We start from the raw sequence: 144,179 nt of genomic DNA on the forward strand, positions 1-144,179 counted from the left end.
TTAGAACATGGACCATCCTGTTCCTTGATCCCATTCTATGGCTGATCTGCATCTTAAGTCAATTCTCCCATCTTTGTTCCACATCCCTCAATATCCTTTTCAAAGGATATCCGGCGGGAGGGTCGGAGAATCCCGCCCCATAGTACATAGAGATCACTAAAAACTAGAGAACAAGTATGAAAAGTAATCAAGAAGGTTCATGAAATATACCTGCTTCTTCTTTGGTGACCACTCGCAAACAAGTATGATTGTTGCCTAAGAAACTCTGTTACTGGTCATGGGTTCTGAGAGCCCTTGCATGGCTGATGAGCCTGTTCGGAGAGCCACATCTTCGACCGCACACTTGGCAGGTGTTTCCGGAAGTTGGGATCAGTCCTAGAACTCTAGATTGCTGGTAATCCTTTCTCAGGTTCTGTCACCGGGCCTTCTCTTGCTGTTGGGTGTCCTGGAAGAATTGTGTCCCTTCAATCAGGAGATTCCTCCAAGTAGATCTACTCTGAGCAAAGGTCTCCCAGATAACCTTCACATTAAGGGTGTGGTGTTCAAAACTGAGGCATCGATGCTTTATTTGGAATGAGCCTCGGTCAGATTTAATCTGAAATGCTCAGTTTTGCCAAAAGAACCGTGATTGGAAAATCCTTCCCAGTCATTCACCCTCGTCACTCCAAGTCAATAACTATGTTGAGAAGTGTTAAATATAAGGGGCCCTACTTTACAATCATCATGGGGGAACCGTCAACCAAAATAAAATAACCACATTTACTGAATGAGCCCCAGAAAAGATTATTACCGACACTTCTTCTAGCTTTTACTTCAACATAAATCAGAATCAATGTAAAACATGCATGCATTAACAGGCAAATGGTACTTGAAGTAAAAAGGTAAATTTTACTTTAAATAGATGACACAACAAAGATGTGCCTTGTGCAGCCAAAAGATGTGTCTTGTGCACCATTCCCTGCACACAGTGTAGCTGCAGAATTCCACAATTTGCCATTCTTTATCCCCCAGGTTAGGCCAGGAATCCTTTCAGGAACAGCTTTCACTTTCAAGTTACACAAATATATTTATCATCAGCAAGGCACACTTCGAGAACCCTGTTTCTCTCACATCACAGCAGCCTTGATGGTGTAGTTTTCCAGAGTTCCTTCCAACCTATCAACCAAAAATATCCCAGTTCACGATTTGGCCACTTCTGGAAAAGCACCCAGGGCGGGATTTTCCATTTCTGAGACTAAGTGTTGACGCCAATGCAGAACTCGTGGACTTTCACAACAGAAACACTGCAGTCACACCGGGACCGATTCCGTTACTGATAAGGAGCTAGCATCGGTGCTACGTAGAACGCAATCGATTCCAATGAAAAAGGGTGTGGGATTCGCCGGGTCTGTGACCGACACTTGGTAAGCTGACAAGCTGAAGCCACACATACACGTTATAATCCCCACACTCACTCATCCCAGCCAACAAGATGGCACTGTTGTGCTGGAGCTGATGACCTGGGGGATGGCTTGGGGGGGACACCTAAAAATAGTATCCAATATGCCACAACTCAGTTGGCAACTGACTACATGAACTCTGCTCCAGAGAAGCAATCAAAGCAGAAAGAGAGCGAACAGAACACTAGCTCAAGGGTTACCCTTCTCACTAGCTCAAGGGTTACCCTTCTACCAACTAGGTGCACAAAGGTAGGTGCAATGATCTTAAACCCGAATGTAGTATGGTCAGAAAAAATTACAATTTCTTTAAAATGTCCGTGGAACTCGGCCCATCGGAGGCGGAGCATCGCGGAGGACACCTATACGACCCATGGCACGAAGTTCGCAGTGGGCTGTTAGCAGCGTATGAAACTGCATCACTGCCTTTCCAGCTGCGGCAATGGTGTTCTGTGCCCATCAACCTCCACCCCACAGCCCACCTACTGGCCGACCCCCACTACTTCCCCCGGCCCTGGCAGAAGCCCCCGGCCAGCAGTACAATTGTCAGCACACTATGGCGATGTTAGACACTTTCCATACATTGACCCCGCTGTCGAAGTGATGGAGAACTGCGATTTGGCGTCACCTGCCGCGATTTTGACGTCGGAACCTATTCTCCGCCCAATCGTCTTTCCCGATTTTGGTGCCGGCCAACAGAGAATCCTGCCACCAGTTCTTTAGTATCTCTGAGCTAGTCACACAGCTTTCTAGGTTATGGTCCTTTTTATTCTGTTTTCACAGTACCTCCAAGAGCTCCTGCATCCTTTTCTGTCAAACATAAAAACTGGGGCGGGATTCTCCGACCTGCCCTGCCGGGTCGGAGAATCGCTGGGGGGCGGCTGAATCTCGCCCCCGCCAGCTGCCGAGATTTGGCGGGGGCGGGAATCGTGCCGCGCCGGTCGGCGACCGCTCGCAGCACCCCCCCGGCGATTCTCCAGCACGCGATGGGCCAAAGTCCCGCCCGTTCTATGCAGGCGGCGGCGGCCTAGCCCCTGAAGGTGCGGAGGATTCTGCACCTTTGGGGTGGCCCGATGCCGGAGTGGTTCCCGCCACTCTACTGCGCCGTTTCTGCCCGCCCCGCCGATTCCCGGAGAATCCCTGATCTCTTCCTGAGAGTGACTTGTTTCTTCTCTTCTGAAAAATTCTGTATGCTCCTCTTATGTCTCTGTTTTTTCTTTATATTTGTACCTGCGTGCAGATCCACTTTACCCTCCAGCTCCTCTGCTTGCAGAATTGTGTCTAATGACACATTCCACGGACGTTTTAAAGAAATTGTAATTTTTTCTGACCTTACTGCATTCGGGTTTAAGATCATTGCACCTACCTTTGTGCATCGAGTTGGTAGAAGGGTAACCCTTGAGCTAGTGTTCTGTTCGCTCTCTTTCTGCTTTGATTGCTTCTCTGGAGCAGAGTTCATGTAGTCAGTTGCCAACGGAGTTCTGGCATATTGGATAATATGCCAGCTGAATGCAAGTTTATCTCATACACAAATGCTAATTTGTTCCTTTTTCAAGAAGACTTTCAGAGTGTCCTTAAAGCATTTCCTCTGTCTTTCTTGAGTTTTGATATGAGTCTGCTTATCTGTCTATTTTTTTCGATAAATTTGGAGTACCCAATTCTTTTTTCCCAATTAAGGGTCAATTTTAGTGTGGCCAATTCACCTACCATGCATATCTTTCTGGGTTGTGGGGGTGAGACCAATGCAGACAGAGGACAATGTGCAATCTCCACACAGACAGTGACCCGGGGCTGGGATCGAACCCGGGTCCTTGGCGTCGTGAGGCAGCAGTGCTAACCACTGCACCACTGTGTTGCCCTTGCTTGTCTGCCTAACAGACCAAAAGTGTTAAATTGGATGCAGGTGCAGGGATCGCAATGCAAGAATAAACCAGGCCAATACAGCCAGTCTACAAACGTCATGCTTCCTACTAATTTCCATAATAGCTGCATGAAGTCAGTGCCCCCATGGTGTTCATTGATTGTACACATTACTAGTAGGAGCCCTAAATTGTGAGTGCTTATTACTACTTAAGCTAACCTTTATTTTGTAAAGGGGAGGGATGTTGTGACTACTGGTAGTGCTGTGAATCATTCTGAATGTGGTGCTGACATGAGAGAGAGTGGACACCCAAGATTTTCAGGAAGAGCGTGGAGCCCATCATTTCCAACATGAAAGAGGTCCTCAACTTCATGAACACAACTGTGGAATTAATCAGTGCAGTGTAAGATGTCTCAGTAATGCCTCATCTTCAATATGGGTCAAATAGCACCGCCCAATATCTACATTGTGCAATCCCATCTTGCTGCCATGAAACTTCAGACTATTGCCATCATAGCTGCAGATGCCAGCTGTTGCTCGTTTTACTGGAGTGTGATTAACACGCCTCCGTTTAAAGGCCGTGTGCTTAACACTACTATGGCTCTGTATGTGTAATTATGCTCGGAGTCGCCAGGTGCCGTATTGAGACACCGTCACAAGTATATCAAGGTCAGGTTCAAAGTAATAAATCCGTACACCGATTAGTAAGTCCAAACGATTGGTGTTTATTATAACAAATATAATAAATACACATGCATACGCTAAAGAGACTAACTTACTTCTAATACTAAACAACTAAATACTTATCTAGACAGGAACAGGCAAGGTCAGGGGACAAGGCCTTCGTCCTGTTCTTGGTCTGCAACTTTCTGATTCGCAAAGTTGTCAAGATCTAGCAAGGTCTGGATCACGTAGCGATCGTTGTGTTGGCACTTACAGTTCGATGGCTGATGCTCAACGGCCGGTGATGAAAACTGGAGTCAGGATGCGATGTAACAGGTCTGGGCCGGAGCTAAAAACAGCCTACTCTTATAGGTCCTAGAAGTCCGTGCCCCTTGGGGCGGGTTCTTTCACCTGCTAGGTATCGATTGGGTCTTTCCCAATCGATATCATTCGAACTCCCCAATCTGAGGGTTGTTCCTCGATGGGTGGGGCGGTCCCTACGGCTCTTTGTGTTGGTTGCTTTGGCGCCATTCTGTCTGGGCGTCTATGGAGAAGTATCCATTGATACTTAAATGTTTCCATTGTCCGGGGTCTGGATCTGGATCACCTCATTACTATGCAGATCTGTTTCCCATTTGCACCTTTGGCTGAAACTCTGCACCTGGCCAGAAACTGGTTTCTGTACGTGCAGAATGCAAAACAGTCTTCTGCAAGCTGCTTGTTCTCACTATGACTGTTTCTCCCTGCAGTCTTAGCAGTTCTCCATTTTGTAGCCCAGTGTCCATCTTAGATGGCTACACAGCACAGAATTCCAGTTATCTATCCTCCAATAGGTTACTAGTGGAAGAGTGGCAGTGGCTCCATGGACTATGAACCTGCTACTTCTCCTCAGAATAGCAAGTGCTCCCACCCCTCCTACTCTGCTTGTGTCCTTGCTGTTGCCAGTCAGCCAGCCAGTCCAAACTGCTGCTGCCCCTGCCAAGATGGTTCAGTTAGTTCTTATAAGTCCAGAGCTTCTTGAGGTTCTACTCCAAGAACATCTGCAGTTGTCTACACGAATGTTCAGCAATGTTCCACCAACTATACAGCAGCCACTGAGAAAGAACCTTGTCGGAACTTAAGGACTGGCAAGGTGAGGTGAGAGTGACTGTTCTCAACATCAAGGTAGCATTTGACCGAGTATATCATCAAGGGGCCCAAGCTAAACTAAAGTCAATGGGAATCATGGAGAAAACTCTCCACTGGTTGGAATCATTCCTGGCACAAAGGAAGATGGTTGTGGTAGTTGGAGGTCAATCATCTCAAATCCAGGACATCACTGCAGGAGTTCCACAGGGTAGTGTCCTGGGCCCAACCATCTTGAGCTGCTTCATCAATTACCTCCCTTCCATCATAAAGTCAGAAGTAGGGATGTTTGCGGATGAGCACAATGTTCAACACCATTCGTGACTCCTCAGATAGTGAAGCAGTCCATGTCTTGAAGCATTCCATGTCTAAGTGCAGCAAGACCTGGACAATATCCAGGATTGGGCTGAAAATTGGCAAGTAACATTAGTGCCACATACGTGCAAGGCAATGACCATCTCCTACATGAGAGCATCTAACCATTGCCCCCTTTCTTATTATAATCTTTATTGTCACAAGTAGGATTACATTAACACTGAAATGAAGTTGCTGGGAAAAGCCCCTAGTCGCCACATTCCGGTGCCTGTTCGGGTACACAGAGGGAGAATTCAGCATGTCCAAATTACCTAACAGCATGTCTTTCAGGACTTGTGGGAGGGAACCGGAGCACCTGGAAGAAACCCACACAGACACAGGGAAAAATGTGCAGACTCCACACAGACAGTGACCCAAGCCGGGAATTGAACCTGGGTCCCTGGAGCTGTGAAGCAACAGTGCTACCCACTGTGCTACCATCACTGAATTTCCCACAATCAACATCCTGGGGGTTATCATTGATCAGAAACTGAACTGATTAGCCACATTAATTCTGTGGCTATCAGGGCAGGTCAAAGGCCAGGAATCCTACGGCGAGTAACTCACGAGTAACTCACCTCCTGACCCCCCAAAGCCTGTCCACCATCTACAAGGCATAAGTCAGGAGTATAATGGAATTCTCTCCACTTGCCTGGATGAATGCAACTCCAACAACATTTTAAGAAGCTCGACATCATCTAGGACAAAGCAGCCCGCTTAATTGCTCACCCTTCCACAAACATTCAAACCCTCCATCACTGATGAACAGTGGCAGCTGTGTGTACCATCTACAAGATGCACTGCAGTAACTCATGAACGTTCCTTAGACAGTACCTTCCAAACCCTTGACAACTAACATCGAGAAGGACAATAACAGAGGGCCCTGGCCAGGGGCACGCACATCGCAACCCACCCCCTTCCACCCGGCCACCCCCTGCCTGCAACCCCCTCTGTGATACATATCTGCCGCACTACGGGAGTGTGGGCCCTGGGTTGGCAGTAACAGGGGGTCTGGTCCATAGGATGGAGGATGATGAGCTCTGGTGCTCTATATCGCTCATCAATGTCTGACTCCTGCCCACAATAAAATTTCTACTATCCAACTGGTTGATCCCTGCATGAGAGCTAGCCATTCCATCACAAAGCCCCATCGGATCCCTGGGGTGGTGGTGGTGGGGATAGTCAGGAGGAGGGACAACGTCCACCCACAACGTCAGCCCATCCCCCCCCCCCTCCAACCCCTCTCTGGCCTGGACCAGCCCACTCCTCACACCCATCCGACAGAGCATGGAGGCAGCTTGTCACAGTGTGAACAGGTGTTTAATGTGCACAAATATACACAGATACATACCTGTCTTGTTATGTACTTGGCGTAGCATAAGCGGCTTCCTTGATGTGCATTCTGAAAAAGGAAGGTTCAGACGTGGAGATAACTTCAACATGTTTATTGAACTATTTACAATTCTCCTACTCAGGTTTGCCACTACCGTTAACCCTTCAATAGCTACTCAGACTGACAAACCAGTCTGCTACAATCCACGTGGTGGGTGTGATATTAAATCAACCCTGTGTCTGTACTCACTGAGTGTCTCCACTGGAAAGAGGAAGATCATGTGTGCTGTGTCCTTTATATATGGGTTGGTGTAATGCCCCCCTGTGGTAGTGTCACCTCTGTGTGTATCGTGAATGCCCATTGGTCGTGTCCTATCTTACTAACCTATTGGTTGAGTGTCTATTTGTCATGTCTCTGGTGCACCCTCTAGTGTCTAGCTAGTCTACGTGTACTTACATTAACCCTTGTGTATCTACAGTGATGCAAATCACCACAATACCCTCAGCCTTATATCTAAACTGTTCTCTCCACCCGTACCAACATAACTGGTGTCAAACTTTCTGGCCTTACAGGCCCATACGCTACATCTAGGTGGGTCCCAAGATGATACATCACTGGTGGAGGTGGCCTGCTGCGATTCCCACCCTGTGACCTGAGTCACTGTTGGCGGCCATCTTCTAAGGTGACCGGGCCTGGTTGGTGCTTAGGTGTCCCAGGTGGCATGGCACCGCACTATTCTGCCGTCTGTCCGCAAGCTGCGCCAGGGACCGGAAAGGCAGGGGGAGTCCCAGGTGCTGCGGTGTTTGGCCCCTCCCCTGCAGTAGTCACCGGACGGGCCCCATCACCTCCTCCTCCCACGGAGTGCCCCGGGCTACTCCATGGGATTGGGGTGCGAGGGGAGCTAACCCCAAGGCTCCCCCGCCACCTGGCACTCCCAGTCCTGGAGGGCCGCTTTGGTCTCGACCAGGGTCTTCATTCCCGCAGTCATGGAACACAGGGAATGGATCATCTCTGTCTGGGACTGCGCCACATCATGCTGCAACTTTGCCACCACCTTCTGGGTCTGTGACACATCAGCCAGTGATTCCACCATCTCCTTCTGGGACAGGGCTACCTCCTTCTATGTCTGTGCCACATCTGCCAGCTCCTGGACAATGCCGCCGATATTCTTAGCCATGGCCTGCTGTGACTTGGCCATGCTGAGAAGCGCTGCTGCATTGTTCAAGTGACTCTGGCACATTACAGCCTGTGGGGTGGCAACCCAGTCTTGGGCCTCGGCCAGCACCTGCACAGAATGTAAAGAGAAAATGCTGGAAAATCTCAGCAGGTCTAGCAGCACCTGTAAGGAGAGAAAAGAGCTAACGACCTGGACTCGAAACATTAGCTCTTTTCTCCTTCCAGATGCTGCCAGACCTGCTGAGATTTTCCAGCATTTTCTCTTTGGTTTCAGATTCCAGCATCTGCAGTAATTTGATTTTATCCTGCATAGAATGCCTCAGGTCTTGGACATGCTGATCCATGGCCAAAATAGTCTCCCCAATGCCTCCACCCCGTAGGCTATCTGTGCAGTGTTAGCCTGGGTGGCTCACATGGTCGACACAACTTCGTGCTCCTGCATGCGAATTGACCCCTCCAACTGTACCTGCAGGTGCTGGATGCTCGTCGACAGCCCCTCATGTAGCCCCTGGCTCTGCGACTACATCTCCATTATCGATGGGACTGTCCATTCCAGAAGCCCAAATCCCACCTGGACAGCAGCTAGTCCCTGAGGTCGGGCCGACCTCCCACCATCCACCCCTCAGGTGTTCCTTCCTCCACCTGCTGTACCAAAGCAGCCGAATAGTGCGCATCAGATAGTGACCCAGGAGCATCTTCACTAAAGTGCCCAACCTGTCATAATATTCACTCATGTATGTAATGAGATGCAGATAGGCAGTGATTGACACATAAGATGACCAATGAACACACAACACAGAACAACCAATCACCAGACAAGACACCACCGCTATAAAGCTCACAGGGCATTAAGACTCCCGCTCTTTTCAGGACCCAGACACTGAGACAGTCAGAGTGCACAAGTCAGTGGACATTATTGCCATGTGGTAGCTAGTAAGTCTGGTCGAACCAGTAAGAGGTCGTCAGTAGGATTAGTAGAGTGTCAACCCACAGCTGAACACGTACAGCCGTTCATAGTTTAAATAAAATCGTCTTGGATCATCTCCGGTGTTAGACGTTTGTTTCTAGCTTCCCTGCATCCAGTTGCAGTCAACGTCAAACCAACCTGCCTAGCACATCACAACCGAGTTGAGTGTTTCTGGGATGGTGGAGGGTGTTGGAGATAGCTGCGTTGGGAAATCAGTGTCATCCCCGGACTCGAGCTTTGGGGTGTCCTGAGTCTCTTGTCAATGGCTCCCGTCCATGTTGCTTTCCTCATTGAAGGTCAACACACGTCGGGGGGATGGTGGGCTCAGGCTGTGGCACTGGCTGGGGGCAAGGGACGCCAGATGTTTTCGACCGATCACCAGCAGCTCCTGTAAAATACAATAGAAGAGCCATGATTTGGCTGCATGCGAGTGGGAATGGGGGTGGTGTGGGAGTGAGAGTGAAGTAGAGGTGGGGATGCTGTGGGGTAGTGTTGGGGGATTTGACAAATGTGGCATGGGGTACTGCAACTCCGCGGTTCCTCGCCTTCAGCCGACCTCCACCCTGGCGACTAACCTTTCCCCTGGGCCGTGGATCAAGTCCAGGGCCCTCTGTTCAGTCACAGTGAAGGCCATACGGCCGACAGTCCCTCTGCAGTTTTCTCCCATTCCTGGTGGTTATGGGCAGCCTTCTCCTAGGGCGGAGGAACAGAAAACCACAATGTTAGACAGTCTGATGCATGCAGCCCAGGAGATGGGTTGCTGGTGGCTCAATGGCCAGGGCACCTAGCCAAGCGGCCGGTATGGGTGCTGGAATATGGTGCAGGATGGGGGTTCTGCCGCTCTCTGGGTGGGGGAGAGGGTACGGCTGTGGTAGACGGGGGTTGGTGCCGGGGGCACAATGCTGCCTATTTGCCCTAGCCGCCCTGAGTAGGTTGTGCATGCAGTTTCTTCCTGCACTGTCTCGACGATGTTGCTGTGGCATTGACTGCCTTTGACGCCTGAGTCCAGGTATGGTGAACGGTGGATGCTGGTAGCTTACTTCTCAGACTGGGGTACATGGTGTCCTGCCTCTCCTCCACCACGTCCAGGAGGGTCTCAAGCTCTGTGTCTGTGAACCTTGCTACCATTTTGTTGGCTGGGATTCTGTGTGTAGGGAGTGCAGTGTGTATATGCGACTGCAGCTTGTCAGCCTTCTGAGTGTCAATCGCGAAACCGGTGAATCCCGCACCATTTCTCATTGGAATCGATTGTGTTCCACATTGCACCGGTACTAGCTCCTTAACAGTAGCTGAATTGGTCCAGGTACGGTGGCAGTTTTGTTGTTGTATTAGTCCACGAATCCTGCCCTGGCACCAATGTTTATTCTCAGGAATGGAAAATCAAGCCAAAAGTGTGTTCGATTGTTGATGAATGGGAACTTGAGATTACTGTTATTGCTAATGTATTATTAGTCCAGAGACAGCCTGAGCAGAAAGTGACTATTTAGATTGCAGCCTCCAGCTCTTTTGTCTCCTCCTTTTCCATATCTTCCTCCTCCCTCTTCTAGAAGCTTTTCCTGCTCTGTGTGACCTCTTATGATTTGCTCAGTCATGTTCAATGTGAAAAGGAAACCCTAATAATCAACCCATGTATGGTTTGTGCACAAACCTTTAATTCTCCAAATAAATACTTCAGCACCAAGCAGACTGTTGTAAATAATTGAAATTTTAAACAATTATGAAAAAGCACCAACATGTGTGGAATTGCAGCAACTATCCAGTACTAATCCACAAATAATTATTAATCCATTTAACTCAAGCTGATATGGGGCTCCTTCAAGCTATTTAACGTTGTGTTACCTCTACAATATTAAGAAAAGATTTCAAATGGAACATGGGGCTCCAAAACAGTCATACTAGTGTCAAATCAGCACTGTATTCTGCTGGCGGTTATTAGGTGTGTGCGTACTCACTCTTTTTTGAACATATGGCTTTGGAAGTGTCATTGTGCACTGCAGAGATCATTTTTTTACATTTAAGAGGCCTTGCAGGACCCAAAGAAAAGGGCACTACAGAGCTCAATTTTGCCCCAAATCATATTATTTTATTTCTTTTTTCTTTCAGGAGGCTGGCAATGTCACAACAACAGTAGCCCATACACGTGGCCAACACTGTTGAAACTTGTACTGTGCTCAAATTGCTGCTGGCGCCAGACTTATTATACACATGCCATGTTTTCAAAATAATAATGCACTGAGAAATAAGCTTTTGGAAACTTGTGTATGTTTGTGACTAGAACCGTTGTAACAGATGCAACCGTTGCCAGATTTGGTGTATTACATTCATATGTTCACTTTTGTCCTCTATGTGAAAAGCCAGTATTGTATTGCATCAAACATTATGGCTGGATTTCTGTCTGCAGAGTAGCCCCAATTGAACAGGATAGCAGCAGAAACAGCAGGGGGTGAAGGGCTATGTCCAGCTTGCTGAACTCGACCTAGATTTTTCTCTCACAACTCGCCCTGGCTATTTCTTCCATGCCAACCATATGCAAAAGCTAGCAGGGAGATGAGGCCTACTTTTGCCAACTTTCCTTCTGTCCTCACTTCTTACCGCTACAGGAATACCAGCTATGTCTAGTGGTAGATCATAGGGCAATGAATGAATAGAATGCTTTTTATTGGACTTCACTCCTTCAAACTCAGGCCATCGTAGACCTTGGCTGGATTGTTATCTCTCGGTAGAGAAAAAAAGATTTTTCTGACTGAAAATTCCAATGGCTTACCAACCCCATACTATTTTTATCTGGCCTTTTCAAGAGTCAGGAAGGCCTTGAGTGTAAAGCTTGCATGAACCTCTTCTGAGGTCAGGTTTAGTGTTGTGAGAGCCATAGGCAATTTTGTATCCTTCTGCATGTTATGCTTGTGTGCTGCAGTAGGTTTTGGAAGCACAAAAGAAATCTGTCAAGTTTGAGAATTTGTGACCAGTGGGTCTGCTAAGGAGTCAGAATCGTTCTTACAAGTACATGTTAAATATGATGTCCCCTTCCAATGTCACTATTAATGCTATATTGTAATATAGATGTATTTTCAATGCAGTGTATCATCAGGTAGTTTTCTTCTGCAAGGGCAAGTTGACCATTTCATTAACATCATTGTGCAACTAAAATATACTGGGAAAGTCTCCTGTTATCTTTGGACTGCGATTTAAATGTCCATTGAGCTCTTTAGCTTTGAAAAAAATGGCCCTGCAGTTAGAACATAGAACATAGAACAGTACAGCACAGAACAGGCCCTTCGGCCCTCAATGTTGTGCCGAGCCATGATCACCTTACTCAACCCACGTATCCACCCCACACCCGTAACCCAACAACCCCCCCTTAACCTTACTTTTATTAGGACACTACGGGCAATTTAGCATGGCCAATCCACCTAACCCGCACATCTTTGGACTGTGGGAGGAAACCGGAGCACCCGGAGGAAACCCACGCACACAGGGGGAGGACGTGCAGACTCCACACAGACAGTGACCCAGCCGGGAATCGAACCTGGGACCCTGGAGCTGTGAAGCATTTATGCTAACCACCATGCTACCCTGTTGAAAGTAAAATAAATTTATGCTACATTTGTTAGTTGACAGACTATCGGCTTTGGAATAGAACTGAATACCACCTGCAGCTTGAAAAGTCATCTAGAGTCTGGCGACTTGGGCGCAAAATCACACGAGAGTCAAAAGAACGAGGATGTCACCAGTCGTTTTCTGATTTTTGCCACCTTCGCAAGTGACATAACAAGGTTCCTGCCCAGAAAGGACTAGAACCTTGTTTCAATAAATTATTTTCCCTGCCATATTGTCCCCACGCATTAGGAATTAGAAGTGCTGGGGGCACTGCCAAGGGTCAGTGCCAAGGGACAGTGCCAGGGTGTTAGACGGGCAGTACCAAGGTGCCAGAGGGCAGTGCCAGAGGCAGTACCAAGAGGGTAGCTCCACTGGGGGGAGGGGGGGAGGGGGTTCACAAGATCCATGGGGGTGTTCCCCTTATTTGTGGAGGGCGTTCCCCATTTCCGTGGTGGGGAAGGGGAGTTCCGATTGTGCAGAGGGTGGGGGTTTCCATGTACGTGGGGAGGTGGGGGTAGTTCTTTGTTTATTATTGGACATGCGGGTACCCTTTTGAACTTGGGTTTCCCAACGTTGCTGGCTTTTTCCAGTCTCGCCCCACCAGTGAGACGGCGTGCACCACACCTTCAGATTTGTTTTGCACCAAGTGATGTATTATTTGGTGAGGAAAGCTGGTTGTACAGCCAGCGAGCTGTACATTCGTCTTCTCGCTTCAGCCAGCACTTGATGCAAAAATGGGAAAAGTCCACCCAGTATTTCAGTTTCAAGTGACTGCTGTATTTTCTGTAGCGTTTTGATGATATCTGGGAGTACAATGAATGCTTCACATGAGTTTCAAAAGGTTCAGATCCACTTATTTCAACAGAAAGCTTCCAAGCAATGTGTTCCATATTGTTTAACAGTTTTAGGAGTTTATTAAAAGATTTTAATGTTGTAAGTGGATAAGTGATTTTCTTTACAACAAATTGACCAGACCCCCCAGAAAAGTGAGCCCTTTCAGGAAGATTCCCAGAAGAGAAATCTCTGACAGGAAGCCCCATAGAAAAGAGATTCCTATCAGGAAGCTAGAGAGCAGTCCAGACAGAGGCAATGAAAAGAATACTGCTTTAACACTCATCTAGGCAATACAGCTGCTGACTCAAACATAGGAAAAAACACCTCTTATTTCTGGAACGAGACAACAAGTCAGCTGTGTTTAAAGCCCCTCAGATCTTTGGGGACGGATTCTCCAATCCCGCAGCAGAGTGTCCACATCTTAGTAAACGCCGTTGCCTTTTACGACGGCGTGAACGGGCCACTCCCATGTTGGGTTATGGGGATAGGGTGGAGGTGTGGACTTGGGTGGGGTGCTCGTTCCAAGAGCCGGTGCAGACTCGATGGGCTGAATGGCCTCCTTTTGAACTGTACATTCTATGAAATTCTATAATTCCGGCTCCTACAGGGGCTAGCACGGCGCTGGAGTGGTTCACGCCGCTCCATCTGCAGATCCCGGCGCAAACTGTGCACCGCGGGATCCGTGTATGCGCAGTTGTGCCGGCTCCATCAAGGACATGCGCAGTGGCTCCGGCGCCAACACACGCATGCGCAGTGGCCTCCTTCAAAGCGCCGGCCCTGACGCAACATGGCGCAGGGCTACAGGGGCTGGCACGTAGAAATTGGAGGCCCCCAGCCACAGAGGCCGGCCCGCCGATCATGGGGATTCTCCGGCCAGGCGCAGGGCTGGGAAAATCTCGCCCTTAATCTGCAACCCATTCAGTTATTTTTCTTTGCTATTGATTTTACTAGGCTCGATTGTCAGCTTACACACACACAGCTGTCAGAAGTGTTCCATTCATCGTCCTGCATAGTTGAGTAACTCTGAAGTGCTCCAACTGCAGTTTAGAAACATCAAGCTTTGATTGACAGCTCCTGGATGACTTCAAAAAGGTTTAAGTGTTTTCCAATCGCCTCCTTTCATGGTGAGTGACTTTCAAGCTGTCGGCTAGAAATTTACTGCACTTAACTGATTTCTTTCACAACACTGGAATCTCCACCTCGTCGGGACTCTGTTACTGGTGGCGCAAGGAGGAAAATGTTACTGCTTGTTTCAATGTGAAATGTCTTTAACTATGAAGCCTTTATTAGATTGCTTGAATTTTTTAAAATGTCCTTTTCAAAGATATCCTGTAGTATGCCCTTAATTGATACTGAGTGAGTTTATTCTTTCATGGGATTTGGACATCACTGGCAAGGCCAATATTTGTTGCCCATTCCTAATTGTCTTGAACTGAGAAGCATGTTAGGCTATTGCAGAGGGTAATTAAGAGTCAACCACAGTCCTGTGTCCCCGTAGTGGCTATGGAGGATAAATGAAAAGCATGTAGGGAGCATGGAGGGGTATGGAGTGTAATGGGGAAAAGAGGAGGCATGAGTGGGAATGGAGGGAGCATGTATGGCATAGCAGATAGGAGAAGACATAGGATGCATGGGAGTATGCAGGGAAAAGGAGATATGAGTGGACCTGGAATGGCATAGGGATATGAGAATATATGGAAAGGAATGAGTGGCAAGGCAAATATGGGGGTGTGAGAGGGCATGGATGGGGCAGTAGGCAGGTGGGGAGTGAGGGGACTGAAGTGTGTCTGAGTTCGGTAGGCTCAGTTGGCTGGACTGCAGGTTTTGATGCGGAGAAACACCAGCAGCGCGGGTTCAATTCCCGTACCTGCTGTAATTATTCACAAAGACCCCACCTTCTCAAGCTTGCCCCTCGCCTGAGGTGTGGTGACCTTCAGTTAAATCACCACCGGTCAGATCTCTCTCACAAAGGGAGACCAATCTATGATCCTCGGGAACTATGGTGAGTTTCACATTCTGTTTAACAAGATAGTAGTCCTGTGTTGTAGCTTCACTAGATTGACACCACATGTTTAGGTATGTCTGGTTCTTCTCCTGCACTCTTCATTGAACCAGGGTTGAACCCCTGGCTTGGTGGTAATGGTAGAGTGAGGGATGTGCTGGGTCTTGAAGTTACAGAATGTAATTGAGTACAGCTCTGCTGCTACTTATGACCCACAGCGACTCATGGTTGCCTGGTCTTGAGTTGCTAGATCTGTTCAAAATCTATCCCATTTAGCATGATGGCATGGCGACACAGCATGATTGAGGGTTTCCTCAATGTAAAGATGGGACTTCATCTCCACAAGGACTGTGCAGTGATCGCTCCTATTGATACCGTCAAAAACAGATGTGTCTGCGGCAGGCTGGTTGGTGAGAATGATATCAAGTATATTTTTCCCTCACCATCTGCCACAGACCCTGTCTAGCAGCTACATCTTTTAGAATTGTGCCAGTTTAATCAGCAGTGCTGCAACCGAACTGATTTTGGTGATTTCCCCCACCCAAAGTACCTTCTCCATCCTTGCTATCCTCCGTGCTTGCTCCAACTGGTGTTGAACATGGAGGAATACTGACTAATTAGCTGGTGGGGGTGGGGTTCATGGCAATCAGCAGAAGCTCTCCTTTCCCATGTTTGCCCTGACGCCATGAGACTTCATGGGGGTCCAGAGTCAATGCTGAAAACTCCCAGGGAAACTCTCTCCTGACGGTAAACTGTTGTGCCACCAACTGTGCTATGTCTGTCCAATTAGTGTGTCAGGACATATGAAGTGATGGGCATGGTGGTGCTTGGGGCATTATTTCTAAGTTATGATTCTGTGATTATGATTATGTAAGGTTGTTGCCTGACCAGCCTGTGAGATAGCTATCCCAATATTGGCACAAGTCCCCAGATGTTAGTAATGAGAACTTTTTTCCATTGACGGGGCTAAATTTCCTTCCCCAAAGGACATTAGTGAACCAGATGGGTTTTTCTGACAATCAATGGATTCATGGTCATAATTAGACGTTTTTATTGATTATATTCAAATTCCACCATCTGCCGTGGTGGGATTCAAACCCGCTCCCCAGAACACTACCCTGGGTTTAAGTCCTGGAACTCCCTCCCTTACAGCATTGTACTTGCACCACATGGGCAGCAGTAGTTTAAGAAACTCATTCACCATCACCTTCTCAAAGGGGAATTAAGGATAGCCAATAAATGATAGCCTTGAAAGAAACAGAAGATTTTTGATTTTCTAAGGAAATTGGGCTGACAGATGGGAGATGCGTTTATCTTTTTTAAAATTATATAATAATCAGTTTACAAAGGAGAACTAACAGGAGAACCTGTTGAGCTTAATAGTCGTACAGCATGTTAAGCAAGAAGAACATTTCTGGTTATTGTGGGTAACTATGAAACTGTCACTTACATGCAATGAAAGAATGCAACAGCGTTATGAGTATAATAATTATCTTCAGCTACATAAAGCACAGATCAAATCCCATGATAAATATTTGCAATTCTGAAACCCAAATGCTAGAATACACATTGGGCTGCAACTGGTGGATTAAAGGGTTTTGCCTCACACTCCAGACACAAAGGGAAGAATGTTTTGCTTGTCCGAGGAGACAGGGTGGAGGATCTAAAGGCCACAATTTGTGATTCATGGGTCGGTTACCATCCTTCTGAAGCAATTCCACCACCCTGTGATTTTGGAAGAAGCATGCGGGACATGTATACCGGCAAACTGGCTGAACATGGCAGTCCACCAATTTATCATGCAAATGAAGCAGATAAAAGCCGTTAAAGCTACGGAAAGTGATTTTTGTTTGCAGCCATAGGGACCACAAAGAGGCGGCATCACAGCAGAGAACAAGGCATGGAGTTTGATCCATGTAATATTGGTGCATTAAATGGGAAATCTTAAAGAGTTTCTGAGGCAGTGGCACACAGTGGTCATTGAATGTGCTAAGGTTACATAAAGCTAGCTCTGTAGGCACTGTACCAATAAAGGAGGAGTTACCTTATAGGGTTATTAATGCTCAGCAGGGGGTCTATGCAGCCCTCATGGAGGCAAGGAAAATCATCAACGGACATGCGACTGAGCTACTCGGAGTTGGAGATGAGCAGTGATGAGGAGCCACCACTTCCACAGCAAATGCTGTGCAATGGCCCTGAGGCATGAAAAGGTTTTGGATGAGGGACAAGGAGGAGCCAAAAGTGATACCCTCTGCACAGGATATACCGACTTTGAATTAGTTTCCAGAATTTAACAGGGGACAAGAGTCCCTGAAGGATATGCCTAACAAGGCAGATGATTGCAGAGTTGTGACCCTTGCTGGAGGGACATTAACCGTGCCACACATGCAGGGAGGGCAGTGGGATTTGTCTCCATTGCTAGGTTCCATCAGCTGTTTTGGGTTATTGGCTATACGCATGTGACCATTGTTCTGTGTTCTATGTTCTATACATATGGATGATAAGGGAATAGTGTAGATGGGCTTTAGAGTGGTTTCACAGGTCTGCGCAACATCGAGGGCCGAAGGGCCTGTACTGCGCTGTAATGTTCTATGTTCTATGTTCTATTAAGGCACTGACTGATCGGCCGGGGCATTTATAATTAGGAAAGGATTCCAGTCTCTTAATGTTCAACTGGTGTGCGACTATCAGAAGCATTTCCTCCAGGTTTGCACATAGTGTCTGGAGAGTTGCGATGACTTCTTCATCCTCAGGCAGTCAGTGTTATCACAGCTGTTCATGTCACTGGATAGGCAAGAGTTATACATTGAAGAGATGGCTGCTGACACTTGGCACATATTTTCTACAACCACTGCTATCTCAGCACATAAGAGCCATCATGAGGCAGACCATTGGACTCCTGAAGATGATATTCCAGTGCCTTGATCAGTTGTGGGAACCAATTGATTCCATCCAGTGGTGGTTTACTGCACTCTTCACACAAGGCTTTCCAGAGAGATGTGGACATTCATGATGGAGAAGCAGAGCAGTAATACCTTTGAGGATCAGGAGAAGGAGGAGTGCAGCAGGGTGAACCAGCCTTGCAAGGCCCTCCTCAGTCTGGCTGAGACATCAAAGCCTTATGGAAGGGGTCAACAGGGCAGCAGGTGATGATGGTGCCTCATGTCACTTTATCGATTACTTGCCTCGGTCCTTTCTTGGGGTATTTCAGTGTCCGAGTGGACTACCAGTTGGACGGACCTGGCATTTACTTTCTTTACAGTCAATGCTACAGAAAGTGACTAATGCGCTGTTCCTGCATACACTCAGTCTGATGCTGCATCATATGCCTGAGATATTGTGATGCAGATCTCATGAGTGGATTTCCTCCATTCTCTGTCCATGTCTCTCACAGGCTGATGGAACTCTGATAAATACATATCTCCCATGTTGCTCTGTTTACCTGCTATAAATATGATGGTTAATAAGGTCGTCTTTCTTAATCCTAATTATGAGTATACTTTCAGAGTCACCAGGTATCTCTCGATACCACCACAAGGTTCAACCCGAATACTGATCAAAGAGCCAGTACACCAGTTAGTTAGTTCAAAGTCAATACTACTTTATTTACACACAGTATGATCTACTCATGCGCAATAACACTCCAGGCTAAACTATATCTATCACTAACACCTATACTTAACTTCGGGTGCCCACTTAGGTCAGAGGAACAATGGCCGTTGTTCGGATCGGAGGCTGTTGGGTTTGAAGAGGTAACAGGAGTACAGATAAGATCGTCCATCTGGTAGCAAGCGTTGAACTTGAACTTACTTGCTTCTGGTGGTGCTGGCGGAAGGGTCTCTCCGCTTGAGAGCCGAATCCAAGAGGCTGAACCTTTGCCGGGGTTCCTTCTTATACTTGGAGGGGTTTTGTGCGCTTTTAGGCGGGCCTTAAACTTGGTCCCAATTCATTGGGCAGCTTCTTAATCATTGTCATCGATCTAAACCAGTAAATGGGTGGGTGCCTTGATGGCTGGGCATGTCATAGGTGGCCGTTGGCCTTGCTTTGTTTGTGTCTTTTGGTTGGGGAAGTGGCGCTGGACTGTCTGGAACAGTATCGGCTACCTCAGCACTCATTCTTTGTTTCCCGGAGATGGGCCATCAATCTGTAAATCGACCCAGAGTTTCGATTCCGTCTGCTGACTTCCTTCCAAATATACATTCAGACTCTGTGCCTGTTTGTTGCTTAGTGTTGTCCATATTTCCCTCTAGGCTCTGCGAGTGTCCATTTTATATACTGAAAGAAGCCATCCCAGATGGCTACAATATGCCTGAGATATTGCGATACAGATCTCATGAGTGGACTCCCTCCATTCTCTGCCCATGTCTCTCACGATGTGGAGATGCCGGCGTTGGACTGGGGTGAGCACAGTAAGAAGTCTTACAACACCAGGTTAAAGTCCAACAGGTTTGTTTCAAACACGAGCTTTCGGAGCACGGCTCCTTCTTCAGGTGAATGGAAAGGCTTGTTCCAGAAATGTTTATATAGACACAATGTGGAGATGCCGGCGTTGGACTGGGGTGAGCACAGTAAGAAGTCTTACAACACCTTCAGAAGGCCTTCAGGAGACGCGACAACGCAAAATTGCTGAGCAAAAACTTATAGCTAAGTTCCGCACGCATGAATGCGGACTCAACCGGGATCTGGGATTCATGTCGCATTACATTCGGCCCCCACCAACAAGCCTGGACTTGCAGAGGCCTACCGACTGAACTGGCTTGGGACAATTCACACCTCTTTAACCTGGAGTTACCTCTCTCTCTGCATCTTTGATGATTTGATTGCCTGCAGGTGCTCGCATTCCGGGGCATCTCTGACTGTGTCTATATAAACATTTCTGGAACAAGCCTTTCCATTCACCTGAAGAAGGAGCCGTGCTCCGAAAGCTCGTGTTTGAAACAAACCTGTTGGACTTTAACCTGGTGTTGTAAGACTTCTTACATGTCTCTCACAGCTTGATGGAACTCTGATGAATACATATCTCCCGCGATTGGTCTCAGAATAAACACTTCGGGCTGGATTCTCCAAACCATCACCGATTCTGGGACCGGTGAGGGGCAGGCAGCGGCGCCAGTTAAAACATCCGGCTTCCACGCCAAAAGCGACCAGAGCATCTCCGGGTGTGTGGCCAAGTCGTACAACATGCCGCCGGCCGTGCATGGATCCGACCTGCCAGATAGTGCCCCCCTCGCCACCCCTAGACCATCCCCACCAGCTCTCACCGAAGCTCCCCCACCCCGGCCAGGGGCAGGGCTCCCCCCCCCCCCGAATATGGCAGTGGTGGACACAGTCGGCAGCCACCACGTGAGGGTAACGAAAGTGAACCGCGCCATTAGGAACTCGGCCCATCAGGGATAGAGCATCAGGGAGGGCCTTCAGGTGACGCTGAGGGCGTCCCAACGGCGCGCGGCATACTCCCCCATAATGCCATTTTAGAGGGAGCAGAGCATCCAAAAACAGGCTCTGCCCCCGATTCAGTTGTAAAAAGTGATTCTCCGCCCGATCACCGATTACGATATCGCTGTTGAGCAAACGGAGAATCCTTCCCCTTGTATGTGATATTTAAGAGCTCTGCATCTCTATCCAGCTGAGCATGACTGTGCTAGTTCTCCTTCTCCGATCGAGACCACCCACAACTGCCTCAGCCTCTTTCACCTCCAGGTTGCTTACTGTTCTAAAATCGCTTGAGGTCCCACCAAGATGAGACATAAGAATGTGATTATTATAAATCACTTCTGTAGCATTCTGAGACTGTTACCTGAGCAGATGCTCTTTGTGGTGATGTGCATCACTGTAGATACACAAGGGGTTAATGTAAGTACACGTAGACTAGCTAGACACTAAAAGGAGCACCAGAGCCATGACACACAGCCACTCAACCAAGAGGTCAGTAAGATAGGACATGACCAATGGGCATTCACGATACACACATAGGTGACACTACCACAGGGGGGCATTACACCAACCCATATATAAAGGACACAGCACACATGATCTTCCTCTTTCCAGTGGAGACACTCAGTGAGTACAGACACAGGATTGATTCAACATTACACCCACCATGTGGATTGTAGCAGCCTGGTCTGTCAGTCTGAGTAGCTATAGAAGGATTAACAGTCGTGGTGAACCCGAGTAGGAGAATTGTAAATAGTTTAATAAACGTGTTGAAGTTATCTCCATGTCTGAACCTTCCTTTGTCAGAGTTAACATCAAGGAAGCCGCTTATGCTATGCCAAGAGCATAACAAGACACTCTTCTTTTCGATTTGGTGGGTAAACATATTGGTAAGCAAGAATAGGGGGAAACGTTACTCTGGAGCCAGATATGCTATATTTAACTCAGGAACACCTGCTGATTACTTGAATGCGGGATGCTTGAAATGGGAAGATAATTCAACCTTCACATTGATATGCCTTGATGAGTATAAAGATGCATTTGAAAAGTAAACAATGCAGTATTTGTTGAAAGGAGTGTGTGCAATTTGCCTTTGTCTTTGTGGCCATATATTTCATACCTAACATTTCATTATACTGAGATCCCTGATCAGAAAGTTACTGCACAAGAAAACAAAATGTGTAGGTTCCAGATGTTTTCCAATTCATGCCTCGCAGGCCAACAAATAGGAGCATGGGTGGAGAAGATGGGGGTTACAAGTCTCAACAGCCATTTTAGAATTTTGCAATAATTATACCAGACATAGTGGCTGCCAAGATATGTTTCTCTAAGACGAAACTATTATCTATTGCCCAATAGTATTTAGAAATCTATTTTATGACACAATTTGGACGAATTGCTTTCATTTAAAATTGTGCTCAGCAGACAGATGAGTCATTTTTTCCAATCTGGAAACAAAAATTGAATTGAATTAAATTAAGTGCGGTGAAACTATGAAGCAATTAGACCTCCTCATAAAATAATCAACAGATGCATATGTATGAATACTTTAGATTTCACTTAACATACTCCTGTGAGTGATTCAATTGTGGCCGCATTACGAGTTGCCTGAGGGAGGTTACGGTTGACTAATATTTTAATATGAAAAGGAGCTTTTCAGGACAAGTGATTTTGGCAAATGTGACCTCATTAATATAACTGATTGAGGGAAAATTAATGTTAATCTGACAAGACACAGATTTTCTTTTTTTGTTGACGTAGTAAATCACCATTTTAGTCCAAACCTTTGATACTGGATATTTCCTAGTTTAAAAAGCACATTTTCCATTGTACTTACATTTTCCAAGATTTGACATTTCTGCTTGCTTACTAGAAACTTTCCATTTCTGGGCTGTTTTAACTTTTATGCACAATTTAATCACCAGTATTTCATGCAATTATGTATCTGTGCTCGCATACAAGTGTGTATGAATCCGCACTTGTGTGCCTCTGCATGACATGGAAGAGGGTGTTGAAGGCATGGGTGCATGTGGATACTGGAAGTTCAAATGATACATCAGTAAATTCAGTTAACAAACTACTTCAGAACCAATAAGGTTTTTTTTAGAAAATCTACAACAGCTCTCAGCTCTCAAACACCAAGATGTTTAATACTGTGCAATCAGGAAACACATAGACAAAGAAGGCAGTGTTCTGTGCATTAAAGATACATGAATCAAGTTCATTGTTTGGAAATGTATAAGTGTTAATCATTAAATCATTTGTAATAATTTTTATATTTTGAAATAAGAAATGCAGGTTGCCAACTGTTGCAGTAAATTTCTTAAATGGTTTGTGTATATAATAACAAAATTCCTGATATTATTTGAAACACATTTGAAAACATATTTGAAATGATGTAGCAGAATTGAAATATCTGATCTATATTTGTGCACCGTAGCACGGTGGTTAGCACTGTTGTTTCACAGCGCCAGGGTCCCAGGTTCGATTCCTGCTTGGGTCACTGTCTGTGCGGAGTCTGCACATTCTCTCTGTGTCTGGGTGCTCCATTTTTCTCCCACAAATCCCAAAAGATGTGCTTGTTAGGTGAATTGAATATTCTTAATTCTCCCTCAGTGTACCTGAACAGGCGCCGGAGTGTGGTGACTAGGGGCTTTTCACAGTAACTTCATTGCAGTACTAATGTAAGCCTACTTGTAACAATAAATATTATTATTATTGTATATATTAATCTATTTTTGCATTTATTTTAATCTATTCTTTTTAAAGTTTGCCTTCACTTGTGTCACACTCCTTTCACGGCTGAGGGCACAGCACCTCTCAAACCTACTCAAAGTGGCTGGGGTATACTTGGAATAACTTACTGTCCAATTTTACCTCCTTTTCTGAGAGGTAAAATCCCTTCTCCTGATCATCAAATCACATTTAAAGAGTAATTGAGGTCAGGAATTAATGATGTGGGATTGGTTAAGGGCACTAAGCCTGTATTGTTTCTTTGAAAGAATGGTTCTCACACCTGACCTTTTCTTCATAACCCTCCAAGTGCCTCATTCTTAAGTACCTGGTCCAACTTCCTATTAAATTTATTTATAGAATTCTTCGATGGAACATCACATTGCCTGAGAGCCATGGCCTCCAAAATGTGCTCTTCCTAACTGAATGCCAAAGAGATGCGTTTCTTTTCTCCATGTCCAACATGAAAATGTGAGGCCATGAAATGATCAGCATCATAAATAGTAAGTAATTTATATTGTAAGTAATTGGGATACTTCTGTCAACACAGATCAGTGTTAAGATCTGAACTAGCTTGGCTTCAGTGGGGCATTCCATTGAAGTGCAGATGAAAAACCGGTGGAGCTAGTTGTACCAAACAAAAGCACACCTACTCTAAGTTAGTTAACTAAGGAATCAGAGACACTTACATCACAGAAGGAGGATATCTAGTCCATCATGTCTGTGTCAATACCTTGAGATATCCAATTAACCCCTGTCCCATGTTCTTTGCCCATAGCCACTTAAATGGTTCCATTGCAAAACACAAAAGAAAAGCACCAATTAACCAATATGATTAAAATGGTTGTAGTAATAGGTGGGAAAACAGGCAAAACAATCGTTTCTAAAATAATGCAACCAGTCACCCATCCAATCACTCATTCAGTCACTACTAACCCCACTGAAAGATATGGGACCTTTATAAACTTACCTGAATATAGCAGCTGATATTGTTAAAAAGGGGCCATGTCCTTTGCACTACTCCTCTTTGCCAGTCTTCGCTGGGTTGTTGCAGTGAAGCTTCATTATTCCAGCTGGGATTGGAGGTTCTTGCTGGAATGGTGCAAAAAGTAAGTACGTAATGATCTCTGCAGCCAGCAATCATGTGCGAGGTATCGCTGCTGATTGGAAGTTCTGCCCTATTATTTACTTGTTGGGCAAGACTGGAAGAACCATGCATCGCAGTGGCATTGTGCCATTTCCATTCAAATTGGTGTTAAATCCGATTTGACTCTGATACTTTTAATTATCTGAAATTAACTTTATGGATTCGAACTAAAAGTTTTTTTTTCAAACTACCAATTTAACTAATAAGAACAATGAACTGATTTTATTTGATTTATTGTCACGTGTATTGAGGTACAGTGAAAAATGTTATTCTGCGAACAGTCCAGATAGATCGTTCCATTCATGATAAAACATAGGACAAACATATGTGAATACATAGACACAGACATTGAGTGAAGCATACGGAGTGTAGTACTACTCAGTAGAGAAGATGTGTGAAGAGATCAGTTCAGTCCATAAGAGGGCCATTCAGAAGTCTGGTAACAGCGGCGAAGAAACTGATTTTGAACCTGTTAGTGCGTGTTCTCAGCATTTTGTATCTCCTACCCATTGGAAGAAGTTGGAAGAGAGAATAACCCGGGTGGGAGGGGGTCTTTGATTATACCACCCGCTTTCCCAAGCAGTTGGAGGTGTAGACAAAGTCAAGGTTGGGAGCTGGTTTTGCGTGAAGGAGTGGGCAGTGTTCACGACTCTCTGTAGTTTCTTACGGTCTTGGGCCAAGCAGTTTCATATATGTAACAATCTGGCTGGACTGTACGCAGAACAATGAGCTCCTTGTTCATATACGATTTGATTTCCAAAGAATATACTTACAGTAATGTTTTTTATTAAGTTCTCCAATAAATGTGGTGATGTTTAAGTTGCATGGCATCGTTGTGATTTATTTGCTTCCAGAATATTGTCCAGTTTTAGATCAAGTTCGTTTCTACAGCTAATGAGTATCGTCAATTCTTGTGGGAAATTCCATTTAAGAAATCTTCTGTCACTGAGCTAGTGAATAAGGGCAAGCATAATTGGGTACTTGGGCATTTCCAGCTCAGTCTGCTTTAAATAGATGGTGCACTTATATATAGAGCAGCCAAAGGGGGACGTGGTATTAAGCTGAAGAATATATTCAGGTGATAAGTCCATTCACATTCTATATAAAATAGTTAAATAGGAATGTAGGATTATTACCTAAAAGAGTATCTGTGGGTATAATAATGATTGTGTTATTATTCAACCTGGCTTTCATTTCTGAACAATGCAGAAGTTGGCAGAAATCAGGACAGGAGTTCACTGAGGCTGCCTTGGAAATTAGCAGCACAAGTTGTACAATGCACAGTGGAAATGAAACTAAGTACCATCAGTAAACCAATGCCTGTTGTGGGAGTCAGGCTAATGTTTAGGGCGCAAAAGTCTAAACAGAGCCTCTTACAATGGAAGAGCAGAAAAAGCAGCAAAATAATCAATGGCTATACAGAGGCATTGTAGCTGAAGTGCTGTTTCATGAAATAAGATGATTCAATGTTTGTATCTGATTTACGATTCAATTCACATTGCACTGGGAGAACTTTTACTTAAGAGCTACAAAATAGGAATTATTAGGTTTCGTGTAAGGGAATTCCTCTGTGAAGGTCTATTGTGCTGTCTTCACAGCTGCTGAGCTTGGAGAAATATAACAAGCCTTTTCACTGCAGCAATTAAAGACTGACTGTCACCAGAATTACATCATCCTTCTCACAGGCCCCAGGAGGCAAGTTTGCAAGCAGTATGGAGCCAATGCTTTATATCGCTGACAGGTAAAATCTCAACATCTTAAAGTGATTGGGGGTGCATACTTGCCAGGACCTGTACACAGGTACATTATCATATTTTGTTGAAGAATCATTCTTGTGTTTAATTTGTATTTTCTCATACGGAAGTTCTGGCTGAAATTCAGTCTGTGAGCTGACTCCTGCTTTCAGCTCTGGCTGAACTTATGCACATCCAGCCTTTGTATACCTTGGGGATTTAAAGCTCAGTGACAAGAAGCACATGACTTTGGCTGTTTCTCAAACCATGAACAAAAGACTCTATAGATGACCTAGTCTTACACCTATTCACTAAGTGTAAAATAGAAGGTTTGTTGGTTGAGCACTGTAGCTGTAAAGGATTATTGTGTACATAATGCTTAATCCATCACTGATAACATTAAGACACTTTTATTCTCCATCTACCTTTGCCATTTTTCATTTCTATTTTGTTGAGTTTAGAAATTGTGAAAAAAAGACTGTTTTATACTTCACACTAGCACATTAGGGGATGGTTTAAATCACACAGTGAGAATAGTGCAGCCAGGCATTAATGGTAGGGGCCGGGATGGGGCATGGGGGTGGAGGATGATGGTGGTACAATGAGCATTCCTGACACAATCCTTTAATCCCCCCTCCTCCATCTTGATTTACCTGAAATATTATATGGAAAGGCTTCCTGCCCCATGAACAAGTTTAAGTCAGACATTGATAATTTCAAAGGGACATGCAGGTCATTTAAATTTTGCTCTGAGGAAGGGCGACAAAGTCTCAGACCCAGCTGCAATTTTAGCAGGAGGGCTTCCCTTCTGCCCCCAAGAAAACCGTTGTTAAAGTTCGAACAGCCATTTGGGAGGAGATCAAAATGTCACCTTTGCTCAGTTTTATTTTATTCACTAAGTGAAATGTACAATACAATTACAATAGCACCTTAACCTTATCACCACCCCAGTGTCAATACGTGTTTCAAATAAACAAGTCACCACCCAACTCATGGATAAAAACCATAATCCTGTAGTAACCATTACCCCCGCCCCCAACCCAACTCCCCTTCAGTACTTCCCTGATCCCACCTCCCACACCACACAGTGCTAAATCGCTGGCTTTGAAAGCAGACCAAGGCAGGCCAGCAGCATGGTTCAAATCCTGTACCAGCCTCCCCGAACAGGCGCCAGAATGTGGCGACTAGGGGCTTTTCACAGTCACTTCATTTGAAGCCAACTTGTGACAATAAGCGATTTTCATTTCATAAGGGAGCAACATCCAGCATTCATGAAAACATAGTATGTAGGCCCTTTGAGCCTGCTCTGCCATTCATTATGATCATGGCTGATCATCAAGTTCAATATCCTGATCCCGCCTTCCCCCATATCCCTTGATCCCTTTAGCCCCAAGAGCTATATCTAATTCCTTCTTGAAATTACACAAAGTTTTGACCTCAACTACTTTTTGCAGCAGGAATTCCACAGATTCACCACTCTCTGGGTGAAGAAATTTCTCCTCACCTCAGTCCTAAAAGGTTTACCCCTTATCCTTCAACCATGACCCTAGTTCTGGACTCCCCCACCATCAGGAACATTATTTACCTTATATTTTGACTTTTTCTGATCTTTCCCCTTCAGGTGTAAACCTTACTGGGTTGTTGGGCAGGACCTACAGTGACTCCTCCCAGCAGCTTGTTGAGCTCCTTGTCATTGAAGCTGCAGGTGCAGGAGAATGATGCGGGTCTTCTTGTCCCAGCTCACATTGTCCACTAGCTCAGAAATCCCAGTGATCAGATACTCAAGAACAGCAGCCAAGTAAATGGAGGCTGTTAGGGAGGGAGCTCCAGGATTTTGACCCAGCAACAGTGAAGGAACAGCGATTATAGTGGCAAGTCAGAGTGGTGTATGTCTTGGAGGGAAACGTGCAAGTGATGGTCTTTCCATGTATCTGCTGCCCTTGTCTTTCTAGCTTTGGGAAATGCTGTCAAAGGTAGCCTTGGGGAGCTGCTAGCATTTATACTTCATGGATGCTTTCCAATGCACAGTTACTTCTCAATGGTACCATGTTTACTTTGTTATTTAAATTGTAAACTTTCTTTACTCCACCACCACCAACACCATCCCTTTCTCACACCACCCCACCTCCATCCCCAGTGTAGCATCTCTTGTTTTTCCCCAGAGTTAATGATCCTGGTGGAGTCAGTACACTTTTGGAAAATGATCAGAAGGAATGTGTGACACGCCAGCTGAAATGGAACGGATGAAGCAAGTTCTTGGGAAAAGTTTTGAAAATAGGGGATAATATTTGTTTATTTCTTCCATTATAACATGTAGGAAGCTGCATGATATTGTCCTGATTGATTTGATGCCTAATGATCGCATTTAATGCCGATACTGCCAAACACGGATGATCACTTGCACAAATTGGAGAAGCTGTGATGACTTTTGTTGAGTGTCTCAATGATTTGTGATCAATACTCATTCCAAATGGCAGCATCCGATGTCAGATCTTTACTGATCTATCAGGTTTGAAGACTCAGTAGCAGATTCTGCTCTGAATGCAGGGGCAAAGTTAGGGGACAGCTGCCCCACTTATACTGCTTCAGAACTTTGGGGAAATTTCTGGGAACATTCTTACACTTCCCCTGGATTTCTGACAGATTGATGTGTGCTGATCCCGCTCTGGGCTGAGTGAGTGCCTCATTGTGAAAACAAACAGCTTCTGACTGGTCCTCTCTATTCATGAGGAGTCAGTAAAATATGCCAGCCTCTTTGTCTTTTGTCCAACCTGGGCTTGGTTTGCCCCGATTAGCGTAACAGGCTGATTTGACTTCTAGCCTGACAGGAACCAATTAAAGTAAAGACAGACCTGTCTGATTGGAAGCTGAACCGAAGCTTCCAGTCTGAGATTAGTAGCTGCAATGTAAATGCACCTGCGGTTGGCTAAATACTTTCACAACTATACATAGAATTGTGGAACTTTATTCTCTGGCTTTTAGACCAAGTTGCTTCATTCCAATAGCCTTAGTCATGGTGCTTTTCTAAAGGTAGCTATTTGTTTCAAAAGTGCGGTACACTGTGAGTATATATTTTCACCGTAGGGAAATTGGCTAAGGAATGACCCCTTTGTGCTCTGAACCAGCACTTGTCCACACTGAAACTGCTGTAGGAACCAGAGCAGAACCAGGACAAAGGACACAAACTAGAGGTAATGAGAGAGATAGAAAAAGGCATGTATAGAAGCAAAAGCAAGGAAACGTGCAGCTTTTGAGAGCAGGAAGGATACATACAGACAAAAGGAGAGGGGGAGTGATTGACCTGTTTCACTCAAAAGCACTTGACTAGAAGAGTTCCCAGTGGCCCTCATTGTTTCATCTGTGTAAATCTGACTGTAACAGTCTACTCCCATACTTGGGAAATAACTTTGCTGGTAATAGACAGAGCATCGCTACGTCGAGCAGGACATTTCTGTAATGTGCTTGAAAGTTGACAAGTTTCTTCAGTTCTCCAGTAATCCTGAGCCAGCTAACCAGACAAAATGATTTTTGTGCTGTTGCTGGTTCACTAAGGTTGCAGACATGTATGCATGTGAATGAGCATAGCTCAAACTTTTTCTGATACATATATTTGAAAGGCATTGTGTAGTCGTTTGGTTGGTGTCACGCATGAATATATTCAAAAACAGCTTCTTCCCCACTGTTACCAGACTCCTAAACGCCCCTCTTATGGACTGACCTGATTAATGCTACACTCCTGTATGCTTCACTCAATGCCTGTGTCTTTGTATTTACATAGTGTACCTTGTATTGCCACATTATGTATTTTCTTTTTATTTTATTTCATTTTCGTGTATTTAATGATCTGTTTGAGCTGCTCGCAGAGAAATACTTTTCACTGTGCCTCGGTACACCTGACAATAAACAAATCCAAATCCACTTTACAGGGATGTGACAGAAGTAGCAGCAATCGTAAGTAAGCAATACTTTTATATTGTCTCCGAGTAAAGACCAGTGAATATTCAAGCAGCTCATTGAAAATCCATCCATGTTTGATACAGCAGTACATACTCTCGCAAAATACTTTGGGCCAAAGAAAAGTGTGATGATCAAATGGTGTACATCCATCAGAGATGTCAGGGAAATGGTGAGCCCATTAAGCAATATATGAAAGTGTTGCGGCAATTGGATTCTACACTGGAATTTACCAAGTAACGTTCTTACCACATAAGTACCAGACAAAGACCATCTCCAATAAGAGAGGATTGAAACATTGCCCGTTGACATTCAATTGGATTACTATCGCTTATCCCCCCACCAACAACTGGGGGTTACTATTGACCAGAATCCCAACTGGTCTAGCTATATAGATACTGTGACTAGCAGTGCAGGAATGTAATGGAATACTCTCCCCTAGCCTGGATGAGTGCAGCTCAAAAACACTCAAAAAGTTGACACCATCCAGGACAAAGCAAGCCACTTGAGTTGGCACCCCGCCTGCCACCTTCAGCATTCACTCCATCCACCACAGATGCACAGTGGTAGCAGTGTGTACCGTCTATAAGATGCGCTGTCGCAACTCAAAAGGCTTCTTGGACAGCACCTTCCAAAGCTATGGGGCGCGATTCTCCGCTGCCCACGACGGGTTGGAGAATAGCGGGAGGGCCTTCCCGACATTTTTCCCGACCTCCCGCTATTCTCTCCCCCCCCACAGCCGCCCCATGGCATGAATCGCTGCTCACTGTTTTTTACGGCGAACAGCGATTCTCCCCTGGCCGATGGGCCGAGTTCCCAGGCCTTTACGGCCGTTTTCATGAACGCAAACACATCTGCTCTCACCGTTCGTGAAAACAGCCGCAAAGTGCCGTCCCAGACAACCATGGCACCGATTGGCACGGCCGCACCACGGCCGTGCCAAGGGTGGCATGGGCCCGCAATCGGTGGGCATCGATTGCGGGCAGCGGGTCCGATACCCGCGCACTCTTTGTTCCTCCGCCGCCCCGCAGGATCAGTCCGCGAGGCGGCTGAGGGGCATGACGGCCCGCGCATGCGCGGGTTTGACGCATATGCGTGATGACGCATGATAACCAAATGTGAGGTTATCCATTTTGGTAGGAATAACAGCAAACGGGATTATTATTTAAACGATAAAATATTAAAGCATGCCGCTGTTCAGAGAGACTTGGGTGTGCTAGTGCATGAGTCACAGAAGGTTGGTTTACAAGTGCAACAGGTGATTAAGAAGGCAAATGGAATTTTGTCGTTCATTGCTAGAGGGATGGAGTTTAAGACTAGGGAGGTTATGTTGCAATTGTATAAGGTGTTAGTGCGGCCACACCTGGAGTATTGTGTTCAGTTTTGGTCTCCTTACTTGAGAAAGGATGTACTGGCGCTGGAGGGTGTGCAGAGGAGATTCACTAGGTTAATCCCAGAGTTGAAGGGGTTGGATTATGAGGAGAGGTTGAGTAGACTGGGACTGTACTCGTTGGAATTTAGAAGGATGAGGGGGGATCTTATAGAAACATTTGAAATTATGAAGGGAATAGATAGGATAGATGCGGGCAGGTTGTTTCCACTGGCGGATGACAGCAGAACTAGGGGACATAGCCTCAAAATAAGGGGAAGTAGATTTAGGACTGAGTTTAGGAGGAACTTCTTCACCCAAAGGGTTGTGAATCTATGGAACTCCTTGCCTAGTGAAGCAGTTGAGGCTCCTTCATCACATGTTTTTAAGGTAAAGATAGATAGTTTTTTGAAGAATAAAGGGATTAAGGATTATGGTGTTCGGGCCGGAAAGTGGAGCTGAGTCCACAAAAGATCAGCCATGATCTAATTGAATGGCGGAGCAGGCTCGAGGGGCCAGATGGCCTACTCCTGCTCCTAGTTCTTATGTTCTTATGTTCTTATGACGTTGTCCGCGCATGCGCGGCTGACGTCATCGTGCGCGTCAGCCGCCGTGACGCTTGGTGCGCGGGCTTAGCGACCGTCGCTAAGCCCGCGATGCCGTTCTTCACGGGGCCGTGCTGGTAGCCCCGACCGGGGGGGAGAATCGGGTCCCCGGAGGGGGCGCGGAGGCTACCGTGAAACACGGCCAGTTTCACGGCAGCCTTTACGACTCTCCGCATTTGCGGAGAATCGCGCCCATGATCTCTGCCAACCACAAGGAAAAAGGCAGCAGAAACAGGGGAACATCACCACCTGCAAGTTCCCCTCCAAGTCACTCACCATCCTGAGTTGCAACTATGCCACTGTTCCTTCACTGTCGCTGGGTCAAAGTCCTGGAACTCTCTATCTAACAGTGCCTAAACCACATGGGCTGCAGCAGTTCAAGAAGGCAGCTCATCACCATCTTCTCAAGGGCAATTAGGGATGGGCAACAAAATTGCTGGCCTAGCCAGTGACACTCATCCCATGAAAGAATAAAAAGACAAACAGATGTGCATTGCTATTAAAAGTAATTTAAAGAGAAAAATGTGTTGAGGAGAATAGTTGTTTACTGAACAATGTAGATATGGACTGAGTGGTGTTGCAGACAATGGAGAACAGGTTAAGGGAAGGTTTAAGAGAGTTGTTGAAAACAATGAAGGATTTTGTTAGAGTAAGCAAGACAAATTGTTTTCCATTAATAGGAGGGTAGAAAATCAAGTGACAGAAATGTAAGGTAATTGATAAAAGAATCAGAGGGGAGATAAGGACACTAATATTTGATGCAGTGAGCATTGGTGATCAGAAATGTATTTCTAGAGCTGTTGGGGAGGGTTTAAACTAATGTGGCAGGGGGATGGGAACCAATGCTGGAAGTTGGAAGGTAGTAAAACAGGGACAGAAACAAAAGGAAGTAAGGGGAAAAGTGCAAGGCAGAGAAGACATAGTCAGAAATCCATAAGGGCGACAGTACAAGGTACAGTGACTGAGGGGAGCACAGTGAATAGGCCCAGTAATAACAAAAGGAATAAAACTGGAGATGTTAAGATTCAAAACAGAGGTAAAAAAACCAACATAAGTGTACTTTACCTGAATGCTCGTAGTATTCGGAATAAAGTAAATGAGTTGGTGGCACAAATCATCGTAAATGACTATGATTTAGTGGCCATTACTGAAACATGGTTAAAGGATGGTCACGACTGGGAGTTAAATATCCGAGGGTATCAAACTATTCGGAAGGACAGAGTGGATGGTAAGGGAGGTGGTGTTGCTCTGTTATTTAAGGATGACATCCGGGCAATAGTAAGGGATGACATCGGTGCTATGGAGGATAAGGTTGAATCCATTTGGGTGGAAATCAGGAATAGTAAGGCGAAAAAGTCACTGATAGGAGTAGTCTATCGGCCACCAAATAGTAACGAGATGGTGGGGCAGGCAATAAACAAAGAAATAACTGATGCATGTAGAAATGGTACGGCAGTTATCATGGGGGATTTTAATCTACATGTCGATTGGTTTAACCAGGTCGGTCAAGGCAACCGTGAGGAGGAGTTTATAGAATGTATCCGCGATAGTTTCCTAGAACAGTATGTAATGGAACCTACGAGGGAACAAGCGGTCCTAGATCTTGTCCTGTGTAATGAGACAGGATTGATTCATGATCTCATAGTTAGGGATCCTCTCGGATGGAGCGATCACAATATGGTGGAATTTAAAATACAGATGGAGGGTGAGAAAGTAAAATCAAATACTAGTGTTTTGTGTTTAAACAAAGGAGATTACAAGGGGATGAGAGAAGAACTAGCTAAGGTAGACTGGGAGCTAAGACTTTATGGTGGAACAGTTGAGGAACAGTGGAGAACCTTCCAAGCGATTTTTCACAGTGCTCAGCAAAGGTTTATACCAACAAAAAGGAAGGACGGAAGAAAGAGGGAAAATCGACCGTGGATATCTAAGGAAATCAGGGAGAGTATCAAATTGAAGGAAAAAGCATATAAAACGGCAAAGATTGCTGGGAGATTAGAGGACTGGGAAATCTTTAGGGGGCAACAGAAAGCTACTAAAAAAGCTATAAAGAAGAGTAAGATAGAGTATGAGAGTAAACTTGCTCAGAATATAAAAACAGACAGTAAAGGTTTTTACAAATATATAAGACAAAAAAGAGTGGCTAAGGTAAATATTGGTCCTTTAGAGGATGAGAAAGGAGTTTTAATAATGGGAAATGAGGAAATGGCTGAGGAACTGAACAGGTTTTTTGGGTCGGTCTTCACAGTGGAAGACACAAATAACATGCCAGCGACTGATAGAAATGAGGCTATGACAGGTGAGGACCTTGAGAGGATTGTTATCACTAAGGAGGGAGTGATGGGCAAGCTAATGGGGCTAAAGGTAGACAAGTCTCCTGGCCCTGATGGAATGCATCCCAGAGTGCTAAAAGAGATGGCTAGGGAAATTGCAGATGCACTAGTGATAATTTACCGAAATTCGCTAGACTCTGGGGTGGTCCCGGTGGATTGGAAATTAGCAAACGTGACGCCACTGTTTAAAAAAGGAGGTAGGCAGAAAGCAGGAAATTATAGGCCAGTGAGTTTAACTTCAGTAATAGTCCAAGTTTGCAGATGACACTAAGATGAGTGGTAAAGCGAAAAGTGCAGAGGATACTGGAAGTCTGCAGAGGGATTTGGATAGGTTAAGTGAATGGGCTCGGGTCTGGCAGATGGAATACAATGTTGACAAATGTGAGGTTATCCATTTTGGTAGGAATAACAGCAAACGGGATTATTATTTAAACGATAAAATATTAAAGCATGCCGCTGTTCAGAGAGACTTGGGTGTGCTAGTGCATGAGTCACAGAAGGTTGGTTTACAAGTGCAACAGGTGATTAAGAAGGCAAATGGAATTTTGTCCTTCATTGCTAGAGGGATGGAGTTTAAGACTAGGGAGGTTATGTTGCAATTGTATAAGGTGTTGGTGCGGTCACACCTGGAGTATTGTGTTCAGTTTTGGTCTCCTTATTTGAGAAAGGATGTACTGGCGCTGGAGGGTGTGCAGAGGTGATTCACTAGGTTAATCCCAGAGCTGAAGGGGTTGGATTATGAGGAGAGGTTGAGTAGACTGGGACTGTACTCGTTGGAATATAGAAGGATGAGGGGGGATCTTATAGAAACATTTAAAATTATGAAGGGAATAGATAGGATAGATGCGGGCAGGTTGTTTCCACTGGCGGGTGACAGCAGAACTAGGGGACATAGCCTCAAAATAAGGGGAAGTAGATTTAGGACTGAGTTTAGGAGGAACTTCTTCACCCAAAGGGTTGTGAATCTATGGAATTCCTTGCCCAGTGAAGCAGTTGAGGCTCCTTCATTACATGTTTTTAAGGTAAAGATAGATAGTTTTTTGAAGAATAAAGGGATTAAGGGTTATGGTGTTCGGGCCGGAAAGTGGAGCTGAGTCCACAAAAGATCAGCCATGATCTAATTGAATGGCGGAGCAGGCTCGAGGGGCCAGATGGCCTACTCCTGCTCCTAGTTCTTATGTTCTTATGTTCTTATGTTCTTATGTGTGAATGAACAATGGAAATTATTTTCAAAAGGGAATCGGGTATATCGTTGAAAAGGGCTCTGGCGCAAAAGCAGGTGAGTGTCACTCATTGGATAACTCTGGCTGATAATTCAAACCTCAGAAAGCCTCTCCATTGGTCTGTCATGACATTGAAGAGTTGTTTCAAGCTGATTATTAGTGCGGGTTTAGTACTATGCAATACTTCTGCCTTTTCAAGTGTAAATGGCACCACATCCCTAATTTAAAACTTTAGTGGTTCAATGTCGCCTTCAGTCAATGAGCTCTGCCACCTACAAGGTGACCGGGGGAAAGCAGCCAGAATGGTGTGGTACCTGCTAGGTGGCATGAGTCTAAATGCACTTTTACTTCTCAGATACTGAGGGGGTAATTAACAATGCAAGATTGGCGATATTGAGCCATCTCCTTGGGTTGTCCTTTCCACTAGATATTATCCTGTTCACCTGTGCCCTGCCGTTCATTGTCAGCAAGTTGCTTTTCCCAGAAACATGTTATTAACCAAAAATATCCCAGTGACAGCACAGACATTCAATGTTGAATGAAACTTTACATTAGTTAGTCAGGATGTCTGTTTTTGTTGGAAACGCATGAGTGGCCTGGCACAATGGATACTGTTGGGACCCGACTACTTCAAAATCAATTACGTCTTGACTGGCCATTATCTCTGGAAAAGCAGACCACATTTCAGCAGCCAGGGAGAGAGCATTTGTACATTTGGCGGGGGTACAGTTAGCAATGCAAATAAGTAGCTTAGTATAAATAATTAATTGTTTACTTAGCATCAGATTTCACACCATACATAAATCTCCCTTCAAGTGGTTTAGTTTAGTGTAAAAGCAGAGATAAATTAGAACAGTTACGTACACACTAGCATATAGCTAAAACATATATTATCTCATCCACCATCAATCTATTGTCTGCCCAGCATGCAGTTACAAATTAGCAACAATTAAAGTTATTTGGCAGCCCATGTCAGTGGTGGGGAAACTAATGGAGAAAATTCTGAAGGAGAGAATCTACCTCCACTAGGAGAGGCAATGTTTGATCAGGAATAGTCAGCATGGCTTTGTCAGAGGGAGGTCATGCCTAATAAATTTGATTGAATTTTTTGAGCCTGTGACAAAGTGTGCAGATGAGGGCAGTGCAGTTGATGTAGTTTACATGGGTTTCAGCAAAGCCTTTGACAAGGTCTCACATGGGAGACTTATAAAGAAGGCAAATGCACATACGATACTGGGTAACTTGATAAGGTGGATTCAAAGCTGGCTGAGCTGTAGGAAACAGAAGGTGATGACAGACAGCCGCTTTAGTGAGTGGAAGCCAGTGTCCAGTGGTGTACCACAGGGATTTGTGCTGGGTCTCCTATTATTCGGCATTTATATAAATGACTTTGATGACTATGTGGGGGTAGGATCAGTAAGTTTGTGGATGATACAAAGATAGGCTGGGTGGTTAACAGTGAGGCTGAGAGTCTTGGGTTACAGGAAGATATAGGCGGGATGGTCAAATGGACGGAAAAGTGGCAGATGGAATTTAATCCTGTAAAGTATGAGGTGTTACACTTTGGAAGGAGTAATTTAACAAGGAAATATTCAATGAATGGCACCACACTGGGAAGTCCTGAGGAACAAAGAGACCTTGATGTGTTTATACATAGATCTCTGAAGGCAGAACGGCAGGTTAATGGGCTAGTGAAAAAGACAGGTGGTGTACTTGCAATTATCAATCATGGCATAGATTTCAAAAGCAAGGAAGTCATGTTGGAGTTATATAGAACCTTGATGAGACCACAGCTGGAGTACTGTGTGCAGTTCTGGTCATCACATTATAGGAAGGATGTGATTGCACTGGAGCAGGTGCAAAGGCATTTCACCAGGATGTTGCCTGGGATGGAACATTTAATTTATGAAGGGAGATTGGATAAGTTTGGGTTATTTTTGCTGGAGCAGGAAGACTGAGGGCGACCTGATCGAGATGTACAAGATTATGAAGAACATGGACAGGGTGGATAAGGAACAGTTGTTCCCCTTAGTTGAAGGGTCAGTTACAAGGGGACACAAGTTCAAGGTGAGGGGCGGGAGGTTCAGGGGGGATTTGAGGAAAAACATTTTTACCCAGAAGGTGGTGACGGTCTGGAACATACTGCCTGAGAGGGTGGTAGAGGCGGGTTGCCTCACATCCTTTAAAACGTACCTTGATGAGCATTTGATCTTAACATTTGAGGCCAAGGACCAAGAGCTGGCAAATGGGATTAAGATTGGCAGATCAGGTGCCTTTCATGCGTTGCTGCAGACTCGATGGGCCGAAGGACCTTTTTTGCAGTGTATTTTTCTGTGATTCTCTGAAGCCAGAGCTTCACACTGATTCATCTGTTTGAGGGTTTATTGGGTGTTTGGGGTTCATTTGCTTCCAGGGTCTATCTCCCAGGAGTTTGGTTTAAATCCACTTTGTATTCTCTCCATCCGCAAAATCACAACATCGTCATATTTATCCACCTCTTTTCTACTTAAGCTGCCATCGTTTTTCCCTTCCATAGCAACCGTTTCCTTCTAAGTCAAGCATCCCTCTGCTTAAAGCAGTCTGTTTCTTTCCAGGGGAAATGGGCCATTTTAACAGAAAGGGCCCATTCTTCTGCGACAATGGCTGGGATTTCAGGTGAGTCGGCAGAGAGTGGAAGGTGAGACCTGAAAAGAATGATGCTGACCCTCCTGTTCCAATCGCTGTATTTGGAGTGAACTCTCACAGGCCAGCTGTCATGTCTCATGGGCAGAATTTTATGGCTGCCATGTTTGCAGGCAGGACCCAGTCAATTTCCCCGGGGGGCCCTCCTGCCCACCTGTCCACCCTGACCTGTCCATGATTATACAGGGTAAGTGGCAAGCTCTCGGCCGGATGTGATAGCATGAGCTCTTTAAGGGGATGGGCCCCACGGACTATGTGGATGGCTTGGGGACAATCACATGGGAGCGGGCGAACCTCAGCCAATGGGGAGTTTGCATGGGATCCTGGGAGCAGGACCCCAGGAGCATGGGCCAGGGAACCAAAGTGATACGGCCTGTTGCATTGTATTCTGTGCCTGTTACTTAACTGCCTTTGCCTTTCATCAGTAAACAACATTGTTAACTACTGGAAGCCTCCAGTATATGTCTCAAGCAACCACACTGACGATGAGGTAAAAGTTTTCAATGGCAGCTGACAGTCGTCAGGAATCGAGGAGGTAAGGAGGAGAGTTGAGAAAATAAAGAAACTCCAGCAAGAGTTGGAATTATTTAAACCATGAATGAAAATACTCATCATTGGTAAACTAGACCCATGTGACCCAGGATTGAAGTCAGTACATCGAATGGTTTCTTATTTTTACCTCCAATAAGATCACAGGTTAGGGAAAGCAGAAGGTGATGCATCTCACAGTTTGTGGACCCCAAATGTATAATTTGATTTGGAAACACACATTCCCAGAGGCATCTCACTTGAAGACATTTGACCAGATAGTTAAATTGGCTAAAGAACATTACAACTCAAGTCCCTCGAACTCTGCAGTGAGGGGCCATAAAGCACCTGTTTCAGACTTCATAACTAGACTTTGCCAGCTTGCTGAGCACTGAATTCGGGACTGTACTTAGTGACATGTTGAGAGATCGGCTGGTTTCTGGGATCCATAAGAAAATTCTGGTGGAGACCACAATTACATTTAAAAAAGCGATCTTGGTGCCTCAGACAACCGAGTGTGCCAAAAAAGGCGCCACTGAGCTCCAAAGCATGGCTGACCAGATTTGGAGCGGTATTGAGGCACTCTCAATTACGACACGAAAGTTAGGTCAGTAATCAAAGGCTTTAATAAGCAGTGAACAATGGCAGCCTCCATGAGAAGTGTGCTCGTAAAATGGAGTCTCATCTTAAGTACTGTTTCCCAGGGGGCGTAGCCAGAGGCGGAGTCCCCCAGGGTTCCAAGCCTCTTAAAGGGGCAATGTATTCCGATCATCACAAGCCTCTTAAAGGGGCAAGGTATTCCGATCATCACAGGTATGGTTGTGAGGTTTGTAGCCGGATCAACGGGCACAGTGCAAAACCAAACATGGTCCTTGAGACAGGACTTGAACGCAAGGAGCGTGAAGGAGTGAGCATCAACCCGAATTGGAGGATGCCTGCTATCGTTCTGAGGAACACAATCCCCAGAAAACCTGCCATGTTTGGGAGTTTGTGTGCTTCTGATGTACCAGAAGGTGGCACATGCAAGCACGTTGCCGTGCGAGCCTACAACGCCAATTAACATAATGAAGAAGAGCTCTGAAGAACAGCATGCAATGTGACGGTTGAATGCAGTCCCACTGAATAAGACGGCTCTGATTGAAATTGCCTGAAGGGTAAATGGAAGTCGACATCAGGGCTTTGGTGACCGTAGTGGGTGAGCAAACTTTTCAATATCTTTGTGCAGGGACACAGCCTTTAAGCTTTCAATGTACACCAGGGAAATTTTGAAGATCCTCAGGACAGCCAATAACCCAATGGCATACAGAGGGCAGGGGGCCAATCTGCTTTTAGTTGTCATGGAAAGACATAGACCCAATCTGTTGGGAAGAGACTGGTTACAGAAGATTAGGTTCAACTGGCTGGAAATCTTCAAAATATCTAAGGGTATCCTCCAAGATGTCTAAAGACCGTATGTAGATGTCTTCCAAAAGGAACTGGGCTGGATTAAGTGCATAAAAGCCAAGATATATGTCAATCCAAATTTGACACTCAAGTTCTTCAAAGCCAGACCGGTGCCATAAACATTGCAACAGAAGGTTGAAGCAGAGATTGGAAGAGCTGGGTATAATCAAGCCTGTCCAGTTTTCAGAGTGGGTGGGTCCAATAGTCCCTGTCCTTAAACTTGATTTGTCGATAAGGATTTGTGAGGACTATAAGATGACAATAAATCAAGCTACTCAGGTCAATCAGTATCCGATTGTCCCGCAATGTGGAACGCGGAGGAACACTATGCGAATCTGACAGGGGGCTTCACCTATTCAAAATTGGACCTCAGACATGCCTATCTGTAACTAGAGTTGAATGAGGTGTCTGAGAAATGTTTTATAATTAAAACCCACAAAGGCTTCGTCCAGAATACTAGACTGCCATTCGGCATTGTCTCAACCTAGGCTATCTTCTGGTGAACATTGTAAACTCTCCTCCAGGGAATTCCCACGGTTATGGTTTACCCTTTTGACGTGCTAGTGACCAGCAGTGCACCAGAACATATAACATAGAACCCCTACAGTGCAGAAGGAGGCCATTTTGTCGAAAGGGTCTGTACCAACTTTCAGAAAGAGCACCCTACCTACATGCACTCACCTACCTTACCAACATAACCCATAACCCCACCTAACCTACACATATTTGGACACTTAAGGGGCAGTTTAGCATGGGCACTCCACCGAACCTGCACAACTTTGGACTGTAGGAGGAAACTGGAGCACCCAGAGGAAACCCACGCAGGCAAAGTACAAACTCCACAAAGACAGTCATCCAATGCAGGAATTGAACCTGGGTCCATGGCACTCTGAGGCAGCAGGGCTAACCACTGTGCTACCTCACCGCTCCTAAGAACACATGGCTAGCCTAGAGGAAGTACTAAAGGGGTTTTGTGATGTAGGGGTCCGCCTAAAGCATGAAAAATAAACCCGTGAGGCCTCAGAAGTGACGTACCTAGGATTTCTTGTCAATGCATTGCTCCCCAGGGAAGAAAAGGTCAAGGCTATACAAGTCATCACTGCACCCAAAAATGTCATCGAGCTTAAATTCTTCCTCATTGTGGTCAATTATTATGGAAAGATTATTTCTAATTTCGCCACAACATCGGCACAATTTCACCAGCCATCCTGGAAGAATCAGCAGTGGCAATGTAGAGAGCCCAAAAGGAAGCCTTCTGAGTCGTGAAGCAAGCATTACAGTCTTCAAATTTCTTGGTGCATTTTGACCTGGGGAACCCAATTGTGCTGTCATGTTATGCGTCCCTTACAGTACAGGGGCAGGTTTAGTGGGAGATGGTTCAGAATGTCCTCACCTTTGCCTCAGGGACTCTTTCTGAAGGAGAACAAAACTATGCTCAGATCGAGAAGAAGGGCTTTGCAGTTATATTCGGTGCACAGAAATTCCACCAGCGTGTGTATGGTCGATGGATCGACATAGTGACTGACCACATTGCCATTACTGGGCCTGTTAAGGGCAGATAAGCCCACACCACCCATAACCTCGGCGAGGGTGCAGCTCTGGGATTTACTGTTGGCAGCTTATAACTATGCTTTTCAGCACTGGCCTGGGACACAAATTGCTAACACAAATGCATTAAGTCGTCTGCCCTACCTAAGAGTATTCTGCTACTACCTGTAACCCGAGAGATCATTTTAGCTGAAAACTTTCAAGACACTCTGCCAGTGGCCATGAGGCACATTCACAACTGGGCCCAAGGAGACCCTATTCTTTCAAAGGTTAAATGAATGTTATAGACTGGTTAGTGTTGCAAGAAGGCCCTCTTTCGTGCATCAGGGCAAGTTGACATGTGAAATGACGTGGTTCTGTGAGGATATGGGTGGTCAACCCATCTCAGGCAAGGGGTCCCCTCCTTCAAGAGCTGCATAGCACCCACTCAGGCCAGATAAAGATGAAGCTGTTGCCATGGAGTTACGTTTGATGGCCAAGCATAGATAAAACCATTGGAGAATGAATACAACAGTGCCATCCTTGCCAAATATAGCAATCTTTGCTGCCTTCCACCACCCTTCACCCATGCAAATGGTCAAGTTGTCTGTGGACCAGTGACCACATTGATTATGCGGACCCATTTATGGACACAATATTTTTGGTGGCGGTAGAGGACCAGTCAAAGTGGCAATCTGTTTAAGAGATGGGGATTACTCTATTGGCAGCCATAGTAGATGCCTTGCTTCATGTCTGTGCCATTCATGGGCTTCCTGAGTCAATTGCTTCAGACAATCGCATCCCCTTCACCGGCGGTGATTTCCAGACATTGTGTGAGCCAATCGCATACGACACATGGGGACAACCCATTATCCCCCAGTGTTGAATGGTCTGGCTGAGAGAGTTGTCCAAACTTTCAAGAATGCCATTAAAAATTAATCCGATAAACCACTTTACCACAGATTGGCTAATTTGTGTTGTTGTTGAACTTGTATAAAGACATTAGGTAACATTGTGTCCAGCTGTTGGCATAATACCTGAGGAGGGATGTCAAGGCATTGGAGGGAGTACAAAGGAGATTCACAAGAATGATTCCAGGAACAAAGAATTGTAGCTATGAGAATACATTAGAAGAGAGGTTGGGAATATTTGGCTTGGAGAAATGATAGCTGAACTCCACATTCACCCATGGGGGTTACACTAGCTGAGCTGCTCATAGGCAGTCGGTTGAGTACCTGATTGGATCTTGTGTTTCGAAATTTGGCAGGCAGGATGGAGGCAGGTCACACCTCCCAGAAGAGTCAGCGGTGAGAGCAGAGGGGCGACATGTTGTTCCGGGTGGGAGGCCCATTTTTGGTCTGTAACTTTCCCTCAGGTTTGCCTTGGTTAGGAGGACGGGTTGTGGCCCAGTCAGGGTCAGTGTCTCATGTGGTCAATGTGAGTGGGAAGACTGACAGAAAGCATGGCAACCACTTGACGAGTCAAGGGGTGGCAAGCACCAACTTGGAGTCAACAAGTCCAATTAGCATCATGAATACTCCTGGAACTCTCTTCTGCCAAGGGGAGCTGGGGACTCCCAGTTCTGTTCAACCAGTTGCGCCAGTCGATGCTGGTGATGCTACTTCTCCTGCTGTTGAGGTGGTGCCTCCTGAGGCGGGACGGACTGTTGACCACTCGATTGGCCAAAAGGCATGTGGTCTTGTTCTCCTTCTCCCACTTGGGCTGCTGTAGCTGGAAAGGTGGAAGTTCTTGGGTATCTGGTAGCAGGCACTCTGAAAGGGAAGGTTGCTATGAGAGAAGGAGGTGGAGTGAATACCTTGATCGGATCTGGATCCACCATCCTCTCAGGAAGTTTGTTCCAGATTCCAACCACCCTCTGTGAAAAAATGTTTTCCTCACATTACTTTTACGCCTTTTGCCAATTTATTTGGAATCTATGCCCTCTAGTTCTCAATTCTGTCTTGAGTGGGAACAGTTTCTCACTGTTCACCCTGTCCATACCCCTCAGGATCTTGAATACCTTTATCAAGTCTCCTCTCAGCTATCTTTTCTCCTAGCCAAATATTCCCAACCTCTCTTCTAATCTATTCTCATAGCTACAATAGTTTGTTCCTGGAATCATTCTTGTGAATCACCTTTGTACTCTCTCCAATGCCTTGACATCCCTCCTCAGGTATTGTGCCAACAACTGGACACAATACTACCTAATGTCTTTATACAAGTTCAACATGACTCCCTGACTCTTGTAATCAATGCCCCTCTTAATAAAGCCCGACATATTAAATGCTTTATTAGCTTCTCTCTCAACATTCCCTGCCATCTTCAATTACTTCTGTACTTACACACTGATGCCCCACTGTTCCTGCACATGCTTGAGTTTCTCCCTATCTTTGACACAATCTTTTTGTATTCTGCCTGCCAAAATGAATCACTTCACTCTTTTCTGCATTGAACTTCATTTGTCACTTGTCTTCCCAAACCAGCAACATATCTGTCTTTTTGAAGTTCAAGACTATCCTCATCACAGTTGACAACACGGGTGTTTCAGCAACCGGATTGCACACAGCATGGATACTGGAGCACTGGGTGAATAGTGGGAGAGGGCAAAATCAAGATTAGCGCGGACGCGAACCATTTTGGATTCACCTGACCCACTCCCGATGCTGAGTTCCGGATCGCGCCCAATGGCGAGAAGATCATTAACCCTCACTTGCATTTATTTCTCTCATTAACGAGAATGAAGTCAAATGCTTCAGTTGTTCAGCGGTAGCAGTGAGAGCACTAACCAGGGGTCTGTCGGGAAGGTAAGTTTCCCGCTTTAAAAACTTACCTTTCAGGAGAAGCGGCCTTTGTTTAATAACTAACTTTTTTTTTGGAGCTGTTTTTTTTGTTTCAGAGCAGCAGGAAACCGGAAGTCGGCCATGGGGATTTCTGGGAAGGTGTACGTGTACATAGTACGTGTATATAAGTTGGGCGGTTGCTAAACCCGAGATACTGCACTTGTAGTGTCCCCCACCCTTCCATCTCCTCTAACCTAAGGGGTTCAGTGAATATCAGGTAAGCTCTTCCTTTCTTTTTCTTGTTTTATCTAGAGGGGATGGCAGGGAAGGCAGTGCAATGTTCCTCCTACAGAATGTTTGAGGTGAGGGACGCCGTCAGTGTCCCTGCTGATTTCACCTGTGGGAGGTGCACCCATCTCCAGCTCCTCAGAAACCATGTTAGGGAACTGGAGCTGGTGTTGGATGACCTTCGGATCATTCGGGAGGCAGAGGTGGTCATAGATAGAAGTTTCAGGGATGTAGTTACTCTGATGTAACAATGAGAGGGGCTGGGAGGAAGCAGTCAATACAGGGATCCCCTGTGGTCATTCCCCTCAGTAAGAAGTATACCGCTTTGGATACTGGTGGGGGGGACAACTTACCAGGGGTAAGCCACGGGGTGCAGGTCTCTGGCACAGAGTCTGTCCCTGTTGCACAGAAGGGAAGGGGGAGAGGAGTAGAGCATTAGTCATTGGAGACTCCATAGTAAGGGGGAAAAAAAGAGATTCTGTGGGAATGAGAGAAACTCACGGTTGGTGTATTGCCTCCCAGGTGCCAGGGTCCGTGATGTCTCGGATCGTGTTTTAGGGATCCTTAAGGGGGAGGGGGAGCAGTCCCAAGTCCTGGTCAACATAGGCACCAACGACATAGGTAGGAAAAAGGATAGGGATGTAAGGCAGGAATTCAGGGACCGAGGGTGGAAGCTTAGTGCTAGAACAAACAGAGTTATTATCTCTGGGTTGTTACCCGTGCCATGTGCTAGCAAGACGAGGAATAGGGAGAGAGAGCCGTTGAACATGTGGCTACAGGGGCGGTGCAGGAGGGAGGTTTTCAGATCCCTGGACAATTGGGGCTCATTCTGGGCTAGGTGGGACCTCTACAAACGGGATGGTCTACACCTGGACCAGAGGGGTACCAATATCCTGAGGGGGAAATTTGCTAATGCTCTTCGGGAGGGTTTAAACTAATTCAGCAGGGGGTTGGGAACCTGAATTGTAGCTCCAGTATACAGGAGGTTGAGAGTAGTGAGGTCAGGAGTAAGGTTTCAAGGTTGTAGGAGTGTACCGGCAGGCAGTAATGTGGTTTAAAGTGTGTCTACTTCAACGCCAGGAGCATCCAGAATAAGGTGGGTGAACTTGCAGCATGGTTTGGTAGCTGGGACTTCGATGTTGTGGCCATTTCGGAGACATGGCTAGAGCAGGGACAGGAATGGTTGTTGTGGGTTCCGAGGTGTAGATATTTCAGTAAGCTCAGGGAAGGAGGTAAAAGAGGGGCATTGTTAGACAAGGACAGTATTACGGTGGCAGAAAGGACACCTGATGAGGAGTCTTCTACTGAGGTTGTATGGGCTGAGGTTAGAAACAGGAAAGGAGAGGTTACCCTGTTGGGAATTTTCTATAGGCCTCCGAAAAGTTCCAGAGATGTAGAAGAAAGGATTTCAAAGATGATTCTGCATAGGAGCGAAAGTAGCAGGGTAGTTGGTATGGGGGACTTTAACTTTCCAAATATTGACTGGAAATGCTATAGATCGAGTACCTTAGATGGGTCCGTTTTTGTCCAATGTGTGCAGGAGGGTTTTCTGGCACAGTATGTAGATAGGCCAACCAGAGGCGCGGCCACATTAGATTTGGTACTGGGTAATGAACCAGGAGAGGTGGGAGATTTGGAGGTAGGTGAGCACTTTGGCGATAATGACCACAATTGAGTTACATTTGCTTTAGCGATGGAAAGGGATAGGTATATACCGCAGGGCAAGAGTTATAGCTGGGGGAAAGTCAATTATGATGTAATGAGGCAAGACTTAGGATGGATAGGATGGGGAAGGGGTTGGGCACAATTGAAATGTGGAGCTCGTTCAAGGAACAGCTACTGCGTGTCCTTGATAAGTATGTACCTGTCAGGCAGGGAGGAAGTGGTCGAGCGAGGGAACCATGGTTTTCTAAAGTAGTTGAGTTATTTGTCAAGAGGAAGAAGGAGGCTTATGTAAAGATGAGACGTGAAGGTTCAGTTAGGTTGCTCGAAAGTTACAAGTTAGCTAGGAAGGACCTCAGGAGAGCTAAGAAGAGCCAGGAGGGGACATGAGAAGTGTTTGGTAGGTAGGATCAAGGATAACCCAAAAGCTTTCTATAGGAATGTCAGGAATAAAAGAATGACTAGGGTAAGAGTAGGGCCAGTCAACTAGACTAGTAGGGCTTGAGGTTCATAGGGAGGAGGTGTTAGCAATTCTGGAAAATGTGAAAATAGATAAGTCCCGTGGACCGGATGGGATTTATCTGAGGATTCTCCGGGAAGCTAGGGAGGAGATTGCTGAGCCTTTGGCTTTGATCTTTATGTCGTCATTGTCTGCAGGAATAGTGCCAGAAGATTGGAGGATAGAAAAAGTTGTCCCCTTGTTCAAGAAGGGGAGTAGAGACAACCCTGATAACTATAGACCAGTGAGCCTTACTTCTGTTGTGGGCAAAGTCTTGGAAAGGTTTATAAGAGATAGGATTTATAATCATCTAGAAGGGAATAATTTGATTAGGGATAGTCAACACAGGTTTCTGAAGGGTAGGTCGTGCCTCACAAACCTTATTGACTTATTTGAGAAGGTGACCAAACAGGTGGACGAGGGTAAAACAGTTGATGTGGTGTATATGGAGGTTCCCCACGGTAGGCTATTGCAGAAAGTACGGAGGCATGGGATTCAGGGTGATTTAGCAGTTTGGATCAGAAATTGTCTCGCTATCAGAAGACAGAGGGTGGTGGTTGATGTGAAATGTTCAGCCTGGAGTTCAGTTACTAGTGGTGTACGACAAGGATCTGTTTTGGGGCCACTGCTGTTTGTTATTATTATAAATGACCTGGAGAGGGTGTAGAAGGATAGGTGAGTAAATGTGCAGATGACACTAAAGTCGGTGGAGTTGTGGACAGTGCGGAAGGATGTTGCAGGTTACAGAGGGACATAGATAAGCTGCAGAGCTGCGCTGAGAGGTGGCAAATGGAGTTTAATGCAGAAAAGTGTGAAGTGATTCATTTTGGAAGGAGTAACAGGAAGACAGAGTACTGGGCTCATTGTATGATTCTTGGTAGTGTGGCTGAGCAGTGAGATCTCGGTGTCCATGTACATAGATCCCTCAAAGTTGCCACCCAGATTGATAGGGTTGTTAAGAAGGTGTACGGTGTTCAAACAAGCCCGACATAAATTCCGCTACCTGGGGATCCAAATAGCCCATGACTGGAAAGGGATCCACAAATGGAACCTCACCAGCCTGACGGAGGAAGTTAAAAAGGACCTGCAAAGATGGAACACACTCCCGCTCTCCCTCGCGGGGAGAGTTCAGACGATCAAAATGAACGTACTGCCCAGGTTCCTCTTCCTGTTTAGATCCATTCCGATCTACATCCCCAAGGCCTTTTTCAAAGCGCTGGACAAACTCATCATGGCGTTCGTATGGGGGGGTAAAAATGCTAGGATCCCAAAGAAGGTCTTACAAAAAACAAAAACCAGGGGAGGGTTAGCCCTCCCGAATCTACAATTCTACCACTGGGCAGCAACAGCCGAGCGAGTAAGGGGATGGATCCAGGAGCCAGAAGCTGAGTGGGTGCGTGCGGAGGAGGCCTCCTGCATGGGAACCTCCCTCCGGGCCCTCGCCACGGCAGCACTCCCATCCCCACCCAAAAAACACTCCAGCAGCCCAGTGGTGACAGCCACCCTCCAATCCTGGAACCAACTGCGGCAGCAACTTGGCCTGACCAAAATGTCGAACAGGGCTCCCATCTGCAACAACCATAGGTTCAAACCAGCACTGACCGACGCCACCTTCAAAAGGTGGAGGCAGGACGGGGGGACACTGACAGTCAGGGACCTATACACGGACGACAGGATCGCAACACTGGACGAACTGACAGAGAAATTTCAGCTAGCTGGGGGGAACGAGCTACGGTACCTGCAGCTCAAAAACTTCCTACGAAAGGAGACAAGGACGTACCCACAACCGCCACGACAGACACTACTGGAAGACCTACTGGACGCAAGTATCCTGGAGAAAGGGAACTGTAGTGACATGTATGACCGACTGGTAGATAGGGACGACACCGTACTGGACGCAACAAGAAGGAAATGGGAGGACGACCTGGGGATGGAGATAGGGTGGGGACTCTGGAGCGAAGCACTGCATAGGGTCAACTCCACCTCCACGTGCGCAAGGCTCAGCCTGACGCAACTAAAAGTGGTACATAGAGCCCACTTAACAAGAACCCGTATGAGTAGGTTCTTCCCGGAGGTGGAAGACAGATGTGAACGGTGCCAAAGAGGCCCGGCCAACCACGCCCACATGTTCTGGTCTTGCCCCAGACTCGTGGAGTACTGGACAGCCTTCTTCGAGGTTATGTCCAAAGTGGTGGGAGTGAGGGTGGAGCCATGCCCGATAGTGGCGGTCTTCGGGGTTTCAGAACAGCCAGATCTATTCCTGGGGAGGAGGGCGGACGCCCTTGCCTTTGCCTCCCTGATCGCCCGCCGTAGAATCCTGTTTGGCTGGCGGTCAGCAGCACCGCCCAGAGCTGCGGACTGGCTGTCCGACCTCTCGGAATCTCTCCAAATGGAGAAAATCAAATTTGCCATCCGAGGGTCGGACGACGGCTTCCACAGAACGTGGGAGCCATTCATGCAACTGTTCCGGGACCTATTTGTGGCCAATGTACAAGAGGAAGAATAGTCGGGGGAAGGTAGCGGGAGGGGGGGGGGGGCTACAGGTTCGGTACGGGGGTTCGATGGCTAGCTAAGGCCCAAAACCAAACTAAATAAACATGTTGAGGGGGGGGGGGGGGGGGGGGGGGGGGGGGGGGGGGCGCAGTTACTACTACGAAGATGCTTACCTGTAAATATGTATGTTAATTTTTGCGTGTTTGTTTTTTTTTCCTTTCTCCTAACAATTTGTAATTTGTTCAATATAAAATATGAAAACTGAATAAAAACATTTATAAAAAAAAAAAGAAGGTGTACGGTGTGTTAGCTTTTATTGGCAGAGGGGTTGAGTTACGGAGCCATGAGGTCATGTTACAGCTGTACAAAACTGTGGTGCGGCCGCATTTGGAGTATTGCGTGCAGTTCTGGTCACCGCATTATAGGAAGGATGTGGAAGCATTGGAAAGGGTGCAGAGGAGATTTACCAGGATGTTGCCTGGTATGGAGGGAAGATCTTATGAGGAAAGGCTGAGGGACTTAAGGGTGTTTTCGTTAGAGAGAAGAAGATTAAGAGGTGACTTAATTGAGGCATACAAGATGATCAGAGGGTTAGATAGGGTGGACAGTGAGAGCCTTTTTCCTCAGATGGTGATGGCTAGCACAAGGGGCATAGCTTTAAATTGAGGGGAGATAGATATAGGACAGATGTCAGAGGTAGGTTCTTTACTCAGAGAGTAGTAAGGGTGTGGAATAACCCACCTGCAATAGTGGTGGACTCGCCAACATTAAGGGCATTTAAATGGTCATTGGATAAACATATGGATGATAAGGGAATAGTGTAGATGGGCTTTAGAGTGGTTTCACAGGTCAGCGCAACATCGAGGGCCAAAGGGCTGTACTGCTCTGTAATGTTCTATGTTCTGATGCAGTGGCATCCTGGGAGTTTCCCAGCCGGAAGTCATGTGAGCATCGTTTATTACTCCTTTTCAAAAATGTGAAGCTGGCACAATGACTACTGAGGGGAAATGAGTAGCCATTTCCATTTTCCGGCATGCAGCTCATGGCACCTGCAGTCGCTGGAGTGTCGCTGAATCTCTCTCCTGAAACTCGCGGCTATGTTTTAGCATCTGCATCATCTCTGGGAGAACCTTGCCCCGGAGGCTTAGCATCTAGATGGGACCCAGCCATATCCTGGTAAGTAGCATACCTCCTACTGCTGTCCCTTGGATGTTCCAGCCACCACCTAATATGCATCAAAAACTGTGTGGTGTTCCCCAGATTGTGCCCCAGGAGCCTGTCTCCAAATTTCACCCACTGAGGTGTGTGTTTCCCTGCTGGTGTAATGTGATGGTGATAGCTGTGGTGCCTTGATGGTGGTCTCCTTGGAGCTCTCCTCCAAGGTTGTCTCTTGGGTGGCGGGGGCAGAATGACTCCGGATAGCCCGGCTTCATTTGATGGAGATTCCGAGCCAATGGATATGTGGTCAGTGAGAGAGAAGGATCAGTTTGTCTGACATTTACAACCCACTTGAGACAGATCATGTGGGTGAAGGGGCAGGGGATCCTCACCTCTGTGATGCAGGCCAACCTCACTGTCGGTGACTGCTCTCTCCTTGGGAAACCCCATGATTTCCAGGGTCTGTTCTTCATAGTGGGTGAGGGTTAGATTCTCTTGGCCCTTTATCATGAGCTACCTTCCTCTGCGGGGACAAAGCGAGAGCTTTGTGAGCCACACATTTGATGGGCCAGGGGGTCTATAGCGGGTGGCATGTATGTGCACTGTACCTTGACATGCAACTGTGTGTAGTGGGTTCTGAGGAACAAGCACAAAGATCAGATGTGGAGAGGGTGCGAGGTGCCAGCCAGTGAATTGGCAGGGTTTTTGGGCAGGGAATTTGAGGAGAACTGATGCCAGGAGAAAAGTGTTGACTTACCCTTACAGCTCGTATTCATATAGTGCCAATTTGGGGCATACATATTGACCATAACCACTGGGGTTCACAGTGAGCCACAGACAATAAACATGTCTCTCGTTAGGGTTAGCCAAAATAATTGATGCAGAAAACTGAACCCTTTTAAAATTAAGTTTTGCCGCATTTCTGGCCCTACTTTTTTTTAAATTTGATTTATTCTTGTCACATGTATCGGTGTACAATGAAAAATATTGTTTACACCATCAAAACCTGAATGAAAGACCTGTCCTACCCATCCTTTCCCTAACCTTGTCTGGTCTCTGACCCACAAATAACACCACTTCGGAGTTTAAACTCTTAATGTGAGCGAATTATCTCATCCTTTTCACTGGGCCATTCAATCCACGAACATTCCATGTGGCCAAGCAAACTCTCCTCTCCTGCTAACTCTGGAGTCAGCCATTTCCAACATGACAGATTACCCAGAAGATATTTAAAAGGCACAGCAAGTAGACCCATCCAAGATAGCCACCAACCAACTCAAATGGCTGAACAAAGGAAAATCTGCAAACACAGTCAGCATACTACCCACACCCCCTTCCTCCCCACACCAATGCCCTTAAATCGAATAACACCCAAATACCTGTTGCCAATTAATAATGATGCTCGTTAGAGTCACCTGGTATCAAATGATACCACCACAAGTCTTTACCGGATATCGATCAAAGGACCACACAACCAGTTAGTCAGTTCAAGTTCAAAGATGGTTTATTTACACACAAGGATTACTTCGACATGCAATACAAAACACTACAAGTTAAACTACACCTAACAACTACAATAAACTATACTTAACTTCAGGGCAACCAGCTCTATGCACATGGACAAGTAAGAAGTCTTATAACACCAGGTTAAAGTCCAACAGGTTTGTTTAAAACGCTAGCGTTCGGAGCACTGCTCCTTCCTCAGGTGAATGTGCTCTGAAAGCTAGTGTTTGAAACAAACCTGTTGGACTTTAACCTGGTGTTGTAAGACTTCTTACTGTGCTCACCCCAGTCCAACGCCGGCATCTCCACATCACAGATGGACAAGGCCTTTGTCCGGATCTTGCGTGGCTGGGTGGAAGAAGTGGCTCTGTTTCTGCTGGGCTCATCCGTCTGGTAGCGATGTTGGTCTTGAACTTGTCTGTTTGGTCGTTATGCTGCACTTGGGTTGGCATAGGCCTGATCTAAGAGAGACCGAGCACATGGCTGTGTCTCTTCTTATCCCTCTGGGTTTTCGTGCTCTTTGGGACGGTCCTTAACTTGGACCCAATAATTCAACAGGTTTCGATCACTGCCTTCGATTTTGACCAATAAAGGGGCAGTTGCCTTGATGGCTGGGCATGTTCTTAGCGGCCATTGACCTTGGCTGTTCAGGCTCCCTGAGTAAAGGGAGTGGCGCCGATTAGTCTGTATCTGTATCGGTTACCTGAGTACAGTTCTTTTGTTCTGGGGAAATGTGCCATTAGAATGCGAACGAGCCGGTGTTTTGATCATGTCTAGCTATCTGGGTTGCAAATACACACAAGCTCTGAGTCTGTCTGAGTCATGGGTTGGCCATTATTCCCTTGGTCCTTTGCAGGTGGCCATCTGAGATGGCCACAGACCCATACAAATAGAGGCAGGAGAAACACAAACAACTGAAAGCTACTTACAACAAATCTAAGCAAAAGAAGAATTCTTAAGCTCATTCTCGAAAAATCTACTATAATGAGCTGCAGCCAACCCTTCAAAACCGCTCCCGTTAACTAACTCATGGATTGGCAGGAAGGCTCCCAACTAGAAAACTGGTTACAGCCAACAAAATATTAAAATCCCATAAACCTACACTCTGAAAGGGAGTTATATATTATCCGGACAAACAGAACCCAAAAGAGAATTAAACCTCTAATCTAAACAAGAACTGTAAAAATTCAGCCCCAACAAGAACAAGAAAATACAAGAACAAATATGAAACCCCAACAATGCAACAATTCAATATGCCAACCCCAAAACTCAATTTCAGTTCTCAAAGTAAGTTTTTTTTAACAAAAGCGTCCGCCTCTCCCAGCGCATCAAATAAATAGACCTTTCCATCGAAAGCCAAGCCTGGTAGACCACACTGAACCAGACTCTATTTGTATACGGGGCAGCCTTGGCTCTATTGAATGTCGGCCTCTTCTTTGCCAGCTCCGTTCCCACTTTGTAGTAGTGGTGTGGCCTTCCCAGTTAAAGCCCAGATGTTCCTTCGCCCATCTGACCTCTCGCTCTTTCTCCTTGAATTTATGGAACTTCACTATTAATGCACAAGGTGGTTCCTCAGGATGAGGGCTCTGCTGGACTGTACAATGGGCACAGTCCCATTCAGGAGGGGATATGAATCCACCCTCACCCACCATCTTACCAAACATAGCTGCAAAGTTCTCCGTGGGCATTGAGTCTTCCATCCCATCTGGTAGCCTCACAATACAAATCTTTTGTCTCCTGAACTGATTCGCTTGATCATTCACCTTGACCTTCAACAACTTGTTCGCCTCGGCCATTGAAGACAGCTCTGATTCCAGTGAGGTCACTGTGGCTCGAGAGGGCCACTTCCATATCTTTTATCATAGCTTTCACGGTTTTATTGGTTTTCTACAGAGCCGCTCGGATGGGAGCCAATACCTCTTACGTTGATTTCCGGAGGTCCTCCAACACAATCCACCAGTGTTTATCAAATTCCTTCACCAAGGTACTGGAATGTTAGTGGAGTAGCCGGAGCTCCAGAAACTGACTCCCCCATTTTACCTGCCGATAAACTCTGAGAGACCTCCAATTCCGGCAAGGAACTTCTGCTGTCCACATTCTTTCCCCTGATCTTTTCTGGGTATTTCAGTCATACAAGGTCCTTTTTCCATTAACTATGTAGGTTTTCAAAATAAAGTACCCACTGATACAAAGAAAAAGGGCAAAAATTACAGTAGTCTAGAGGGAGCCACCTCGTGCGCATCTCCCTCCTATATCACATCATGGGAAGTTTTCAATTTATCAATTTAAAGTATAGCCAACCTTTTGAATACCCAACGAGTGTCTCAACGAATGCTTCCTCACTATCACGCTGGCAGCATTTTCTTCAATGGTAAAGACAAATAAAAGTATTCATTTAGTACCTCCATACCGCCATGTGTAAATCTCCTTTTTATTCCTTATCAGGCCCACCATGCTTTCACTACCCTTTTCCTGTTAATATGTCCCTTTTATTTCAGCAGCCAGTCTCTTCTCATATTATCTCTTTGCTTCTCTTTAACTTTTTCACTTCCCCTTTGAACTCCTATTTTCAGTCTGATCCACTCATCCTGCCTCATCCATCTCTCCCAGCACCCTCTGTTCCTTCTCCTGCATATGCTCATCTAACTTCCCTTTAAATGTATCCATGCTATTTGTCTCAACAACTCTCTGTGGTAGCAAGTTCAACTTTCTCACTTCTAATAGCAATGCCAAATTAACCGCAGTGTTTTAAAGACGGTAGCCACTTCAGAAGAGAACGGTGCACTAAAAAAAAGCAAGCAGTTAAAATTAAAGAGATAGAGCTGCACTGACTAAGAAAATGGCGATCAGCCTTGGAAGGCAAATTTCAATGGAGCAAAAGCTAATAGTGCCTACTTTCAACAGATTATTACTTTGATTACTTAATGTATAAAATCAAGCTGCACATTGTAAATAGCCTGCATCTAGCTACTTCAAGGGAAGATGCTGTATAAATTCTCAATGCTCAAATTGCTCAGTTCAACAGACAACTTGCTGTAATGCTGGTTTAGCCAGAACATTGATATCATGGAACATGAATAAAAAAAGAGAAACTTCCCTCAGCATAGAAAAGGTAGGAGAGGGAGGCTAGCTTTCTGGAGGGGTAGCAACCTCATTAGTCTTAATAGTGGAAATCATCAGGAGGAACAATCTCAGTGTAACTGCCTGGATCGAATCCCCTTGGAAGTTCAACTCTGTAGTCATGATCAACAGTTGAGTGCTCTGTGATAGTTTTGACATAACTTATGTCATATAGCTAAACATATCAGTCACCTCACATCTCCGAGTTTGAACTCTCTCATTTGCTGGGACCTTGTCACTTTTACCTCCATTGCAGTGCAATATATTCATTCCACTATCAATCACTTAATATTCAGAGCATCCATTCCATCCTCTGCAAATTGCAGCTTTCTTGACCTGTATGTTAAAGATGACATTCTCTGATGAACTCAATTATTGCTGTTGCTGTACAATTACTTACAAAGGTTGGGAGTTTATTTTCTGGCTTTCTCAGGTACTATGATAGTAACTGGCTGCCAATGATAAGGTAGCTTAATTTCCATAGCAACCAAGGGATGAATGAACCATACATAAATGGTTTGTTATCAATTGAGCAGACGTAACATTGAGTTCGCTTTGTGAGTTTCTATATTCAGATCTGAAAACCACAACAACAAAGATAAAAGAGGAAAAGGGGAAATGTGGCATCACATTGCTGTCTGATTTGTTGCTCTTTAATTGAGGATGGAGGCTGTGCGATTTCCAGAGTGAGCACCGATTCACAGTTTCCCTATTGAAAAGCAGGGAAAAGCGCCCGAGGAATGATTGCACCCTGATCTCATCACACTCACCGCCTAATATGTTATGATGGACATATTGACATTGAACAAATTAAGCACATTTGGCCAACGAATAGTGCTTCTCTTGCCTCACTCTTGCAGCACTCTTGTGGGAAGGAGCTGGGCTTAGAAACATTTCTGGTATATTAAATATATGGTTATTGCCGTGACTCATCGTTATGTTCTCAGATCAGGGTTGCCAACCTATGGCAAAATTCTGACAGTTTGTTGGCAAATCAGATTTGATTTAGTGTTGAAGAACATAAAGCTTGCTTACAATGGATCTGTGTTTCTTACAAATAAAACTATTGACAAAGCTGAAGTTGATTAGATAAAAACATTTTGACAAATTACATCTCCCAATTTAAAAAGGGGGGGGGGTGTTGTCAGGGAGGGCAAGATTTTACATGCTCTGAGGCTTTCTTCAGGTTCTTATCCAAAATACAAAAGAATGCCTTGTTACTCTAGGGTGACAGGGATTCACTATGCTTCCACATTTACATATCACAACCAACATACAACAGACTTGCATGTATATTTAAATTTATGGATGTCAGCTGTGGCTCAATCGGTAACACCTTTTCTCACAAGTCAGAAGGTTGGAGGTTAGAGTTTCACTCCAGCCATCGACACATTTGAGAGTGTTGCATTGCCAGAAGTGTTCGCATTTGAATGAGATGCTGAACCAAGGCTCTATCTGTCCTCTTCAGTGGGTGCAAAATATTCCATTGTCCTATTTTGAAGTAGAGCAGACTTATTCTTGGGTTTTGTCAACAGCATTTCCAATGGTACAAGAAAAAGTGTGCTGCTTCCATGTTCTTGCTTTTTCTCATTTTCTACTAGATTACAACTAAAATAGGAAAAAAAGTTTGGGCCAAAAATACAAAGAACAATCCAGCCCTTCGACTTGCCAAGCCTGCGACAATCCTGATGCCTGTATAAACTAAAACCATCAGCATTTCCAGGGTCCATATCCCTCTATTCCCACTATCATATCTGTAAATATGACCTTGTCAAAGACTTTACTAAAGTCCAAGCAAACAACACTACCATATCTGCTTCCACCACCTCCACGGCAGCGTGTTTCAGGCACTCAACATCCGCTGTGTAAAAAAGTTCCTTCGCACATCTCCTCTGCACATTGCCCCTTGCACCTTAAACCTATGTCCCCTAGTAATTGACCTTTTAACCCTGGGAAAAAGTATCTGACTATCCACTCTGTGCCCCATATAATTTTGTAAACCTCTATCAGATCATTCCTCAACCTCCGTTATTCCTCAATCTCCGTCATTCCAGGAAAACAATCTGAGTTTATCCAACCTCTCCTCATAGTTAATATTCTCCAGACCACACAACATCCTGGTAAACCTCTTCTGCACTCCCTCCAAAGCCTCCACTTCCTTCTGGTACTGTGGGAACCAGAATTGTATGCAATATTCCAAGTGTGGCCTTACTAAAGTTCTGTACAGCTGTAGCATAACTTGCCAATTTTTATACTCAATGCCCCAACCAATGAAGGCAAGCATACCGTGTGCCTTCATGGCTACCTTATCCACCTGCGTTGCCACTTATAGTGATCAGTGGACCTGGACACACAGCTCTTTCTGTATAATTCCCACCTGTATTAAACTTTCCAAAATGCATTACGTCACATTTATTCAGATTAAACTCCATCTGCCATTTTTCCACTCAAGTCTCCAACTGAACTATATCCTGCTATATGCTCTGACAATTCTTATCACACTCCGCAACTCCACCAACTTTTGTGTCATCCACAAAGTTACCAATCAGACCAGCTACATTTCCCCCAAATCATTTATATATACTCTGAACAACAAAGGTCCCTGCAGAACACCACTACACAGCCTTCCACTGCTACCCCCTGTCTTCTGTATCTTGATGTGTTGGGTACTCTGGATCTGTGGAGACTGCGTTTACCTTAGCAGTAACATAGACAGGCTACCAACACTTGTAATAGTACAACTCTATTTTATTCAACTAAGAGCTGTGGGTCGACACTATGTTAGATTGACTGAAGACCTATGCCTGACCTGACCAGCCTATACTGCTAGCACATGGTAGATGTTTGTGCTACTGACTGCGGGCTCTGTCTGTCTCAGAGGCTGCATCCCGAATGAGCGGGAAAACTAGTGCCCTCTGGCTTTATAGTGAGCATACTTTAACTGGTGGTTGGCTGCTGTGTTGTGTGTGTTGATTGGTCTTGCAGTGTGTCAGTCAGTGTGTGTCCCTGCACCATCATATACTGATGTGTATATTATGACATATCTATCTTTCCGCTCACCTCTGATTCCATGTGACTTCACTTTTTGTGCCAGTCTGCCATGAGGGACCTTGTCAAAGACTTTACTAATGTCCAAGTAAACAACATCCACTGCCCTTCCTTCATCAATCATCTTTGTCACTTCCTCAAAACACCCGATCAAGTTCTCATACTCAGTGACTAGGGTGTCAAAATTTCAAGTTGGTTTGCAAGAGAGCTAGGAGTGAGATGAGGAGAAACCTCTTTACTCAGAGAGTTGTTGCAATTTGAAATGCACTGCCTGTGAGAGTGAAAGAGATGAATTCCATAGGAGGTTTCAAAAGAGAGCTGGCTATGGCATGGTAGCACAGTGGTTAGCATAGTTACTTCACAGCTCCAGGGTCACAGGTTCGTTTCCCTGCTTGGGTCGCTTTCTGTGCGGAGTCTGCACGTTATCCCGTGTCTGCGTGGGTTTCCTCCGTGTGCTCCGCTTTCCCCCCACAAGTCCTGAAAGACGTGCTGTTAGGTGAATTGGACATTCTAAATTCTCCATCTGTGTACCTGAACAGGCGCCTGAATGTGGCGACTAGGGGCTTTTCACAGAACTTCCTTGCAATGTTAATGTAAGCCTACTTGTGATAATAAAGATTATTATAATAATCTTTGCCACACTTAGGCTTTCATTACACTGCAATGAAGTTACTGTGAAAATACACTAGGCACCACACTCCGGCGCCTGTTCGGATTCATTGAGGGAGAATTCAGAATGTCCAATTCACCTAAGCAGCACATTTTTCAGGATTGTGGAAGGATTTCGGAGCACCCGGAGGAAACCCACGCAGACACGGGGAGAACGTGCAGACTCTGCACAGACAACGACCCAAGCTGGGAATCGAACCTGGGTCTCTGGCACTGTGAAGCAATAGTGCTAACCACTGTGCTATTTAGAGGACTACGGAGATAGGGCTTGTGAATGGAACTAGCTGAATGGCCTCTTTCTGTACTGTAAATAACAAAACAAAAGTTAGTGAGACACAACGTCCCCTTCATAAAATCAAACTGCCTATCACTAACAAGCTCATTTGTTTCCAAATGTGAGTAAATCCTGTCCTAAGAATCCTCTCCAATAATTTCCCTACCACTGATGTAAGGCTCACTGGCCTGTAATTTCCTGGATTACCCTTGCTACCCTTCTTAAACAAAGGAACAACATTGGCTCTTCACCAGTCTACTGGGACCTCAATTTTAGCCAATGAGGATACAAAAATTTCTGTCAAGGCCGCAGCAATTTCCTCCCTTGTCTCCTTTAGTATTGTGGGGCAGATACCATCAGGCCCTGGGACTTCTCTATCTTAATGTTTTTTAAGATGCACAACAGCTCCTCATTTTTGATATTAACATGACCCAGACTATCTACACATACTTCCCCAGACTCATCATCCACCAAGTCCTTCTCTTTTCCGAATACTGATGCAAAGTACTCATTTAGTCCCTCACCCATATCCCCTGGCTCCACACATAGATTCCCTCCTCTGTGCTTGAGTGAGCCAACCTTTTCCCTGCTACCCTCTTGCTCTTTAGAAATATATAAAATACGTTGGGATTCTCCTTATTCCTGTTTGCCAAGGATTTTTCATGACACCTTTTAGCCCTTCCTACTTCCTTTATATTCTTCAAGCGCTTTGTCTGCTCCCAGCCTTCTAGACCTTATGAATGCTTCCTTTTTCTTTTTCACTAGACTCACAATATCCCTCGTTATCCAAGGATCCCGAAATTTGCCATACTAATCCTTCCTCCTCACAGGAACATGCCGGTCCTGAGTTCTAATCCACTGATGTTTAAAAGATTCCCACATATCAGATGTTATTTACCCTCAAACAACCACCATCAATCTAAATTCTTCAGTTCCTGCCTAATATTGTTGTTATTAGTCTGACCCCAATTTAGCACATTCACCCAAGGACTACTCTTACCAATATCCACAAGTATCTTATTATGGTCACTGTTCCCGAAATGCACCCTGACTGAAACTTCAACCACCTGACAGGGCTCAATCCCCAATGCTAGGTCCAGTACAGCCCCTTCCCTAGTTGGACTATTTACATATTGGGTGCGGCCTCCTAAAAGGGAACAAAGTTCCATAGTGTGAGCATTTAGCTGCGTGTTTCCCAGCACTCGCAGTGCCGAGAAACAAATGGCTTTTCACTCGTGTTGAATAAGGGGCCTGAATGGAGAATGCACAGCTGAGGCCGCACATAGCCCCATTTGTAACAGGGGGGAGCTCTGCTTGCCAGAACTCCCATTGTAGCGAGCAATTGGGACGCCATTTTTAAATGGTGTCACAATCTCAAAGGCCCCGAAACAACCCTGCCTCCCACACCAGCCCTATGGGAGGATCCCCCCTGCCCATGCAACCCCAACATCCATGCCGGGCAACCCCGGCTTGATTGCGCTCAAAGAAATTCCAGCTTCGCACCTTGGCAGTGCAAAGCAAGAACGCTGGCAGTGCCCATGCCAGCTGGCAGTGCTATGTGGCCAATGGGATTTCCCATTGTGTGCAGCCCCACGTCATCGGGAAATCCCCAGGAATAGGTGTGCTGCCGGCGTAATGGAGAATCCCAACAATGGAGAATCCAGCCCCTGGTTTGTTTAAAAGTCACGCAATCAACGCAGAATTTGAGAACGGTTTTTGGAAAACTCTTTGCTACAACCAGTGCACTCATTCCAATCTTTAAACTAAAGCTGCTTTTCCTGGGTAGTGATTGTCAGAAAACTGATTTTAAACCATCTGTTACTTAAATCATTATTCCACATCAAAATTACATCCCTTTTTTTGTCCTATTTTTCAAATCTCTTGTGATGTGTTTTATTTTGAAACAAACAAGTTGATGGCTATAGCAGTAATTCAGTGAAATATATCATTTTTGAAACGGACTGATTTTGTATTTTTTGCTTCTTCGCATGAATTTAGAAAAACACAGAGGAATTATGAAAAATGCTCCAATACCAGTGTCCAAAATACTCAGCTTCAACAATTGAATAAAAAGCGTTACTATTTCTTTGAATTGGAATGTAGTCAATAGCAGGGATTGCATGCAACAATTGATTAAAATTTTGGGGATCGATATTCATACTCGTTGCAAACATTCCGTGAGCAGAAAAATGAGGCAAATGGACCAATTTAGAATGCAAAGTCCCAGACCTTATTGGTACATTCAGTATGGATGTCACCATGTTGCCAAAACCAGACTCTAGGGGCGGGATTCTCCCACAACTGGCTGGATGGCCCGAAGAGGCGCAAACCACCCCGTCGTTGGGCCGACAGGGAGGTGTGGAATCATCCGCACTTCCGGGGGCTCGGTCGGCGGCAGATGGGTTGACGCCGCGCCAACCGGCGCCAAAGGGCCGGCGTGAGTTGGGATATGCGCAGAATCACCTGTGTGGTTCCGTGCATGCGCAGACCGGCCGGCGTGTTCCTGCGCATGCGCAGGGGGATTCTTCTCCGCGCCGGCCATGGCGGAGCACTACAGAGGCGGGCGCAAAGGAAGGAGTTCTCCCACGGCACAGGCCCGTCCATTTGGTGGGCCCCGATTGCGGGCCAGGCCACGGTGGGGGCCCCCCGGGGCTGGATCCCCCCCGCACCCCCCCCCCCCCCCCCCCCCGAGGACTCACCTAGCTGACCTCCAAGCCAGGTCCCATCGTGATGGACCATGTCCTCTTCACGCCGGCAGGACTGGCCAGAAATTGATGGCCGCTTGGCCCATCGGGGCCCGGAGAATTGCCAGGGGGTGGGGGGGGGGGGTCGCTGGCAACATCCCCTGACTGGTTCGGCGTAAACCCAGCCGCCGCCCGAAAACCGGCGCCAAAGAATACGGCAGCCGGCAGCGGGGCAGGATTCATGCCGCCCCCCGGGGATTCGGAGAATCACGCCTTTGGTCTCTCATATTTGCAATTGAGAGATTTCACAGCCATTTTAGGCACTCTTGCAGAATTGAGTTTGGATCGAGGAAGCAGGTGGCAGGCCTAATGTGTTCAAAATTCTTCTGTGGCTGCTATGGCCAAAGTAGTGATCCAGCAGGTGAGGCTAAATTAGAAACATTTTTGAAAGCACTGTGACACCAAGAGAAATTTAAGGAACAGGAAATTCCAAGTAAAAACTATTAATAAGGCTCATGAATCAATGTCGGACAGCCCTCCTACCTTCCAGTGGGACAAAGAAGGGGCCATAAACTATTCAGAACTTTAATACTTTGGCAGCCTTATAGTTTAATGGATGTAAAGCTCTATTCCAGTTTCTCCCTCGTCTCTCTCCCTCTGATTTAATTGTTGTCGTGCTGGCACTTTAAGCTGCAGCAGCTTTTGAACTGCAGCTAGATATTATTTATCTTCATTCCAGCAATGAAGGATCTGTCAAAAGTGGGATTCCCTTTGCAAACACACCTGAATACTGAAGTAGCCTCTCCCAAAGAAAATTAGTTCAACCATATGGGGAGGCAGAAATCACACTCTACTGTTTTTCAAATGAACCAGGAAAATGCAGGCCTTTGAATCAAGTTATTGAAGTTTGAAATTAGGAACAGTAGTCTAAATAGACTCTTAGGCGTGATTTTAACTGGGCCTGTTCAGACATAACCAGATCTGTTTCCGCTTAATTCCCACCCTTTTTTAAAATAAATTTAGATTACCCAATTATTTTTTCCAATCAAGGAGCAATTTAGTGTGGCCAATCCACAGTTATGGTCATGCGTTAGTGAATCATTATGTAGCAGTGACATCTGTGATCATGCACTAGGGGCTCTGTACAGCAGGCGGAACAGTCTGTGCTCAAGAGAGATGTGCCTACCTAGCAGTTCTTCATGTATATAGTGTAAATAAAGCACTTTGAAGTAACTACATGAGTCAGACAACAGTTGCTTAAAATAATACACACCATGCAACCAGCATATGGAACAGTGTCCCTGCTGGGTGTTATATTTCTTTGTTGCCTCAAAGAACAAAGAAAAAAGGTATGAAGGTGCCCACACTCTGGATTCTTGTACAACATGATAAGAGGTTTATTAAGGGTGTTGCTCAACAGAGTCAAGATGATGATCTTCTCAAAAGTAAACACTCTGCTGATGTCATTACATATCACATGACGCAGAACCAGCAAGAATGTATACCAGAGACATAACAGCCTTCCTTCTTTCCTTCATTTGTGCAATGACAAGAATTAACATTTATCCAACAGATCCCTTGAAATGATATTTCTGTGCATATATATAATTCAATAAGACAATCTCTATGTTGGACGTTGTAAGGATCCTCGTGCAAATCCTTGTATGTCCCTTGTTTTCATTTGTAGTTCTATTCTTTTTGGCTTTTATAATTTTGTATCTGGACAATTACTGGAGCCTATGTCTTTAAGATGGATTTCTCATTTAATTTTTAAAAAAGGAAACCCTGGCAGGATGTGGTGTTTGGTCTGGCCTCAGGAAATCCCTGGCAGGATGTGCTGTTTGGTCTGGCCTCAGTGATGACACCTTTTGATGGACTTGGCTGGCAGCCAACAAGCTACTTTAAGTTCCCGGGACTGAACTAACACTCAATGTTGATTGGTGTTGACGGTTCCAGAATGTTCTGTAAAAGCAGGCTTATTCTCAGGAGTTTTTAGTTTTGCTTTGAACACAGCTGAATAAAACTCTTTTGGAATCTCTGTCAGAGGGTAAACTCTCTCAAGCACCCCAGTTGGAGGCTTTGTTGTCTCCTCAGTTGAGCTGATAGACTGTTCAAGGGAAATATGATTAAAAATCCAAGCTGAGAGTTGAGTTTGAGTGGAGACAAGTAATCATAAGGAATCTAATCCAGCCACCAGCTGCAGGTAGTGTCAGTTTGAAAACCCCTTTTAAATGGGAGGTGGAAGCAAGTCAGAATTAAGCCGAGCTATGGCAAATCCTCTGCGTGAAGGCCAAGGTTAACCCAAGTTAAAGTGACTCCCCAGAGGGGATCCCACAGCCTGAGAGTCCTGCCTGAAAATTGTAGCCAGAAGAACTTTGTTAGCAATGCAACTGGTGGTTTCACCATTCCGTGTCCTTGGAAGATAACCGGCTATAATGATTTCCATATCAGCAACCATTTAATCTCTCTTTTTCCCATTTATTTCCCTATCATTTTACCTGTATTTCTTTCCACTGTGTATGTGTCTATCTTGTGTGTGCTTGGGTAGAGGGTGGGATGCTAAAGGGGGAGTAATAGATTAGCTGTTCGATAATCATTGCATGCCTTATCTCTATTGTTGTTATAAATAGACAGTTTTTTTGTGTTTCACTTACAAATCTGATGCCTGTTGGTCAGTGGAGCAGTCAAGGGTCAAAGATCTCAGAAACTTTATACAAATGATTGATTAATTCACTTGCGTTGGGATTCCGGAGTTTGTGGGGCTGAAATTAACTGTACACTAGCCCAGGGTGTCATAAACACATTTATTTTGTTTTGGTAGATTTCAGCATTCTTGAACTTGGCTTCTTGCGACCTTATAAGACCATAATACATAGGAGCAGAATTAGGCCACTTGGCCCATCGTGTCTGCTCCGCCATTCAATCATGGCTGATATTTTCTCATCCCCATTCTCCAGCCTTCTCTCCATAACCCCGGATCCCCTTATTGATTAAAAGCCTATCTATCTCTGTTTTAAAGACACTCAGTGATTTGGCCTCAACAGCCTTTTGCGGCAAGGAATTCCACAGATTCACCACCCTCTGGCTGAAGAAATTCCTCCTCATCTCTGTTTTAAAGGATTGTCCCTTTAGTCTGAGATTGTGTCCTCTGCTTCTAGTTTTTCCTACAAATGGAAACATTCTCTCCACGTCCATTCTATCCAGGCCACGCAGTTTCCTGTAAGTTTGAATAAGATCCCCCCATATCCTTCTAAGGGGAGATGCTGGAAAATCTCAGCAGGTTTGGCAGCATCTGTGGGGAGAGAAAAGAGCTAACGTTTTGAGTCCGATGACTCTTTGTCAAAGCTAACAGACAGAGAAAGTGGGAAATAGTTATACTGTGGAGTGAGAATGAAAGATGAGTCATAGCCCAGAGAAACCGGGTGCTAATGGCCACAGACTTGTTGTTGAAGGTGTTGTTGACCAGTTGAACCAGGAACATTCCTCATCACAATGGACATCTCGGCACTCTACACTGGCATCCCCTATGATGACGGCATTGCTGCAACAACCTCAGTACTCAACACCGACAACTGCCAATCTCCAGGCACAATTCTGCAACTCATCCGCTTCATTCTGGATCACAATGTCTTCACCTTCGACAACAAGTTCTTCATCCAGACGCATGGAACAGCCATGAGGACCAAATTCGCACCTCAATATGCCAACATCTTCATGCACAAGTTTGAACAAGACTTCCTCACCGCACAGGATCTTCAACCGACGTTATACACCAGATACATCGATGACATTTTTTTCCTTTGGACCCACGGCGAAGAATCACTGAAATGACTACACGATGACATCAATAAATTCCATCCCACCATCAGACTCACCATGGATTACTCTCCAAAATCAGTTGCATTTTTGGACACACTCATCTCCATCAAGGACGGCCACCTCAGCACTTCGCTTAACCGCAAGCCCATGGATAACCTCACGATGCTCCACTTCTCCAGCTTCCACCCGAAAAACATTAAAGAAGCCATCCCCTATGGACAAGCCCTCCGTATACACAGGATCTGCTCCGACGAGGAGGAGCGTTACAGACATCTACAGACACTGAAAGATGTCCTTGTACGAATGGGATATAGCGCTTGACTCATCGATCAACAGTTCCAATGCACCACAGCAAAAAAACGCACCTATCTCCTCAGAAGACAAACAAGGGACACAACCGACTGAATACCCTTCGTCATCCAGTACTTTCCTGGAGCGGAGAAACTACGACGCTTCTTCGCAGCCTTCAACACATCATCGATGAAGATGAACATCTTGCCAAGGTCATCCCCACACCCTCACTACTTGCCTTCAAACAACCGCGCAACCTCAAACAAACCATTGTTTGCAGCAAACTACCCAGTCTTCAGAACAGCGACCACGACACCACACAACACTGCCATGGCAATCTCTGCAAGACGTGCCAAATCATTGACATGGATACCACCATTACACGTGAGAACCCCATCCACCAGGTACACGGTACATACTCGTGCGACTCGGCCAACGTTGTCTACCTCATACGCTGCAGGAAAGGATGTCTTGAAGCGTGCTACATTGGGGAGACCATGCAGACGTTGCGACAACAAATGAACGGGCATCGAGCGACAATCACCAGGCAGGAATGTTCCCTTCCAGTCGGGGAACACTTCAGCAGTCAAGGGCAGTCAGCCTCTGATCTCCGGGTAAGCGTTCTCCAAGGCAGCCTTGAGGACGCACGACAACGCAGAATTGCCGAGCAGAAACTTATAGCCAAGTTCCGCACACATGAGTGCGACCTCAACCGGGACCTCAGATTCATGTCGCATTACATTCACCCCCCACCATCTGGCCTGGGCTTGCGAAATCCTACCAACTGTCTTGGCTTGAGACAATTCACATCTCTTTAACCTGGGGTTACCCCTATCTCTGGATCTGTAAAGACTTGATTACCTGCAAATGCTCACATTCTAAGCATTGTGTGGCATCTTTGAATTTGTGGATATATATGTTTCTGGAACATACGTCTTCATTCACCTGAGGAAGGAGCAGTGCTCCGAAAGCTAGTGTTTGAAACAAACCTGTTGGACTTTAACCTGGTGTTGTAAGACTTCTTACTGTGCTCACCCCAGTCCAATGCCGGCATCTCCACATCATGGTTATACAACCTCAGAAGTACTTCCCTGGTCTTGTATTCTAGCCCTCTCGACATGAGTGCTAACATAGCATTTGCCTTCCTAACTGCCGACTGAACCTGCACGTTAACCTGAAGAGAATCATGAACAAGGACTCCCAAGCCCCTTTGTGCTTCTGATTTCCTAAGCATCTTCCCATTTAGAAAATAGTCTATGCCTCCATTTCTCCTTCCAAAGTGCATAACCTCACACTTTTCCACATTGTATTGCACCTGCCACTTCTTTGCCCACTCTCCTAGCTTGTCCAAGTCCTTCTGCAGCCCGCCTGCTTCCTCAATACTTGCCTGCCCCTCTTCAGATCTTTGTATGATCTGCAGACTTAGCAACCGTGCCTTCAGTTCCTTCCTCCAGGTCATTAATATATATTGTGAAAGGTTGTGGTCTCAGCACCGACCTCTGAGGTACACCATGAGTCACCGGCTGCCATCCTTAAAAAGACCCCTTTATCTCCATTCTCTGCCTTCTGCCAGTCAGCCAGTTCTCTATCCATGCCAGGATCTTACCCAGAACACCTTGGGCTCTTAACTTATTTAATAGTCTCCTATGCAGCACCTTGTCAAAGGCCCTCTGGAAATCTAAATAAATCATATCCACTGGTTCTCCTATGTCTGACTTCCTTGTTACTTCCTCAAACAATTCTAACAGATTTGTCAGACATGACCTCCCTTTGACGAAGACTTTGACGAAGGCATGCACTTCCAAGTACTCCGTGATCTTATCTTTAATAATGGACTCTAAAATCTTACCAGTGACTGAAGTCAGGCTAACTGGCCTATAATTACCCGACTACTGCCTCCCTCCCTTCTTAAACAGTGGTGCTACATTAGCCACTTTCCAGTCCTCTGGGACCGTTCCTGCCTCCAGTGATTCTTGAAAGATCATCACCAATGCGTCCACAATCTCCTCAGTTATCTATTTTAGAACCCTGGGGTGTAGTCCATCCAGCCCGGGTGATTTATCCACCTTCATACCTTTCAGTTTCCCCAGAACCTTCTCCTTAGTAATAGTCACTGCACTCACCTCTGCCCTCTGGTTCTCCAGGAGCTCTGGCATCCCACTGGTGTCTTCCACCGTGAAGACTGATGCAAAGTAACTATTCAGTTCATCTGCCATTTCTTTGTGTCCTACTATTAGTTCCCCAGCCACATTTTTCAGTGGTCCAATGTCTATTTTTGCCTATCTCTTACATATTGAAAAGGACCTTGGAAGTGTCCTCATTTCTTTCTGTGAATGGTACTTCTTGAGTAGTCGTTTCTGTATCTATCACTATAGGCATTGAATAGCCCTCAGAAATAGAATCTGAACTCATCACTGTGTGTGGTCTCTGTTTCAAAGTACAAGTCTCCGGACCTTCTAAAGTAGAACCTTTTGAGACGTTTCTGCAAACTCACTTCATGCAGCAAATAACTGATCAGCATGACATTGCCAAACTATTTCATCATCCATCTGCACGGTGTATGATAGAATGATTTGATGATTGCACAAAATGTTCAGTCTATTCTTTTGTTGCTGTATGGCATGGAGCTGACTTGATGTGGTGTATACCATTCCCTTTAAAGTAGTCCTCACACTCATTCAAAATAAACTGACAATCTTCTACGGGGTTCCAAATCTTGTGAATGCTTTGTCTAGTTTTTCAATGGTCTGCTGAGTCGCCATTGACTTAATTATTGCGATTTCCGGCTAATTAGAGTGCATGACCACCACCGTTAAGAACATGTGACCCTCCAATGGACCAGCATGATCGATGTGTATTCTCTGCCATGGTTGTCTGCCATTCTCACAGATATAATAGTGGCATGTTCCTTCGGTTTTGCGCAGGATTGACATTGCCCAACTTTCTCTTCAATTTGAGCATCTAATCCTGGCCACTAAAAATAACTGTGCCATTTCCTTCATCCTCATCATACCAGGATGTTTCTCATGCAGTTGGTCAAGTACTCTACTACATAAGGACAGAAAAATAATAACATGGATTCCCCACAAATACGACTCATTCTGTCCTGTCAACTCTCGTCTTCATGTGATGCAGGGTTTGAAGTCTGAATTTTTCTTATCAATGTCTTTGGAGCCTTTTGGACAAATTCCTTCATCTTCCCCATCACTGGATTTGTTATCATGTATCTTTGAACTTGAGATGAAGTCACAGGTACACTGTCCATAAGCGAGAAATACAAAATATTAATAAAAGTTTCTCCTGGGTTACGCTTGACTTATAATGGCAATCATGATAAAGCATCAGTATTTGCATGCTGCCCTGACTTGTAATATTGGATATTGTAAGTGTGTGCTGACAATGGCAATGACCATCTTCGAAATCTCTTAGTTGCCAAAGACGGTACACCTTTACACGGCACAATGATTGCAGTCACGTGTCAAAGACCATTACCGGCTGAAAACCAAAGGCTCTAATCTGTAATCTTGCTCTGAAGAAAGTGTTCTGAAAGAACCACCGTCAGGCGCAAAGAGTCTTTTTCATCCTTGTTATTTTTCACCCCTTTTCCTCTTTGTATTTGTCTGTCTTGTATGTGGGTGGAGGGTGGACCAGTTAAAGTGGGAATCAAGGGTTAGATGATAGTTCACCAGATGTATTTACTGCATTTTTTCATGATAGTTCTTGTTATAAATAAACAGTACCTGTGTTTAAACTTACAAACCTGGTGACATAGTTATTCAGCAGCTAAGGGCCAAAGACTTTGGGTATTTTTACAAGAATTATTGGTTAATTCACTTGTGTTGTGACTTCGGAGCATGTGGAGCTGGTATTGACTGTGCCCTAGCTCAGGGTGTAGTAACAGCTGTTAAAAACAATTAGAAACTTTCTTCATATGAATTCCATGTTTCATAATCCTCATCAAACGCATCCATGGCGCCTCTTTTTTCCTGCCATTTTTTGAATCTCAGCTCTTCGAGTCTACGCTTCCTCCCTTCTGACTGTGTCAGAAAATCTGGTCCAAGCAATCCCTTGAACAAACAACTTGGAAATATTTCCTTTTTCTGCTTGAATATATTTTGGCTTTTTGCCCAAATAGTGGGCCGTGTAGGGTCAGTACACTTTGAAATACCTGTGCGCTGCAGCCGGTGTAGTTCCAACACATTCCTCCAGCCCAGACCCCACTCACTTAAACACAAGCAAGTCTTCCCCCACTGTTGGTTTTCTGACTCACAATTCCGGTTGAAACTTTTGTTCAACCTTCACATCGGCGGCTGTGCTTCACCTGACATTTGTGTGTGTGCAAGTCTAGTCTCGAGAATCTACTGTTGCTCTCAAAGCCATCCCATAATTAGTTGACGAAAATATTAATTCAAGTGAATTTTCTGGCCTCAATCCTCGTCGCCAGTTTTGATCCTGTTATATTTCTTTGTTGTCGCAAAGAGAAAAGGTATGGAGGTGACCACACACTGGATTCTTGTAAAACAGGATGAGATGTTTATGAAGGGTGTTTTTCATACGATCAAGATGGTGATCTGCACAAAGTCCATGCAAACAGTCTGCTGACATCACTACATATTATGTGATGCAGAACCAGCAAGAATATATTTCCATGTACATAACACTGGGCCAAATATCTTCAGCTGCTTTATTAATGACATTTCCCCTGTCAAATGGTCAGAAATGCAAATGGTTTCTATTTATCGTTATGTTCAGTTCCATTCTCAACTCCTCAGATAATGAGGCACTCTGGGTGGGATTCTCCCATCCGTCAGCATAGTGTCCATGCCCTCGTAAACTGCGTCACATTTTACGATGGCGTGAATGAGCCGCTCGCCAGGAGAAAATCTTGCCCCTATAGGGGGCCAGCACGGTGCTGGAGCAGTTCATACCGCTCCAGCTGCAGATCCCGGTGCAAACTGTGCGGCGCGGGATCAGCGCATGCGCAGTGGCAGCGGCGCCAATGCAGAGCTGCGCAGTGGCACCGCCGCCAACATGCGCATGCGCAGTGGCCTCCTTCAACGTGCCAGCCCCAACGCAATATGGCGTAGGGCTACAGGGGCCGGCGCGTAGTAAAGGAGACCCCCAGCCAGAGAGGCCAGCCCACCGATCACTGGGTGCTGATCGCGGGCCAGGTCACATTGGAGGCCCCCCTGGGGTCGGATTCCCTTCTCCCTCCCCCCCAACAGGCAGCCACCCGATCCTTCAACGCCGAGGTCCCGCCGGCTCAGAGCAGGTTAGAACGGCGCCGCCGGGACCCGTTTTTTTTTCTTCCGCCCGCTCGGTCCATCCGGGCCGGAGAATTGGTGGGCTGGCCGCGTAAGGCGTCCCACGACCGGCACCGCGCCAACCATGCCGGCGCCAATGGGGCCGGTTCTCCACTCTGTGGCGTGATATGATTCATGCATTTCTCCGACCCGGCGTGGGGTCGGAGAGGCCTGTCGGTCCGGACTGGCGCAGTGTCCGAGATCCTGCCCTCTGTGCCTCAATGCAGCAAGAACCGGCATCATTCAGGATGGGGATGCTAAGTAGCAATTAAAAACAAAAATAGCCAGGGAATGACCATCTCCAACAAGAGAGAATCTAACCACCACCCCTTGACATTCTGTGGCACCATCACTGAATTCCCACGATCAACATCCTTGAGGGAGTTACCATTGACCTCAGAAATAACTGGACCAATTACAAAAGCAGTCCAGAGGCTGAGTATTCTGTGATGAATAAGTTACTTCCTAACTCCCTTGCCCATTCCATTGCCTAAAAGGTACAAGTCAGGAGTGTGTTGGAGTACTTCCTACTTGCCTGATCATAAAATCATGAGGTCATAAGAAATAAGAAAGGAGTAGACCATTTGGCCCTTGAACCTCCTTTGCCATTCTCATAGCTAATCTCGTAGTGACCTTATCTCCACTTTCCTACTTCGCTGCCACAGACCTGTAACTCCCTGACAGATCAAAAATCTGGCACAGTCAGCCTTGTATAGATTCAATGATCCAGCCTCACTGCCCTCTGTGGAAGAGAATGCCAAAGACTAATGATCTACTGAAAGAGTAAAGTCCTCTTTATCTCAGTCTTAAATCCCTTATTTCTAAAATGGTTCTCCTAGTTTTAGATTCCCCACAAGCAGAAACATCCTCTCAGCACTTACCTTGTCAAGCCCCTTCGGAATCTTGTGATTCAGTGATATCGCCTTTCATTCTTTTAAACTCCAATGTGCAAAGGTCCAACCCGCTGAAACATTCCTGATAAGATAACCACACATTACTGCAACTCCACCAACATTCCAGAAACTCGACACCATGCAAGACAAAACAGCCTGCTTGATTGGCAACATATCCACCATTTCAAACATTCACTTCCCCACCATCAGCACATAATGGCAGCAATGAGAACCATCTACAAGACAGATCTCAGCAACTCATCAAGGCTCCAACAGCTCCTTCCAAATCCGCAACCTTTGCCATCTAAAAGAAAATGGACAGCAGATTGGAGCATCATCAACTGCAAGTTCCCCTCCAAGCCGTGCACCATCCCGACGTGAAAATATATTGCAGTTCCTTCACTCTTGCTGGGTCAAAATCCTGAAATTCTTTTTTTTAAATTTCATTCATGGGATGTTGACATCACTGGCTGGCAAATTTTATTTCCCATTCCTAATTACTCTTGAACTAGGTGTTTTGTTCGGCCATTTCGAAGGGCATTTAAGCATCAACTACATTATTGTGGGTCTGGAGTCAAATGTGGGCCAAACCAGATAAGGATGGCAGATTTTCATCCCGAAAGGACATTAGTGAACCAGATAGGTTTTTGCAACAATTGACAATGGTGTCATGGTCATCACTCGCCTTTTAATTCTGCACCACAAGGACTGCTGTGGTTCAAATAGGCGGATCATCACAACTTTCACAAGGGCAGTTAGGGATGGGCAATAAATCCTGGCCTTGCCAACAGTTCTCTCGTCATGTGAATGAATTTTAAAAATCCTGAAAACTTTGAAGACATTTCCAGCAATGTATCCCTCGAGTAAACGCTTGTGGAGTATCAAGATTCAGCTACAAGTGAGCACGAAGCAGAAGAAGGAGGGTCAGTACATCACAAAGAGGTCATGAACTATTTGATAGCACAAAGGTTCTTCTGGCGAGGAAATCAAGTGAAATTCTCTTCCATCAAACATCATTTCAGTTATCGCCGCCTCTCCACATCAAATTGAGGAATAAATTGATGTACCATCAATTTAACGCAAGACGAGTTGCTGAACAAAAGTATGGCTTTAATCTACTAGATGTTAGCCCTGCGGTCGATTACAGTTGAAGGGCGACCGCCGGGCGTACTGGGTATCTATACCCCGCCTCCAGGGAGCCGTCACATGACTGGTCTCAACCAACCGGTCGAGAGGCACTTGACCGACCAGGGCCAATGATAAGCTGATGTTCTGCACCAATGGCAGGCAGCTATGCTAATCATGCCACCACATAAATTGAACACAGCACATTATCAAATGATGACACTGACATGAAATGTGGAAAAGTGAATCCCTTCTTCCCATTGAGCAGAATGTCATGAACTGGTATATTAGCCTTCTCCTCTGACTAAAAATTATTTCAAAAAACATCCTTCGCAATGAACAGGCCTCCATTTCCTGTTCTTTTACCATTGTCCTTTACCTTCCCCTCCTGACTGAGGATCATCATCTAACAGCTCTTGCACCCATCACGATATTTTCCATTGTTTCTCCTCAACACATTGAGTCACATTCTGACACTAACCCCCCCTCCCCCTACACACACACAAACACACGCACCCATGTTCCCAGATCCTGCAGGACAATTGTTGCTGACCTATTGTTATTCCCTTGCTCCAGAGGAGAAATTGTTCCTGCTTCTGCACTGAGCAGGGAACCCTTCCCTGTTCCACTATGTCCACTTCTCTAATTCGTCAGTATCTCTACTCCCTTCCCCCCCCCCCCCCCCCATCCACCTCCTCTTCCGTATACTCATCTCTCATCAACATCCCAATTCTCTTCCTCCGCATATCTTCATCCTTCTCACCCTCCTTATCCTTACTCCTGCTCCGAGTTCTTGTGTTCTTATGTTCTTATTCCATTCTTGTCTGCTTTTCCTTATCCATCAATTTTCCCAAGCTCACTTATTCAAACCCTAATCCCAACTCCTTCCTCTTCTTTTATCTTACACCTCTATAACCTATTCCTTTTTCTTCACCTCTCACTCCTTCTAATTTGTTCTTAATACAGCAAACAGTATCCTGCGCTTTATTAATAGGGGCATAGAATATAAAAGCAAGGAGGTTATGCTGTGTACAGTTCGGGGCATCACACTACAGGAAGGATGTGAACACTTTGGAGAGAGTGCAGAAGAGGTTTACAAGAATGGTTCCAAAGATGAGGGGCTGGATTCTCCATTGGCGAGATCCTCCGTTTTGCTGGCAGTGCACTCACACCCACAGATTTCCAAACAGCATTGGGGTGCCCACAATGGGAAACCCCATTGGCCGGCTGCTGGGACGGAGAATCCCGCTGCCGGTGTGGGCGCACCGCACCAGAAAACAGGTGCGGCAGGACGGAGAATCCAAGAAGTTTCAGGTATAAGATAGATTGGAGAGGTAGGGACTGTTCACCTTGGAGAGAAGAAGGCTAAGAGGAGGTTTGATAGAGATGTTTAAAATCATGAAGGGGCTGGACAGCATAGATAGGGAGAAACTGCTCTCCTCATAAAAGAATCAAGAGCAAGTTTTAAAGTGATTTAAAGAAGTGAATGTGATGTGAGAAAAAGAAAATTCACACTGTGAGTGGTTCGGGTCTGGAATGCCTGCCTGAAGTGTGGTGGAGGCAGGCTCAATCAAGGCATTCAAGAGGACATTAGATAATTATTTGAATGGAAACAATGTGCAGGGGTACAAGGAAAAGGCAGGAGAATGGCACTAAGACATAATTCTCATTTGAAGTGTCGATGCAGATATGATGGGCCGAGTGGCCCCCTTCTGCACCATAACAATTCTGTGATTCCTTCACTCCCTCTTTCTGTCGACCTTCCAGTCTCCTCTCCTTCTCACCTTCCACTTTGTGCTTTCCTCAATCCATTCTTCTTTTTCCTCCCATCTTTTTATCTTCCCTTGCCTCCCCCCTCTCCCTCTCCTTATTTCTACCTCTTCTTCCCTCCTAGCCATCACTCCCTCTTCTCCTTCCCCTTAACTCACTATCCCCCTCCTTTCCTCTTTGGCTTCTCTTTCTGGGTCCAGTTATTTTCTACGTGTGACGCGACAGAAAAACCACCAGCCATATGATAATATTTTAAAGTTGATATTGCTGTCGTGCCCTCAGCCCATGGAAAGCAATGGACAATACTGGATTAGTAAGAGACAGTGAGAGTGAACAGATAGCGAATAGACTAAATTTGTGAGGATGGAAGATTTACCTAGCTTGTGTCAGAGGAGAATCTCCAGGGGAAAATCCTCACCACAAAAGACAGTCCTGGGGTAAACGTTGCCAGGTTGGGAGAGGGCAGGATCAGAACTAAACTGCCAGGATTTAAGAATCACTTTTTGCTGGGTTAGGGAAAATTGAATGGTTACTTAAGGGACAGTGTGAAGTATACCTGTGAATTATGTTTTTGGTGCTGTTAAAAGTAAAGGGAAAAAGTGCTGCTCTGTAGCTTAAAATATAATTTGCCGACAACAATAAGGTATCATCAACTGTGATTTTAGTCTCATTGTTATAGGGCAGGACGTTCCTGCCTCCCAACCGCGTGTCCCGTGGTGGTGGAGCAGGCATGCTGTTTGCTGGTGGCGGCATTCTGCGCTCCTGCTGCTGTCAATGGGAATTCCCATTAAAGCCACGCCGTGCTGCCAGGAAACCAATGGGCAGCTGTGCGCTGCCAGCAGGACCAGGCAATCCAACCACCAGCGAACAGCCGGAGAATTGTGGCCAGAGTAAAAGGTTTAACTGGTAAAATATTGTTGTGTCATCCTTTCATTTATGAATTGCAAGTTTGAATTTCTTGTTTTTAAAAGCTATCAGTCTCCAAGGGGATATTAACACTCTGAAATTCAAGAGGGAAGTTTTCACCAATGAGATATCCGTTACTCTGAAGAGCTGAATTAATTTTTGTTGGCTAGCTCATTTCCATATCCATCGGGGTATCCCACTGGTGTTAATCTCAAGTAAAATGGAAAAGAGAGGCGGAATCTTAACCATATTTTTTGAAAATGTTGGTATCAGCGTGAAAACCAGAGAGAATTCCATCAGTGCTGGCATGCGGGAAATCGTATGGTGTATTGAGCCTCGTTAAAAAAAAAATTTCAAGCCACATGAATCACCCCATGCTCATGGTGGCCCGCCACTGATTCATTCGGCCAGGACAACTTAATCTCTGCAATCAGTGGGGCTCTCCATATAAGCGCCTTCCAAGTACTGTCCAACACTTGCTCCAGATCGAGTTGGGGGAATGGCTGCCACGAAGCCAGCACCAAGAATCCCAGAGGGAGCCGTGACCAAACTCCTGGATGGTGTGCAGCAGACGCGGGACGTCCTATACCCGCATTCTCACAGATGTCCTTCCACCAATGTCACCATCCCTGCCTGGGAGGCAGTGGCAGCCTTAGTTTGTGCCAGCTCACTGCAGAAGAGGACTGGACAACAGTGCCACAAGAAGATGACCTCAACGATTCTCCCCATCATGATCTTAAACATGGTCAGCGATGAGAGACGTCATTAAAATGCCGTGCGTAAGGATCCACATTGGTGTATCTCTATAATGTAGATGTTATTTTGGGCATTGGAGTCCATGCTTGGGGTCAACACTTCCAACTATTTTGATGAACACAAATAACCAAGTAAATTAAACAAAATAAACTGAGGCAAATTAAGGGTCAGTAACTTAAAGGGGAACTGCCTTAAACAAAAAGCGAATAACAAATAAACTTTTTAAACAGCAAAGCAGAATGTGATTCAAATGATCAAAAAGGCATCCCAGGCCCTCCAGGACCTAACGGGCATGGAAGTCTCCAGGGTGAAGGTGGACATAGTATGCTCCCTCTCCAGGAAAACTCAATCATGAATATAGCCAAACGGGCATACAATTGGGTCGGATGACCCCTTCGATCACCCATTGCCTGGACCCGTTGATGGCGAATTTGGCCAGTTGGTCAACGCTTCCGAAGGGTTAAGATCTTGGCTCCAATCAGTGATATACTCATGTATTCTCCAGCACAGGGTGACACAATAGCACAGAGGACAGCACGGTAGCACAGTGGTTAGCAAAGTTGCTGCACAGCTCCAGGGTCCCAGGTTCGAATCCCGGCTTGGCTCACTGTCTGTGTGGAGTCTGCATGTGTCTGCGTGGGTTTCCTCTGGGTGCTCCGGTTTCCTCCCACATTCCGAAGATGTGCAGGTTAGTTGGATTGGCCCTGCTAAATTGCCCTAAATGTCCAAAAAGGTTAGATGTGGTTACGGGGATAGGATGGATGTGTGGGCTTAGATAGGGTGATCTTTCCAAGGGCCTGTGCAGACAAGATGGGCCGAATAGCCTCCTTCTGCACTGTAAATTCTATGATCTATGATCTATTGCTGTTCTGACATAATTCATACAAGTGACTCCTCAGGGAAGCATTAGGGAGCTTTTCAAGCAATCGGCTTCCTTTTGTGGTAAGCGAGGCAGACCTGATGTGTGTGAAGACTGAAGTTAGCATGTCAGGTTCAAATTTACATGGTATCCTCATTCCATCAGCTCACACGAGCTGCAAATTGAATGATCCTCCATCTGTAACACTGGCACTAATTCCTGACAGTCAAACCTCCATAATCAGTGTGCTTGGCTTTCCATGCAGCTTATCCCCTTACTTCTCACACTGCTGCCTGAATGTTGGGTTCAAATCTCACAGCAGTAATACTCCCCACATTGAAAGGGTCTTCAGGCCTCCTGAGGCAGGGAATCACCCCTTTGCTGAGTCCCCCACTCAGCCCTTTCAGCCTGGCCTCTCACTGGACCCCAATCAACCTCACTATTGTCCTCAGTGCTGACCTTCTTCAATCACCTCCTTCCAACCACTTTCTAGCTCTCACTTTGGAAGGATACTCCCTCAGTGACGATATCAACACAAGCCCACCAAGGAGGATACAGGAATCACTGCCTAAGTGCCAGCCACCAGATCATTTTAAACCAAGGGGCACCCCACAATGTAGGGAAGGTAAGGCTCATGAGCGATTTCTCCCCCTGAAATGGTGGTACCCCCACCCCTGGAGCTGGCCCTGACTTGAACTTTTCTGGGTCCGCCACGTCCTCTCTGTTTCCCACTCTGTGACTGTCACTTGAAGTTGAGGGTGATCTGAGCCCTCACCTTCTAAATCCCCTTTGGCGGTGAGATCACCAGGTTCATGTTTTTATAAAGCTGTTGTAAATGACGCTAGTGTGAAGAGACACCGGCATCCGCTGAATATTCAGCGAGGGGGGGACAAACAGGAGTGAGTGTTCGCTGATGACATGCTACTGCGTTAAAATTAGGTTCCTGGCTCCCGTGACCTTTTCATGTTACTTCGTTGGCAAGTGGGGTGGAAAATTGGAAATCGCAATCTTGGTGGCAAGATTTGCATTTTCTGATTGTCTCCAGATTTTGCACCTCTGTCGACAGTCCTGCACACAACTAATGCAGGCTCATAATCACCCCCAACATGTGGGGAATGCTATTAAATTAGAATGCAAGCTATAATGAAGCAATTTGAACAAAGATTGCAGTAGTGGCAGCAGAAGGTAAGCAGGCTGATGGAGCAATAGGTAAGTAGCAATCTGCTTGGTTCATTCAGCTCAATCTCAGCTAGCTACAGTAAATGGTTCATGTGTCCATTTTGTCTGCTTTTTAAGAATGGGATCAGGCCCTGACAGTCAAAAGAGGGACAAAGGCATGGTAATGCCAAAGTGAAGATAAACACAGTTTGTATGGATGCAACCTCCAAGGCTCTTTGATGACAATGAGCAAAGGAGAGACAGAAACAGATCCCAGTTGAATGACAATGATTGAAGTTATTCTGTACTAGGCTAGTCATTTGGCAAAATAGTACTGCACACTCAACATCTGGTTCCCCTACTCAGGAGAGCCTTCTGCTTATGACAGCTGTGCCACTAACACGTGGGAGACAACAGGAGGCTATTCCAGTGCAAGCTCCAGAGATGCAACCAGGCGCAAGCTGCCATCACCCTTTTGTAAATTTCAAGAAATAAATCTCAGTTGATTTTTGTCTCACTGATCCATTTTGTCGCTTACATTTCTTTTAATTCTTATTAATTTGCATGTTATCCTTTTTGCATTCAATATTTTTTAATTTGACCTATTTCAGTCCCTTTCTTTTGTCTCCCAATATATAAAGTTATTTGCTGACTTTGTTTTCTTACTTCTTGCTGACGCGATCCATTTGGAGGAGTGAAATAGAAAGGAGTGATAATGTTGGGATAATTTCTGACAGTAACAAGGGCCTGTGAGTAAATAGAAGTAATATATTCAATTTGTGACAGAATGGATGTTACTTTGGGACAAGTAACCTGTGTCATGTGAGAGTACCTTTAAGAGATGGCTGTTTATCAAATAGTTGTAGTTTATGTAACTTTAAGAAAGGGGTGTTTATCAAATAGCTGCTGTGATGTCAGAGTGTGGGTGGAGCTGGGCTGTCTGTCTGTTTTTATTTTCGTTTTTGAGCTGGCAGCTACAGTGTGTGCTTAGTTTTGTTTTTAGAGTTGGAACAATATCCAGCCAAACAATATCCTGCATGAAAAGAATGTCTTCAGATCACTTGCTAATTTAAAGGTGAAAACTGCTCTCAGTAGAGAATATAAACCTGATGCCTTTGTTAAAGAGGGTATTTGTCTTATGGATGTTGCTAGGAAAAATTAAGGGTTACTTATAGAGTACTGTATTCTTTGGGGGAGTATTTGAGTTGATAGTTGCAAAGATGTTTACTGTGTGTTTATAAGATGTTAACTGGATTCATAGAATAAACATTGTTTTGTTTTTAAAAATACTCTTAGCTCTCTGTTGCATCACACCTGCAGAGTGGGCCCTTGTGCTCCCCATAACCAAAATCTATTAAACGTTGTGGGTCAGGTGAACTCCATGATACACTTTGGTGTTCTCTAAACCCTGGCCTGTAATACCTAACTAATGAATAATTTAAAATTGGAATATAAAACGTGCTTTGTAACAGATTTTTAATAAAATAATTTCCAAGAATTGTTTTTGAGCTTCTCATCCAGTATCTTTCACGTTTTCTTGTCTGTTTTTGAATAAATCTAACCTAAAGAGTGAGTATTAATAATGTACAGTTACAATATGGAACACATTCCCTGGAAGCAGTGGAAGCAGGCTCAATGGTACCTTTCAAACAGCAATTAGATATGCTTTTGTAAAATAAAACTGAACATACTTATGGGGAAAGAGCAGGACAGTGGGGTTAATTGAGTAGCTCTAAACAGCCAGCACAGGCATAATGGACCAAAAAGCCTTGTTCTGTACTGGAGGATTCTGTGATATCATCTGGATATATCTGTTTTGGAAGCTCGGTAACTTCTGTGCTCGTTCTTCATTGCTATCATTCACATCCTCAATTTGAGCAGGATTTGTTTTTTCAAAGAGGATAGCAAATTGAAATTGGCAAAAGAAACTGATATTGAAATGATTTGAAGATCACTGACTTGTTGCTTTCATTAAAAATAAGCTTATGCTATACAATCGTATAACTATCAAAATTGGCGCATTCTCTGGCTATAAATTGAATGGGCCTAATTAACAATTATGGAATCCAATCCCCAAAATAACAAGAAAAATCTTGCAAAGTCCCAGAATCAATGGCCTCAGTCATAATATGCCTGGCACAAAGGAAAATGGTAGTGGTTGTTGGAGGACAGTCACATCAGCTCCAGGGACATCACTGCAGAAGTTCCTCAGGGTAGCGTCCTAGGCTCAACCATCTTCAGCTGCTTTATCAATGACCTTCCTTCCATCAGAAGGTCAGAAGTGAGGATGCTCGCTGATAATTTCATAATGTTCACCACCATTCACGACTCCTCAGATAATGAAGCAGTCCATGTCCAAAAGCAACAAAACCTGGGCAATATTCAGGCTCGAGCTGACAAGTGGCAAGTAATATTCATGCCATACAAGTGCCAGGCAATGACCATCTCCAACAGGAGAGGATCTAACCATTGTCTCTTGACATTCACTAGTATTACCACTGCTGAATCCCCCACTGTCAACATCCTGGGGTTACCATTGACCAGAAACTGAACTGGAATAGCAATACGAATAATATGGCAAGGGCAACTAGGGATGGGCAACAAAGGTTGGCCTAGCTGTCGAAGCCCACATTCCATAAAAATGAATTTAAAAAAAGAAAAAGTCAGAGACTAGGAATCCTGTAGTGAGTAACTCACCTTTTGACTCCCCAAAGCCCATCCACAAGTCAAGAGTGCGATGGAACATTCTCCACAAGAGTGCGATGGAACATTCTCCACAAGAGTGTGATGGAACATTCTCCACTTACCTGGATGAGTGCGGATCCAACAATACACCAGGAGCTTGACACCACCCAGGACACAGCAGCCCATTTGATTGGCACCCCTCCCACAAATATTCACTTCCTCCATCACTGACGCACAGCAGCAGCAGTGTGTACCATCTATAAGATGCACTGCAGGAACTCACCAAGGCTCCTTAGACAGAACCTTCCAAACACATGACCCATTCTGTTGAAAACTAGTGAACATGGATTAATTATTTACAATTTAGCAAGACTCCATTCGAACCTTCTGCTCTCAGGTTCCAGTTACAGTGATCTGCCAAAAAGAATGGACCTCAAAGTTCAAGCCTAGTGCTGGGAGAGAGGTCTCCAAAAATGATGTCAATGATAGGAAGGAGAGTAAAGGCCAGCCATGGGATGGTCTGTGGACTCATTGTGGGCCCAAGGTACACTCGCCAAGAACCTTCGGAAATATTAAAAAAACTATACTTACCTCGACTACCAATTACCACTCTGCTGCATCCTGCCTGATTTCTTTCCTTCGTTGATATTGTGGAAATTATTTTAGCGATGCCTGAAATAAGATGTGGCAGTAGTCTATCAGTCGCTGAATCATATTTTATTGTTATTGACCCACCACCATCTAGAAAGACAAGGGCAGCAGATCCTCTGGAACACCAGCACCTGAACGTTCACTTCCAAACCACTCACCATCCTGACTTGGAAATAAATCATCATTCCTTCACTGTTGCTGGGTTATAACACCCTCCCTAGCAGCACTGGGGATGTACCTGCACCTCAAGGACTGTAGCAATTCAAGAATGCAACTCACCACCACCTTTTCAGGGGTAATTAGAGATGGGCACTCAATTCTGGCCTTGCCAACGATCCCGCTATCCTATGAATGACTAATAAAATATAGATTGTGAACAGCTGTGAATGTGAAAGTCCATGATTTTCCATCTATCAAACTTAATAGATGGTAAATTGGTGCAACAGCCCACAATTTCTCAGTAATTGTGACTGATGAGTGAGACTCCCTGCTGGCAGCAAATATTTTAAAAAATAGCACTTATTTTTTATAATATGTTCACCTCTTGACTTTTAGATGGGCAGAACCTATTCAACATTACTGACAGGACTAGAAATAATAGACAGTGCTTGCAACTTCCCAAAATTCTATTTTCAGCACAATTACTGAATGGACGGATTACTGATTAGAGACCTGTATAACTACGACATGCACTTGTAGTAATTTCCTCTTAATTTATATTGTTGCACTTTTCTCACACATTACAGCTACAGAACAGTACCTAAGTAGTTATCTTGAGATCTCAGGGAAAGGAAGGAAAATGTATAGTGTAAATAAAACAAATTGAGGAAATTAATGCGCTCTGTGTCCTGTTTAATTTATTGAAGGTTCATTTCCAGTGTCGTCTATAATGGCTGACAATAACAATAAAATACGAATCAGTGACTGATAGATTAACTGCCACATCTATTTTAGGCATTGCAAAAATAATTTCCACACTATCAACTAAGGAAAGAAATCTTGCAGGATGCAGCAGAGTCGTAATTAGTAGTGAGGTAAGTATATATTTTTTTATATTTCCGAAGATTCTTTACGAGTGTACCTTGGGCCCACAATGAGTCCACAGACCGTCCCATGGCTGGCCTTTACTCTCTTTCCTATCGTTGACAGCATTTTTGGAGACCTCCCTCCCAGCACTAGGCTTGAACTTTGAGGTCCATTCTTTTTGGCCTACCGCGACATGGCCATCGGTACAATGCATTACTATCGCACAAGGCAGTGGTATTATTCTAATTGGTCTCAGGTGGGTGTAATGTAAAGGGTTAATAGCTATCATGCTAATAGCACACATGCACCATCTGTGATGTCAGATCACACGTAACTGGAACCTGACAGCAGAAGGTTCTAATGGAGTCCTGCTAAAGTGTGCATAATTAATGCATGTTCACTAGTTTTCAACAGAATGGTTTCCAGCTATTGAAAGCACCCAGAGCCCAGTCATCACATCAAAACTAGAGATAGTACAGTTACAGTTAATTGAAGCCTGGGAGTTAAAATGGCCATGTCAAGGAGTTCATGAGGAACTTCAGTGCACCCCACATCCAGCTTGTCCCAAACCCACAGTAGCACAGTGGTTTGCTCTGTTGCTTCACGGCGCCAGGCTCCCAGGTTCGATTCCCGGCTTGGGTCACTGTTTGGAGTCTGCACGTTCTCCCTGTGTCTGCGTGGGTTTCCTCCCACAAGTCCGAAAGACATGATGTTATGTGAATTGGACATTTTGAATTCTCCCTCTGTGTACCCGAACAGGCGCCAGAACGTGGCGACTAGGAGCTTTTTGCAGTAACTTCATTGCAGTGTTAATGTAAGCCTACTTGTGACAATAAAGCTTTTCCCAGATCTTTATGACCCATCCACAGTAAAGAGTATGTTTGGAAACCAAGATTCAGGCCTTTTTATTTTAAATTTCAACCCGCAAGGGCAGTTCTCATTTATCATCATTGTTTGGTTACATGTTTCTAGCTGCTTATGACTTGGATCATTTTTTGTATTTGGTTTTGATTTTATACACAACTGTATTTGCAGATGAAACATGAATTCCTAATTATTTTATAAGGATGTTAGTAACCTTATCTAGTTTCTCTTTCTATACTATGAATGTAATTATTGTAATTTTACATTATAAAAATGCAGAATTATGAAAAAGAAAATTCCTTTTTAAAAACAGTTCAGAACAAAATGCCATGTTGTCAATGTTGTTAGATAGAATCTGCTTCACAGAGGCAAGTTTCAACAAATTGAGGTTTGTTTTTAGTTCCATTTTTGACAATAGCTGAAGTAAAATCTTTTCAGCTTCCATTAGTAATTTTGACGCCTTTGAAGATACACTGTTAATTTTAGCAATCATTCAGTAGGTTCATCATATTTCTACTATAATCCGACAGGAAGCTTTTGCTCATGGTGTTTAAGCTTGTGGAGGCATCCATTATCATGGAGGAAATTGTCAAGTTTTGAAGGTGTCAATCATCAAAAAGAAGAATGAAAAATCATACAACTTTGAAAGTTGATACCCAGAATCTGCGTGTCTTCATAAGATTAAATGTTGGGTCATAATAAATGGATGTCATTGCACTATCTGCACAGGTGCTGTTCAGACAATATTTGGCATTTAACTTTCTTCAATAATTTGGTACTCATTACCTAAAATTAGATTGTCTGTCATTGTCTACTGCATGTGTAAGAGATAGGTATTGACCAAATCATTACAGATGAAAAAGTGGCTGCCAATCATGTATGGATTGCTGACCTTTGTGCTAGAGCTCCATGTGCAATCCCAAAGAGTAAAGTTAAGTGCTGGAAGCCATCATTCATAAAATTATAGCTTGTGCCTTTACTTTGCATTTAAGAAATGCATTTTTCACCAAAAATTGGGAAAATGTTGAAGTGTGGTCCCATATGGCCATAGAGATTACCTTGCGTCTTGGGGAAAGTGACTGAGATAGAATTGGTAGGCACGTGGTGCACATAATAATCTTTATCTAGTTGAAAAATTAAGATTAGACTTGTATAAACTTCTTCATGATTCTACTACCTCAGTGGTGGATTTGTTAATGATGGATATGTCTTTCAATCTGCTCTAATGCCGAGGATTCATATATTTTCTTTTTCCTACTTAAAGGTAGATAGCATCTCCTAGGCTCCAACAGGATTTTGTTTAGGTTCAAACCAATATAAATCATACTTAGCTCAATTGTTTTAACAACTCCATCATTTGCAATGCGCCGTAAATTAGGCTTCACAAGATGAATTCAGGGTTGAGCCCCTCACTGGAGCTCAATTTACATCACTGATAATTTCCTATGGGGTTTTCCTGATTGGCCGATATAGAATCCGGTTTCCTCCCACAGTCCAAAGATGTGAGGGTTAGGCGGATTGGCCATGCTAAATTGCCCCTAGTGTCCAAAAAGGTTAAGTGGGGTTACTGGGTTAAGGGGATAGGGTGGAAGTTTGGGCTTGGGTAGGGTGCTCTTTCCAAAGGCTGGTGCAGGCTCGATGGGCTGAGTGGCCTCCTTCAGCACTGTAAATTCTATGTATAGACCTATAAAGCAAGGCCAGATGATTCTGGTGCAAGTGAATTTTAAAGGGACATTTTCTAAACAAATATATTTATGCTGTAAAACTATTTCATATAATCACAGTGCATCGTCCCAATTTGGGGCGTAAATATTAACCAGCACCACCCACTCCCCCTGGAGCTTACCGCTCACCATAACGTATCTGCCACAGCTACCTGCTACCACACTCGACGCCACAAACGACACACTCTTCCCCACCAAAATCGCCACCCCCGGTTCCTCGCATCCAACCCCGAATGGAACACTTGCCCAACCCACCTCCTTCTCAGCCTTACCTGATCCGCCACCCTAAGGTGCGTTTCCTGGAGCATAGCCACATCCGCTCCCAGCCCCTTCAAATGCGCAACCACCCGGCCCCGCTTAACCGGCCCATTCAGCCCCCTTACATTCCATGTGACCAGCCGAATCGGGGGGGCTATTCCCCCTCCCTCTCCGCTGGTCAGCCATAACTCTCCCTCGGCCCACCATGTGCCCGCAAAACCCACACGGCTCGTTCCCCACGGTGGCAGATCCCCATCTCGACAGGTTGCTACCTAATTTTTCGGTATGCCTGATGTTGCTCCTGGCATGCTCTCCTGCACTCTTCATTGAACCAGGGTTGGTCCCCTGACTTGATTGTAATGGTAGAGGGAGAGATATGCCAGGCTATGAGGGTGCAGATTGTGGTTGAATACAATTCTGTTGCTGCTGATGGCCCACAGTATCTCATGTATACCCAGTCTTGAGTTGCTCGATCAGTTCGAAATCTATCTAATTTAACAAGGTGGTAGCACCACACAGCATGGTGGAGGGTATCCTCAATGTGAAGACAGGACTTTGTCTCCCAAGGACTGTGTGGGTATGACCTCTACCGATACTGTCATGGACAGATGCATCTGTAGCAGGCAGATTGGTGAGAATCCCTCTTGTTGACCCCTCACCACATGCTGCATAGAAACATAGAAGATGGGAGCAGGAGGAGGCCATTTGGCACTTCGGGCTTGCTCTGCCATTTATGACGATCATGGCTGATCGTCCAACTCAATAGCCTGCTTTTTCCCCGTAAATGATCCCATTCGCCTCAAGTGCCATATCCAGCTGCCTCTTGAATGTCTTCACTATCTTAGCATCAACCATTTCCTGTGGTAATTAATTCCACAGGCTCACCATTTTTTGGGTGAAGAAATGCCTCCTCATCTCTGTCCTTAATAGTCTACCCCTAATCCTCAGTCTGTGACTCCTGGTTCAACACACCCACCATCGGGACTATCCTCCCTGCATCATCCCTTTCTAGTCCTGATAGAATTTTATAAGTCTATATGAGATATTCCCTCATTCATCTGAACTCCAGCAAAAACAATCCTAACCTAGTCAATGTCCCCTCACACGTCAGTCCCACCTTCCCTGGAATCAGTCTGGTAAGCCTTTGCTGCACACACTCGAGACCAAGAACATCCTTCCTCATATAAGGAGACCAAAACTGCACACAATATTCTATGTGTGGCCTCACTAAGGCCCTGTATAATTGCAGCAACACATCCCTGCTCCTATACTCGCAACCTCTCACAATGAAGGCCAACATACCATTTGCTTTCTTTTCCGCCTGCTGCACCTGCATGCTTACCTTCAGCGACTGGTGCACAAGGACAACTAGGTCCCGCTGCACACTCCACTCTCCCAATTTACAACCATTCAGGTAGTAATATATCTTCTTATTTTTGCTTCCAAAGTGAATAACCTCTTATTTATCCAAATTATACTGCATCTGCCATTGATTTGCCCACTTATCCAACCTGTCCAGATCATGCTGAAGGATCTCGGCATCCTCGTCACAGTTCATCCTCCCACCCAACTTGGTATCATCTGCAAACTTCGAGAAGTTAGATTTTGTTCCCTCGTCCAAATCATTAATATATATTGTAAGTAGCTGGGGTCCCAGCACTGATCCCTGTGGCATCTCACTAGTTACTGCCTGCCAATTTGAAAAGGACCCATTAATTCCTACTCTTTGTTTCCTTTCTGCCAACCAGTCTTCTATTCATCTCAATACACTTCCCCCAGCCCCATGTACGTTAATCTTGCATGACAATCTCTTATGCGGGACTTTGTCAAATGCTTCTGAAAGTCCAAATATACCACATCAACTGGTTCCCCCTTGTCAACTCTACTCATTACATCTTCAAAGAATTCCAATAGATTTGTCAGGCACAATTTCCTCTTCATCAGTCCATGCTGACTCAGTATGATCCCATCACTGTTTCTAAGTACTCCGCTATAAAGTCCTTGGTAATGTATCCAAGAATTGTACCCACTACATTAGGCTTACTGGTCTATAATTCCTTGTTTTCTCTCTACCTCCTGTTTGAAGAATGGAGTATTAGCTAACCTACAATCTGCAGGGACTGCACCAGAGTCTATGGAATGGAAGATGACCACCAATGCATCCACTATTTCTAGAGAAACCTCCTTAAACACACTGGGATGTAGATTATCAGGCCCTGGGATTTATCCGCCTTAAATCCCATCAATTTTCACAGTACGATTTCTCTACTAATGTTGATCTCCCTCAATTCTTCCCTCTCACTAAATCTTGCAGTCCTCATCTAGAGCTATGTCCTTCAGGGCCGGCCAGCCCGGTCTGTGATGGTACTTCTGAGACACTTCTGGTGATGGACATTGAAGTCCCCCACCCAGAGCATATTTTGCTCCCTTGCCACCCTCAGTGCTTCCTCCAAGTGGTGTTCAACATGGAGGAGTACTGATTCATCAGCTGATGGTGGCCAGTCTGTGGTAATAAGCATGTTGCCCATGTTTAACCTGAAGCCGTGAGACTTCGTGGGGTCCAGAGTTGACGTTGAGGACTCCCAGGCAACTCCCTCCCGACTGTAGCACTGTCAGTGCGACAAGACATATTCAGGAATGGTAATAGTGGTGTCTGGGACATTGTTTCAAGGTATGATTCTTAAGTATGACTAGTCAGTCTGTGAGACAGCTCAACCAACTTTGGCACAAGCCCCCAGATGTTCGTGCAGGGTTGACAGGGTTGGGTTTGCCATTGTCGTTTCTGGTGCCTGGTTCGATGCCGGGTGGTCCGTCTGGTTGCGTTCCATTTTTGAAGCAGTTGAACACAATTTAGTGGCTTGCGAGGCCATTTCAGTGGGCATTTAAGAGTCAACCACATTGCTGTGGGTCTGGAGTCACATGTTGGCCTGGTAAGGATGGCAGATTTCCTTCCTTAAAGAACATATTGAACCAGATGGGTTTTCACAACAATCGACAAGGGTTTCATGGTCATCATTAGACTTTTAATTCCAGATATTTTACTGAGTTTAAATTCCATCACCAGACGTGGTGGGATTCGAACCCGGATCCCAAATCATTACCCTGATAACTACTCTGGATAACTAGTCCAGCAACAATACCACTATGACACCACCTCCCCTAATGACATGCCTATCATTATGGGGTGGGATTTTAAGGAAGATAGGGCAGTGCATGCAAAGGCTTAATAAGAGCTACATCAAAGTGAACTATATTTACTAAAGTGTCACCTGTGCAGCCACGTGCAAATTCAGAATTTCTGAATTCAAAATTTCCCTGCAACTTCTTATAAGTGCTTCCCCAGCATCCGCAATAGGTTTGGAGGCAACTTGCTGACTATTTAGCCCGGTTGTGTTGGATGATCTTGGTGGCTATTCCCTGGAGACCCGAGGTTGTCCAACGACCGCTCCACATCCGTTTGGGTTCATGAGTTCCCCTGCTTGATTCCCTGAGGGTAAGTGGCACCTGGAGGAAGGTTGAGGTGCTACTCCCTTTCTCGCCCAGCCACAACAGAAGTTCACCTGTTGCTACAATGATGAGTGCAGGTCGACGCACATCTCCCACAGAATCTGCTGGAGCAGCGTCTTCAAGGAGACCTGCCCATGGGGATCTTGATGTATAAACAATTGGTACCGCTTCATCAGCTATCAGGTGATGGACACCTCTGTGTCACGTGACACCCTATTGAGGGTCTCTGATATCTCTGCCTGATCTTCCCCTGTCTCTTGCTGCTTCTCCAGATCTATTGTAAAGCCGTTTCCAGAGGCCCGTTATTGAGCATAAACATCACAGATGCCTCTTCCTCAGCATCTCTCTTCATGGCGGTGATTGAGACTAACCTTGCCTCCTCCTGCTGCAGTGATTACCAGAATGTGAGACCCGTCCTAAGCTAGAAGTAATACCCACCCTTGTTGGTGTCTCTGGGCTGGTGAAGGGTGCAGGTATCTGCTCTGACACCTCTAATGCGATTTCACCAGCAATGCCCTCGCTCCTTTCTGGGCTTATCCAAGTGCTGGATGGGGCTTCCTCACTTTCAGACCTTTCCCTCTTCCTGGTCATAGTGAGCGCTAATTGGGAACAAGGTCCCAAAGCAAGCATGTTTAGCCACGTATTTCCTGGCACTCAGCACTGAGAAACACATAGCTATACAATGTGACTTGCCTTACATCAGCGGCCTCAATTGACAATGCATGGCCGAGGCCACACATAACCCCATTTTCTACATTGGGGTGTTCGGCTCACTGGAACTCCCTAGTTAGCAAGAGATTGGGATGCCATTTTTAAATGGCGTCCTGATCTCTGAGGCCCCAAAAGCGACCCCGGTCCTCATGCCCAGCCCAAATGCACTATGGGAGGGCCAGCAGCAACCCCCCCCCCCCCCCCCCAACCGTGTCCCCCCAACACACAGGACACCACTGGCCCAATCGCATATGTGCAAAAAATCACAGCTTGGCAGTAACAGTCTGGCACCCTGGCACTTAGGTGCCAGCTTGGCATTGCCAATGTGTCCATGTGGCATCACCAAGGTGCTCAGGTGGCACCAGCAGCATCAGGGCACCATCCTATCCAAAAGGGCCTGCAGCTTTGCGCCTTCGATCTCCTGGGGGACCCCCATGAGTGCCATTCTGTCTGGTCCCCATTTGGGGACATCAGTGCTGAACGACACTCGTTCAAGGTTTCCGACGCAAAGGGGATAAATCGCAAAGCCCCAGGGAATCTTCACATTAAAGTGGGACAACTTCTCTCATGGATCTGGTGCCCGGGTCCTTGGTGCTATGAGGCAACAGTGCTAACTACCGCGCCAACATGCCAGCAGTAAAGAGCTTTTGCACTTTCTTACCATCTGCCCAAACGTATGTGAGTGTTGGCTCTCCCAAACCATTGCCCTGGCCATGCACTAATACCAAGTGCATTTCCTTGTGGAAAATCAACCGTCTGGTCCATCCACCAGCAGGGATCTTATACCAGGGGATCGCCAGAGCTCTGAGAAAATGTTGGTGGAGGACACCAAAGAAGCATCACAGTTGTCATCTGCACCCTTCATCAGCACAGAGACACACACATCGGTAGGCGATCTTAGCATACTAGCTTCAGGGACGCTATCTGGTGAGGGCTTCACTACGGTTGATGCACATCAGGTGGAGGCAAGAATGTCCCAGGGTGGCTTGGTAGCACAGTGGTTAACACTGTTGTTTCACAGCGCCAGGGTCCCAGGTTTGATTCCCGCTGAGGTCACTGTCTGTGTGGAGACTGCACATTCCCCGTGTCTGCGTGGGTTTCCTCTGGATGTTCTGGTTTCCTCCCACAGTCCAAAGATGTACAGATTAGGTGGATTGGCCATACTAAATTGCCCTCAGTGTCCAAAAAAAAAGCTTAGATAATGTTACTGGGTTACGGGGATGGGGTGTAGGTGTAGGCTAGGGTAGGGTGCTCTTTTCAAGGGCTGGTGCAGATGCGATGGAACGAATAGCCTCCTACTGCACTGTAAATTCTATGATTGGACTTCAGAGGTCTGCTGGATCCCAGGCTTCAGCTGTGCCGCAGCCAGGTGCCAGGCCTCTGACCTCATTCATCCTTCAGCTGCTGGAGATAAAATGCAGAGGCAGGCATACCAGGAAAGTGAGTCCCAAAGCCTTCACTCACAGGAGATTGTGCCGGCAATGCAAGGCTCCCAGGCCAACACTGCAAAGGTGGTGACCGAAGTGCGGAGCCTGGGGCGTGACACCATATCCATGAGAGACTTGTCCAAAACATGAATAGGATGGGAATAGAGGGATATGGACCCCGGCAGTATCGAAGATTTTAGTTTAGACGGGCAGCATAGTCAGCGCAGGCTTGGAGGGCCGAAGGGCCCTCTTTGGCTGGATTGGCTACCTGGCTGCATTGCCTACCTGGTGTCAGGGTTCATCTGGGCTGCCGAGGAACTTGGAGTGGGCTGCAGAGAAGCATAGAGTGGGAGGGTAAAGATCCAGTTTTCATGGTCCATGTAGGTACCAATGACATAGGTAGAACAAGGACAGAGGTTCTGCTTCAGGAATATGAGCAGCTAAGGGCTAAATTAAGAGGCAGAACCAAAAAGGTAATAATCTGTGGACTACTACCTGAGCCATGAGCTAATTGGCATTGGGTTTGGAGGTAAATGCGTGGCTTAAAGATTGATTGGGAGAAATGGGCTCAAATTCATGGGACAGTGTTGGGGAATGAGGGACCTGTTCCGATGGAGTGGTCTTCATCTGAATTATGCTGTGACCAGAGTCCTGATGAATTGCATATCTAGGGCTGGAGATATGGCGGTAAACTGAATGCGCGGCGGGGCGGCGGGGGGGGGGGGGGGGGGGGGGGGGGGGGGGGGGGAGGCGTGCATTCAGTTGCACGGAAAGTTAAGGAGGAGGTAGGCGTGCAGGTTGGCGATGTGGCGAATGGTTACCAGAAAATAAAGATAAGAGACAGAATGGGTCAATGTCTTTTTGCAACAATGAATTATAAAAAAGTAGGAAATTTGACAATAGAAGAAATTTACAAGCTTTGTATCTAGATGCACAAAGCATTCGGAATAAAATTGATGTGTTAACAGTGCAAACAGAGAGAAAAGGGTATGGATTGGTGGTGATTACTGAGACATGGGTACAAGGCGAGCAGGTATGGGAATTGAACATCCAAGGGTAATCATTATTTCGGAAAGATATACTGAAATTAAAAGGAGGTGGTGTACCTTTGCTGGTGAAGAAAGGGATCAGTGCTGTAATGAAAAATAATGTAAGCACTGGCAATCAAGATGTGCAATCAGTCTGGGTAGAAGTGAGAAATAGCAAAGGGAAGAAGTCCGTGGTAGGACTAATCTAAAAGTCCCCAAACAGTAGTTCTGCAGTGGGGCACGGTGTAAACAAGGGGTAGCACAGTGGTTAGCACTGTTGCTTCACAGCGCCAGGGTCCCAAGTTCGATTCCCGGCTTGGGTCACTGTCTGTGCAGAGTCTGCATCTTCGCCCCGTGTCTGTGTGGATTTCCTCCGGGTGCTCCGGGTTCCTCCCACAAGTCCCAAAAGATATGTTTGCTGGGTGAATTGGACATTCTGAATTCTCCCTCCATGTACCCGAACAGGCGCCAGACTGTGGTGACGAGGGGATTTTCACAGTAACTTCATTGCAGTGTTGATGTAAGCCTACTTGTGACACTAATAAAGATTATTATAACATTTTGGGGCCTTTTAAGAAATGAACAACAATAATCCTGTGTAATTTTAATATGCACAGAGACTGAATTAATCAAATTGTCAAGGGTGGCCTCAAAAGAGAGTTCATTAAATGTATTACAGATTGTTTCTTGGAACAATATGTTCGGGAACTAGCCAGGGAGGAGGCTACTCCAGATTTGATATTGTGTAATGAGGAGGGATTAATTGGTGATTTTGGAATTATAAATATCAGCTTTCTCGTCAGACAACTAAATGAGAGTGTAGCACAGTAAGAGCAATTCAACATTCATTATATTGATTCTGCATGCTGCTCTCCAATCTGCTATAGTCCTTTGGAACAAAGAACAAAGAACAAAGAACAAAGAAAAGTACAGCACAGGAACAGGCCCTTCGGCCCTCCAAGCCCGTGCCAAACATGCTGCCCGACTAAACTACAATCTTCTACACTTCCTGGGTCCACATCCCTCTATTCCTACTCTATTCATGTATTTGTCAAGATGCCCCTTAAATGTCACTATCGTCCCTGCTTCCACCACCTCCTCCGGCAGCGAGTTCCAGGCACCCACTACTCTCTGTGTAAAAAACTTGCCTCGTACATCTACTCTAAACCTTTCCCCTCGCACCTTAAACCTATGCCCCCTAGTAATTCACCCCTCTACCCTGGGGAAAAGACTCTGACTATCCACTCTGTCTATGCCCCTCATAATTTTGTAGACCTCTATCAGGTCGCCCCTCAACCTCCGTCGTTCCAGTGAGAACAAACTGAGTTTATTCAACCGCTCCTCATAACTAATGCCCTCCATACCAGGCAACATCCTGGTAAATCTCTTCTGCACCCTCTCTAAAGCCTCCACATCCTTCTGGTAGTGCGGCAAGCAGAATTGAACACTATACTCCAAGTGTGGCCTAACTAAGGTTCTATACAGCTGCAACATGACTTGCCAATTCTTATACTCAATGCCCCGGCCAATGAAGGCAAGCACGCCATATGCCTTCTTGACTACCTTCTCCACCTGTGTTGCCTCTTTCAGTGACCTGTGGACCTGTACACCTAGATCACTCTGACTTTCAATACCCTTGAGGGTTCTACCATTCACTGTATATTCCCTACCTGCATTTGACCTTCCAAAATGATTACCTCACATTTTTCCGGATCAAACTCCATCTGCCATCTCTCCGCCCAAGTCTCCAAACGATCGAAATCCTGCTGTATCCTCTGACAGTCCTTGTCGCTATCCGCAATTCCACCAACCTTTGTGTCGTCTGCAAACTTACTAATCAGACCAGTTACATTTTCCTCCAAATCATTTATATATACTACGAACAGCAAAGGTCCCAGCACTGATCCCTGCGGAACACCACTAGTCACAGCCCACCAATTAGAAAAGCACCCTTCCATTGCTACTCTCTTCCTTCTATGACCTAGCCAGTTCTGTATCCACCTTGCCAGCTCACCCCGATCCCGTGTGACTTCACCTTTTGTACCAGCCTATCATGAGAGACCTTGTCAAAAGCCTTATTGAAGTCCATATAGACAACATCCACTGTCCTACCTGCATCAATCATCTTTGTGACCTCTTCGAAAAACCCTATCAAGTTAGTGAGACACGACCTCCCCTTCACAAAACCATGCTGCCTCTCACTAATCCGTCCATTTGCTTCCAATGGGAGTAGATCCTGTCTCGAAGAATTATCTCTAGTAATTTCCCTACCACTGAAGTGAGGCTCACTGGCCTGTAGTTCCCTGGATTATCCTTGCTACCCTTCTTAAACAAAGGAACAACATTGGCTAGTCTCCAGTCCTCCTTTACTAAATCCCCTTTAAATGTACAGAAAAACCCAGTGATGGTTCTTAGAAAGATGTATTTTATATAGCCTGTTAAGTATTATTTTTATCAAAGGAGTGGCTCTGCACTCCCCAGTGGGGAGCTGTAGTCACAGGATGTATGGGATGAAAATAGGGCTCTGACATTCATTCTTCAACCTACGCTCTTTGCAAGTAATGTTCCCTACTGGGTGCAAGGATCGCAGATCACCCCTTCAAATGTTTTCATTCTTTTCAAGAGAGTTAACAAATAGCTGCTGAATAATGTGAATTACACAATCTGTGAGGTCCACCATTAAGCAAAAGGTATTTGTGTAAAATGCAACAAAACAAATGAGCTGATGCTCGAAAAGTTTCCACAGCAGCAAAACATTGAAAATGTAAGAGTTCTGCAGCAGGCAAAAGGAAACACATATTGGCTACAGGGAGTGTTAAAAGAGATGTTCCTGCTTTTGTTTGTGAGACTTTTGTAAGTTAATTTATAGCATTCAGCATCAATAGGCAAGCCAATTAAAGACTGTTTACAATTTCTTTGTAGGTGGCATGTAGATGGACAAAGATTGGGAAGATGCCAATTAAACAGATTTTTTTCACATGCACAAAGTGCTGGGATTTGGATGATGAGAACGGACAAAAAAGTATGTCTTTGAAGAGTGTCCTTCAGGCTTGAGGGTGGAGTCATCATTCGCAAAAGACAGATATGGAATTGGAAGTAATAATTGCATCTTTTCGTGACACAAGCATTTATTCTGTTTTATTCAACATTGTTTGCATGATAGAACTTGTGCCTCAAGCATGATACCATGTGTTAAATGGCGTGATTAATGCAAGGAGGATAACAGCCAAACCTAATATCCCTCGCCTGTGTATTGATGCAAATCATGCATGTACCAACTAAACAAAGTTGTTTCAATAAAACAATATTGTAGATATTCCTCCAGGAAAACTAATATTTCTTTACCTTTGGCAGTAGTAATAAAAGCCAAGATCAGGATCCATATAAATGATCAAAGAAAATAGGGCCTTGCCTCACGATACTAAACATTTCCATGTTAGTGATCAGTTTCATGAATTAATTATGGGGAAGAGTAAATCATTTGAAGTAGCCAACAACAACCAACCAATAGAGCCGAATTAAAACATTTATTAGACACCCTATTTCTAATACTGATATTATTTAAAAGCACTAATCAATATTGAACATTTCTTCTTCACTATTCCAATTATATCATAGTTGACAAATTGTCCTCAAAGTAACTTTGTGAATTTATGGTTTGGATCTTCCAATGCCAACGGTGGCGAATGTCGAGATGGTCAACAGTGGTGCGGATAGGAACCTTTGCAAGTTTTGACCCACACATGAACGGTAATTCCCCGTGAAAATTAAACTTCCAATTGCCCTAGCTATGGCCCTCCAGGAATGTCTCTGACACTGCTGTACAATGCATAGCTAGATACTTAGCATCATAGATCATTTAAATCACAGAAGGAGATTTTTGGCCCATGGAATCCATGTGGATCAATCCAGTCAGTCTCACTGTCCTGCTCAGTCCCTGTCGCTTTGCAAGTTCATTTTAACCAAGCTCCCATCTATTTTCTTCTGAAATCATTAATTTTCTCAGGGGCGGTGAATCTCCAGTCATTGTGTCAAACAGTTTTTCCTCGCACTCCCCCTGCATTTCTTGCTCCAACTGTTAAATCTGTGTTCCTTAGTTCTTGTTCCATCAGTTAATTGGAGGGGCTTTTCCATTTCTACCTTTTCTAAATCTGTCATAATCTTTTACGCCTCATTAAAATCTCCCCTTAATCTCCTTTGCTTTAAAGAGGACAATGACAGCAACCCCAACCTAACCTTGCAATTAACATCAACGCCAAGCATGTGATTGCAATGCAATTACCTCTCTTTGATGTGGTCAATATTTGTAAACATTGGGGTTTCACCACTGAGAGTCATTGATGTATGAAGGGAGATGAATGAATCAAGGCTGCAGCTGCTTTGTGTAAGCTGTCAATCACAGCCCACTATGAGAAAGTTATGAGTGGCTTGCAGCTAATGGACCTGAGAGGTTGAAACACAGATCACAGCTATTCTCTTTCCAGGAAAGGACACATGGAGCTTTCAGGTAAGTCTTACAGGAGTAATTTGTCACTGCCCCCCAGCCGGGACCACTCTCTAGCTTCAGACAGGATGGATGGATTCCCTAATGGAATTACCTCCTTGACCCACCACGAGGTGAACCAGGCCAGGACCACGCTGGTAGAGACCATGAATGATTTTCGCCCATGTGATTCCTGGCCACGGGGACCGGAGAATCACGGAGTGGCAGAGCACAGGGTGCTAGGCCCGCTAAATGGATGCAATGGGCCATTGAGACCCATTTGCATTCATTCACATGCTCGCACGAGCACGCCAATATGGACCCTCAATTCCCGCGCCAGAATGGGGGGGGGGGCATTTACTTTGAATCGCGCCCGCCAACGCCTGCCACCGATCTCAATTTCATGATTCCCTACCACATCGGGGACCCTGATACTGGTGTCAGCCAATGGTGAGTCCACCTTCAAGTGCTGAGGGAAAGATTCAAAATCAGATGGAGGAGAGAGTGGTAACAAGAGTTGGGGAGGGGCCAAACTCTATGATGATATATCCGTAGCAGCCCTTCTCCAGATTGTAAATGATAGACGGGAGGTTCTCGTGCCCACTGACAGGAAGAGTAGATTTCCACTAGATTCCCTGGCCTTTTGAGGTGGTGGAGGTCATAGATTTAGGCAGAAGTGCTGAAGAAACCTCAGTGAGTGGCTGGAATGCAGCCAATAGATAGTATGTTTTGCAGCTGCATTATACCAATGATGAAGGTGGTACATATTGAGTTCAGTAACAGAGGCACTGACAAACCAAACTGTTCTTTCCTCGATGGTGTTGACCAGCCTGGCAAGGGAGAGGAAGGGGCTTGTTATTTTTCATTTTTAAGCAAAGAAGACAGCCTCCTAGGCCTCAAAAATTGCCTTGATGTTATTAACCTTTCACCATTAATAAGTTTATGTATTTTAAATGTTCATCGTCTACTTGCTCTCGGTTGTATATTGTCAACGTACGTCAGTAGGGACCACATTTCATGGTGGCACTGCTGAGACTCCTGGGGTGGGATTCTCCGGTTAGCAACGGCGAAATCGCGTTCGGCGATCAGCCGGCGAATCAACGTTCGTGCCAAAATCGGGGGTGGCGCCACTTTCACGATGCTCCGACCCCTCCAAAGCAGCGTACTCTAGGAGTATGCCGCACGCCGTATCGACGGTCTTACCATGTTGCCTGAGGCCCTCCCTCCGATGCTTCACCCCCGATCGGCCAAGATCCCGATGGCATGAATCTCTCATGCTATTATCGGTCGAGAACTCAGCGTGGCGGCTGCGAACTGAGTCCAGCGCCGCCACAGTCAGGGGAGAGCCGATCTGCAGGCAGGGTGGAGTTTGGCAGAGACTGGGGGAGCACTATTTGGCAGGCCAGGTCCGTGCGTGGCCGTCGCCATGTTGCACGGTGCAGCCGCTGCAGGCTGCGTGCATGCGTGGCCACAGATCCGGCAATTCTCCGGCTGTATCAGCATCTTGAGCCAGGTGCTCTATGCTGCCTGCCTGCTAGCCCCCACCAAATGGAAGATTGGTGGCCGTTTAGCGCTAAATCGCTGTTCTCACGCCGGCGTCGGGACATAGCCTGAAAATCGGCGAATCCAGCCCATGAGCTGCCAGACCTCCAATTGGGCCTGCAGGTCTTTGGAATGGGCCACTGTGCTGAATGGGACAACAGTCCCGTCAACAGCCACTTAATTGGTTGCCGCCTGTAAAAGTAAGGGAAGTCCTGTCAGCTGTTCGTGCATGCTTGCTGGCAACCCACGTTTCAGTCAAAGTTAGGCTGTGCATCCAATCAGCAAAATTCTGCCCATAGAGTACAAAGTCAAGGAAGTCACGGTGAACCTTTACAAAACACTAGTTTGGTCTCAACTGTATTGTGTCCGATTCTGCACATCACACTTCAGGAAAGATATGAAAGCTTAGAGAGAAAGAGCAGAAAAAAATTCAGAGAATATTAGGAAAGGGATGATGAAAACCATTCAGTTACTTGGGTAGATTGGAGAAGCTGCCATTGGTCTCTGTCAAGGGGGAGAGTTGATCGTAAATTTGACCATGATGTTCAAATTCATTAGGAGTCTGAACAAAGTAGATAGAGAGAAATTGTTCCCAGTGGTAGAATGGACAAGAACCATTGGATACGTGTTTATGGTGATGGCATTAGACCTAGAGCAACAAGAGGAAAAGCATTTTTCTGCAGTGTCTGTTTCAGATTGGGAATGCACAGTCGGACAGTATAGGAGAGGCAGATTCAAGCATGGTTTCCAAAGGGAATTAGATAAGTACCTGAAGAGAAAAATAAACGCTGGACTATGGGGAAAAGGGCTGTAGAGTGGCACTAGTTAAGTTGTTCTTGCAGCGAACTGGCATAGACATGATGGGCCAAATGGCCTCCTTTTGTGCTGTAATCGGTCTATGAGTTTATAATTCTATAAATCCTAAATAGTTGAATAAAAGAGTCTTTGTTGTCGGAGACATTTGGAATATACATTGCTGAAAGCATCAACAAGTTCTAGGTAACAAGCAATTCATTCATTAGAATGGAATGCAGACATATCACTAGTGTATCTTTGAAGTTGATTGATTGATAACTCTTTGTTCAGAGGCATCATGGTTTCAAGTTTATTACTGCAGACTTTTAATTCAGTTAGTTTCTGAAATTGAATCCTGAATTCTGTGAGTCAACGAGGAGCACTTTGTTACATTCAAGGTCACATCATTGGAGATACACTAAAGCCTTTATTGCATGACCAACTGGTATAAGTAATGCATTTAAAAAGGATATTTTCACACTTCTACAGCTTGTAAATATTTATACATATAAATATTTTTCTGTGGAATATAAAATATAGGAAGATGATTGGGTCATTCTGCCATTCATTCTGATCAGGGATGAATCTGTATCTCAATCTGATTTATTTGTCTTCGTTGCAATCACATACTTGAATAAAATTATTGAATTTTGCTTTTAAAAATTCTACAGACCCACATGCTTTAGTGGGAGAGCTTTTGCGATCTATGCTACACTTTGTGTGATCAAGTATTTTCTGATTTTACTCTGAATGGCCTGCGAATTGTAATGGGCGGGGTTCTCCGTTGGCCAACGCCGAAATCGCGATACGTGATTTGGTGGAGGATCGGTTCCGACGATGAAATCATGGCGGGCGGCGATTTGGACACCAACTCGCGATTCTCCGTCACATCGCCAGCAGCGCCAATGCATTTCCGAACACACATACAGTAAACACTCTTTGCATATCATTAGTTGCATGACCCGGTATCTTTGTGGCCTCTGCGATGCTCCACCTCCGATGGGGGCGTGTTACTGACGGCGCGGTTCACATGTGCTTGTAAAAATTGTGAACTGACATAGTGGCTGCTGAGGGAGAGGGGGGCATGGAAATTGTCCAACATCGCCATAAGTTTGCTGACAGTTGTGCCGTTCGTCAGGAGGCTTCTGCCAGGGCTGGCGAGAGTAGCGGGGGTGACCAGGAAGTAGGTTGCAAGGTCGTGGTGGACAGAACACCATTGCCGCAGCCGGCAAGGCAGCCATGCAGCTGCGCATACCGCTGACTGCCCACTGTGAACTATAAATATCCCCTGCTCACTCCCTTGGGTACCCTCTGGCCCCAGCCGACCAATCAGCTGTATGGACGTGCCTCAGCACAACCAGTACCATCTTGTTGGCTGGGGTGAGTGTGTGGGGGATTTTAATGTGTTCATGCAGCTGGAACTTGTCAGTCTTCCACACCGTTTTTCATTGGAATCGATTGTATTCCATGCGGCACCGGTGTTAGACTCTTAACAGTAATGGAATCAGTCCAGGTGCAGCGCCAGTTTTGCTGTCATGAAAGTCCACTAATTCTGCGTCGGCATCAACATTTAGTCTTAGAAACGGAGAATCCTGGCCAATGTTTTTTATGTAACAAGAATTTATTTGTAAATTATTGATTATTATTTTCAGTTGAAATGTAACAGTTTGACAGTGCCACACTTTCCACCTTTCAGAACAGACAAGAAGATTTGATCAACATCCCAATTAGTCTCCCATGATACGATGGTTAAGGGGAAATTGTTGGTTCAATCACATTCATATAAAAGGGTTAGGTTTCAGTTCATTGGAGCCTTAATTTGCTTATGGAAACTGTCCTTTCCTATGCACATAGGTAAACAATGTTAAGTAAAAGCCCAAATCGTAATAATTGTCAAAACTTTTTTTCATAGGAACAGGGATAGGTTATTCAGCCTGTCAAATCTGTTCCGTCATTCAAATACATCATGGCTAATCATTTACTTCTTATGTCATTTTCCCCATATCCCTTTATGTCATTAGTATCCAGAATTCCATTGATTTCTGTCTTGGAACATACTCAGTGATTGAACTTCCACAGCCACTCTGGTAGAGAATCCCAAAGATTCACCACTCTCTGACTGAAAAAAAGTCCTCCTCATCTAAGTCCGAATGACCTGAACCTTATTCTGAAACTGTTTCCGGGCCGGGATTCTCCCCTATCCGGCGGGGCTAGGCCCGCGCCAGAGTGGTTTCCGCCATGCCGACTGGTGCCAAAACCGGCGCCAATGGCCTTTGGCGCCCGCTGCCCGGCATCGGGGCTGGCCGAAAGGCCTTCGCCGGTCCGCGCATGCGCCGGTGTGTCAGCGGCTGCCGACGTCACCACCGGCGCGTGCGCGGTAGGGGTGTCTCTTCCGCTTCCGCCATGGTGGAGGCTGTGGCGGCGGCGGAAGAAAAAGAGTGCCCCCACAGCACTGACCCGCCCGCCGATCAGTGGGCCCCGATCACGGGCCAGGCCACCATGGGGGCACCCCCGGGGTCCGATCACCCCGCGCCCCCTGCAGGACCCCGGGGGCCCGCTTGCGCCGGCAATCCCGCCGGCACCAGAGGTGGTTTAAACCATGCCGGCGGGAGAGGCCTGACAGCGGCGGACTTCGGCCCATCACGGGCCGGAGAATCGCCGCGGGGGGCCCGCCAATCGGCGGGGCGTGATTCCCGCTCCCGCTGATTCCCGGGTGGCAGAGAATTCCGGTCACGGCGGGGGCGGGATTTACACGGCCCCGGGCGAATCCCCAACCCTGCGGGGGGATCGGAGAATTCCGCCCCTGGTTCTAGAATCACCAGCCAGGGAAAACATCTGATCCACATCTACCCTGTCATTCTCTGTAAGAATTTTGTAAGTTTCAATGAGAAATCTAGAGAATACAGGCCAGTTTGCTCAATCATTCCCCGCAAGACAATCCCACCATCCCAAGGATTAGTCTGGTGAACCTTCATAGAACATAACATAGACCATACAGTGCAGCAGGAGGCCATTTGGTCCATCGAGTTTGCGCCGACCCACTTAAGCCCTCACTTCCACCCTATCCCCGTAACCCATAAACCCTCCTAAACCTTTTTGGACACCAAGGCAATTTAGCGTGGCCAATCCACTTCATTGCACTCTGTCTATTGGCAAGTATATCCTTCCTTAGATAAGGACAACCAAACCAATACTCCAGGCATGGTCTCACCAAGGCTTCATAAATTGCAACAAGCCATCTTTACTCCTGTACTCAAAACACCTTGCGATGAAGGCCAAGACTATCAGACTTAAATGTTTGAGGTTATTCACAGCCTTGGCAAGGAACATTGCCTGCCAGAGAAATAAGGGTACACAATGGCCAGAAGGTTCTAACCACTGAAGTTACCGATCAAATAATTATGCACAGTACACCTCAATATCTCAAATAATGCTTCCAAATAAGGTGGTGGCTATGGGTACCCACATGAACCACAGCTATATTCTGTCATTTGTGGTGCATATGGAACATTCCTTGTTCCAGTCCTACTTAGGCCTCGTCCCACACCCTGTTCTCCGGTACAATGATGACTGCATTGGGGCCGTATAATAGAAATAATTATCGATTTTGCTCTCACCTTCATATGATCCATCTCCGACACTTTTCATCCCTTCCGTTACCTCTTTGTCTCCTTTTCTGGTGATAGACTGTCTACCAATATTCATTACAAGCCCCCAACTCCCACAGCTACCTCGGCTACAACATCCCCCCCCCCCCCCCCCCCCCCCCCCCCACACACACACACAGTCTGCTTCCTGTAAGGACTCCATAGGATCCTGACAGTGCAGAAGGAGGACATTCAGCCCATCAAGTCTGCACTGACCCTACAAAGAGCGCCCTACCTAGGCCCACTCCCCCACCCTAACCTCATAATACCACATAACCTGCACATCTTTGGACACTAAAGGTCAATTTACCATGGCCAATCCACCTAACCTGCACATCTTTGGACTGTGGGAAGAAACTGCAGTACCCGGAGGAAACCCACACTCATATTGGGAGAACGTGCAAACTCCACACAGTCACCCACGTCTGAATTGGGTCCCTGGCGCTATGAAAAAAGAGTGCTAACCACTGTGCCACAGTGCTGCCCTTTTTAAAACCTCCCTCCCATTCTCCTAATTTCTCTGTCTCCATCACATCTGTTCAAATTATCTTGCAAAGTGGCAGTCTGACACGTCTTTCTTTTTCCTGAGCCAAGATTTACCCCACTGTAGTTGACAGGGCCTTCAAACATGTCTGACCCATCTCCCACACCTCTGTCCTTACCCCTTCCCCTCCCTCCCAAAACCAAAAATGGGTTCTCCCTTGTCCTTACTTTTCACCCCACCAGCTTGTACATTTAAAGGAGCATTTTTCAACATTTTCACACATTCTCGCATGATGCCACCACCAAAAACATTTGCCTTCACAACCCCCCATCAGCACTCTGTCAGGACTATTCCTTCCATGATATCCTGGTGCATTGTTCCGTTACCCCTTTCCGATGGCACCTTCCCTTGCAACTGCAGAAGGTATCCCACCTGTCCCTTTACTTCTTCTATCCTTTCAATGTCCCAAACACTTCTTTCAGGTGAGGCAGTGATTCTCACTGCAGTGATTCACCATCACAGACTTCATCAGTATAACAAGGTATATGTGCTTTCCCTAACCAGAAACTGGTGGTTTAATCGAGAGATTCATTCTCTACTGAAGGACAGGTCTGAGGCGTTCAAGATAGGCGACCCTGACCTACACAAGAAATCCACGTACGACCTCTGTAATGTAATCAGGGATGCCAAAAAACAATACCAGACTAAGCTGGAGTCACAGACTAACGTTACAGATTCTTATCAGTTGTGGCAAGGCTTAAACAACATAACGGGCTACAAAGCAAAGCCGAGTAGAATCTCCGGCAGCCGGGTACCCCTCCCCAATGAACTCAAAGTTTGTTTCGGGCAGGAAACCAACTGACCATTGTCAACTGTCCCAAAAGCCTTAGTCACATCCATACCTACTGTCACAGCCTCCATAGTCAGATTGGCCTTCTTAAAGGTGAACCTACGGAAAGCAATGGGCCCTGACGGAGTCCCTGCTCATGCACACAAATCCTGCACGACCCAACTGGCAGGTGTGGCCGTGGACATCTTCAAACTTTCCCTACTCTGTTTCAAGGTGCCCAGCTGCTTCATAATGGTGCCAAAGAAGAACCAGGCAACGTGCCTTAACAACTACCGTCCATCCGGAGGCCTTCACATTGATCATTATGAAGTGCTTTGAGAGGTTGGTCATGAGACACATCAACTCCATACTCTCTGATGCACTGTGATTCGCATACCACCACAACCAGTCCACAGCAGGTGCATCTCCCTGGCCCTACACTTATCCCTGGGCCATCTTGACAGAAAGGACTCCTACATCAGACTTCTAGTCATTGTTTACAGCTCCACCTTCAACACCATAATCCCAGTGAAGCTCACATCAAAGCTCCAAAACCTGGGACTTGGCTCCTCCCTCTGCAACTGTATCCTCAAATTCCTGACCCATGGACCACAATGAGTAAGGATAAACAACAACACCTCCTCCAGAATAGTCCTCAATACCGGGGCCCCGCAAGTCTGCATACTTAGCCCCCTACTATATTCCCTATACACACACGACTGCATGGCAAAATGTGGTTCCAACTCCATCTACACAGGTTTGCTGAAGACATGACCATCGTGAGTCGGATATCAAACAACGATGAATCAGAATACAGGAGGGAGATAGAGAACCTAGCGGAGTGGTGTAATGACAACTATCTCTCCCTCAATGTCAACAAAACGAAGGAGCTGGTCATTGACTTCAGGGAGCAAAGAATCATACACGTCCCTGTCTGCATCAATGATGCTGAGGTGGAGATGGTTGACAGCTTCAAATTCCTAGGTTGATGCTACGACCAAGAAAGCACAACAGCGCCCATGCTTCCTCAGGAAACTAAGGAAATGCAGCATGTCCACATTAACTCTTATCAATTTTACCATTGCACCATAGAAAGCATCCTATCTTGCTGCATCACCGCCTGGTATGGCAACTGCTTGGCCCAACTGCTCTGTAAGAAACTACAGAGAGGCGTGAACACAGCCCAGTCCATTATGCAAAGCTGCCACTCAGTCTACACATCTCGCTGCCTTGGGAAAGTGGGCAGCATAATCAAAGACCCCTCCCACCTGGGTTATTCTCTCTTCCAACTTCTTCCATCAGGCAGGAGATACAAAAGCCTGAGAGCATGCACTAACAGATTCAAAAACAGCTTCTTCCCCACTGTTACCAGACTCTTGAATGGCCCTCTTATGGACTGGACTGATCTCTCTACACATATTCTCAATGGAGTAGTACTACACTCGTCTGCTTCACCCAATGCCTGTGTCTATAAATTTATATTGTGTATTTATCGTATGTCCTATACTTTTTATATATGGAGCAATCTGTCTGTGCTGTATGCCTAACAATGCTTTTCAATGTATCTCTGTACATATGACAATAAATCCAAATCCACCTGCACCTCCTTCAATTTACTCCTCACAATACGGTCTACTCTGCATTGGGGTAGTAAACATCGACTGGGTGACCGCTTTGCAGATCACCTTCGCTCAGTCTGAGAGCATGACCGCAGCCTTCCTGTCACTTGCTATTTAGGGACTGGTTTAGCACAGTGGGCTAAATTGCTGGCTTGTAATACAGAACAATGCCAGCAGCACGAGTTCAATTCCCGTACCGGCCTCCCTGAACAGGCGATGGAATGTGGCAACTAGGGGCTTTTCACAGTAACTTCATTGAAGCCTACTTGTGACAATAAGCCATTATTATTATTTCAACTCAGCATCTTACTTTCCATTTCCATCCTTGGCTTGCTGTAATGTTCCAGTGAAACCCAACGCAAACTGGAGGAACAGCACGGATTAGACACATTACAGCTCTTAGGACTCAACGCTGAGTTCACCAACTTCAGACCACGAACTCTCTCCTCCATCTTGATCTAATTTCCCCCTCCCCATTCCTTTTGTCTTGTGTTCATGGCATCTTTGTCAAATCCCTCCCAAGCTCCCACATCCCTGACCTTGTATTTTGCTCCACCTGTCCCACTCCCTTTCCAACAGTGTAAACAGTATAGATATTCATCACATTTCTAATTCTCTTCAGCACTGAAGAAGAGCCAAGCAGATTTTAAACTTAACTCTTTTATTCTCTCAGATGGCTGAATGTTTCAAGCACTTTCTGTTTTTCTTTCAAATATGATCCCAACCGATCAGGCTCTCTCACTTTGAGCGCCAAGTCAGAAAATGAGTCTGTAGCATTTCCTGTCGAATTAATGAACTAGCTTAGGAGTGATCTCTCAACCTGACAAGCAGTAAAGACAAAGGTCGGGATTCTCGTTTGGGAGAAGTTGACACTGGGGCTGAATAGGTGTGGTTCGTGTTCCCTTTGGGGGTGCTATTTGTGGAATAATTCAGGACATGGTAATGGGCCAGCACTCTGCCCTCGTGAATCGAGAGCAGTTTCCATTCCTGTCAGCTTCTGATTTGTTGGGGCCAGAATTGGTGGTGATTATGAGCATCCACTTCCCACACACTTTCATTCCAGCCAAGAAGATTGCAGGACCAAAACCGTCCCCATTTCCTGGACCCGGACCTTGACAGAATGCTTGAAGCAGTGGCGGAGAGGCAGGACACCCTCTTCCCCAGGGTGGGCAGGTAGCTTTAGCCTGCCACTGTGAGCCGGGCCTGGGAGGAGGTGCCGAGGCGGTGAGTGCTGACAGGCATGCAGTGAGGTAAGAAGATGAATTACCTGTTTAGGGCAGCTCGGGTGCGTCACCACCTCTGTTCCCACCTGCCTGCATCTCACTTGCATTCCACCCTGTACAAAACCTCAACACCTTATTGTCTTCTTTGGCCAGGTGTCCTGCGGACCTCCCATTTAACTGATCTCCATATATCTCACCTTGTTCTTCATGTTTACCCTAAGAAAAGGCAACCCACAATCGCTGTCTCTCCACAACGCGGAGCAGAGGGTGCTAGAATTAGCCAGGGAAGTGCAGGAGAGTGCCATTTCAGGTGTGAATGTTGGCATGCGACACCCAAGTGACCTCCCAATTCAAAATTATATCCCTAAAACAACTGTATCACCCCTCTCCCCCAAACTACTCTTTCCCAAGATCTCAGCATGTCTCCTTGTCCTTTGTCTTACAGGATCACCATCAGCCCAGGCTGGCCCGTCTGGGGTACCCAGTCTGTCTTGCCCTCAGCGAGATCCCAGCACACCCCATAACACCAGTCCGGGGAAGATACTGACTTTTCATCACTGCTCTCACCTACACCCTCCACCATCGCAGAGTCAATCAACTCGGTGGAGGATTGTAGTGATGAGGCTCCTGAGTCACCATCTGGTGCGCATGTCACACATGCCGCAGCACTTCAGGGAGAGGTAGGGTCACCCAAGGAAGCGGACAGTTATAGGCTACCCTACCCCAGGAAGTAGCTGCTGTTCGGACAGGTGTTGCGCTTCTGGAAAGTATGATTCCATCACAAGAGGAGATTCAGACGCAGAGCCAGGATTTACAGGAGGGGGTAACAGCAACTTTCCAGTACTTGCAGGTGCAGCTGGAGGAGTCTAACCACCTTCAGGTGCATGAGATCTTGCCGACACTGCATGTTACCCAGGCCAACACTGAACGTGTGGCATCGCGGTGGAAGGCCTGGGACAAAAAGTTAGAGCCATTGGTCAAGACCTCCAAAGCTTGGGGCACACTGTGCAGTCGATAGCTCAGGCTCAGGACAGGAGAGCCCAGTCACAGGCAGACATGTACGAGGCTCACATGGACATTGCTGAGGCGCTCCAGAGCTTGATCCAGTCACAAAAGAGCATGGCTGAGGGCGCCGACTGACCTTGGCCAGTCACAAAAGGACATGTCAGAGGTGCAGAGGGTCATTGCACAGTCCCAGAGGGACATTACATAGTGCCAGAGGGACATGACTCACTCACTGAGGGACGTGGCCCAGTTTCATACTCCATGGTTGAGGGCATTGAGACACTGCATGAGACAAGGGTGGACCTCAAAAACCACCAGCACCTGATGATGGTGGAGCCTTAGGAATCCACTCCAGCTTCACCTCCATCCCATGGAGTAGCCCGGGGGACGATGAGTGCCCCAATGAAGGAGTGAGTGAAGGGGCTCATTCTGGTGCCTCCTGCATGGGTGGGCTGGAACACCTCAGCACTTCTGAATGTTACCCCCTCCACCTGACACTAGCATATCTCATGGGTTGTGGACAGAACAGGATGGCATCTCATCACCTGTGACACCCAAAATTTGACTGAACCCATCCAGGTCCAGGCTCTCCAGAGGGCAGCTTCCAAAGGCACCTCAGGTCAGAGGGTGAGATACGCAGCAGGCTGCCTTCATGTCTGGCGTGCTGTCTGGGATCACACATAGAAGGAGTAGTAGACGGAGGTTAGACACCAGTTAAGATGGCACGGGTGCAGCACATAGGTTAGAGGTAGGGGTGAGGGCACAATAATGTATATAGTCACAATTAAACACCAACATTTTGACCTCCCTTCTGTCTGAAAGGTGTGAGGGATGGGCTGAGTGAGGTGGGGACTGTGGAAGTTTGGTGGTGTGAGGTGGGGGTGTTGGGTGGATGGCAAGGGGCAGGGCCCTCAGACAATTCGACTACCTGGGATCACCCTCAGAGTTGACAGAGAATGGAGCTAGAAATGGGAAAGCTTACCCAGTGGTGACCCATCACCTCTCACCATCTCCATAAATGCTCCATCCCACATACCCCCAAATCCCACAAAGAATATATGGCGGGTGAGATGGAATGGCCATCACACATGCAAGGATCACCTGAACAAATGGTAGAATGTGATCCTAAAGGCAGGAGTCAGACTTTGCCAAAAGAGCTCATCTCACAGCAAGTCATTATCATCCTTCATCCCGTGGATAAGACCGGCTGATACTGCCTGCCCAGGGCCAACATCCTCATGGAGAGAAGGGAGGAGGGACAGGGAAGCTGCAGTGAAGGGAGGAGGGACAGGGAAGGTGCAGTGAAGGGAGGAGGGACAGGGAAGGTGCAGTGAAGGGAGGAAGGACAGGGAAGGTGCAGTGAAGGGAGGAGGGACAGGGAAGGTGCAGTGAGGGGAGGAGGGACAGGGAAGGTGCAGTGAAGGGAGGAGGGACAGGGAAGGTGGAGAGAGGGGAGGAGGGATAGGGAAGGTGCCGTGAAGGGAGGAGGGACAGGGAAGGTGGAGAGAGGGGAGGAGGGACAGGGAAGGTGCAGTGAAGGGAGGAGGGACAGGGAAGGTTGAGTGACGGGAGGAGGGACAGGGAAGGTGGAGAGAGGGAGGAGGGACAGGGAAGATTCAGTGAAGGGAGGAGGGACAGGGAAGGTGCAGTGACGGGAGGAGGGACAGGGAAGGTGCAGTGACGGGAGGAGGGACAGGGAAGGTGCAGTGAAGGGAGGAGGGACAGGGAAGGTACAGTGACGTGAGGAGGGACAGGGAAGGTGCAGTGAAGGGAGGAGGGACAGGGAAGGTGCAGTGAAGGTAGGGGGGACAGGGAAGGTGCAGTGAAGGGAGGAGGGAATGGGAAGGTGCACTGAAGGGAGGAGGGAATGGGAAGGTGCAGTGAAGAGAGGAGGGACAGGGAAGGTACAGTGAAGGGTGGAGGGACAGGGAAGGTGCAGTGAAGGTAGGAAGGACAGGGAAGGTGGAGTGAAGGGAGGATCCTCCTCGTCAGATGAGGCCAACCATTCGTTCTCCTCTTCCACAATGTTCCCCCTCTGCTGCACAATGCTGTGGATGCCTCAGTAGGTCAGCATGATGTTAAAGATGCTTCTGTGGTGATATTGTCCCACATTGGGGCAGACCAGGCATCGGAAGCCAATCTTGAAATCGCCAATGCACCGCTCAATGACTCTCCTGGTTACTGCATGGGCATCGATATAACAGGTCTCTATGTCAGCCTCGGGTCTCCGGACAGATGTCATTAGCAAAGACCTCAACGGGTAAATCTTGTTGCCCAAGAGCCAATCCCTCACCCGAAGGAACACCTCAAAGGAGCCGGGAACCGACGAGTTCACCAGGATGTGTGCGCCATGCGCGCTGCCTGGGTATCGGGCATAGATATGATGACGTGCAGCTGGTGGGCACATGCCTTCCGATTGATGAAGGGCATCCCCTGGTGAGCCAGTGATCGTAGGAAGATATGCATGCATCAATCACCCCTTGACTTGGGGCATGCCAGCGATGACAGCAAATCATGGTGCCTAGGCATCCTGGTGTGCCTGGTCCAGACTGGAGTTTATACAATTCACTGCCTGGGTGCATAGGGCATCCTTCACAACGTGAATGCAACTGTGTACAGTAGGTTTTCCGGGCAAGATTCAACCCTTTAAGAGCTGGGGAAAGGACTTTGAACTTTAAAGCAGTAAAAAACAGCCATGTTTGGTGATGCAGGACCTTGACTAAACTTCCCAGCAGCCTCAGCCCTGTGTGTGTGTTTAGAGAGGCAACTCTCGAAATCCACAAGCAGCAGAAACCCAGACAGGCCGGTGATTAGTTTATCTGCAAGATAAAGGAATTTGTGACATCACCAGACTAGACCGGCAGAAGAACAATGCACCTGGGTTAGTTTCAATACAGGCGCTGATGGCCCTGGCCCAGAGGGAAGATAGAACCCATTTCCTTAATGGGATAGCATTCAGCAACCTCCGGAGGGACAATACCTGATACCGAAGATAACGATGTTAAGCCCACGTATGCTTCAATGGGGGCTGAAGATCACAGTAGCAGATAAGGCCATAGCCCACCTGATACCGAAGATAACGATGTTAAGCCCACGTATGCTTCAATGGGGGCTGACGATCACAGTAGCAGATAAGGCCATAGCCCACCTGATACCGAAGATAACGATGTTAAGCCCACGTATGCTTCAATGGGGGCTGACGATCACAGTAGCAGATAAGGCCGTAGCCTTTACTTGGTGTATAAAAAGGATGGTCAGACCGGCCAGCGCGCGCTTCCTTTTGTCACTCTTCTCTCCTCGCTGCTGCTCATCATTATCGTGCTCCTGGTGCCTGCCTTTTCATTTGTTCCAGCACGCAGCCTGAGACCCACTGAGCAGTTTAAGTTTGAACTTGGATTGTGAGTATCCTCCGGAAGTTCGCGAAGTTCCCAAGATTACTATAGTGGATAAGGCTTTTGGGGGAAGGGGGTTGCACGCATCTATCATAGTTTTAAGACACTGCTAAAATTGTGTAAAGTAAGCTTTTACGTGGTGCCCATTTAGTATTCCTTCCATAGTCATAGGTTTGTAAAGCATAAGGCATTTTGTGGTGTTTTCTAGCATTTGGTGATATTGACCTTGAACGTTTAATAAATACCTATATTTGGCTTTCAATTGGAGTCCGTTTTGAGTTTTCAATTCCTCACCAACGATCTCTGACCAAGTCACAATTGTAAATATCCCTTACCATAATTCCGGTGTCTAGGACCGAGGGGGTACCCTGGGCGCCTCGAAACCGCCAACTCAGGAAAGACGGCCAGATAAAGGTGGGCAGAGACTTTCCTTTCTTCTCTCTCCCGGGGGCGCTGCTCAAGTGGAGTAGGCGCAAGGTGGTTGTGAGTCCACCGGTAAGAGAGAGAGGATCACCCGGGCAGTGGTGAGGCTTGGACAAAGGGGTGTCAAGCCCAATATAAGCCCGTTGGGTGGAGTTAGAAAGGGGGATCCCGCTACAGTACTGATGTCTGAGAGATCCCAGACAAGTCCCCGGTCGACCCTTTGAAAGACCCAGAGGCATAAAGATTCAGGGTGACCGTCACCTTGACAGCCAAAGGGAGCAGATATCCTCCTCCACACTCCCGCGGTGTCAGGGGCACCACCATCTGGCACAGGTGGAACACGGTCTCCCTGCTTAGCCAAAGCCTTTCGCTGCGCAGGCGATCCGGCAGCTCCTTGAAGGACAGGCAGCGAAGGTATACATGTGCCCTGATGCGGTGCCCCCTTCACACCGGCTCCTTGGCCTGTTGGACGGCCTGGACTCGAGCTTCACCTGTTGGTGGCTGCTCTTCTGGAGCAGGCTCCTCTTCTGCAGGGTCCTCACTGAGCATATCCTGTGCCTCCAAACTCCATGTGTCCATAACATCAGTCACCGCCAGGTAGATAGCGAGCATTTCATTCTCTGCAGGAGGAGAACAGAGAAGATATGTTAACAAGATGAGTATTGTGTTATCCATCCAAAGCCAACAGGTTACATGGTGAACTTGGGTTGCACTTCAGCTCCATCCTCAACATGTCCTCCCAAACCCACCTCCAGCCCTCATTCAGTCTTCCCGACATGTTGCCTTCCACATTGCACCCGCTCCCTGTGGCTGTCAAGGTGACGGTCACCCTGAATCTTTATGCCTCTGGGTCTTTCCAAGGGACGACCGGGTACCTGTCTGGGATCTCTCAGACATCAGTATACAGTTGCATTCATGCTGTGAAGGATACCCGATGCACCCAGGCAGTGAATTGTATAAACTCTAGTCTGGACCATACACACCAGGATGCCCAGGCACCAGGATTGCTGTCACTGACCCCATCAGAGTGGCACCAAGCCTGTGATGTGGAGGCCTCTGTCAACAGGGGTACCGCTGGCTGCCGCAGCTCGTTTCAGTGATAGGCTCTGCAGCCCCTGTCCTGCTTCTCATCTGGTGTCTCCTGTGGATGTCCTCATTGGATGGTCTGGGTGTAATCTTACTAGCAGGGTGGCACCTGGTTGTGCGGCAGAGAGGGTCAACATGTGCTCCCAGTCGCCTCCATGTTTAGAGGCTTGTGTGTGGACAGGTCCTATAGATGGGGGTGAGTGAGGGAGGTGTACGTCTGCTGGGAGCTTAACGACAGTGTGATGTGGGTCCTGGGTGTGACACACAGGTTTTAAAAACCTTTCCGGGGGCAGGACGGATGGGAGCAGGGGTGCAGTGGACAGGCAGAGCTTGGAGACAGCTCGTGGTCCTATGAAGTGGGCTAACTAATAGTGTCAATGGTGAAGCCTCTGCCCTGAGAAAGGCAGTGTGTCAGGGTGGGTGCCAAAGGCCACGGTGCTTGTGTCCTTTAGTTGGGGTGAGCTCTGTTATGCCCTGCTTCCCCTGCAGTGGGGTTGTGATTCTGATGAGTGAACTGAGGAGTGGCAGCACCTGGTGTCGTCACACCCTGGAGCCTGTCCTGTACACTGAGGGAGAATTCAGAATGTCCAAATTACCTAAGTACATGCCAATGGCGGGGTTGCATGGCTATGCCAGTGCAGGGTGCATACCTCATTTTTGCTGCCAGGGAGGGACCGCAGCATGGTGCCCAAATTGGCATCGGGCACGGATCTATTTTGTCCAGACACCTGGGCCTGGATTTTCCTGCAATCGGCGAGCGGCCCGTTCCAGCGCCAAAGAGTGGCATGAACCACTCCCGTGTGGGCCACCCGTAAGGTACGGAATCCTCTGCACTTCCGGGGGCCAGGCCGGCAGCCGTGGGGTTGGCGCCACACCAACCGGCGCCAAAGAGCCTCCGCTGGCGGGCACGAGTTGGCGCATGTGCAGGACCGCCAGCGTGTTCTGGCGCATGCGCCCGAACCTCTGGCATGTTTCCTGCGCATGCGCAGGGGGTTTCTTCTCCGCGCTGGCCATTGCAGAGCCTTATAGAGGCCGGAGCAGAGGGAAAAAGTGCCCTCACGGCACAGGCCTGCCCGCAGATCGGTGGACCCCGATCGCGGGCCAGGCCACCGGTCCCCCCCACCCCCGAGGACCCTGCTAACCGCCCTCCAAGCCAGGTCCTGCCGGTATGGACCTGGTCTATTTCACACCGGCGGGACTGGCCAAAAGTGGGTGGCCACTCAGCCCATCTGGGCCTGGAAAATTGCAGGGGGGGGGGGCAGCCAACAGCTTCCGAATGGTGCAGCGTGATGCCCGCCCCCGCCCAAAAGCCGGCGCCAGAGAATTCGGCAGCCGGCGTCAGAGCGGCGGGGCGGGATTCACGCCGCCCCCCGCTGATTCTCCCACCCGGCGGGGCGTTGGAGAATCCCGCCCCTGATTCTCCGCCCAATAGCAGTTCATGATTCTTTTTTTTAACAAAGTTAGGGTACTCAATTAATTTTTTTTCAATTTTCGGGGTAATTTAAGCGTGGCCAATCCACCTAACCTGTGCATCTTTTTGTGTTGTGGGGGTGAAACCGACGCAGACATGGGGAGAATGTGCAAGCCCCACACGGACAGTGATCCAGGGCCGGGATCTGAACCAGGGTCCTCAGCGCTGCAGTCCCAGAGCTAACCACCGCACCACATGCCACCCCCGCAATTAATGTTTCTGGCATGCGAGACAGAGAATCCAGCCCAAATGTTTTTTATTAAAAATTGGATAAATGGAAGTCTGCATAATTAGTGACACATGAATGAAATTGTCGTAGCCCTTTGTTCATTATCTATTAAGTACTCTGAGACTTTTCTGAGAGATGCGATAAGTTCCTTTAAAAATGGGATTATTCATTCTTTCCTTGATGAGTGATTTCTGAGAAAAGGATTTTGTTAAGGAGACATACAAAGAAAACAAACATCTTGATTCATGGAAATCTGTAGAAACAGTCACATGAGTGAGAAACTTTAACTCTCAGCAAAGTGCTGGTGGGATTGGACAGCAACTTGACAAATTTCAGCTGGGTAAAAGATGGCAGCTGTCCACTGAGAGGAATGAAGGCTGGTTGGCCGAAGTGTTCTCAAGAGACGAAAAGAATGTTGCAGCGGCAAGCCATGTTTTGAGTGGAAGGTTGTGAGGGTCTTATAGTTTTGGACTAGGACAAGGGTCTGCAAGCCTCATGACAATAAGAGCGATTTTTAAATAATTAGTCAAAAACATAATGGGCTGGATTCTCCGTTTGGGAGAGTATGAAGATTAATCTCTATTGATTTGTGCTCGTGCTTAGAATGGGAATCCAGAGGCGAATCAGTATCCCTTGCAATGCAAATTTATGCATGCCAGGGATTGCGGGGGAGTCCCTTGCGAACCCCACTATCGGGTTGCCATTTTGAGCGGGTGGCCCGATGGCAAAGTCCGGAAACTGACCCCCCTCCCCATTCTGTCCCCCACTACGGGATTCTTAGTTCACCCACCCCATACAATACAAGGGTGACACCGCCCCCCCCCCCCCCCCCCCCCACCCTCCACCTATACCCATTACAGAGAACCCCAACAGAAATGCACCTATTACAAAGAGCCCCACCGATTTCATCCGGCGCCTAGTACTCAACAGCTGTGCCTGAGAGACCTTGCCAGGGGGCCGTTTAGTACTGGTCCACACAAAAATGGACCAGGTGTAATGGCACCTGGTGGGGACACCCAAGTCATTGGAGATCCAGCCTGGCAGCCTGGCAGTGCCACCTGGGCATCCGGGCACAGCCAGGGTGCCTGAGTGGCAGGTCCAGAGTGCCAGGGGCACTGTCATGGTCCCAGGGGCAATGACAGGGTGCCAAGTTGGCAGTGCCAAGGTACCCGGCTGCCAGGTGGCACTGCTAGGGAATGGGCCCTGAGTGGCCTTATCAGGTAGAGAGATGGTAAGTGGAGATTCTTGAGGACCGCCTAAAGATTTGGTTTGAGAGGGTGTCAGAAATGGGGGGGTGGAGGCTGAAAGGGGGGGGGGGGGGGGGTGAGATTGCAGAAGCCTTTCAAAATTACACCCAATTTGCAAAAATCCTTTTAGGAAATACCTCTAAGTTTGGCCTTGGTGGAAAGAATCTCCTATGGGACCAAAAAAACAGCAAATGCCATTCAATAGCAGATTGTTTCTCTGCACTGCAGGTGTCGAGAAACACTCCACAAAATGTACCATTCAGCGGACCTTCAACTCAAGTACGCTGAATCACTCCTAATGTTTATAAACATCTAGCTGTGATTGACAGCTCTTGGAGCACATCAAAAGCAATTAAGTGCTTTATGCAGAGGAAAAGGGGAAGCAAGAACACTTAGGGCTCTAATGAGGAGGTCTCTGGTGGTAGTCTCTCTTATGGAGGCCTTTTCAATGAGAGGGTTTCTGGTGTGGGTCTCCCTTATGAGGGGGTCTCTGGAATGGAGGTTTCTGCTGGGGTCTCTGTAATGCGGGGCATTCTGTGGGTGAGGTGGGCTAGATTTGCATAGTGTGGGACCCTCTGATGGACTTTGGGGTAACTCACTTTTTTTAAATTTAGAGTACCCAATTCATTTTTTCCCAAGCCTGCACATCTTTGGATTGAGGGGGCGAAACCCACGCAAACACGGGGAGAATACCCAAACTCCACACGGACAGTGACCCAGAGCCAGGATCGAACCTGGGACCTCGGCGCCGTGAGACAGCAGGGCTTACCCTCTGCGCAACTAATGGGTCAAATTATCGGGTAGCTAAACTGCTGCTAGTTTAGTGGCAGTTCAGTATATTGTTGCCCTGGGGGTAACTCACTTAAACAGCTATCCGCTTGGCCCACCACAAGGTCCACTGTGCCAGGGCCACACTGGGAAATACCTGCACCAATTCTTGCCCACATGAATCCCGACCTAGAGGAGAATCCAGCCCATTTGCATCCACCCATGCTGATATGGGGTCAAACCTCGATACTACTGCCAGCGGGGGACCAGAGCATCGGGTGCTGATCCTCTTTTTTTTTAAGACACTGGATTTTCCACCGCATCAAGAATTCCGTTCCCAACGGCGGGCACCAGAGAATCCAGCACAATATCTTAAGAACAAAATGCTGATACTCAAGCACCAATAAAAATAAAAGCAAGGCAGAGACACATTTATGGATTTCAATGCGACAGAGTTTTACTGGCAGTCATAAAATTGCAATTTTTAATATCAATGAAAGATGATATCAAAAACATTTTCAAGATTTTGACGATAAGTTTCTTCATGAATGATGCTGTATCGCAAGTACAATGTTAATAAAAGTTTAAAACAAAATTATACTTTTAGACAATTTCGTCTACTGCTTTTCTTTGGGGAGGCATTTGATATTAGGATAGTATGCTGTCAATTTCTATTTAAAGCAAACTGGAAACTTTCAACATTCGATTGGCTTCTCAACTTGCTTTTTATGAAAATCATAATTGAAAACACTTGCTCACACTGGAGCTGAATTTATATCGTCCATCAGCTGGCTCGTGATACCTGTGGACATTTTTATAGATCTGGCCCTTATGGTGTTCAAAAATCATGCCTTTGATTTTTTGAATCATTTTATGTTTGTTTTTAAAATCACTGTACAACTGGAATATTTTGTATTCACTATTCATAAAGAGCTTTCATCGTTTCATAATATATTGAACTGCCACAAAACTAGCAGTAGTTTAGCTACCCGATAATTTGACCCATTAGTTGCCTTGTTCTCCAACTCATTTGAACTTACAAACGTACAAATTACGAGTAGGAGTAGACCACTTGGCCCCTCGAGCCTGCTCCGCAATTCCATAAGATCATGGCTGATCTGATTGTAACCTCAATTCCACATTCATGTCTACCCCTGATAACCTTTTGCCCCCTCCTTGTACCTGAACAGGTGCCTGAGTGTGGCAATGAGGGGATTTTCACAGTAACTTCATTGCAGTGTTAATGTAAGCCTACTTGTGACAATAAAGATTATTATTATAACTTTTCATGATCCACTTATCAGGACACCCAGGTCTCTGCAGCACTGAGTTCTGCAAGCTCTCTCCATTCAAATAACACACTGCTTTTCTATTCTTCCTGTCAACGTGGGCTAGTTCACATTTTCTCACATTAAACACAATTTGCCGACCCACTTAAACTGTTTCAATCCCTTGACAAGCTCTCTGCCTCCTCTTGGCAAATTACTTTCCTGGTGTCATTCGCAAATTTAGCGAACAGAACTTATATACAGTCCCGTCATCCAAATCAGTGCCCCAGCACTGAACCATGTGACTTGTCATAGCTTGCCAACCCCAAAAAGACTCATTTATCCCTAATCTCTGCTTCCTGATAGCCAAACAATCCTTTATCCCTGTCTATACATTACCACTCACACTTTGTCTTTGTAATTTGTGCAGTAACCATTGACGTGGCACCAGTATTGTACAGGTGCAGGTGGGACAGTCTGGCTGAAATAGATTTATTACATCAGCTATTGTTAATTGGGTGGAAACCTTGCAGTCAGATGTTAATGTAGTGTCTGGGTTAAAAGGCCATTGACAATACACTGTTGAAACTTTCAGGTTCCACATGCTCAACCAGCCTCCTTCAGTCCCAGCATGTTGAACAGCTAAAATTCAGCCTCACATACTGAAAGATTTTTGCCTATTTTCCAAAAGAACAGCAATCAAGAAAACTGTTTTAAAACTATATTTTTTTGTTTAAGAAACTATCTACTTGAAGATGGAGAATCAAATAATTGATTTTCAGAATTGGAGTTTAGATGTACTCTTTGGCAAAGCTGTCTAAGTCAGCTAACAATCCAAGAGATTGATGCTATTAATGTTCCACATTGTGCCAAAGCTTATGCTGGTTATATAAATATTTAGCAATTTGAGTAAAAAAATATCCCAAGCTGAGATAATTATTTTCTTATGCCTGACTTTTGAATGGCATTTGAGCAGGTAAGGAATAGGGCATCTCCCATATGTTCGGTTCCAACACATTTTCACATGCACAAAATTTAAATTAGATGCTAATGATGTGATGATATCATATATCACATTGCCGACAATTACCACTTCATTCATGTTCAGTGTCTATAATGCTATTTATAACAGGCATCCGGAGTTGCTCGACATTGAAGACAAATGGGTGAAATACTCCATTTCAGAAACTGTTCTCCCGCTGCGGCTGAATTGCACCTAGTTTTCACTCCTGTAGGCCGCCATTTTGAGTGGTGGCCTGATAGCAAGGTCCCGTGTATGACCCCCCGCATCGCAATTCAGCCCCACCTCCAGATTTTCTTGGTTCCCCCCCCCCCCCCCCCCCCACCCCCCCAGTACCGGGTGACCTGACCCACCACTCCCATAGACACCCCAGAAAACAGATCCCTGTCAGGAAGCCCCCGGGAAGGAGACTCCTGCCTGGAAGCTAGAGAGTAATGCAGATAGAGACGGTGAAAAAATTCACCGCTTTAACACTCACCTGTGCAATACACCTGCTGGCTCAGGCAGAGGAAGCAGCACCTTTAAATTCCTGGAAAGAGAAAAGCAGTCAGCTGGGATTAAACCTCTCAGATCTTTGAGCTGCAAGCCATTGATTCATTTCTCTTTGACATTGATTTTACTAGTGATGCGACCATCAATTCACACGAGACGAAGAGTAGAAGTGAACAGTGGTTTTAATACGCTAGATTTGTGCCTGCCTGTGACTGCTCTGTACTGAGTGCTGCCTACAGGCTTACAGGTTTATATACCACCCCGAGGGGGCTGAGCCACAGGTGGAGTCCAAAAGGGCATCAACATAATACAACACAATAATACAGTGGTGAATTGTTGTACCATACATTCACCACATTCACCCCCTGTTAAAAAATTGAAGTCCAGCGGGGGTGAAGTGGGCTCACAGATCGAGTCTGTCCAGCGCCTTGATTGTTCTCTGTGATTGCCTCAGCTCCGCCTTCGCTGCGGGCACGGGTGTTGAACTGGTCACTGAGGGCATGGGTATTGGGCTCGTTGTCTCCGAGAGCGTGTCATCTGGAGCTTCATCACAGTAGTTCGGCTATGGGGGAGGGCGGGTGTAGGCCATGTAGGGGCTGGGGCGGTGTTCGGTGTAGGGTGGGGGGGTAGGTGATGATCACTGGGGAACCGGCAGGTGCCAGATTCCGGAGGGAGACCGTATCTTGTCGGCCGTCGTGGTGCGCCATGTAGGCATACTGAGGGTTGGCGTGTAGGAGCTGGACCCTTTCGACCAGCGGGTCGGACTAATGGCTCCTCTTGTGCTTCTGAAGCAGACAGGCCCTGGTGTTGTCAGCCAGGATGGAAGCAAGACCCTGGAGGTGGATTTCATTAGGGAAGACAAACAGGCGGTCGTGAGGGGTTTCGTTCGTGGCTGTGCAGAGGAGCGACCTAATGGAGTGGAGTGCATCAGGGATGACCTCCTGCCAGCGGGAAACTGGGAGACTTCTAGAATGTAGGGCCAGAAGGACAGCCTTCCATACCGTCGCATTCTCCCTCTCCACCTGTCCGTTTCCCCAGAGGTTGTAGCTGGTAGTCCTGCTCGAGGCAATGCCCTTACCGAGCAGGTACTGACGCAGCTCATCGCACATAAACGAGGACATAAGTGGGGAAACCGAACAGGGTGAAGATGCTATGCAGGGCCTTAATGACAGTGGCCGTGGTCATTTAGGGGCATGGGATGGCAAAGGGGAAACGGGAGTACTCGTCAACGACTTTAAGAAAATACACGTTGCGGTCAGTGGAGGGGAGGGGCCCTTTGAAATAGATGCTGAGGCGCTCAAAGGGGCGGGATGCCTTCACCAGGTGTGCTCTGTCTGGCTGATAGAAATGCGGTTTGCACGCCGCGCAGACTTAGCAGTCCCCGGTCATGGCCCTGACCTCCTCAGTGGAGTAGGGCAGTTTTCAGGCCTTGATGGAGTGGAGAAGCCGGGTGACCCCCGGGTGACAGAGGTCATTGTGGATGGCTCGAAGTCGGTCATCTTGCCCACTGGCGCATGTGCCGCTGGACAAGGCATCTGGGGGCTCATTGATCTTCCCCAGGCGATACACAATATCGTAATTATAGGTGGAGAGTTCGATTCTCCACCTCAAGATTTTATCATTCTTGATCTGTGTGTCACGAGTAGGCTTCAATGAAGTTACTGTGAAAACCCCTAGTCACCACACTCCGGCGCCTGTCCGGGGATGAAGGCTACCGACTGTTGGTCGGTGACGAGGGTGAACCTGGCCAAGCAGACTTTGGCTAAATCTCCTTTCTTGCCACAATCGCTGCAGATCGTGTTTCGAGCTGGGCAACACTGCCTGAGGTGCTGGTTCTGATTGCAGAAATAGCAGGGCGGCCCCCCGGGTTGGGTGGTCAGCCGCGCGGCACAGGCCTGGGACAGCTTCGGTTCGGATGATGGTCGCGCCTCCGGCGCCCATGAGGAAATCGCTTGGTCGGAGGGGAAAGCATTTGGGCTCTGAAAGGCTGCCTCTAATGAACATAGAACATAGAACAGTACAGCACAGAACAGGCCCTTCAGCCCTCGATGTTGTGCCGAGCAATGATCACCCTACTCAAACCCACGTATCCACCCTATACCCGTAACCCAACAACCCCCCCTCTAACCTTACTTTTTAGGACACTACAGGCAATTTAGCATGGCCAATCCACCTAACCCGCACATCTTTGGACTGTGGGAGGAAATCGGAGCACCCGGAGGAAACCCACGCACACACGGGGAGGACGTGCAGACTCCACACAGACAGTGACCCAGCCGGGAATCGAACCTGGGACCCTGGAGCTGTGAAGCATTTATGCTAACCACCATGCTACCGTGCTGCCCTAATGAAGTGGATAGTTTTACTGTCTCTTCTAGGTCGAGGGCCCCCTTTTCGAGCAGGCACTGTCTCACATAGTTGGACTGGACGCCAGCCACATAGGTGTTCCGGATGGTGCGTTCCATGTGCTGCGAGGCCGTGACATCCTTGTAGTTGCAGTTTTGAACGAGTCTACCCTCAGGTCGGGTAGATATTCCTCCAGCGATTCCCCGGGGTGTTGACAAAGTGTGGTTAGGAGATGTCGGGCAAACACTTTGTTTACCGGCCTCATGTAATGTCTCTTCAGGATTGCGACCGCGTCTGTGTACGTGGTCGCGTCTTCGATTAGTACAGAGATTCTGTAGCCCACCCGGGCGTGGAGGAGACTCAGCTTCTGTGCCTCGGTGACGCGGGCGAGGAGGAGGCGGCGAAGCCGGCCTCAAAGCAGCGGAGCCAATGTGAAAAGATTCCCTTGGCTTCAGCTGCCTGTGGGTCGAGTTCCAGGCGATCAGGTTTGAGGGCGGCTTCCATTGCGATATCTTTACGTATTAAATTGATGCGACCATCAATTGACACGAGACGAAGCGTAGAAGTGAACAGTGGTTTTAATACGCTAGATCTGTGCCTGCCTGTGACTGCTCTGTACTGAGTGCTGCCTACAGGCTGCAGATTTATATACCACCCCCGAAGGGGCGGAGCCCATAAGGGCATCAACATAATACAACACAATAATACAGTGGTGAATTGTAGTAGCATACATTCACCACAACTAGACTGTGACTGACAGCTTCCATACGCACACAGCTGTCAGTACTGTAAACAGGGGAAAATCAGAAGCATCACGCCCACCATGTGGCTGAGAACAGACTGGTTAGTTAGACTGAGTTACTATAGCAGATTAGCAGGAGAATTGAACTCATAGAGAATTGTGCTAATGGTTCAATAAATCACATTGAACTTACTTCAAAGTCTGGAGTATCTCTTGGTCAAAACTGCATTGAGTTGCAGCCTGTGTTATCCCAGAGTACATAACACAACATTGTACCAGCAGTGACTGTTGAATCTATATAGTTCATCCCAACAAGTGCCATGACTACCAGCAACAGCACCCAGGCAAGATGATCGAGATTCCGGTTCCTCAACATCTCAGGTACCACGGCAATCTCAGTGCCAAGTGGAGTGCATTCAAGCAGAGATTTGAGATTTACATGGTAGCATCCGACCTAGATGGCATGGCTGATGCTGAGAAGATAGATCTTCTACTCACCATTGCGGGTGCAACAGAAATCTTCAACTCTTTCAAGTACTCCAAAGGACAGGACAAGAGAGACTTCCAGACAGTCCTGGACAGGTTTGAAAACTACTGCGAGGTGAACACAACAGAAATCGGTAAAACTGGCGCCTGTACTCACCATGAGGCAAAGGTAGGCTTGCAACAGAAGCAAACGCCAATTTTGATTGGCAGTCACCTTGCGCAAGGAGCCGCACATGAGCAGTTCCCGAGAAGACGCAAACCGGCGAAAATGTTTTGTGCATGCGCGGGAGAGCACACAGTGAAGGAACAGCGATCTGCACATGCACAATCCATTCCTACGACCTACGTCACAAGCGTCATGACGTCAGAGGCCCCGGACCACGCCCACTTAAAGGGGAAATGTCCGAAAACAGTGAAAGAAAGTTTTAAAGCAATAAAACACAATTCCATCACCCGGAACAACAGCACAATGCCTGAACTTCGACCAGTAGCTGAAAGTAACCTCCGCAGAACCCTGCAACAAGCAGTTAGCATCACCCTCAGAGATTATTTAGTCCTTGAAGACTACGACTCAGACAATGATTTCATCATTGGACGTGGCGACCTCAGTACCAAATCCGAACCTCAACGAGATGTGTTGTACATTGAAGCATCCGACACAGTCATGGACGAGTTCTTCAGATTTGAGGATCCTCAGCCCAGAATAGACGACTACCCAACCCATGGGTACAGGATTCTGCTGCGGCCTGATGCTAAGAGACAGAGAATGGTACAAGCCCACAGAGAACGGCCTGACGCCAAGAGAGTGGACCACGCACCATGAAGAGTCCACGACTCTGCACAGAAAGCAATGACAGACTCCACAGTGAGATCACTGCACGTCTCCACACAGAGAACACAGAAAGTCCCCACAGCGAGACCACTGCACGACTTCATTGAAAGCTCACAGATTGACTCCACAGCGCAATCACTGCATGATTCCACACAGGGAACGATGCCAGACTCCATAGAGAGAGCGATACAAGCCTCCACAACGAGCTCATTGACAGACTCCACGGTGGAAACAACGAAAGACCCCAGAGTGCAGTCCTTGCATGAACAAGACCATGAAGGTCGAGCAACCTTATCTGAGCAACCAGCAGCAGACGATGTAAGTTTCCCATGCTCAAGTGCACAGCAAGACAACTATGACAGTCTAGCACGCTCACGTGAACAACAAAAAGACTATGACAGTCTACCCAGATTACTTGAGCCACCAGAAGTAGACTCTGACAGTCTGCCTAGCTCATCTAACCGATAAGAAGACATTGAATGTCTACCCACTGTATGTGCGACAAGTGACAAAGCGTTCACAATTCCCATACAAGATGTGCGACATCTCAGCGAGACTGACAGATTTCAGCTAGTATGTACAGAGGCACTCGGCAACAAAGTGCGGCTACTAGTGACTCCAGTGACACCACGTTAATTCAAACCTTATCTACTCGAGCCTCTCCACAAGAACCTGAAATGACTCCAGATGGGGAGCATCAAGAAACCAAAGGTGATTCAGGTGAACCAGTAAGGGCTCCAGATGGGGAGTATCGACAAGCCAAAGATGATTCAAGTGAACCGGACATGACTCCAGATGGGGAGCGCCAAAGAATCAGAGACGGCACGCTCAGTTAAACAGCAGATGCCACAAAGGACACTGACATAAGTAACTTTGTGAAGGATTCGAATTCTCCACTCAACAAACACAACAACAAAAACTACAAAAACAACAAAGACAACAACAAGAAGCGTACCAGAGGCAACAAACACGACAACAAGCATGTCAACAACACCAATGATAACAACAATAGAACAACAACTGGTACGACACGGTACAACTTTGCCGATGAAGGACAATGTTACTGCTTAGCACAGAACAATGGCGAGTGTGCAAACATACCATGGCATGATAACGCATCTTACAAATTCATGTATGCTACACTACAGACAAGCAAACCAGCTTTCAGGAAAGATGTCATCAAAAATTGCTACCACAAGCATAAAAAAAAGTCCACCTCAGACAATGAAGTGATTTGACCATTTGAACACCTCCTGATGACTTTTTGGTTACGTAAACATCAGGACACGGACGGTGTTCAGAAGGGAATGACAACATCAACATCGACACTTCCAAAACAGCACAGGAAAGCCACTCGACCGTGTAAATTCATGAACTTTGGACTCATAACTATTATTTGATAGTGTATAATCCTCAATGTCATCATAACTATTCTTTGATTTTGTATAGTCATCACAGTCATCATAATTTGTACATGTCATCACTTGTTTACCTGTTTTTGTTCAAGTTTTCTTTAACACTGTACAGAAAATATGTAACATGAAAAAAGGGGGATGTGATGATACACATCACTGTAAATACACAAGGGGTTAATGTGAATACAGTACAACTAAGTAAACACTAGAGGGAGCACCAGAGACGTCATGACATGCAGACATACAGCTAATGAACACATAGAATAGGACACAACCAATGGGCAGTCAAGACACCCAGAGGTGACACTACCACAAGGGGGCATTACACAACCCATATATAAGGACAGTGTACACATGCTCTGTCTCTTTCCACAGTTGACACTTAGAGAATTGGACAGGGGCACATCAGAAGCATCACACCCACCACGTGGCTTAGAGCAGACTGGTTAGTTAGACTGAGTTACTATAACAAGATTAGCAGGAGAGTCAAACTCATAGAGAACTGTGCTAATGGTTCAATAAATCACATTGAACTTACTTCAAAGTCTGGAGTATCTTTTGATCAAAGCTGCATCGAGTAGCAGCCTGTGTTATCCCAGAGTACATAACAACAAGCACTACTCCGTTCATCTCCCTTCATGGGTGAGTAACTCGGACGTGCTCTAATGGCAATGTTTATAAACATCAAACTTTGATCGACAGGTCCTGGACAACTTCAAACAGAAGGAACTGCTCTCCAATCACCTCCCTTAACTCTTGAGTGATTTTGAAGTGGTCAGCTGAAAATTGATAGCACATAGTTGTCACCAGATCAGCCACCTTTTCAAAATAAATCTAACAGATTTGGCGTGGAAATTGAGTCCCAGTCTCCTTACTATTCATTGTGTTAGCCTGCAGGACCAGTCATGTCTCCACAAGCATGTTACCATTTGAGAAAGTTAATGTTGGGCTGCTTGTCTTGCTGGCAGCAGCCTGAGGATAATTGTGAAGAGATTGGATTAGAGTGGCCCACAGGGTTGGAGACATTGGGGTACTGTGAAGACAAGGATAAACACTCCTGCTTTCACAGCAATGATTTTTAAAATCGTAGAATCATAAAATCCCCGCATGCAGAAGGAGGCCATTCGGCCCATCGAGTCTGCACCGACCCTCTGAAAGAGCATCCCATTCAGGCCCACTCCCCCGCCCTTTCCCCATAACCCCACCTACCCTGCTCACCTTTGGACATTAAGGGGAAAATTCTGCATGGCTAACATCACCTAACGTGCACATCTTTGGACTGCAGTAGGAAACCGGAGCACCCGGAGGAAACCCCGCAGACATGGGGAGAATGTACAAACTTCATACTCCAGGTCCCTAGAGCTGTGAGGCAGCAGTGTTAACCATTGTGGCACTGTGCAAATGAAAATGTTATTTGCTTTTGGTGGTGATCACTCAGGATTCATGCAAAAATGCTCTGTAAATTGTCAAAAATTGTCTTAAAATGAAGTGTGATCTGAAAAGTTGTCCACTCAATATGAACATCAGAACTGAATTGAGGGAAGTGGCTGGAAAGTAGACAAATGCAAACCATCAAACCATAAGGTATGTAGTTATCTAATATTTTCTCAGTTAATCAGACAATGGGATTTTAAGGTTAATTACACCATTAAGGCAATAAGGCAAAGGAATTCCTCACTCTGGTTACAAAATGATTCAAAGGCTTCAAGTACAGTGAACATAGAACATAGAACATAGAACAGTACAGCACAGAACAGGCCCTTCGGCCCTCGATGTTGTGCCGAGCAATGATCACCCTACTCAAGCCTAACATGAAGAAGCAGTTAGTGGTATGGTATGCATTGCAGCCATTTTTCAGACAAATTCAACAGAGCACCTCCAATCTGTGCATGTGTAAGGGCCATTGTTGAATTTGTCATGGCCATTTTTCAGGTCACTTTGGTGGCCACCTTAGACAGGCATCATGCCCATTACAAATGTAATTAGGCCCTGGCAGAAGGCATTTGAAGAGAGATATGGCATGTACATTGCCTGTGAAGGCACAAATAGATGACAGTTCATGCTGAAATTTATAGTGAGGCCTCTAAGGGCAATCTCAGTCCAGACTGGATTGGGACTTACATTGTTGACATAGTGTTATTGATAAGTTGGGCCATAAAAACATCCACCTGAATAAATTCTAAATATTGCCGCATCATCTCAATTTTATGCCAGGCATCATGATGAATGGGAAAGATGGGCCATAGACAAAAACTGGCAGTCTGTAAAGTTTGGGATGTTCAGATCACTATTCCAGCAATGTTTATGAAGAAAGATGGAAGCAAGACGGTGGGCAGAATCTTACCAAAATTCAGTATCAGGACCTCACAGAAAACTGGCATGGAACTTTCCAGCTCCAACAATCAGTTTTCTCACGGAATCGTGAGGCACTTTGGCAAAAAAAAGTGAGTGAACATGGGTTACATAGTCATAGAATTTACAGTGCAGAAGGAAGCCATTCGGCCCATCGAGTCTGCACCGGCTCTTGGAAAGAGCACCCTACCCAAGGTCAACACCTCCACCCTATCCCCATAACCCTGTAACCCCACCCAACACTAAGGGCAATTTTGGACGCTAAGTGCAATTTATCATGGCCAATCCACCTAACCTGCACATCTTTGTGACTGTGGGAGGAAACCGGAGCACCCGGAGGAAACCCACGCACGCACGGGGAGGATGTGCAGACTCCGCACAGACAGTGACCCAAGCCGGAATCGAACCTGGGACCCTGGAGCTGTGAAGCGATTGTGCTAACCACAATGCTACCGTGCTGCCCACAATGCTACCGTGTTACACCATCACTCTGGCAGGGTTGGGATTCATCGAGCCGGCAACCGGCTCCAAAGAGATTGAGGTGCCATTTTAAAAGGGCCCCCCAACCAGAGCTTCAGAGTAACAGCTCCCAGCACACATAACACATGTCTCAGGTGCTGTCCTTACCCCCTCCCCACCCCTCAGTGGTAATACAATACCCTCATGTGTGCTTTGCACAACCCCAGCCACCACACATTCCGCACGCTCCTCAATGGGACTGCCATTAGAGCCCACTTTAGCACTGCCCCGGCATAAATTGGCACTTGTGCCAACCTGGCAATGCCAACCTTTGCCGGGGACAGTGCCCTCCCTCTACCCCAGGTGCCAAACTGACCTTTGCGCCCCCGGAGGAATCCCCTTGATTGTCTCCCATCAGGCCTAACATATTGTTAACCTTGCTGTCTTGATGTCAAGTCGGTGAGGTTTGAAGATCTTGTGAGGGGGGGATCAGTTGACGGGGAGGTGGGTCACTAATAATATTAAAATGAATGGAAATTTATGGGAATCACGTTTTCCTCCTTTGTGGGTGTGAATCTTGTGCTACCACCGGTGAGGACTGGGGAAAATCAGGAAATGCAATCTCTTTAGCAAGAATCGAATTTCCAAATTCACGGGAGGTTTTCCGTCCTCACTGCTGATCCAATGGGTGGTAAACATGGCTTCAAGATGCCACCCTACATCTCATTTCCTGCAGGTGGCATTTGTGCTGTTCTGATTACTCAGATTGCTCCATTAATAGTAATCAACAGCAGTAATCTCTCTCAGTGGTTTAGACAGGGGTAATCAATACTAGACAGCAGTATAAATATTGCCAAACATATTCAAAAACATAACCCTTACTAGTACAGTACAACAGATCTAAGTGAGGCAGATATTCTCACTGCTGAAATGGCGAATCAATGCCACAATGGGAAGCTAATACCACCATCCCAATGGAAGTAGGAACTGGACTCAGCAGCGCATTTATAAGGACAAGGTTGTATAAGCTTTAGACCATCATAAATATAGATTCAGAGCACTTCAGCATACTAGTTATGGAAATTACTTGGTAAATCTGACAGTATCTACTCACCTGTTAATTGCTTGCAATCAACTGTTTCAATTTAATTGTGCTTTTGTGGTGAATACCGAGTTTTACATGCATGATTTATTCTTGATTTTTGAGGGCTTGACAAGAAGTGGTTAATTAGTTTGCTCAGTAGCCTGGGGGTATCTTAATTGAGCATTGAAAAATAAGCTCAAATTTGGCCTGAACTGGTTAATGTAGGGCAATGACACTTGTTCAGACTTCACCATTTCTGGACAAAATTAGGTGATAAAACCCCAAACAAGTAGGGGGCTAAGGATTTGCTTGGATCCTTGGCATTTATCTAATGGGATGCCTAAAGTCTAGTATTCTTGCAGTTGCATGAACAGTCCTCTGTGCATCTTTCTCCTCCCTACCACCAACATGCCATCATCCACAGAACCTTCCTTTGTGCTCACAGAACCCATTTATGTCACCTCGTCAAAGCCACGTTGCTTTGAATTATGCCAGGAATAATGTCTGGGTGTATGCGCGTGTGTGTGCATGCATGTGATGGTTTTACAACAGGCTTCCTTGTGACGCCAGTATGAACACCTAACCTTAATATGGCACCATTTTATCTGAGAAGCAGGAAGATTGAATGGCACCATTTCCTCATGCCAATTAATTCCTGAAACGTATCTGTTGAAGGCTGCATGGCGATTCTGCAGGGGGAATCTTGGCTCTGCCTTCAATTTCTGACATTTGCAGGCATTGGAGACTGGCAGGAGGGCATGCTCGTGCAACCATCCTGAAAGAAAGCAGCAATGGACCAGTGAATTCCGATCATGCTACACCTGCCCAACACTGGTCATGGCAATGATCTGCAGCAAAAGAGACCCCATGGCTCATTGAGCCAATAACTCCTTAAAATATACTGATGTACATCACAGCCTCAATTAAGGAGTCAGGATGGGATAGTTTCTTCAATCTGGCAAGACAAATCTCAATGATAGCAGTTCACAGTATCCATGGAGAAAACACCACTTGGTCTGAGGGCCTCTATTATGTGATCCTTCTTTGGAAAATTGGAGGTGCCAGTGCCCCAATTGTCCTGTACTGCTGAGAAGCTTTTCATCAAGATACTTCAGATAAAGGTAATTAACTCATCTACTGCTTTTAGGTTCAGCCTTAGTGCCTATGTATCTATACTCTGAAAAGATCCTTTTATTAAATCCTCCAAACCTTTTGGTTGATAGAATTTTCCTTCTCAGCTTCCATTGTGAGCTGAGATACTGTGCTAAGGGTCAATGAATTGGCATTAACCATCCTGTATATCTCTTGTTACTATCATTATGCTACCTAGCTCGCTTGATGATGTTGCAGATTTCTAAATAATTTGCCCCTCTGCCCGACAAGCTCATCCTCAACTTCATCGTTTAACCTACCCGCTCATGCCTTTTGCAACCCTAACTAAACTCTTTGTGAGGAAGAACATTTGGAACGATTACAAATGCATCTTTCTTTAGCCTGCTGCCTGTTTGAGATGCAGTTGGCCTTTATATCATCCGGAAACACTTGAACCCCCCCCCCACACACAAACTAGCATTCCTGACACATGGAGTTCAATCATTGTATGAAGACGCTGACCTTGAAAACTTCAGTGGGCCACCACACTCCCTTCATCAAATCGTGTTTTGCCTTTTATCGTCAGGTGGAAATCTAGGTTTCTTCATTCCAGCACTGTTACTCCTCAACTTTGTGAAGATAAAAGGATATTTTATCTAATAAAAAATTCAATATATTAATAGAAGGATGCCTCACCTTAAGCAGCCTGGGGAAATACCTCTTAAGCTCTCACTTTACATTGTAGTTCTTTTCTCCTGGTATAACCAGCTTCATTGTATATTTGCTGTTCAGATAGCCTAAAGATTCAATCCAGTATTGACAGCGTGAAAATATCCAAATGTGATGAATGTTTGAAAGTGGTATATTCCTATTAGCTACGTAATTTACACAAAATTGAAAAATGGACCATCAAAAACATCTCGACATGGAGACACTTATCATCAAAGCAGCCTGTTTCAGAAACCTCCTGTGCTTTGATTAGACTCACATTACAACAGGAAACTTGCAAAGAAAACTTCAAACAACCTATGATGAGGATAAAACATTAACTAAGGACAGAATAAACATCTACAAATATCAATCACTGGAAACTCTCATGGATGCAATTATGAAGTCTAAATAGGGATTCCTGAACAATTAATCATTTGTATTTTCATGCAATGGAGCCTGAAAATAATGGCCTATAGTAATTGTGCTTCATGATGATGCAAAAGATAAAGCCTTTGAAATTATGGAAAGTGGTAAGTAAATAATTTTTTTCAAAAGCTATTAAATAAACTGTAATGGATATTGGGAAGAATGGATTTAGCTAATTTCAGCTGGGACAACTCTGCACCGTGATTGGATTATTTTTCTTGAATGCCGTTCAGTAACCCCTGCTCGAAAGACTGGAAATCTTTCGAATCTTTCAAATGAAAATCAAGCTCAGTCATCTGTACCAACCTTTATCAACGTTTAAACATAAGGATTTAAACATGGGGCTTCTGCCACTTGTACAACCATGTTCTAAAAAATATCATTGTCTTCAGGAGAAATGGGAGTGGTGGTTGGGGGGTGGGTGGGATTAGGGGGAAATGGAATAAGAAAACAAACAAATTAATAATGCCCAATCATAGTAGTAGCTCTTGTACTGTTTATTGTATGTTGTATATTAAGTAGGTTTCATGAGGAGGTTCTGAGTCTTAAGCATTAAGAGTGGGATTTTCCACTGCTGTTTTTGTTGGCCTGGTTTGGCAATGGGAGCTGAAAATCCAGCGAGAGCTTCCAAATTGCTTTTCACACCGACACAAATGTGTGAGGCAATTGCCCGACCCCATCAATGATGTCACGTGTTTCCTGATGTTTAACATTAGGAACACCATTCGAAAACATTGATATCTAATTATCAGGCATCAACACCATAACCATCTCCCATCAGAAAATCCATTCTCACCAGCAATAGTTAGGTGGATTGGAAATTTGTAAATTGCCCTTGTGTCCAAAATTGCCCTTAGTGTTTTGTGGGGTTACTGGGTTAAGGGGATAGGGTGGAGGTGTTAACCTTGGGTAGGGTGCTCTTTCCAGGAACCGGTGCAGACTCGATGGGCCGAATGGCCTCCTTCTGCACTGTAAATTCTATGAATAAGGGAATTACGACTGGCCTCCCAAGGTGTGCACCTAGCCAGCAGATCTCCCAGGGGTCTCAGCTGTGTGCATCACTCAGGGTGGAGATGGAAATTCTCGAGCACTGCCCTTGGTACTGTACCTTAACACGGACTCCTGGCACTGCCTGGGCAATGCCTGGATGTTCCAAGGAGCAGTGCCAAGGGTAATTCCAGGGTAGTGCCAAGGCGCAATGCCAGTACAGTGCTGGGGGTTGGGGGAGGGTACAGGTGTGTGCTGCGTGTGGGGATTTCAGGTCAACTTCTTTGGGCTGGGTAGGCCTTCAAAAATGGCTCTCCGACTTTCAAGAGATAAGGCTGCTGGCTGTGCGGGCGAATCAGAGGTGTAGGACCTGCCTGTTGTGTTATTTTCCTATGTCCAGCATCATGCCGTGGAGAAAGTTTCACTGCGGCTTTTCTCACCCACTATTTAAAACGTTTTCAGCTTATCTGTGATGTTTAAACAATCATTACTATGACAGTAATGTATTCAAATGCCCTTTGCCAAATTCTGGGAAACTTCTGCCCTGTGTTTATAGATAACACGTAACAATGCATTAACATATAGGATATACCTCAAGCTATGAGTTAACCCCATGTTTTCTTCCACACAGGTCTCTGTCCAGTCCACAACTAACTTTAGTGTCAGTTCATGTGTCTCATTATCTTTAAGAATGAGAAGCAGGAGAAGGAAATCCAGCCCCTCGAGCCTGCGCCGCCATTCAATTCAAACATAGCGAATCTCATCTCGGTCTCAACACCACTTTCCTGCCCATTCCCCATAACCCTTCAACCCATTACTAATTCAAAATCTGTCAATCTCCTCCTTAAATTTACTCAATGCCCGGCCTCCATTTTATCCTTGGGTAGTGAATTCTGCAGGTTCATGACCTTTGGAGAGAAGCAATTTCTCCTCATCTCGGTTTTAAATCTGCTACCCCTACATCACACTGTGGGCGGTACTGTTTCCCAGTTGCACAGTTCTGCCAGGTACCCTTATACCACACTGCAGAAGGTGTTGTCAGTCATTTAAAAAGTTTTCAGTTCCTTCACTGTGATGTTTAAACAAATGCTAATAATACAGTAAAATACTCAAATGTTCAAAACCATGGGCGCGATTCTCCAGTCCCACGCCAGGTGGGAGAATCGCGGGAGGGCCATTCCGGCATCCCCCGCGATTCTCCCACCCCCCACCCTCGCAAAACGCAACACGCCGCTCGGAGAATCGCGGGTCGCCGTTTTTTACGGCGACCCACGATTCTCCGACCCGGAATGGCCGAGCGGCCTGCCGTTCCCGACCGGTTCACGCCGGCGGCAACCACACCTGGTCGCTGCCGGCGTGAACATGGCGGTGACAGCTGTTTTGTGGCTTGTGGGGGGCGGAGAGAGGAATGAGCACCACGAACGTGCTCGGGAGGGGACTGGCCCGCGATCGGTGCCCACCGATCATCGGGCTGGCGTCTCAAAGGGATGCACTCTTTCTCCTCCGCCGCCCCGCAAGATCAAGCCACCACGTCTTGCGGGGCAGCACGGCAACTGCGCATACGCAGGTTTGAGCCATCATCGTCGTGACGTCAGTCGCGCATGCGCGGATTGGTGCTGGCCAAACCGTGCATGCGCGGCTGATGTCATTAGGCGCGCCGGCCGCATCATTCTCAGCGCAACAGGCCTTGATGCCTGCAACTAGGCCCGGCGGCCGAGATTTACGGCATGGCCCTCCTAGCCCCGAATAGGGGGCCACGAGTGGCCTCCGACGCCGTCGTGAACCTCTCTGGGTTTCACAATGGCGTTGGGCCTTGCGGAGAATTCCGCTCCATTTATAATTTCAATCAACTCACTTAGATCTACTACTAACATATTTTTTCTGAGAAGGAATCTCAGTTTCTCCAAATTTCCTGAAGTCGAGGGTCTCTCAACCCTGTACCATTTTAGTGATTCTCTTCTTGCGCTCTATCTGTGACCTTGATACCTTGAATAAGGCATCCAAAGCTGGACAAAACTTTTTAACTGCAGCTTAGCGATAGATTCTAGGTGAAATGTTTAATAGGGAGTTATTTCCTTGCATTAGAATTTTCTGGTCAGCCATTGACATGCTTTCTAAAGCTCATTAACAGTTTGTAATGTTCTAGAAACAAATTGTCTCACAAGATTATGCATTATATATTTTTTGTAAATGATTCTGGGGCAATTTCCACTGCCTTTCTGGCCAGCTGCAAAAATGCTTTCAGATATAAATTCAGAAATGGCCATATTACATTCAACGATACAGAATGTGTGGGTTGGATTTTGTTCGTTGACTCCGTATCAGCAAATGGGATCTTGCATTCGGAGCAGGACTGAGAAATAAATTCTGCAAATAGGTGGAAGCATGGGCCCACCAGTTCAGAGCCGTCAGTATTGGCTCATGCTAGTGTTTATTGTTTGCCTGGCCTGACACTGCTCTTTAAACACATTCTATAAAGGGCAAAATCTGCAGCAGCTGCTTTGCAAATGGGGAGTTGAAGAGATCCAATAGCAGGTTAGCTGTCATCAAGCTGTGGGTAAGAAGCTGAGTGACAAGTACAGCAGGAAATTGGGCCACAAAATGGAGTTTCAAAAGAAATCTGGCCTCAGATATTTGCTTTTATCAGATAATATCTGCTTGGGCTACTTGAAAACTAAAACCAGTGCAAAAACTGAGCTATCTTGGAATGAGGAGACAGTGCAAAGATTCTATGTATGCCTTTCAAGAGTGACTTGAATCGCTTTGAGTGCAAAATTTTAAATGTGATTAATATGGAATTCAAACTGCAATATGCTGCTGCTGTCTACATTCCACAAAGTTATTTTCAGATTCTGGAAAACTCCACAATTGTGGAGCCTGTACTACAAGAATAATTGAGGGAATGATCAGGAAGGATTGAAAAATTGAGCTGGATTCCCTAGTAAAAAGAAGACCTAGAGAAGGTCGGAGAGAGGGCTGTTTAGACAAAGAACAAAGAAAACTACAGCACAGGAACAGGTCTTTTGGCCCTCCAAGCCTGCGTCCCAGAGTTCACTTGCTAACCAATCTGCACTGATTTCTCCTACAGTAAGAATTTGTTGATTTCCCTTACATTGTATTCCTGTGATTGTCCTGATGAGTGCAAGATGAAAAGCTTTGACAAAAATGTCTCCTTTTTCAGCCGTGCTTAATTGTACGTGTTTCAGTACACACTTGGGTGGGATTTTCTGGCCCCGCCTGATGTGGCAATTGTTACAGGTGGGACAAACATTTGACAGATCAGCAACTTCTCCTACAGAAGAATAGCATAAGAAATAGGAGCAGTAGTAGGCTACTCAGTCCTTTGAGCCCGTTCAACAATTGTATATGGCTATAAGTTCTTTCCCACTGCTGAAATATATTGCTTCTATCTGAAGTTAACCATACATTTAAAGTTTGTGCTTTGATTCATAAATTCTAAATTATTTGGATGGAACGAAACGCAAGGACAGAAATCTTCAATATAATTAAAAACACTAGCAGCTACAAAAAATATTGTACCAACTCCCATGAAAATCAATTCTAAAATGATCCACCACGGTGATACATGGAACCATTGTCAAGGATAGCATCAAGATTCATAAAGGTTATATCTAGCAGAACGTTTCCCTGTGAGTTCTATTAACTATCAGCTGTGTCACTTATAAGCACTTTTTCAGCTGCCGCGTACCTCCCTCCAACACCCACCCCCAAACCCCCCCAAAGATCGAAAGTAGCCCTGCACTCGTTCATACTGTAACCTTCACTATTAACTACCTTTGAAGACCCAAAGTCCCAGAACAAAAGTCCCACCGTGTGTGACTGGTCTATTCACAAAGATTAAATTGTTTTTTAAAAATGTACAATTTACAGATTACTTCCCTGAAATGTAAATAATTCCAGAACTACTTACTCGACAATTCATTTCAGAATTAATCGATATTAGTCTTAAATTTATGGTTATGAGCAGAATTTTGCCCTGAGAAGAAACTGCTGTAATGGTAATTGTACAAAGTCATTCTTCTGATGTGGAATTTAGCCAATGTTGATAATGATAGAAAACAAGAACTAGGAGGAGGATTAGGCGATTCAGTCCCTCGAGCCTACTCCGCCATTCAATACGATCATGGCTGATCTCAACTTGGCCTCATCGCCACCTCCCCGCCCGTTCCCCACAACCTTTCATCCCGCTACTAATTAAAAAACTATCTATTTCCTCCTTAAAGTTGTTTAGTGTGTTGATGCAGTTGCAACATCCTAATCATTAATTTCTGATGTGGAATTGCTACTGAGGCTCCCAATCAAGATTGAAGCCTCTTAAAAATATATCTTACACAAAGACAGAAAATTGAAGTTTGGAGCCAAAGTTAATTAAACTTATCCAAAATTACTTGATTTTATTTATTTAAAACTATTTCAGCAAGAATGGCATTGTTTTTCTACAAACGTACAGTCAATCCATGTTATTTCAGAAAAGAGGAATTCAAGAAAGATCAAGGATGAAGAACCTCTTTGCTTTATTGAAACTATCTAGTAAATTAACTGTGCGAGATGTTCTCTTGCTAAATCCCTATAATGATTTCAAAAGGTAGTTGATTCGTTCATGTTTGGACAGATCATGTTTATTGCTATGGCCTCGGTGATAAGTTTCTTTAATGTCCCAGCCATTAACCCCGAAATGATCCATCGTCCAGCTTGATGAGAAAAGAAGAACACCTATATAACCATTGTCCCGGTAGACTATTTGTCTCCACTTGAAAAGTAGCTTTATAGAAATGTAAATGGTGAGGGATAGTACAGTTTCAGCAAATCTTTGATGTACTTCCTGACATCGGCAGGTGTGAAATTCCATAGGAATTATCAGACTACCCTGGGAAACGCAAAGGTATGAATCCATTTTACACATAAAATAATATATGGAAGCAAAAGTAAAAGGCAAATGCCATCCTATATGGTCACGGTATAACGACCCTGGATACAGTGCAGAGAGATAATTTGCTATTTAAAAGCTGCATCTTTGCGCCAGTTAAAACAATTTTCAGCTTTTTGTGACAGTCCTTTTTTTGAGGAATTGAGCAGTTTCTTAGGATGAAACAGATGTTGTCTTTTATTAAATGGAATTTAGCTTCAAGGTGCATTTTTCCTGCAGACATGTGATAATGCCGCCCAAAATACTCCTGGAATTCTAAATCGTTCGTAACAATAATAATAAAGATTCTTGACTTTAATAACTTAAATTCATTTGAGGACACGATTGCCCACCAATCAAAATCAAAGAAATGTTAGCATAGCGTTTGGAACATTAAACCACATCATAATAAACCCATGGAATAATAATCAGAAGCTAAACATGCATTGTTACAATGAAATGACGTTTGCGTGTGTGATATTAATCTTCAGTTTCATCTTGTGGGATCCTCTGGTCTCCCCGTGACAAGATTTTCGGCAGCAGGAGGTGGCCCGCTTTTGGCCGGAAATGGGAGTTTCTGACTTGAGATGGCTGCCACATATCACCTCATGTCTGGTATTACAAGTTGACCTGCTTCTGGAAGGTTCCAATATGGTTTCCAATTAAGACATGCCAAGGGCAACTCCTATGGAATTTCACACCTGCCGATGTCAGGAAGCACATCAAAGATTTGCTGAAACTGTACTATCCCTCACCATTTACATTTCTATAAAGCTACTTTTCAAGTGGAGACAGATAGTCTACCGGAACAATGGTTATATAGGTGTTCTTATTTTCTCATCAAGATGGACGATGGTTCATTTCAGGATTAATGGCTGGGACATTAAAGAAACTCATCACCTAGGCCATAGCAATAACCATGGTCTGTCCAGACATGAACTAATCAACTACCTTTTGAAATCACTACAGGGAGAGAAGTTGTGTTTAGAATTAAAATTTTGAAATACCTTTTTGGATAACACCCAAACTGCAAACAAAATAGAAGAAATATGATGGTGGAGCATTAACATCCCTTCCTCTGTAATTCGCTGGCAGTGTATCCCCACCCATGGGTTTCCTGGCAGCTTGGTGTGGTTTCAATGGGAATTTCCATTGACAGCCCTGGGAGCAGGGAATCCTGCTGCCAGTGAATGGCACACCACCTCTTGCCGCTGAGAAACACGCAGCTGGGAGGCCAGAAACACCCTCCCTTTTGCCATGATACATTTTTGTAAGCCACCACAAATATAGAGAAATCCCATTAAAAAGAACCGCATGTACAAATTCATTGACTTTTGGAAAAGACAGATTATGGTTTAAATTAGACTGTCTCCAGAAATTACAGTGTACATGAGCCTCAACTAGACTAGAATTTCAAGACCACCGTATAAAAATTATGCCTCAGCCATGGATACCAGCGAAGGACTCAAACAGTAAACCCTCTATTTTTTACCCTTTATCAGGGAATCATAATTTGTTCAATGAGTAACCTCCTACTGTAGTATTTATAATATTGCATGCTTGCATGTGGTACATGTGTGTGTGGAAGTGTCTGTGTGTGAGTGTGTGTGTGGTATATGTGTGTATGTGGTCTATGTGTGTGTGTGTTATATATGTGTGCAAGTATCTGTGTGTGGGACAGGTGTGTGGGTGTGTGTTGTATGTTTGTATCTGTGTGTGTGTGTGGTGTATGTGTGTGGTACAGGTGTGTGAATGGTGTGTGTGTAAGTATCTGTGTGTGTGTGGTGTCTATGTGTGTGGTATAGGTGCATGTGTGGTGTATGTGTGTGTTGTAGTTTTGTGTGTAAGTATCTGTGTGTGTGTGATGTGTAAGTGTATGGTATGTGGTGTATGTGTTTGTGGTGTATCTGTGGTGTATATGTGTGTTGCAAAGGTCAGGACGTGGGTTTATCTTTTTAACTATTGTTATTTCTTTACCTGGGTGGGTCTGTTTCTTGATCTAACCCCTTGTGTTTAAACACAAGAAAGCCTGTCAGACTGGTTTCTTTACAATCAACATGTAAATGGTTAAACACAGATTGAGTTAGTACTTCTTATGCTTATAAATGAGTTATGATCAACTGAGGAGTGGGAAAGAATGGAAAAATCTTGACATATGTCCTCCGGTCGTGACAACATTGATAGAATTGAGCTCATTATAAAGGACAGGTTTGTTAAGTCAATTGGTATTTCATGGTTTATAAAATTTCTTATGCTCCAAGATAGTGTTAAATATATATTGTAAGCATGTGGGGGGGAGAGGATCGATACTGGATGTGATTTTTTCCGAGGGGAAGCGCAGTGGAGGATTCTGGGAGGGGGGAAGTGGTTCAAAGTTAACAATGGATAGAGATGGGTCAGGCTCATGATGATGGTGGATGGGGGGGGGGGGGGGGGGGGGTGGTGAGAGACTCACAGTTAGGATAGTCATGTGGAACATGAGCGGTTTGGAAGGCCCAGTCAAGAGGTCAAGGGTGCTTGCGCAACTTAAACGGTTGAAGGCCAATGTAGCAATGCTGCAGGATACTCACCTGAGGGTGAAGGATGAAGCGAGCCTTAAAAAGGGCTGGGTTAGTCAGGTGTTTCACTCTGGATTTGATAGAAGGGCTCGAGGGCTAGTGGTAATGGTCAGCAAATGGGAACGGTTCCATATGGAGAAGGTATTTGCAGATCAGTGGGGTGGGTATATGATTGTGACAGGGGCGCTGGAGGGGAGGTTAGTGGCACTGTTAAGTGTGTACGGTCCTAATTGGGACGATGTGCGATTCTCAAAGAAGGTGGGTGGGGGCCATCCCCAACTTGGACACGCAGGAACTGATAGTGGGGCGGGGACTGGAACTTGGCAGGAGCCAAGATTGGGCAGGTCACGGCCGCGCTTGCTGATCCCGTCAGGCAGGGCGAATGCACTGGCTGGGCTAATGGTGGAAATGGGAGGGATGGACCCTTGGAGGTTTCTGCACCGAGGGAGCGGGAGTTCTCGTTTTTCTCAGCAGTCCAGAAGGTGTACTCGCAGATTGATTTTTTCATGCTGGGGAAGGCTCTGCCAGCTGGGGTAAAGGGTCAGAATACTCGGCAATTGCAATATCAAATTATGCTCCATTAAACCATAAGATATAGGAGCAGAATTAGGCCACTTGGCCCATCGAGTCTGCTCCGCCATTCAATCATGGCTGATACTTTCTCATCCCCATTCTCTTGCCTTCTCCCCATAACCCCCGATCCCCTTATTAATCAAGAACCTATCTATCTCTGGCTTAAAGACATGCAGTGATTTGGCCTCCACAGCCTTCTGCGGCAATGAGTTCCACAGATTCACCACCCTCTGGCTGAAGGAATTCCTCCTCATCTCTGTTTTAAAGGATCGTCTCTTTGGTCTGAGATTGTGTCCTCTGCTTCTAGTTTTTTCTACAAGTGGAAACATCCTCTCCACATCCACTCTATCCAGGCCTCACAGTATCCTGTAAGTTTCAATAAGATCCCTCCCTCATCCTTCTAAACTCCAACAAGTACAGACCCAGAGTCCTCAACCGTTCCTCATACAACAATCTCTTCATTCCAGGGATCATTCTTGTGAACCTACTTTGGACCCTTTCCAAGCCCAGCGCGTCCTTCCTTAGATACCGGGCCCAAAACTGCTCACAGTCCTCCAAATGGGGTCTGACCAGAGCCTTATACAACCTCAGAAGTACATCCCTGGTCTTATTTTCTAGCCCTCTTGACATGAATGCTAACATTGCATGTGCCTTCTTAACTCTCGACTGAACCTGCATATGACCCTTAAGAGAATCGTGAACAAGGACACCCAAGTCCCTTTTGTTTCTGATTTCCTAAGCACTTTCCGATTTAGAAAATAGTCTCTGGGTAAATTCCTTTTTCCAAAGTGCATAACCTCACACTTTTCCACATTGTATTTAATTTGCCACTTCATTGCCCACTCTCCTAGCTTGTCCAAATCCTTCTGCAGCCCACTTGCTTCCTCAATAGTACCTGTCCCTCTACAGATCTTTGTATCATCTGCAAACTTAGCAACAGTGTCTTCAGTTCCTTCTTCCAGATCATTAATGTATATTGTGAAAAGTTGTGGTCCCAGCACAGACCCCTGAGGCTCACCACTGGTCACCAGCTGCCATCCTGAAAAAGACCCTTTTATCCCCACTCACTGCCTTCTGCCAGTCAGCTAATCCTTTATCCATGCCAAGATCTTATAGAACATAGAACATTACAGCGCAGTACAGGCCCTTCGGCCCTCGATGTTGCGCCGACCTGTGAAACCACTCAAGCCCATTTACACTATTCCCTTATCATCCACACGGCTATCCAATCAATGCCCTTAGTGTTGGCAAGTCCACCACCGTTGCAGGCAGGGCATTCCACGCGCTTACTAATCTCTGAGTAAAGAACCTACCTCTGACATCTGTCCTATATCTATCTCCCCTCAATTTAAAACTATGTCCCCTCGTGCTAGACATCACCACCCGAGGAAAAAGGCTCTCCCTGTCCACCCTATTTAATCCTCTGATCATCTTGTATGTCTCAATTAAGTCACCTCTTAACATTCTTCTCTCTAACGAAAACAGCCTCAAGTCCCTCAGCCTTCCCTCATAAGACCTTCCCTCCATACCAGGCAACATTCTGGTAAATCTCCTCTGCACCCTTTCCAATGCTTCCACATCCTTCCTATAATGCGGCGACCAGAATTGCACGCAATACTCCAAATGCGGCCGCACTAGGGTTTTGTACAGCTACAACATGACCTCATGGCTCCGAAACTCAATCCCTCTACCAGTAAAAGCTAACACACCGTACGCCTTCTTAACAACCCTCTCAACCTGGGTGGCAATTTTCAGGGATCTATGTACCTGGACACCGAGATATAACTCTTGCCCTGCGGTATATACCTATCCCTTTCCATCACTAAAGTAAACGTTGTGGTCACTATCACCAAAGTGCTCACCTACCTCCAAATCTAACACCTGTCCTGGTTCATTACCCAGTACCAAATCCAATATGCCCTCGCCTCTCATTGGCCTATCTACATACTGCGTCAGGAACCCTCCTGCACACATTGGACAAAAATGGACCCATCTAAAGAACCTGAACTATAGCGTTTCCAGTCAATATTTGGAAAGTTAAAGTCCCCCACAACAACTACCCTGTTACTTTCGCTCCTATCCAGAATCATCTTTGCAATCCTTTCCTCTACATGTCTGGAACTGTTTGGAGGCCTATTGAAAATCCCTAACAGGGTGACCTCTCCTTTCCTATTTCTAACCTCAGCCCATACTACCCCAGTAGACAAGTCCTCATCAAACATCCTTTCTGCCACCATAATACTGTCCTTGACTAGCAATGCCACCCCTCCCCCTCTTTTACCAACTTCCCTGAGCTTACTGAAATATCTAATGTTGCTCGTTGTGCTTTACTTAATTTGCTCTGTTTAATCACCTTGCTCTAGAGTCGGCAGGTATCTTTATGATACCACCACGAGGTTCAAGTTCAAGTGCTGATCAATAACTCAATACACCCGTTAGTTAGGTTCAAATCAAAACACATTTATTATATACACAGTCAATCGCTACTCATGCATAAAATACTACTCACTAGACTATCTCTAACACTAAAAGGCCAATACTTTGCTTTGGAAACTGGCCCACCAGGTCAGGGGAACAAATGGCCTTTCGTCCGATTCTGAGACTGCAGGCTTCAAGCTTGTATGGACTGGTAGCTAGGAGCGGCTATCTCATAGCGTGAGTTGACTGGACACTTACTTGGTTGGTGCAGCTGTTGGGAAGGTCAAGGTCAAGGGTGGTTTCGAGCTGCTGAGAGACCCTGCCAAGAAACTGTTAGGCCGGTCTCTCCTCGCTGAGAGCCAAGTGCCAAGAAGGACGAATTGAACTTGGGGACTCTATTTTATAGTCCCCAGAGGCTTTGCACCCTTTTGAGCGGACCCCGTACCTGGTTCCAATTGATTGGACTAAGTTCTGATCACTTGGATCGATTTCTCCAATACTGGATCTGTTCCCTGATCGCTGGGCGGTTCCTAAGTGTCCGTTGGCCTTCCTTTGTCTTGGCGCCTGCTGGCGCCGAGGAGTCTGGTTTGGTCTTGATTACTTTAATGTATCCAATTGTTCCCGGGGATCGCTCATTACTATGCAGATGGTTTTTGGTTTTGTTTCCGCCTGGGTTCTGCAAGTCCTAATATACAGGAAACTTTGCACCTGCTTGTTTCCCTGCGCTTGGCCATTTCTCCCTACATTCTT

General features: G+C 46.0%; 1 long non-coding RNA gene across 1 annotated transcript; it reads left to right on the forward strand.

Moving 5' to 3' along the window:
* The first annotated feature begins 26,320 nt into the window (after positions 1–26,320).
* Positions 26,321–96,320, forward strand: LOC119965639. Its single transcript, XR_005460586.1, has 2 exons — positions 26,321–26,402; positions 95,920–96,320. It is a non-coding gene; the product is annotated as an uncharacterized LOC119965639 (long non-coding RNA).
* Positions 96,321–144,179: the final 47,859 nt, after the last annotated feature.

Source organism: Scyliorhinus canicula, chromosome 5 (assembly GCF_902713615.1).
Source record: "Scyliorhinus canicula chromosome 5, sScyCan1.1, whole genome shotgun sequence".
NCBI lineage: Eukaryota > Metazoa > Chordata > Chondrichthyes > Carcharhiniformes > Scyliorhinidae > Scyliorhinus > Scyliorhinus canicula.